This window comes from Heterodontus francisci, chromosome 4, assembly GCF_036365525.1.
Source record: "Heterodontus francisci isolate sHetFra1 chromosome 4, sHetFra1.hap1, whole genome shotgun sequence".
NCBI lineage: Eukaryota > Metazoa > Chordata > Chondrichthyes > Heterodontiformes > Heterodontidae > Heterodontus > Heterodontus francisci.
Genome location: NC_090374.1, coordinates 157,321,875 through 157,466,053, shown reverse-complemented (window position 1 = coordinate 157,466,053; position 144,179 = coordinate 157,321,875). Strand labels below are relative to the sequence as shown.

The 144,179-nt window shown below is 43.0% G+C and overlaps 2 protein-coding genes across 5 annotated transcripts in view; one reads left to right on the top strand and one right to left on the bottom strand.

Annotated features, from left to right (window-relative positions):
- Positions 1-17,318, top strand: part of uba6 (ubiquitin like modifier activating enzyme 6) — a 143,582-nt gene extending 126,264 nt beyond the window's left edge. For both annotated transcript variants that reach the window (XM_068030439.1, XM_068030438.1), the window contains 6 exons: positions 3,122-3,245; positions 5,185-5,378; positions 7,014-7,141; positions 9,495-9,582; positions 13,355-13,449; positions 15,025-17,318. In XM_068030439.1, the coding sequence (XP_067886540.1) occupies positions 3,122-3,245; positions 5,185-5,378; positions 7,014-7,141; positions 9,495-9,582; positions 13,355-13,449; positions 15,025-15,160 (765 nt within the window). In that variant the 3' untranslated portion in view covers positions 15,161-17,318. The remainder of the gene's footprint in view (positions 1-3,121; positions 3,246-5,184; positions 5,379-7,013; positions 7,142-9,494; positions 9,583-13,354; positions 13,450-15,024) is intronic.
- Positions 17,319-25,332: 8,014 nt separating this feature from the next.
- On the bottom strand, positions 25,333-123,535 carry LOC137369351 (signal-transducing adaptor protein 1-like). 3 transcript variants are annotated; one of them, XM_068030435.1, is made up of 13 exons: positions 123,173-123,533; positions 100,700-100,771; positions 83,887-84,006; positions 75,153-75,209; positions 67,281-67,456; positions 64,616-64,747; positions 61,136-61,205; positions 57,604-57,706; positions 42,819-42,995; positions 40,824-40,886; positions 36,742-36,774; positions 36,576-36,635; positions 25,333-27,567 (listed from the first exon to the last, which is right to left on the bottom strand). In XM_068030435.1, the coding sequence occupies exons 1-13, from the start codon at positions 123,281-123,283 to the stop codon at positions 27,500-27,502; spliced, it is 1,242 nt and encodes a 413-aa protein (XP_067886536.1). In that variant the 5' UTR covers positions 123,284-123,533; the 3' UTR covers positions 25,333-27,499. The 3 variants fall into 3 exon arrangements, with proteins under 3 accessions (XP_067886536.1, XP_067886537.1, XP_067886538.1); XM_068030436.1 differs by having other exon boundaries at positions 40,824-40,883; XM_068030437.1 differs by lacking the exon at positions 83,887-84,006 and having other exon boundaries at positions 123,173-123,535.
- Positions 123,536-144,179: the final 20,644 nt, after the last annotated feature.

The following is a 144,179-nucleotide window of genomic DNA, read 5'->3' as shown; positions in this document are numbered from 1 at the left end:
ATTGCAGTAGCCAGTAGGGGTTTGTTTGTGGGAGTAACAGGTGATACCCCAAACCTCAAAGTATTTTGTATAAAAACACAATAACCGTGGAAGATAGGTGAATGGAGCACAGACACAAAGCCAGGGAAGAAGAGATAAAATATATTTATTTGGAACTTGTTTGCAAAGGAACCCAGAATAGCAAACAGGAAATCTTCACAAACTTTACATGTGAAACTGTCCTTCATCTCCCTGAGGCCTGTAACTTTGAGTATCAATAAATGTAATATTTTGACCTTTTATTACTCCATATTACTTCAGTAAATTTGCTGTATAAAAATGATGGGAGAGGCGCTGTTCCATTTAGATTGTCAGGCAGAACTGTGGTGAGCATGCAGGTCTTGGACTACCTCTGAACAAAATCACAGGAGCACTAATAATATTTAAATATTGCTGAATATAGGGACATGTTGTCGAAGCTTTTCATCTTGCACTCATAAGGACAATCCACAAGAATACCAATGTAAGGGAAAACAATGTTATACTGTATGAGAAGAGAGTGCTAATTGGTTGGCAAGTGAACTCTGATTGGTAGAGGCGAAGCCATGGAGAATGCACCAGTTAACGGTGACAGACAGTTAACTGCCAAGTTTTGTTTGAAATTTAAACAAGGCAGCTTGACTGTGATTGGTCAAGGCAGTGCCTTGCGGAATGAACCAGTCAATGGCTGTCAATTATTCAGTTTAACTGCAACAGGCGCAATTTTTGTACATATTCTTTGTCTGCAAAGAAGAGGGCCCTGTATTAATATATGAAGATTCCAGTACTTGCAAATGCACCATGCCTCGAGCCCTACTGACAGCCTTAAATTGGTTGTCAGCGTAATTCTTAGCACACTGAGGATTATTTAGCAAATGTTGTCCAATCGTGGAATCGCATCTAATGTTGGACACTGTTTTGGGTTTTGCAAGCGCAGGCTGGTTGGGTACAGCCTGTACCTTGCCCGTTGCAAACAGCAGAGGGACATGTTGTTTGATACGGTCCATCAGTCCTTGGGACGTACGGCCTATATACCTAGCATCACAATGGCATTGAAATTCATATATCACATTGCTCATTTGTGTGACAGGCAGGGTGTCTTTTTGGCTTCCAGGGTAATTTCAGGTAAACTGGCACTTTTCAGGGCTGAAAATGACAGCCTTAGGCCCGTTCAAAAGTTTGCGCGATATGCAGCGAGAAATTATCTGAATAGGTTAGCCATTGGTCGCGCAGGATGTCTTTGATTCGCGCTATTTCAGCATCAAGCTTGCATGGTGAGCAAATGGCTCAGGCCCTATTTACGAAGTTGCCGATAAGGCCAATCTTATAGCACGTGTAACTGTAGGAATCCCAACGCATGTATTGACCACTGAAGATAGGTTTGCGGTAGACCGTGGTAGAGAACCCCTCAACAGATTTCTCAACTAGTATGTCAAGGAAAGGGAGCTCATTTGACTGCTCCATTTCAAAAGTAAATTTGAGTGCAGGATGGAGCTCAGTAAGACGTGTAAGGAAATTATTACATGAAGCTGCGGATTCAAATATAGCAAACGTATCATCTACATATCAGAAATATGCAAGAGGTAGGAGGTTAGATGTCATTTCCTCAAAGACACGTTTCTCATGGAACCCAACAAAGATGTTTGCGAGAGCTGGGCCTAGAGGGGATCCCATGGCAACACCATCTATTTGAGCTTACATGGTGTTAAAACTGAACTCAACGGTGCAAGTTGCCGAGTTCATAAGTTCAGTGAATGCTGATTCATGCAATGGTGACTGGTCTAGATCGCTATAATATAGTGCTGCAGCGCAAGTATCTATGGCTTCCTTAAGTGATACATGGGTGAATAGGCTAGCAATGTCAATAGGCACAATGGAATATGTACAAACATTGCACCTGTTTCAGCTAAACGAAATAAGTGACAGCCATTCACTGGTTCATTCCTCAGGGCAATGCCTTGACCAATCAGTCAAGCTGCCTGGGTTAAATTTCAAACAAAGCTTGGCAGTTAACTGTCAATCACTGTTAATTGGTGCATTCCCCATGGCAATGCCTCTACCAATTGGAGTTCACTTGTCAACCAATCAGCACCCTCTTGTATAGTGTAAAGTTGATTTTTTTTCCCTTACATTGGTATTCTTTCAGATTGTCCTGATGAGTGCAAGATGAAAAGCTTTGACAACATTACTTTCAGCAGTACTCAAGTTCTGTACTACCAAACGACTATTAGTATTTAAATACTTGTACAACATTGGCAGCACGTTCAATTTTTCAGATTAAGTAAAGAAAACTTGTATTTATATAGCTCTTTTCATGATCTCAATGTCCCGAAGTGCTTTACAGCCAATGAAGTGTAGTCACTGTTGTAAGGTAGGAAACATGGAAGGTAATTGTGCACAGTAAGCTCCCAGAAGCAGCAATGAGATAATGACCAGATGATCTGCATTTCCGCCCCCTGGTGTTGGATGAGGGATAAATATTGACCAGACACTCCCCTGCTCTTTGAATAGTTCTATGGGATCTTTTGTGGCCACCTAAGAGGGCAGACGGGGTTTTGCTTAAAAGAAGGCACCTCTAACTGTGCAGCATTCCCTCAGTATTGTATTGAAGTGTCAGCCTAGATTATGTGCTTAAGTCTCTAGAGTGGGGCTTAAACCCAAAAACTTCTAATGCAGAGGTGAGATTGCTACAACTGAGCTAAGGCTGTCACCGAGTTGTATTTTCATCTTGGTCTACAGGGATCTAAGTCCATTTTCTTGCCCAATAGAGTGTGCTTGAACATTAGTTCATGAAATTTCATTTTGGAAAGTGGGGAAGAATATCAATGATAAAATAGAGTAAAACCCAGCTTATATGTCATAGCTGTATATAAATTCTTTACCTTGTTTGCTGATTTTTAGAGTTAAAGTAATCCCCATGTATGTACAGGATATGAAACTAATTGTGATTATTTCAAAGGATTTTGCAGTATCTAGAAAATCTTTTCCGTATAAGGGGAAAAGATTTGGCTCAAACTTGTTAACTAGAGATGTATTTGTTTAAAATGTTGCTATTTTGTTTGTGGCATGAATGCACTGCACATGAAAATTCTGCCTTTTTTAGCAAATAGAAACTGATGAAAATGTAAAGAAATCTGACCAGGCAAAACTTGCAGTAAGCAGCGAAGAGGAAAGAGTGGCCATTGAGCTGTTAAACAAAGCCAGAAGAACAGGAATGGCAACCAAAAGTGAGTGCAATGTTATGTGGCATGTTCACTGTTCTGATCATTAATCTGAGGGTGATGTGGTTCATTTAAAGTGACTCCGCAGGCTGAGTGGCAAATGCACTTGAGCAAAATCTAATAATTTCATTGTCTTAAAGTACTGAATCATGTCTCCTTAAAATCTACACTTTTCCAAAATTAAAAGGCCCATTTGAGTGGCCCTGCTCTGACCCTTTCCAGAGACTCTAACCCCCCCCAAATGAGTTCAAAATTGAACACAGACAGGGTCTAGATAGCAATGATACTTTGCTTTCAATAAAATAATTGTGTGACATAATCTTAGAGCTAACCTCAGGATTCCCCTCCTCACAGCTCAGCCATGAATACTGATTGGGCTCTGCAGTAAAGGCCTGCTCGGATATAAAATTGAAACCTGACCACAGCCAACCCAAACCGGACCTGAGTCTTTTAATTTTTTTTTTTGCGCCCCACCTGACCCGACCCGAATATCGTTCATCTGTTCCGGCAGCAGACTAGTCCTGCAGATGGCGTTGTCTGGAATCCTGGGTAAGCTGATCCCGTGAGTTCCCAGAAGCAGCACTATACAGCCCGAATGCTGGACTCAGAATATTGACCCGACCCGCACCCGACACGTAGTCAAGTCTAGTTGGGTTCGGGTCAGGTAGCCAGGCTTTACTCTGCAGTCCACCAGGGAACCACTGCCTCACTTAGTTCTGTTCTGAAGCAGAGGAAAATACAGGGCTATGAGGAGAGAGCAGGGCAGTGAGATTACTTTTTGAGTTATTGTCGCAAAGAGCTAGCACAGACTTGGAGGATGAATAGTCTCCTACTGTGTTAAAAGTTCCTATGATTCTCTGATCCTGATCACTGCCCATTGGCCTCCTATTGCCACCTGTATTGTTTGAGAGTCACACAAAAACAAGGACAGGCTCAGCTGTGATCCTCCTCCCCACCTCATCCAACCCACCCACAATGGACACGTAGCGAGCTAACACACAGTCTAGGTTTAGTATTGCTGAAAATAGAGACATGCCGTCAAAGCTTTTCATCTTGCACTCAAGACAATCTGCAAGAATACCAATGTAAGGGAAAACAACAACTTTATAGTGTGAGAAGAGTGCGCTGATTGGTTGGCAAGTGAACACTGGTCGAGGCATTGCCATGGTGCTTGCACCAGTTAACGGTGACTGAAAGTTAACTGCCAAGCTTTGTTTGAAATTTAAACTAGGCAGCTTGACTGTGATTGGTCAAGGACATTGCTCTGAGGAATGAACAAGCCAATGGCTGTCAATTATTTTGTTTAGCTGAAACAGGCGCAATGTTCGTACATATTCTTTCTGTCTGCAAAGAGGGCCCTGTGTATTAATATATGTAGCTTTCAGTACGCACAAATGCGCCATACTGTGAGCCCTACTGACAATCTTAAATTGGTTGTCAGCGTAATTCCAATCCGAGTCAAGCTGCCTGTTTTAAATTTCAAACAAAGCTTGACTATTAACTGTCAGTCACCGTAAACAGGTACATTCTCCATGGCAAGACCTCTACCAATCAGAGTTCACTTGCCAACCAATCAGCACCCTTTACTCTTGCTGTATTAAGTTGTTTTCCCTTATATTGGTATTCTTGCGGATTGTCCTGATGAGTGCATGCAGAAAAACTTCAACAACATGTCTCTATTTTCAGCAATACTCAAGTTCTGTACTGCCAAATGACTATTAGTCTAGGTTTACGTATGACAAAATGGCCTCTTAGACGAGGTACTGGAGAGCTACCTACTGTTGAACCAGACCCCAGAACACGTCAGCTCCTTTGGGAGGAGACAGAATTTATTGGGAGAGGGGAGTAAGAAAGCTGAGGAAAGCTCTTAGACTGCAATATGCGATTCTTAGAAATGCAAAATGGATCTGAATAACTGCAATATTTTTTGGTCATTGCGTGGTAGATCACCTCCACATGATGCCTGTTTCCTTTGAAAAAGACAATGACAGCAATGGGCACATTGACTTCATAACAGCTGCTTCCAACATACGAGCAAAGATGTACAGCATCAGTACAGCAGACAGGTTAAAGACGAAGAGGATCGCTGGACGGATCATTCCTGCCATAGCAACCGCGACTGCAGCAGTATCAGGGCTGGTAGGAACATCCTTACTGGTTCTGGTATAAGTTCTCAAGCAGTGGGTGCAGAAATATAGTAATAACAGTACAGGCCTAGCAATCCAGAGGTCAGGAGTTCAGATCCTTCCAAAATTGAATTCAATAAATCTGGTAAGGTGTGGGCTGGCACCAGGGGAAAAAAGCCCCTGTAAAAGCTGTTGGACTAATGTAAAAAAAAAACGTCATTGATCTCCTGCAGGAAAGGCCGCATGCCACCCCTATCCAGTCTGGCCAATGTGTCGTGTCCAGTCCCTCATTGCTTAGTTGGCTCTTTGTGTCTCAGACAAACCAAGGATGGGCAGTAAATAATGTCTTGCCATCATCACTCACATCCTCAGAGCAAAAATAAGTAGACATGTTTGAATAGAATTTGAATTCAATTCTAAGTCAATATGATGTTTGATCATACAATGGAAAGTTTTTTTTAAAAAAAGGAATTGTAAAGTAGGAGTGTCATCTCTATGTTGGTACAAACCATTCCATTCTTCTACTCATGGATTCCAAATGACCAGCAACTACAGTGAATGAGGCATTGCTTAGGCTCTGGGGTCTAAGGCACTGCTCAGGCTATGAGGAGTCCAATGTCCACCTCGACTGGTGGCCACCAGCTACCATTTTGTTTTCTGGCCACCAATCATCATTATAGTTTCCCAGTCACTGACCTTTTTCCCAGCTATCCATTAGGTCTGGCATCCAGATATCAAGTGACAATGAGCAATTTTGACCAAAAGCTTGATCAAAGAGATAGGTTTTAATGAAGAAAACAAGGTACAGAGGCAGAGTGGTATGCAGAAGGTATTCCAGAGCGTGGGGCCTAGGCAATTGAAGGCACGGCTAACAATGGTAGAGGGATTAAAATCGGGGGTGCTCAAGAGGCCAGAATTAGATGGGTGCAGATACCTCGGAGCATTGTGGGGCTGGAGGAGCTTAGAATTAGGGAGGGGCGAGGCCATGGATTGGTTTGCAAACAAGTATGCGAATTTTAAAGTCAAGACTTTGCTTGACCAGGAGCCAATGTAGGTCAGTGAGCATGGGGGTGATGGGGTGAATGGAACTTGGTGCGAGTTAAGACATGGGTAGCAAAGCTTTGGATCACCTCAAGTTTACGGAGGGTAGAACGTGAGAGACCAGCCAAGGGTGATTGGAATAGTCAAGTCTAGAGGCAACTAAGGCATGAATGAGGCCTTCAGCAGCAGATGAGCTGAAACGGAGACCAAGTCGGTCATTTCCTCTTCACAATGATGGAACTGAGTGCTTTGTACTCAAAGCATGACACAAACAGCACGGTATTGCAGCTGCACAGCCAGTATAATGGGTATTAATCTCCCTCTATGCTACCCCAAGAAAAAAGCTTGCATCCAATCTCAAGATATCCCTCTCATTTATCACATTATCTCCAAATAAGAATGCCAGTTTTCTGTTCAGGCCTCTAGGAAGTGATGTAGCTCAAACTCAATTAGTTTAGAACTCGCACAACCATTGGGAGAAGGAGCTTTTCATGGGTCTACGCGAGATTAAAAGCTATTTCTTGAAGTGAAAGCAGTGTTGTAACTCAATCCCAGTATGCTGGTGCTTGTTCTCATTCAATCTCGGGATTTGTCTTTTTTTCTCTAGGTTGCTGTAGAGTTGATAAAGATCGTTGGAGGCCATTCCTTCGAAGCATACAGAAATTGTTTCTTTAACCTAGCTATTCCTGTTATAGTATTTACTGAAACAGCTCCAGTAAAGAAAACACAAATAAGGTAAAGGAAACTAATGCCTGATGTAAACAGAATCACTATGTTGAGAACTTATCTTTTAAATATGCTGTACGAAGTGCTAAAACATCATCCTTTTTACTATCTTCAAAAACAAATGCTTGCGGTTTAATATTCACAGGCAGAGAGATGCCATCTGCTGAATGATCGAGGGAGCTAAAAGCTAGTCCTTAGAGATTTGTATTTTGTGGTAATTTGCATAATACAGGCTAAAGCTGAATAAATTTCAGTGAGTGTTCGTGTGGGTACAATGAAACATCTTAGGCGATTTTATGTCTGATTAATTCCAGCTAGACACTCAAATGTACTGTAGTGACTTGCTGCTTTCAATCAACCTCAGAGCCCTTGGCCAAAACTAATAATTATCATGAGTAACAATGACAACTGCTTTCATTTATATAGTGCCCTTAACGCAGTAAAAACATCCCAAGTCGCAAGAGGTTTATGTGGCTACCTGGAGTACAAGATGATCCTATCTGCACATGCGATATTCAACTCTGTCCGGTCAGGTCTATCAAATCCATGCACACCAGCTGGTGCAAAAATGCTATTGGCTTATGAAATAACAAGGCCAACGCACTTGCTGTGGAAGTAAGGTTTTGGGCCTTTAGTATATGAAGGATAGATAATGCTTGGGTGATGTCTGGTGTGCAGTTTTGCTTCGCTGGTTTCAGTCAATTGATCTGTGGGTACCGTATCAACCCCCAAATAATTTTGAGCTAGTGAGCATGTCTGTATATTCTGCATCATGGGCACTCCTGGGTGGTTGATTGTCAAGTCTGTGAGGTTAAAATATAAGGGTGCAAATTGTATGGTAGTGAATTGGTCCCTCACTTTACATCCCGACCAATTTTGCTTTCTGTTAATTTCACCCACTGTGTGTGATACCTTCCACTAGTCCTTTGCCATCTGTACTATATCACACAGCTGCAATAGTCTAAGGATAGTCACTTTAAAGCACATGCTCTGGGGTGTGGTTGCAAACATGGAGAATTATTTTCTAAACTTGAGAATTATCTTTGCATTAAAAGAACACTACCAGTACTGAAACAAAAGTAAAATACTGTGGATGATGGAAATCTGAAACAAAAACAGAAAATGATGGAAATACTCAGCAGGTCAGGCAGCATCTGTGGAGAGAGAAACAGAATTAACATTTCATGTTGATTTGATGAGTACTTCCAGCATTTTCTGTTTTTGCTACAGGTACTTTGGATCCCAGCAGTTCTGTATGTTTTTTTTTAAAGATTTAAGAAAATTTTGTTATCTTTTTCCTGTATAACTTGTTTTAAATTATAAAAGAATTTAATGGTTCAAAAAGGGAAGATTGAATTATTGGGAGATACAGCACTGAAACAGGCCCTTCGGCCGACTGAGTCTGTGACGACCCATTTATACTAATCCTACACTAACCCCATATTGCTTACCACATCCCCACCTTTCCTATATTCCCCTACCACCTATCTATACTAGGGGCAATTTACCCATCAACCTGCAAGGAAACCGGAGCACCCGGCGAAAACCCACGCGGTCACAGGGAGAACTTGCAAACTCTGCACAGGCAGTACCCAGAATTGAACCCGGGTCGCTGGAGCTGTGAGGCTGCGGTGCTAACCACTGCGCCACTGTGCCGCCCTGATATTTTGGTCCTTACTCATTTATGATGCCCACATTCCAAAATATTATAGACAAATGATCATTGCTAAGATGCAATTAATCAAGTTGGCACATTCTCTTCTGTTTTCCCTTTTTAAGAGCAATTAAGCTACACAACAATATAAGACTCCTCACGTAAAGGAAAACATCTCTGAACCCCTTACAGGGTAGCGGGGGAAAATGCAGTGGGCTATAAACATGGAAAAGGGGGGAAATTTTGCATGGAGATTAGAGCATAGTTTAAGATTTTGGGGAGATTTTTGAAAGTAGGGAGGGAGCTGGTGGGAGAAAGATGATGGGAGAGAGCACAGGATGGAGCAGTGATTGAATACCACAAATAGAGCACAAAGATGGGGGAAATGAGGGGTAACCCAGCTTTGGAGGGAACGGTGTGTGTGTATGCAGGGAGATGGAGTGTGCTGTGCTGCTAAAAACCCAGAGCTTGATCAAGATGCTGGTAGAGGAAGCTCCATGATCTCACGGGGTCTGCGCACACTTCAGACTTCTAGCTCCAATATATCACTGAACCAAACTGATCTGTCTGCTTCCACCATCTCAGCGTATACCAGGTGTTCATCAAACGTTTGCGAAGAATTACTTATTGCTGTAAGCAAATGGACCTTTCCAAATACAGCTCATTTAATAATGTTGCCCTAAAACCTAACTTTTTTTTTTGGAATAGGAATGGAATATCATTTACAATCTGGGATAGATGGACCATTCATGGAAGGGAAGATTTCACACTCTTAAATTTCATAAATGCTGTGAAAGTAAGAAACGACTTTATTCAGATTTTTTGTAATTTCCCATTTGATGCCAGAGCTTCCAAATGATCAGGTTGCAAGCAGAGTTTAAAGGCGCATTTACACCATTACTTGTGTAATGTAAAGCACTTTTTAATTCAGAGAAATGCAAAAGTCATGGTGTGGCTCCACAGTCTATTTCTGATCTGCCTTCAGTACACTGCTGAATGAGGCCCTTTTGTGAGATGTGTCCCAGACCAGCTGGGCTTGACACCACTCACGTCTGTTGAGCTCTGTCATGGCAGTTGCCAAGCACGACCTTGATGGCTGTGAAACACACTCTGCAGTTACTGGTCTCAGGCCAATAGCACATTACAACTGCAAGGTACTTACTTAGAATAATGGGATGTAGAGCAAAGGAGGCCATTCGACCCATCGTGCCCATGTTGCTGTTCGATTATTCCCATTCCCCTACTCTTCCCCTATAGCCCTGCAAATATTTCCTTTCCCAGCACAGACACAATGGACTGAATGGCCTCCTGTGCCGTAATTGTTCTATGGTTCTATATCTAATCCTCTCTTGAAAGTTGCTATTGAATCTGCTTCCATCATCCTTTCAGGCAGTGCATTCCAGATCATTGTAACTAACTGTGTAAAAAAAGAAATTCTCCTCACTTCTGATTCTTATCTTATATCTGTGTTCTCTGGATACAGGCCCTCCTGCCAATGGAAACAGTTTCTCCTTATTTACTTATAAAATCACCTAATTTTGAATATCTCAATTAAATCTCCCTTTTAACTTTTTCTGCTTTAAGGAGTCCTATCTTCTCTAGTTTCTCCTCATAACTGAAGTTCCTCATGCCTGATACCATTCTAGTAAATCTCCTTTGCACCTGCTCCAAGGTCTTGATATCCTTCCAAAAGTGTGCCAAGAATTGAACACACTAATCCAGCTGAGGCATAATCATAAAGGTTTACCATAACTTGCAGCACTTTGTTCTTGTGTCAAAAACATGAGGTAGCAAGGATTGTTAAAACATGGTGGAAAACCTTGATGTAGATGAGTGGAAAGAAACTAATCGAATCCTAGAGGTTGTGCCAGTTTTATCTCCCCATCAGAGAGAGGTATCTTACTCCTACTTCCCCCCTCTTTTCCCCGTGGTGTTTGATATTTTACGCCTGCCTTTCCCTCTAAATACCGATTACAACTTCAGTTGGCATTTGAGGCAATGGAATATGGTGCAGATGGGCATAGGGGCCGTTTATAGCTAAGGAGAGTAGGCTAGGAGGTCTGAATTGTGTAGATATTCCTGCTAAAACAGAGCATAATCTAATTACTCTTTTTCTGGAGTGATAAAACATTTATAGCCACTCCTTTTATGATTCTAGTAATCCTGTACTTCCTTGTTACCCGTTCACTGACCAGTGGAAATAGTCTTATCACTATTTACCCTCTCTCATCCTTTCAAAACTTTGCTTCAATTTGATTTCTTAACTATCACTGCCTTGGTATCAGTCATTTTTTTAAAGCTATCCACTTATGTCAGTGCAGCCTGGTCTGTTGAAACCTAGAAAGGTAGACCAATCACACAGAGCTAGAATTCTTCCACTTGGTTTCCGATCACCCTGCAAGCCAGTTCGCCTCGGACTAGGATGGTCCTAGCCGGACAAGGCAGCAGAAGCTTACCAACATTTCTGGCTGGTCAACCACTTTGTATTAGTTGGTTAAACTCTGGCAGTACCCTCTGCTCACTTGTGACTTCTTGAGCTTTGACTCTGCCAACCAGCGCCAGTTTTCGGGTGGTGAAAGTGTGCACTTCATATTGGGCAAACAAAAACCCTGCATCTCAATATGGATCTTCATTTGTGGTATAGCTCGATTTGGAGACTCAAACATATTGATGGGTTTCCTCATTCCTCATTTCTCAGGCACCCAGTGACCAAAAACAAAGTATTTTCACCCACTGTTATCATCACAGTTCTATTGTTCCAATGTAATGGGGTATCTGAACTGAGCACAGTACTCCAACTGTGGCCTGACAAACATTTTATGCAGATTCATCACCATCACGTTCCTTTTGTATCCGATGCCAGATAAATCACAGAATCGCGTTTGCCCCTTTTATGGTCCTTTCCACCTGCAATCTGCCTTTTAAAGATCTCCTTCTCCATTCCATCAAGAACTTTATCATTCAAGTTAATACTTCATTCTGTCTTTTTCCTGTCAGTGTCTTTCCGTAGCCTTCCACATTTTTTGCCACAGTTTTCCAGTATTAGAGTTTTGGGGTTCTGGCCAATTAACCCTTTCACTTCTAAGTTCCAAATGATTCATCTTGACCCTTATCAGTGACGGTGATTATATATTTTATTCAGCATAAGTAAGACTTGATATGTCACAGTATGAGTGTGCCTTGGAAATTAATAACCATGAGTAATATTACCTGTATGCCCTGGGTAGAAAGTCACGATCTCCATGAGTCTACTCCAGTCGGCCCTTGCCCCAGGTGCCTTCGTCCAGTTGGTATGACACACGGGTTATCTCCTTCAGCCCATCCCTTCCTTGGCTGCATCTGCTGGATAGTCCCTGAATGTCTCTACAATATCTGTGCTTGGGGAATCCCTTCTTACGCTTTCTTTACATAGGCAAAGCCAATGGAGACCAGTTTAACCCAATCGTAGACTTGCACCTAATTTAACCCATCCAATTACAAAACTGCTATATACTCATCGTTGCCTGTCCAAGCCCAGTCAGTCTTCCATGATTCCTTGTTTTTTTTTACTCTCCTGGACCGTTATCAGTGCAGCTGTAGCAATACAAAAGGATCTCTTTTACACTGTAGAGATGTAGTGTCCTTTATGGCCTAATGATTCCTGTGAGAGGTTCTCTTATCACATTTCAATTGAGGTGCCTAGACAATGTTCTCATATAAACATAGCTGCCTTTGCTTACTGTTTCAATTTAGTTTAACTATATTACCTATTACTTCACTCTTAATTGTTGTTCTTCTACTCCCCTACCCTAATCTTCGCACCTACAAGGCATAACAGTTTCTTAGGTTAATACGAAGATAAAACAAAACATATACATGTTCTTGGTATTACAGGATAGCAGTATTCCAGCACCAGGCTCCATAATTTGGTATTGTCAGCAAATTTAGATATTCTCTCTGCTCGCTTCCAAACGACACATATGTGACATACGAGAAAGATCCAAACAGCACCTCATCTTTCAAATGGGCACTTTACAGCCTTTTGGACTCAACATTGAGTTCAACAATTTTAGATCATAACCTCTGCCCCCATCTTGTTTTATGTTTCCTCACAATTTGTTTTTTTTTCTTTCTGTCATTTCTCTCTCATTTTCTTTTGGACAGCAGCTTTCCTGCCGTTCACAGTGCTTACAGTGTTTATTTTTATTTATTTATTTATTTATAGATACAGCACTGAAACGAGCCCTTCGGCCCACTGGGTCTGTGCCGACCATCAAACCACCCATTTATACTAACCCTACATTAATCCCATATTGCTTACCACATCCCCACCTTCCCTCAATTCTCCTACCACCTACCTACACTAGGGGCAATTTACAATGGCCAATTTACCTATCAATCTGCAAGTCTTTGGCTGTGGGAGGAAACCGGAGCGCCCGGCGGAAGCCCACGCGGTCACAGGGAGAACTTGCAAACTCCGCACAGGCAGTAGCCAGAATCGAACCTGGGTCGCTGGAGCTGTGAGGCTGCGGTGCTAACCACTGCGCCACTGTGCCACCCTTAATGGAAACTGCTTTCTTTCACTGCAGGAAAGATACAGCATTGAGCCTACGATGGTGGTTCATGGAGTGAAGATGTTGTATGTACCAGTCATGCCAGGACACGTGAAGCGACTAAAGCTAACGTAAGTAAATCACAAATAACAAGGGGGAGTTGACTAGTAAACAGCTAGTGCTCTGGGGCATGGATTCAAATCCCACCATGACAGCTGGTGAAATTTAAATTCAATTAATAAATTCAGTTAATAAAAAGTTGGAATTGAAGGCTAGTCTCAGTAATGGTGCTGTGAATCTATCATCAATTGTCTTAATTACCCACCTGATTCACTAACGTCCTTTAAAGAAGGAAATCTGCTGTCCTTACCTGGCCTACTTGTGACTCCAGACTCACAGCAATGTGGTTGACTCTTAACTGCTCTCTGAAATGGCTTAGCAAGCCACTCCATTGTCAAAGGCAATTAGGGATGGGCAGCAAATGCTGGCCTTGCCAGTGGCACCCACATCCCATGAAAGAATAAAAAAGAAAATTCATAGCTGTTGAATGTGTACTGCAATGTATGAGACCCTCGGCTGCTGCAGGCTGAAGTTGGCTGTCATGTCCATGACCTGGGTGTAATCCAGCCAGAGGGACGGGATGAAATTTTCCTCCAAATCTTTGGTCATAAGAGCTCTGTATGAAACTTCTCGGACAGTTTCAGACCAGTACCTAATAGACATCTACCCACCACAAATCAGCCTCCAAATCAGCACAAATTAACAATCTCACTTAGGATGCAGAATGACCGATGTAAGAAATTTTTAAAAATCAGGATGCTTCAGCTGGGGTGTCATTCTGATTGGAGCTAAGGCACAATATTTGGCTGTAATAGAGGGAAATTTACCCAAAGCATTCTTGACCTGGGAGTGGAGCATTCAAAAATGGGTCAACTTTATCTGCTCCAAATGGGCTAAGTTCATGATGTTTATAGGTGTAAATAGGTGAGAAATCACCCTTTCCTTTTATCCTTCCTTCCTTCTCAAAACTGTTATAGGGAAATAAAGAGGTCGCTTTGATTACATGCAAAAATTGATTTAATTGTGCCATGACTGGCTCTGTGAGATGAATGGAGAGTGAAGGCTTAATAGTGACATTTCAATATAATCTGGTTATGCCTAAGGAAATTCGCCTTCATCTCCATTTAGATACATCAGACCTGTCATTGGAGAGAGTTGATAGTTGCTTCAGAATTTCCATTAGAACAGGATATCCTGAGGTTTTCCACTTCTTACACTTGCTATACATCTTTGGTGCAGGACAACATGGAACTTTTGGAACCATGTTCACTTTGAAACAGCAGCTACAATCTTTTGCACATTTACTTGGAAAACCCCTGCCAATGAACTTTAACTACTACACTCCAGTACAGAACTTAAGGTGTGCTACAAAATTAGAGGTGCCATCTTTTGGATGAGAGTTACCTGAGGCCCCAGGTAGGCATAAAAAGATCCCATGGTACAATTCAAAGAGCAGAGGTGTTTTCCCAGGGTCCTATCCAACCTTTATCACTCTATCAATATCAAGCTGCAGGATGCACTTGATAATCCAGCTATGAAGGATTACTTTTACTCCTGGCTGAGCAGGGGAATGGATGGGTGGTAGTTAATCCTTTATTAAACTTGAGCCAAAATTTTACATTATTGTACATATTTTTTCATTGCAGAATGCAGAAGTTAGTGAAACCAGCATCAGACAAGAAGTATGTTGACTTGACTGTGTCATTTGCACCTGAATCCGATGGTGAAGAAGACCTGCCAGGTCCTCCAGTGAGATACTATTTCAGACCTGAAGAGAACTAAGCTGATGCTTGTAGTGGATGCTTCAGCCCCTTGTACCAACTTCCACAGAAGTGGAGAAACATTCACTTAGTTTGCTAAATTGTTGTTTTTGCTTTATTGTGATGGAAATGTCTCTCTAATCTCCTGCATATGTCACCCTATGCAGACTGCCTTAATAGCGGCAATAAAATCAGTGTTTTCAAATGATCGTCCGTATATTATGTTGCAATCAAGATAGTCCAGTCCTATGAGCATGATGCATATTGTCTTTCTGTATAGACTCTTCTTTTACTGCTTTAATGTAAGTGCTTTGTTAGCTGCTGTTTCAACGTGAACAAGGTTCCAAAGGTTCCATGTTGTCCTGCACCAAAGATGTATAACAAGTGTAAGAAATAGGGGTTCAGCATCTCTTTAGGAATAGGCTGTGGCTCCATAACTGAACGACTCCATCTTGGTCAAGCATTTCCATGAAATAAATCCCCCATCTTGTAGTCTTAAACCTTTAGTATAAAAATGTAAAACATTTTAAAAACCCAATAATTTCAACCGTACTTCTGTAAAATATCCAGCCATGGATTTTGCAGATTTTAAAAAGGTGGTAAGTTATTGATGTGCACTGAAAATTCATGTTCAAGATTTTTTTTTTTTGCCGATTTATGTGCTTGTTTATGCATGTTGTTTTGGCTATGCTAACAACCTTAGATCTGCCATTTGCAGCTACTACATGCCATGATTTTTATACATGATCCCGTTAACATAAGTCTTGGACCAATGAAGCTTAAAGTAAAATTAACCTGATTTGCTGTTATAACTTCTGCAATTTCGTTTGGATTACAGACTGGGTTTTTAAAAAAGTATGCAAAAAGAATGTGTCAAATGTTTCTGTAGGCTGCTTTACTTGTAATTTAACATGGTGATTGTTAAATCTTATTTTCGGATATCTACAAACCAACTCTGAGTTTGTGTTAGCTACTAATTTCACATTGAGGAGATCAGCATTATTTGTACATCTTTGATATATGCAGGGTTTTTTTGGTTCTTTGTAAATAATGTGACAATCTAAATTGCAAGTTTTAGTTTCACTTATTTTTTTAAACTTTTTTGTTTAAGATATATTATTCTGATTAGTCTGTTTAGGATAGGGGCACTGATTTGGAGAGTTACAGTATGAACCTACCACAAGCGCACAAATGTCCCTCTTTTGGCTGCAGAGAGTTTTGGGACATCCTGAAGTTGTGAAGGACACAATATAAATGCAAATTTTTGTTTCTTTACTTAGTGTCGACTGTAGTTGAGTGGTAGTCCTCTCACCTCTGATCTGAAGGTTGTGGGTTCAAGACCCACTCCACAGACCTGAGCACAAAATCTAGGCTGGCACTTCAGTGCAGTACTGAGGGAGTGCTGCACTGTCAGAAGTGCCGTCTTTCGGATGAGACGTTAAACAGAGATCCTCATCTGCCCTCTCGGGTGGATGTAAAAGATCCCATGACACTGTTTCAAAGAAGAGCAGGGGAATTCTACCTGGTGTCTTGGCCAATATTTATCCCTCAACCAACCACCAATTTAAACAGATTATCTGGTCATTTATATCATTTCTGTTGGAGCTTGCTGTTCATAAATTGGCTGCCACGTTTCCTACATTAGAACAGTGACTACACTTCAAAGTACTACATTCGTTGTAAAGCACTTTGCAACATCCTGACGTCGTGTAAGGCGCTATACAGGTGCAAGTTCTTATCTGTTTTTGCCTGGTTGCCCAACCTCGGATTCAAAAAGTATTGGGGTGTATTTTTAACTTGCCCACCTATGTGTAAAACTGGTATTGGGGATTGGCTGTCCATTATGGAAACCGACCAAGCTTCATTTCTAATGAAATCAAATCCATGGAAGTGCAAATTCAGTGATAACTGTAATGAGCCAGTCCATCCGCAATGGCAGTCCTGTGCTGTGGCGGCAAGTTGAAATTCTATACCCAAATTACATATTACAGGTGTCCCTGGTGAAACATGATTTTAAATCTGTTTTCTATACTTCAAAGCATGAAGGATTGTGAATTCCTTTCACTTCACATGCAGAAAGGTTGCTTAAGGAGTGTTCTACCTAGATTTTCACTTTGGTGAAACCAAACACTGTGAACTGGAAACTTATCTAATGAGGAAATAAAATAACTTTCAACCAGCTAATCTTGTAAAGTTATCTTGATTTTAGTTTTGGAGTAACATGCCTACACGTTATTGTGGCGCCAAAAGTACCCCACATGCTTGGTAGCTGTGGAAGGTATTTTTACTAATGCAAAAAGAACTGAAACTCTCCGCGTAAGGTACTAACAAAGTAAATCAGGAAATCATAATTAAATGACACCAATATTGGACTTAATAGAAAATTACTTTTGTTGGGTTGAAATAATTCCATGAATTTTATAATTACTTGTGTGATTTTTCTAGACAACTGAATAAACCAGACAGTAATAAAAGTAAGATTTTTTTGTCCTGTACCAAATTGGGGAACATTTCTGTATTTGTTCTATATCTGCATAGATATATAAATTTGTTTGAAATGACTTAAAGTTAAGAAATAAGTGCTTTTCCCTACCAAATTACAAGTTGGAGTCCAGACCTCAGCTGTCTTTGAGAACACAGCAGATTGTCTGATCTGTCATTAAACCAAAATGTAGAAGCCTTCTCTTAGGTACCATTTATCCTTGGTCAAAGTATCAATAGATATGTGAAAACTGAACAACATATGCAGCACATTGTCAATTGATTGCATGGATAGAATGCATCATTACATCTTTCAACTTGACTAACCATGCTTTACTCTGATCCCTTTTGAGCTGGGATACATACTGGTGACTTTGTTATCTTCAGTTCAGTTTCAGCAATTGGCACTTGAATTTTGTACAATTACAAATTACCTCACCCACATATATTCATGATGTGAAATCTGCAATGGTCATTCCTCCAAAATTAATGTATTGCATAAGAAATATATATCTAAAATAAGATATTTTGACTTTGGACTGATTCAGTCTTGTCTTTGTACTGTCAGTTTTAATATAGCTTTCTGCATCTGTACAATCTTGTAAATAAATCTATTTGTTTTAGCCTGAATATTACAACAGTGACCACATTTCAGATTTGCTTAAACTATATGATTTTTTGGATAGAGTATTTGCTAGAGTGGTTGGGGAGGGTTTAAACTAAAATGGCAGGGGGATGGGAACCTTTGCAAGGAGTCAGAGGAGGGGGGACAAAAGAAGAGAACAAAAGACAGTAAGGGGCAAGAGAAAAGTGGGCCACAGTGAATAATAGTGGGAAGAGGACAAGTAATGTTAAAAAGACGAGCCTTAAGACTTTGTGCCTTAACGCGCGGAGCTTTTGCAATAAAGTGGATGAATTAATTGCGCAAATAGATGTAAATGGGTATGATATAATTGGGATTACGGAGACATGGCTGCAAGGTGACCAGGGATGGGAAATGAACATCCAGGGGTATTCAGTATTTAGGAAGGACAGACAAGAAGCTAAAGGTGGTGGAGTTGCATTGCTAGTTAAAGAGGAAATTAACACAATAGTGAGGAAAGATATTAGCTCTGACAATGTGGAATCTGTATGGGTAGAGTTAGAAACACTAAGGGGCAAAAACCGTTAGTGGGAGTTGTATATAGACCCCCCAAACTGTAGGGTTGATGTTGGGAATGGCATTAAACAGGAAATTAGAGATGCATGCGATAAAGCAACATCTGTAATTATGGGTGACGTTAATCTGCATATAGATTGGGCAAATCAAATTAGTCGCAATACAGTAGAGGAATTCTTGGAGTGTATACGGGTTTGGTTTTCTGGACCAATGTGTTGAGGAACCAACTAGAGAACAGGCCATCCTAGACTGGGTATTGTGTAATGAGAGAGGAATAATTGACAATCTAGTCGTGCGAGGCCCCTTGGGGATGAGCGACCGCAATATATAGAATTCTTCATCAAGATGGAGAGTGATGTAGTTGATTCTGAGACAAGGGTCCTGAATCTTAGTAAAGGAAACCACGAAGGTATGAGGCGCGAGTTGGCCATGACTGATTAGGAAACGTTACTTAAAGGGATGACGGTGAATAGGCAATGGCAAACATTTAAAGAGCGCATGGATGAATTGCAACAATTGTTTATCCCTGTCTGGGGCAAAAGTAAAATGGGAAAGGTAGCCAAACCATGGCTTACAAGGGAAATTAGAGATAACATTGGATCCAAGGAAGAGGCATATAAACTTGCCAGGAAAAACAACAGATCTGAGGATTGGGAGCAGTTTAGAATTCAGCAAAGGAGGACCAAGGGATTGATTAAGAAGGGGAAAATAGAGTACGAGAGCAAGCTTGCGGGGAACATAAAAACTGACTCAAAGTTTCTATAGGTATGTGAAGAGAAAAAGATTGAAGACAAATGTAGGTCCCTTACAGTCAGAAACTGGAATTTATTATGGGGAATAAAGAAATGGCTGACCAACTAAATGCATACTTTGGTTCTGTCTTCACAAAGGAGGACACAAATATCATACTAGAAATGTTGGGCTTAGTGAGGGAGAGGAACTGAAGGCAATCAGTATGAGCAGAGAAATGGTGTTGGGGAAATTGATGGGATTGAAGGCTGATAAATCCCCAGGGCCTGATGGTATGCATCCCAGAGTACTTAAGGAAGTGGCCCTAGAAATGGTGGATGCATTGCTGGTCATCTTCCAAGACTCTGGAACAGTTCCTACAGATTGGAGGGTAGCTAATCTAACCCCATTATTTAAAAAGGGAGGTGGAGAGAAAGCAGGGAATTATAGACCAGTCAGCCTGACGTCAGTAGTGGGGAAAATTCTACAGTCCATTATCAAAGATTTTATCGCACAACACTTAGAGAACAGTGGTAGAATTGGGCAGAGTCAGCATAGATTTATGAAAGGGAAATTATGCTTGACAAATCTACTAGAGTTCTTCGAGGATGTAACTAGTAGAGTTGATGAGGGGGACCCAGTGGATGTGGTTTATTTGGACTTTCAGAAGGCTTTCGACAAAGTCCCACATAAGAGATTAGCATGTAAAATTAAAGCACATGGGATTGGGGGTAGTGTATTGCGATGGATAAAAAATTGATTGGCAGCCAGGAAACAGAGTAGGGATAAATGGGTCTTTTTCTGAATGGCAGGCAGTGACTAATGGGGTACCGCAGAGATCGGTGCTAGGACCCCAGCTATTCACAATATACATTAATGATTTAGATGAGGGAACTAAATGTAATATCTCCAAATTTGCAGATGACACAAAACTCGGTGGGAGGGCGAGTTGTGAGGAGGATGCAGAGAGGCTTCAGGGTGATTTGGACAAGTTGAGTGAGTGGGCTAATGCATGGTAGATGCAGTATAAGGTGGATAAATATGAGGTTATCCACTTTGGTAGCAAAAACAGGAAGGCAGATTATTATCTGGCTATAAACTGAGAGAAGGGAATATGTAGCGAGACCTAGGTGTTCTCTTACACCAGTCGCTGAAGGTAAGCATGCAGGTGCAACAGGCGGTAAAAAGGCAAATGGTATGTTGGCCTTCATAGCAAGAGGATTCAAGTACAGGAGCAGGGATGTCTTGCTGCAATTATACAGGGCCTTGGTGAGGCTACACCTGGAATATTGTGTGCAGTTTTGGTCTCCTTATCTGAGGAAGGATGTTCTTGCTTATAGAGGGAGTGCAGCAAAGGTTTACCAGACTGATTCCTGGGATGATGGGACTGACATATGAGGAGTGATTGAGTCGGTGAGGATTATATTTGCTGGAGTTCAGAAGAGTGAGGGGGGATCTCATAGAAACCTATAAAATTCTAACAGGACTTGACAGGGTAGATGCAGGAAGGATGTTCCCGATGGTGGGGGAGTCCAGAACCAGGGGTCATAGTCTAAGGATACAGGTAAACCATCCCGGACTGAGATGAGGAGAAATTTCTTCACCCAGAGAGTGGTGAACCTGTGGAATTCGCTACCACAGAAAGCAGTTGAGGCCAAAACATTGTATGTTTTCAAGAAGGAGTTAGATATAGCTCTTGGGTCTTAAGGGAGCAAAGGGTATGAGGCAAAAGCGGGAACAGGCTCCTGAGTTGGATGATCAGCCATGATCATAATGAATGGCGGAGCAGGCTCGAAGGGCCAAATGGCCTACTCCTCCTATTTTCTATGTTTCTATGATGGCAAAATTGGGGGCCACCATAAGATCCAGAAATGGTGGAGAAATCTATTTTGACCCCGGGAAGTGATTCTCTCTTGCAGTCTATTTACTCGTCATTGAAGCTGAAAAACTAGTGGAACTAGTTGCCAGTCACAGGCTCAGCAGGGGTGCCGGATGGTCTGTAAGCTATATAGTCACTTTAAAATTTAAGCAACAGAGCAGATCAGACACACTTATGGTGTAGTCCAATGCAGCAGCATAGCTTTGATATCCAGAAAAGAATTGCTAGCAATCTGAAATAAAAACAGAAAATGCTGGAAACATTGCAGCAGGCCAACCAGAATCTGTGGAGAGGGGAACAGAGTTAACATTCCACGTCAACCTTCCATCAGAACTTAAAGCTGTGAAAAGATTAACAGTTTTTTTAAAAAGTACAGAGGCAGGATAATGGGCCAGGCAGGGGGAGGAAAGAACAAGGGGAATGTCTGTGATAGGGTGGAGGGCTGAAGTGACTAAATAACAGAAGGGATAATTGCACAAGTCAAAATGCGGGTGATAAAGAAACAAAAGTTGGGTCCAGAGGAGGTTTAAGTAGTTACAACAGAATGGCAAAAAACATCTGGCAACAAAAAGGCTCCCAAGTATAAATCAAGATGTATCCTGGGTGGGGAGCTCCTTCTTGTGCATCTCTATCCTTGGCCATTCATCGACATCCTTTGCCCTTTCTCCCCCAATCTCCTCTTTCCTACTATTTCCCCTGACACTAATAGTGGGTGCATTTTAGCCGTAACTACAATTTAACTGCTAGTTTAAACTGCCATTGCCCATCCCCAAACCATGCCTGTTCGTTGCTTTTTTCAGTGAGCGCTGGATCCTTTCTCAAATTTGGCTTCCAAATTCCAGGACTTTTCTGGATATCAAAGCTATGCTTCTGCATAGGACTACACCATAAATGTGTCTGATCTGCTCTGTTGCTTAAATTTTAAAGTGACTATATAGCTTATAGACCATCCTTCACCCATGCTGAGCCTGTGACTGGCAACTGGTTCTACTAGTTTTTCAGCTTCAATGACGAGGAAGCAGACTGTAAAAGATTCACTTCCCTAAGTCAAAGTACATTTCTCCACCACTTCTGGATCTTATTGTGGCCTCCAACTTTGCCATCATCTTTCTGTCCCACAATAGATTCTGCACATCTCCCAGACCTAAATTCACATGGAGATAGCTCCATCAATGCATCCTCCAATACTCTACCCTTCAAATATTTTCTGGACTTCACTCACTCTCACACCTGTCTCTGAACTTGGATGCCACTTCATTCATGCTCCATGCCAATTCCACTTTATCCCACTGCAGGACCTCTGACTTTAACTCTGGACTTTCCTCCTATTCCCCCCATTTACTACCAGGTTTTATGTATCCTAATAACTACTATGTAACCAGATCATATAACTTGAGTTTGTTTTACATCCGTTCGTGTGCATGTTTGACTTCAGACCTAAGCCCATCATTTCTATTTCCACTTGTTTTTTTTTCTACCTTCTTTACTTTTGTCACCCATCCTAGACACCTGTCTCCTGGGTACTGCCTGTGTGGAGTTTGCAAGTTCTCCCTGTGTCTGCGTGGGTTTTCTCCGGATGCTCCGGTTTCCTCCCACAAGCCAAAAGACCTGCAGGTTGGTAGGTAAATTGGCCATTATAAATTGCCGCTAGTATAGGTAGGTGGTAGAGAAATATAGGGACAGGTGGGGATGTGGTAGGAATATGGGATTAGTGTAGGATTAGTATAGATGGGTGGTTGATGGTTGGCACAGACTCGGTGGGCCGAAGGGCCTGTTTCAGTGCTGTATCTCTAAAAAAAAAACTACTATGTAACCAGATCATATAACTTGAGTTTTTTTTACGTCCGTTCGTGTGCATGTTTGACTGTCACTTCAGACCTAAGCCCATCATTTCTATTTCCACTTGTTTTTTTTTCTACCTTCTTTACTTTTGTCACCCATCCTAGACACCTGTCTCCTTTCATTTCTCCCCTCTTGAGTACTCTGCCCTGTCAAATCCCTTCCCCAACCCTACAGCACTTCTCAACCTTCCTACTCTGCTGCCACCATCCCAAGCTTCAGTCCCCCTTAGGTAAGTCTACAGCTTCCTTCCATGCCTCTCTCTAAAGGGCCCATCAAAGCATTCATTGCTGCCTGCTTATGAGCAGCAGCCCCAAAGGCCCCATCCTACTCTTTTGCTGCCCTTCCTGTCCAGCGTTCCTGCTCAGGGCTAATCTGGCCAATCTCCTTTCAGTCCCAACTCGCCCCTCCTAGTGCTGACCCTGTGTGTTCTGCCAGTGGATGAAGGGCGGCATAGTGGCGCAGTGGTTAGCACTGCAGCCTCACAGCTGCAGGGACCCGGGTTCGATTCTGGGTACTGCCTGTGTGGAGTTTGCAAGTTCTCCCTGTGTCTGCGTGGGTTTCCTCCCACAAGCCAAAGACTTGCAGGTTGGTAGGTAAATTGGCCATTATAAATTGTCACTAGTATAGGTAGGTGGTAGGGAAATATAGGGACAGGTGGGGATGTTTGGTAGGAATATGGGATTAGTATAGGATTAGTATAAATGGGTGGTTGATGGTCGGCACAGACTCGGTGGGCCGAAGGGCCTGTTTCAGTGCTGTATCTCTAATCTAATCTAATCTAAAAAACTCTGTCCCTTTCTGCATCTCCCTCCAGGATGTCTGCTTGCTTGCAAACAAGGACTTTGTCATCTATGAACTTATTGTGGACGATTGCATTGACATCATAGTCTTGACAGAAACTTGGCTGAAGGATCTTGCCACCTTCTCCCGAAATGAAGCCTCCCCACCTGCTATACATTCCACCACTTGTCCTGCCCAGAGTGCCTTGGTGGTGGTGTGGCCCTGATCGCCAAATCACACCTCAGTCTGTCCCTGTATTCCTCTGGCAATTTCTCCTCCTCTGAGCATCTCACTTTGTTCCACCCTCCTCTCATTTAAAATCCTTGTTCTCTACCATCCACCCAAATATCACACACATTTTTTCACTGCCGAGATATCTTTGCTGTTTTTCTCCCTCAGCGTCTGCACTGAATGACTTATTTTTGCTGCTTTAAACTTCCATTTTAATTCATCATGCTCTCTCGCATCTGAGTTCACTGCGCTCCTACCTTCCCTTAATCTCTCCCTCCATATAAACTCCCCAACAAATATTTGTGGCCACCCCCTTGACTTCAGTCTACACCTGTTAGTATTCTAGCACACACAACCACAAGAAAACCTGTATTGAAATCATGCTCTTTCTTGATTGGGAGCAATTTGGCTTCCCACTTCCAATTTCTCTTGTTTGTTTTTGAGCAAAGTCTGTGTGCTAGCACCCAAATTTCTGTTTAGACCAGGTGAGAAAGGTGTCTAGGGGTCCCTCTCAGCCTTCACCTGGTCTTACTGTAACAGGGTTTAATTTTAAACACAGCATGTTTTTAGCTCCCCCTTTGGTGAATCCTTGTTCACTGCTTTCCAATTCTTCTTCTTCTTCTTTGGCCTCCTTGTCTTGAGAGACAATGGGTAAGCACCTGGAGGTGGTCAGTGGTTTGGGAGCAGCGCCTGGAGTGGCTATAAAGGCCAATTCTAGAGTGACAGACTCTTCCACAGGCGCTGCAGATAAAATTGGTTGCCAGGGCTGTTACGCAGTTGGCTCTCCCCTTGCGCTTCTGTCTTTTTTCCAGCCAACTGCTAAGTCTCTTCGACTCGCCGCACTTTAGCCCCGCCTTTATGGCTGCCCGCCAGCTCTGGCGATCACTGGCAACTGATTCCCATGACTTGTGATCAATGTCACAGGACTTCATGTCGCGTTTGCAGACGTCTTTAAAGCAGAGACATGGACGGCCAGTGGGTCTGATACCAGTGGCGAGCTCGCTGTACAATGTGTCCTTGGGGATCCTGCCATCTTCCCTGCAGCTCACATGGCCAAGCCTAAGGCTAAGAAACCAGCACAAACAGGTTTTCTTAGGTTTAAAGAAGAAATGTTGAAATTTATTAAACTTAACCTTAAATTCTAATTCAGTTAACACCTACGGATACACGGCGCAGCCACGTTAGCATGCATACGCGATATACAAATAGAGACAGAAACGAGCAGAAGAAAAAAATAAAGTGGAAAAGTTTGAGGCAATATCTGAAGAGGGTTTTTGTTATGGATCTTCAAGCTCACTGTAGAGTCCTTGATTGTTGGTAGATCTTGCTTTTCTTTGGGGCCCAATATTCTTCTTAAACCTTGTTTGCTGCAGGAGACTTTTCTCTCTCTTGGGGTTCATGTGCCTTCAGTGGATTCAGAGGCTTGTGAGAAAGAGATGGGAGCAGACAAAAGAGATCTTCTCAGTCCAGGAGCAAACAGACACTCTCTGTTCAAAATTCTCTGCGGCTAGTTCAAAAGACTGGAACAGCCAGTCAGTCATGTGACCAGCTGGTCTAACCTGTCTTGGCCCCTGTGGATTGCATCACCCTAGCAGGCCCTGGAATGTGCTTCCCCACCCTCTTCACAACATCCTTTGTGGGTTGAATGTGTCAGGAAATGGTCCTTTGTCCCTCCAAGTATTGTTTGTTAATATGCAAATATCTTTTCCAGCCACGGCTGGTGTGTTTAACAAGTCATTCCTCACTCCAGCCAGTTAAAAAAAAATCAATGTTCATGACAAAATTAATGTGCCTCATTCTTGGCAGGTGGGGGCCTAGCATGATAAAAGTCATTTTAGAAGCAAAGGCTTACTAATATGATTGAAAGATGAAATTACAAGGCAAATTTTTCAAAATTCAAGGCTTTCAATTTAGATGCATTCTGCCCATTTTTAACTTTACTTCTGATCCTAGCAGAAATACCGGCTTTAGTTTCCTCTCAACTCACAACAAGTAAAGTGCATGCAAACTGGGTTTTGTAATGTTTCAACCATGGATCTATGAAAAATGTTTTTATTGAAAGGATTGTTGTATTAGTAGTTTTTAAAGACGTTTTATGAAAGTTCTGTTGCAACAGATGGTGTCATTAAGTCTGGGGTGAGACTGCAGAAGCCAACCATGTTAGGAACAAAGTAACAATTGTTATAAGGTCAAGAAGGGCAAGCTGCACAGAATTTGCAATTTGGCACGTAGGCAGCTCTGAAAAAAAAAGATACAACGGTTGGGTCCTAAGAACCACAGAACAGGCAGAGACAGAGACAGCAAGAATCACAGAGGAAGACTCATACAGAGGAAGAAGACATCAGAGAAGGACTGAAGACAACATCACCTGTGTGCAGGAAGCTTTGAGGAGCAAGGATTGAAAGTGGCTTGTATACTATCGTTTATTGTTAAGTATTTTGTTTAATCATTTATTCTGTTGACTTGCACCAAAACCATTGTCTGAATGTAACTAATGTTTAAGTTTTTTTATTAACTGTTGTGTTCACTTATTTCTTGATTTCTGTACTGTGTTTAATTTATTTTTTGCTATTTACTATGTTTTGTATTTTCTCGCATCACAATAACAATTGAAACGAACAGTGCAGTCAAAAGTGTTTTTAGCTTTTCTGCATAACCACAGCACAAACCACATAGGTAATTTTCACCTGTTAGTGGTACTTGTGCGAACGCTTTTTGCAAGTTTATACTCTGGTCTCAAATGGAATGAGTTGAGCCAGAAACCAGTCTAACTGGTCACAACTGCAGCCAATATAATTTTCAACTGGAACCAGTACAACTGGTCCAAATGTCCATGGTTAAGTGGTTCAAGTGGACCAATCACAACTGGTTTGGATTTATGGGATTTAAGAGATTTAAAAGTTTTCTCATGGATGTTAACTTTTAAACCCCAGTAAATGATTAAAAACAATCACTAAAGTCCTGTCATTTGTTCTAAACTTTTGGTATATCTTGGAATATCAAAGTGATAAAAAGAATTTCCCAACAACTGAACTAGCTCACAGATCAAATTGTTCCTGTGAGAACTTCATCTTCCCTGTCACTGGGATTTGATGCCAAACAGAAGCAGATTGGTAAAACCTAGAACTCTCCCAATTCCATTTTCTGTCATTTATCTTGTTTAAAAGTTCTTCCAAATTAAAAAAGTTGATGGTTTCAACTGAAATGCATTGCTGGTTCTCTAATTTAGTGAGACAGATGCTTGTTGGAATTGTGATTTACTAATCTTCTGCCAGCCTCGCTCGTCTCTTCATCAGCTTTGCCGTAAGTTCATCAGTATTACCTACACCTGCAAAACATAGATACGAATAAAAAGCTCAATCATATTTTTACATATTGTTGTCCTGTGATGTTCACCACTGGCCAAACATCCTGAGAAATCTGATGAGAGATGTGAAGACCTAATACGTGAATTGTTACTTTTCACAGCAAAATGATTTTTAGGAGCTGGACTGAAGGTGTCTGCTGCCACAACTTTTCATGTCAGTTGAGGCTTGAATTCCAAAACGAGTACGTTTGTTTGGATTCTGCCTCACCTCTGTAATAATCTGCATACTTCATGAAGGGACTACAATTTCTCCACCTTAAACTAGTTAGAGCTTTGCACGAAATTCATCACCCAGTGCCATTAATCTGGATTTAGGTTTTCATTGCCCACTACAAATCTGTGTTCCATTATTAATTTAAAAAAAAACTCCCCTCTTTTCTTGAAGTTACTCCACTTTGTTCCCACAGGGGTCAGGCACTTTTTGGTACATTGCCCAAGTGGCCATTCAACTATGAGAGGCATCACATTCAAGCCTGATCTTCATCTAGAGTCCATATACACATATTTTCCAGCATAGTCATTAAACAACAATCAGAAAGCAAGTGATATTTCCCTTCCCTACCTCAGTGATATTATGTTCAGCTGTAGCACTAGCAACTATGGGATCTTTGGAAGTATGGGTGTACCAGATACACCAGAATAGCTATAGTAAGTTTTTTATTAATAGAAATGACATATACATACATACATATTGAAGTTTGATTTTGTGGTGGTTACAGAATTTGGCCCTGAACTATAGTAGACATTAGCTCATTACCCATCCATGAGAAGAGATAAGAAATCTAGCCAGATAGTTAGGAGATTCTAGGATAGTGACTTGGTTTGAACAGGGTTTGTGTTATCACAGTCACAGAATTGTTACAGTGCAGAAGGAGGCCATTCGGCCCATCGTGTCTGTACCAGATCTCCGAACGAGCCACTTAGTGCCATTCCCCCACCTTCTCCCCGTAACCCAGCACATTCTTCCTTTTCATATAACAGTCTAATTCCCTTTTGAATGCTTCAATTGAACATGCCTCCAGACCTTAACCACTCGCTGCATGAAAAAGTTTTTCCTCATGTCACTTTTGCTTCTTTTACCCATTACTTTAAATCTGTGGCCTCTCATTCTCGATCCTTTCAGAATGAAGAATCCTTTGCACATGCGTTATCAACAATACAGATCAAATATGTAGTTTCTCCCTATCTACTCTCCTTGATGCAATCAGCAGGAGGTTTCCTTGTCCATGTTTGACCTGATGCCATGAGATTTCATGGGGTCCAGAGTCGATGTTGAGCACTCCCAAGGCAACTCCCTCCCTACTGTATACCACTGTGCCACCACCTCTGCTGGGTCTGTCAGGAATGATTCCATGAGTATGACTATGTCAGGCTGTTGCTTAACTAGTCTGTGGGACAGCTCTCCCAACTTTGGCACAAGCCCCCAGATGTTAGTAAGGAGGACTTTGCAGGGTCGACAGGGCTGGGTTTGCCGTTGTCGTTTCCGGTGCCTAGGTCAATGCCGGGTGGTCCGTCCGGTTTCATTCCTTTTATTGACTTCGTAGCGGTTAAATACAACTGAGTGGCTTGCTAGGCCATTTCAGAGGGCATGTAAGAGTCAACCACATTGCTGTGGGTCTGGAGTTACATGTAGGCCAGACCAGGTAAGGACAGCAGATTTCCTTCCCTAAAGGATATTAGTGAACCAGATTGTACTCAACCACAATCTGTAACCTCATGGTCCGGCATATCCCCCACTCTACCATGTCAACCTGGTGAGGCTACAACACAGGACAATCTGCGTGCCAAACTGCGTAAGCAGCATGCGATAGACAGAGCTAAGCAATCCCATAACCAACGGATCAGATCTAAGCTCTGCAGTCCTGCCACATCCAGCCATGAATGGTGGTGGATAATTAAACAACTAACTGGAGGAGGTGGCTCCACAAATATCCCCATGCTCAATGTTGGGGGAGCCCAGCACATCAGTGCAAAAGATAAGGCTGAAGCATTTGCAACAATCTTCAGCTAGAAGTACCGAGTTGATGATCCATCTCGGCCACCTCCTGAATTCCCCTTCATTATAGATGCCAGACTTCAGCCAATTCGATTCACTCTGCGTGATATCAAGAAGCGACTGAAGGCACTGGATACTGCAAAGGCTATGGGCCCTGACAATATTCCCGCAATAGTACTGAAGACCTGTGCTCCAGGACTTGCCGTGCCCCTAGCCAAGCTGTTCCAGTACAGTTACAACACTAGCATCTACCCGGCAATGTGGAAAATTGCCCAGGAATGTCCTGTACACAAAGAGCAGGACAAGTCGAACCCAGCCAATTACCGCCCCATCAGCCTACTCTCAATCATCAGTAAAGTGATGGAAGGTGTCACCAATAGTGCCATCAAGCGGCACTTGCTTAGCAATAACCTGCTCAGTGACGCTCAGTTGGGTTCCGCCAGGGCCACTCAGCTCCTGACCTCATTACAGCCTTGGTTCAAATATGGACAAAAGAGCTGAACTCAAGAGGTGAGGTGAGAGTGACTGCCCTTGACATCAAGGCAGCATTTGACCGAGTATGGCATGAAGGAGCCCGAGCAAAACTGAGGTCAATGGGAATCAGGGGGAAAACCCTCCGCTGGCTGGAGTCATACCGAGCGCAAAGGAAGATGGTTGTGGTTGTTGGAGGTCAATCATCTGAGCTCCAGGACATCACTGCAGGAGTTCCTCAGGGTGGTGTCCTAGGCCCAACCGTCTTCAGCTGCTTCATCAATGACCTTCTTTCAATCATAAGGTCAGAAGGTGATGATGATTGCACAATGTTCAGCACCGTTCATGACTCCTCAGATACTGAAGCAGTCCGTGTAGAAATGCATCAAGACCTGGACAATATCCAGGCTTGGGCTGATAAGTGGCAAGTAACATTCACGCCACACAAGTGCCAGGCAATGACTATCTCCAACAAGAGAGAATCTAACCATCTCCCCTTGACATTCAATGGCATTACCATCGCGGAATCCCCACTATCAACATCCTAGGGGCTACCATTGACCAGAAACTGAACTGGAGTAGCCATATAAATACCGTGGCTACAAGAGCAGGTCAGACACTAGGAATCCTGCGGTGAGTAACTCACTTCCTGACTCCCCAAATCCTGTCCACCATCTACAAGGCACAAGTCAGGAGTGTGATGGAATACTCTCCATTTGCCTGGATGGGTGCAGCTCCAACACTCAAGAAGCTCGACACCATCCAGGACAAAGCAGCCCGCTTGATTGGCACCCTATCCACAAATATTTACTCCCTCCACCACCGACGCACAGTGGCAGCAGTGTGTACCATCTACAAGATGCACTGCAGCAATGCACCAAGGCTCCTTGGACAGCACCTTCCAATCCTGTGACCTCTACCAACTAGAAGGACAAGGGCAGCAAATGCATGGAAACACCACCACCTGCAAGTTCCCCTCCAAGTTACACACCATCCTGACTTGGAACTATATCACCGTTCCTTCACTGTCGCTGGGTCAAAATCCTGGAACTCTCTTCCTAACAGCACTGTGGGTGTACCTACCCCACATGGACTGCAGGGATTCAAGAAGGCAGCTCACCACCACCTTCTCAAGGGCAATTAGAGATGGGCAATAAATGCTGGCCTGGCCAGCGATGCCCACATCCCATGAATGAATTTTTAAAAACGCCCTCATGATTTTGAATACCTCTATCAAATCACCTCCCAGCCTTCTCTTCTCCAAGGAAAACAGTCCTAACTTCTCCAATCTATCTTCATAACTGAAATTCCTCATCCCTGGAATCATTCTTGTGAATCTTTTCTGTTCTCTCTCCAATGCCCTCACATCTTTCCTAAAGTTTGGCACCCAGAACTGGACGCAATACTCCAGCTGAGGCTGTACCAATGTTTTCTCTAAGTTCAACATAACTTCCTTGCTCTTGTACTCTATGCCCTATTAATGAAGCCCAGGATACTGTATGTTTTATTAACTGCTCTCTCAACCTATCCAGCTACCTTCAATGACTTATGCACATATACACCCCGGTCCCTCTGCTCCTGCAGCCCCTTTAGAATTGTATCCTTTATTTTATATTGTCTTTCCATGTTCTTCCTACCAAAATGAATCACTTCACATTTCTCTGCATTGAACTTCATCTGCCACCTATCCGCCCATTCTACCAACTTGTCTCTGTCCTTTTGCGTTACATACTATCCTCCTCACTGTTCACAATGCTTCCAAGTTTCGTATCATCTGAAAACTTTGAAATTGTGCCTGTACACCAAAGTCTAAGTCATTAATATGTATCAGGAAAAGCAAGGATCCTTGGGGAACTCCACTACAAACCTTTCTCCATCCGGAAAAACATCCATTAACCACTACTCTTGCCTCCTGTCACTCAGTCAATTCCATATCCATGTTGCTACCGTCCCTTTTATTCCATGAGCTCTAACTTTGCTCACAAGTCTGTTGTGTGGCAATGTATCAAACGCCTTTTGAAAGTCCATGTACATAACATCAACAGCATTGCCCTCATCAACCCTCTCTGTTACCTCCTCAAAAAACTCCAGTTATGGATGTACTGAGAAGAGTTAAGACTTTGAATGTTACAGAAGACCAATGAGCACTTGTGTATGGAATGTCTGGAGTGTAATAAACAACCTAAGACATTAATGGACATGCAGAACAAATTATGGTAGCTAACTTTACCACTAGGCTGACAGAGTTCGATGAGGATGGATGGGAGGAGGCTTGAATGGAGCATAAACACTGGCATGGATTGGTTGGGCTGAAAGGCCTGTTAGTAGGTTGTATATTCAATGAAATTCTATGTAAATGAGTTTATGTATCAACAGCATACACACAGAGTGTAATGTCATATTGTACCCTCATTTGTCAGATCTAATTAAACCTAAGAAACGAAAGAGCACACTGGAGCTCCTTGGCAACTTTGATCTTGTCTTGCTGAGTCTAGGTAAGCAGTTAAGAGAGCATGCTTGCGATCTCCTGATGAAGAATCCTTTGCACGTGTGTTATCATCAATACAAATCAAATATGCACGACATGCAAGGGGTTAAGTTACCTCATTACCCATCTGTGAAAAGAGATAAGAAACATAGCCAGGTAGTTAGGAGATGTAGGATAGCGGGCTGGTTTGAATAGGGTTTGTGTTATGGCATCAAGGGTTATGGGGGGGGCGGGCAGGCAGGAAAGTGGAGTTCAAGCCAGAAGCAGATCGGCCATGATTTTATTAAATGGCACATCAGGCTCGAGGGGCCAAATGGCCTACTCCTGCTCCTATTTCATACATTCTTATGTTTTATCTCATTGATTTAATTTAACCAAGAGTACCAACAAAACATTTCCGTGTTTCCCAGTCCTTGAATTTGTATTAGTGGGAAATTATGGATGACAATATCATATAATATCTACATGTAAGGGCTACAGAGACATATTAAAATATCCTATACAAATCTGAGAATCATGTTGAGATCAGTTAAGTAAAGATAAGGGTGTGAACCTGGTTCGTTCCTGGTCTGTATAGCTTAGTATTGCATAACATTACTAATAGAGACAAAGCCTTGCACATTATGATTGACATTGGTATATTTATTCACATGTTCAGTGACACAGTTGAAACAGTGGCACCCTAGAATTTTACAACACTGAAGGACTCAACATATCATGTCTGTGCTGATTCTTTGCTAGAACAATCCAAACCTGATCCTGCGGAACTGTTTTCTCCTCTATTTTTCTCCGTTTCAAATATTTATCCAAATCTCCTAATAAGGTGCAATGAGCTCTGTCTCGATCATTTCTTGTGGGAAGATATTTTATGGTCTGTCAATCATTTGCATAATGAATTTTTTTCTTCCTCCTCACTCTTCTCATGACAATTTTAAATTGGTAATCTCTCATCACTGACTAGGGGGAACCATCTTTCCCAATTCACCCAATCAAAACCCTCATGATTTTAAAAAAACCTCCATAAATCTCTTAGCTTTCTCTGTTCCAATGGAAGTGGTCCCAATATCTGAAGTCTCTCCTTATAGCAGCAGTCTCCTGTCCTTGTGATCATCCTGATGAATTTATATGATACACTGTCTATGGCTTTAACAACCTTTACATACAGGATACCCAAGACTGCAGATCACGCTCACTGTAACCTTATCGATACGTCATACAAATTTATAATTTCATCGTTACTCTTATACGTTATGCTTCTATCATAAAACATAAAATGCTATTGGCCTTTTTCATAGCCCTCACAATTTCAGGGAAATTGAGCCCCTAAGCTTCAGTTCACCCAGACCCTTCAGTATCTTTCCTTTGAGTCTCACACTTCTCCATATTGTATTATATAGGCACTTCGCTGCCCATTCCACCAATCTACCTCTATCTTCATCATGTCTTTTCCTGTCCTCGTTCCTTGACATTTACAGATTATGTGAGTGGGCAAAACTATGACAAATGGCTGGATTTTAAAGCCCCTTCTTTATCAGAAATGTTGGCGGGGGCAATGAAGAATGGTGTGGTGGAGGCCCGCTGCCGACCCAGACGGCGACAGGCCCCGTGCCGAAACTTGGTGGCGAGGCCTCGTGGCAGACACTCCCACCGCTCGGCAACAAGACCCCCATTTCAATATTTAAACTAATTTACATATCTGATTTAATGAGGGTCCCATCGCCTCCTTAATCGCCGCAGCGATCTTCATTCAGGCAGCGACAATGCCACGCCTCCGAATCCCCGTTCGGGGAACCGTGGCACGACACCTGTGGGGAGAGGGGATGAGAATTGTTTCTCTGTGCAGGAGGTGCAGTAAGGTGACATCGCTGCAGATTGGTCGGGCAGGGTGATGGGAAGAGGTAAAGGGCAAAGGTGCCGAACTTTGTGGGGGGAATAGGTCAAATTCTTAAAAAACAAATTCTGGCGGTGGGGGAAAAGGGCAGGCATGTTTTGAAATGCCATTGCGGGTGGGAAAATGAATTTAACGGTAATTTAATTCTGCTTTTTGGTAATTGAACTGTCCTGACCCTTTAATTTTTAAAACTCCATTGAGGGCTGTAAGCCTTTTAAAAATGGCGCTGGCACTTGTGCATTGGCACCGGACGCCGTTGCCAGCGACGGCTCGCCCACCCCCTCCACGTCATCGCGGGGGTGGGTGCCACGACCATGCAAATGATCCGCCACATCTGAAATCGTGGCAGCTCCGTGATGGTGCGCGTGGGTCGCATTTATTTACATCCGCCACATACTTCGGCGGCGGACTCTTAAAATACAGCCCATGAACAGCCGGGAACCTGGCAACGCTGCAGAGGTGGCCTGTCACCGGGAGGTGAGCAGGCCATGGATGGCAGCATCAGGGGATCGCAATGCTCACAGGTCCAGGAGAGGCCACATGCTCTCTTCTGGAGGGGTCAACCCTCCATCCTGAGATCCCTCACAGTACTTTGTCATCTTTCTCACCACTGAAGAGGGTGGCCTTCGTGAGTGTCTCTATTTTGAGGTGCCCCCTCGGACTTTCTCTCCTCCAACAGCACTGACCTCTGGCAGCGCTGTCGTCTGAACATTGCTGTGGGCCCTCCTGTTGGGCCTCCTGCATCCCTGGTCCGCCCATGGTCTTTACTTGGACAGTGAACACAGAGGTGGTCAATTAGGAGGTCACCTCATGTAAAGTTGCTCTGGCGGGTGTGCTGAGGCCATGCGCAGGCTCAAGACCTGAATATGGTCCCAACGTTGGGGTATTGGTGCCTCTGGGAAAATTCAACCCCATGTTACATTTCCTTCGCAGTCCTTCCAGTGTTTATTTCTCAACCCTTCAATCTGATTGGTTAAGGAGATACACAGTTGGTTGCCCTGTTCACTCAGGTCCCAGATGCACTGTTTCCCTCACTGCAGTGTTATCAGCTTGCACTTTCAGCAACATAATGGGCAAATAACTTTTGATCTGAAGGGTATAGGGGCCAGTCTAGTTAATGGTAGATGTCATTGGATACCCTGCTACTAGAAAATCTGGTCCAGTATTTTCTAAATGGTGAGAAACTAGGAACTGTAGAGGAGCAGAGAGATTTAGGAATTCACATATGCCGATCGTTTAAAGCTAGAATACAGGTATAAAAAGCAATCAAACAGGCTGATGGAATGTTGGCCTTTATCTCAAAGGCGCTGAATTACAAAAGGTAGGAAGTTATGCTTCAGTTGTATAAAGCCTTGATCAGACTCCATCTGGAGTACTGCATTCAGTTTTGGGCACTGCACCTTTGGAGGGATATATTAGCCTTGAAGGGGGTGGAGGACAGATTCACCAGAATGATACCAGGGCTTAAACAGTTAAATTTTGAGGATACGTTACATAAACTTGTCTTGTATTCCTTTGAGTATAGAAGATTGAGGGGTGATTTGATCAAGGTGTTTAAGCTATTTAAAGGATTTGTTAAGGTAGATACAGAGAAATTATTTCTTCTGGTGGGGGATTCAAGAACAAGGGTACATAGTCTTAACATTAGAGTCAGGTCACTTAGGAGTGAAATCAAGAAGCACTTTTTCATAAAAATAGTACTAGAAAACTGGAACACTCTCCCACAAAAGGCTCTGGATGCTGGGACATTTGGAGCTTTCAAGACTGAGATAGATTTTTGTTAGTTAAGGTGGCAATGGAATATGGAGCAAAGCCTTGTAAATGAGGTGGAGGTACAGTTCAGCCATGATCTTATGGAATAGTGGGTCATTCCTGAGGGGCTGAATGGTCTCCTGTTCCAGTGTCCCATGAGTTTAAATGATTAGTCTGCAGTACATGACCTTCTATAATGCTATTAGCCAGCCCATAGGATATAAAGCAAATTGTATCATTATTATTTGCTTTTCCTAGAGGTCAATTATTTTTTGGTGTGTCTCCAATACAGGTGCAAGTCTTTTGAATTGTGACAAATAAAACAATTTATTAACAAAACCATGAAATGAAATGAAAACTTGCAAGAATACCTGCAGTAAAGCGCTGAGAAGGCATTGGTTTAGGAGGAGCATGGCTGGGAGGCTTGTCACCTGCATTAAACCAAACAAACAATTACATTCACTTTTCCGTCTGTAATTGTTAATCGCACAAATTTTGCTAAGATATTCAAGTGCAAAAATTGTTTTCTCTGCTTACTTGCTAAGTTCATCTGGTTGATTTTTAGTAGAACTGAAACAGATAAGGAAAAGAATGTTGTAATACAGCAATCAGACATGCACTAATCCCTGAGCAACTGTATCACAGTGCACTCTGACCGACGGTATCACATTTGCACAATCACCATTGGCACACTAGTCACTGTCACTTTAAAATATATGGCACTATTTGCTCTGCCAGTGTTAACAGTAGAATAAGACCATCAGGACAGATAGATGGAGGCATCAGAGCTAAGATACATATTCGTGGAGAGCAACAATGGGTCTGAATAGAATAGTATGTTCTGTTATTACTTATTATTCTATAAAATCTTACAGGTAACAGACAATCCTCATTCTATAAACACTATGATGATTTGGGCTAACTACAGAAGGGGAGGCGGTGACTTAGTGATATCGTCACTGGACTAGTAACCCAGAGACCCAGGGTATTTCTCTGTGGACATGGGTTCAAATCCCACCACAGCAGAAGGTGGAATATGAATTCAATTAATAAATCTGGAATTATAAACTAATTTAATGATGGCCATGAAACTACTGTCGATTGTTGCAAAAGCCCATCTGGTTCGCTAATGTCCTTTAGGGAAGCAAATCTGCTGACCTTACCTGGCCTGGCCTACATGTAACTCCAGACCCAAAGCAATGTGGTTGACTCTTAAATGGCCTAGCAAACCGCTCAGTTGTATCTAACCATGACAAAGTCAATGAAACCGGATGGACCACCCAGCATCGATCTAGGCACCGGAAAAGACAACAGCAAACCCAGCCCTGTCAAAGCTGTAAAGTCCTCCTTACTAACATCTGGGGGCTTGTGCCAAAGTTGGGAGAGCTGTCCCACAGACTAGTCAAGCAACAGCCTGACATAGTCATACTCACGGAATCAAACCTTACAATGTCCCAGACACTGCCATCACCATCCCCAGGTATGTCCCTGTCCCACTGGCAGGGCAGACCCAGCAGAGGTGGTGGCACAGTGGTATACAGTGGGGAGGGAGTTGCCCTGGGAGTCCTCAACATCGCCTCTGGACCCCATAAAGTCTCATGCATCAGGTGAAACATGGGCAAGGAAACCTCCTGCTGATTACCACCTCCTGCCCTCCCTCAGCTGATGAATCAGTATTCCTCCATGTTGATCACCATTTGGAGGGAGCACTGAGAGTGGCAAGAGCACAGAATATACTCTGGGTGGGGGAATTCAAAGTCCATCACCAAGAGTGGCTCGGTAGCACCATTACTGACCAAGCTGGCTGAGTCCTAAAAGACATAGCTGCTAGTCTGGGTCAACAGCAGGTGGTGAGGGAAAAACATACTTGATCTTGTACTCACCAATCTACCTGTCACAGATGCATCTGTCCATGACAGTATTGGTAGGAGTGACCACTGCACAATCCTTATGGAGACGACGTTCCGTCTTCACATTCAGGATACCGTCCATTGTGTTTTGAGGTACTACCAGTGTGCTAAATGGGATCGACTTCGAACAGATCTAGCAATGCAAAACTGGGCATCCATGAGACGCTGTGGGCCATCGGCAGCAGAATTGTAGTCAACCACAATCTGTAACCTCATGGCGCAGCATATTTTCCACTCTACCATTACCATCAAGCCTGCGGATCAACCCTGGTTCAATGAAGAGTGTAGTAGGGCATGCCAAGAGCAGCACCAGGCGTACCTCAAAATGAGGTGTCAACCTGGTGAAGCTACAACACAGGACGACTTGCATGCCAAACTGCATAAGCAGCATACGATAGAGCTAAGCGATCCCATAACCAACAGATCAGATCCAAGCTCTGCAGTCCTGCCACATCCAACAATGAATGGTGGTGGACAATTAAACAACTAACTGGAGGAGGTGGCTCCAAACATATTCCCATCCTCAATGATGGGGAAGCCCAGCACATCAGTGCAAAAGATAAGGCTCAAGCATTTGCAACAATCTTCAGCCAGAAGTGCCGAGTTGATGATCCATCTTGGCCTGCCCCTGAAGACCCCAGCATCACAGATGCCAGTCTTCAGCCAGTTCAATGCACTTCGTGTGATGTCAAGAAACGACTGAAGGCACTGGATACTGCAAAGGCTATGGGCCCTGACAATATTCCGGCAATAGAACTGAAGATCTGTGCTCCAGAACTTGCCGCACCCTTAGCCAAGCTGTTCCAGTACAGCTACAACACTGGCATCTACCCAGCAATGTGGGAAATTGCCCCGGTATGCCCTGTACACAAAAAGCAGGACAAGTCCAACCGGGCCAATTACCGCCGCATCAGTCTACTCTCAATCATCAATAAAGTGATGGAAGGTGTCATAGACAGTGCGATCAAGCGGCACTTTCTTAGCAATAACCTGCTCAGTGACGCTCAGTTTGGGTTCCGCCAGGGCCACTCAGCTCCTGACCTCATTACAGCCTTGGTTCAAACATGGAAAAAAGAGATGAACTGAGTGTGACTGCCCATGATATCAAGGCAGCATTTGACCGAGTATGGCATCAAGGAGCCCTACCAAAACTGAAGTCAATGTGAATCAGGGGGACAACTCTCTGCTAGTTGCAGTCATACCTAGTGCAAAGGAAGATGGCTGTAGTTGTTGGAGGTCAATCATCTGAGCTCCAGGACATCACTGCAGGAGTTCCTCAGGTAGTGTCCTAGGCCCAACCGTCTTCAGCTGCTTCATCAATGACCTTCCTTCAATCATAAGGTCAGAAGTGGGGATGTTCGTTGATGATTATACAATGTTCAGCACCATTCGCGGATCCTCAGATACTGAAGCAGTCCACATAGAAAGGCAGCAAGACCTGGACAATAGTCACGCTTGGGCTGATAAGTGGCAAGTAACATTCACACCACACAAGTGCCAGACAATGACCATTTCCAATAAGGGAGAATCTAACCATCTCCCCTTGACATTCAATGGCATTACTATCACTGAATCCCTCACTATCAACATCCTAGGGGTTACCATTGACCAGAAACTGAACTGGAGTCGCCATATAAATACCGTGGCTACAAGAGCAGGTCAGAGGCTAGGAATCCCGCGGCGAGTAACTCACCTCCTGACTCCCCAAAGCCTGCCCACCATTACAAGACACAAGTCAGGAGTGTGATGGAATACTCTCCATTTCTCTGGATGGGTGCAGCTCCAACAACACTCAAGAAGCTCGATATCATCCAAGACAAAGCAGCCGTCTGATTGGCACCCCATCCACAAACATTCACTCCCTCCACCACCGACGCACAGTGGCAGCAATGTGTACCATCTACAAAATGCCCTGCAGCAATGCACCAAGGCTCTTTAGGCAGCACCTTCCAAACCTATGACCTCTACCAACTAGAAGGACAAGGGCAGCAAATGCATATGAACATCACCACCTGCAAGTTCCCCTCCAAGTCACACACCATCCTGGCTTGGAACTATATCGCCGTTCCTTCACTGTCGCTGGGTCAAAATCCTGGAACTCCCTTCCTAACAGCACTGTGGGTGTACCTATCCCACATGGACTGCAGCAGTTCAAGAAGGCAGCTCACCACCACCTTCTCAAGGGCAATTAGGGATGGGCAATAAATGCTGGCCTGGCCAGCGACGCCAACATCCCATGAATGAATTTTTAAAAAACACCAACAGCTTCATATTTCTTTGACAATTACCTATCTGTTTTGTTGTTCCCCAAAATAATTAGGTCTATTATTTGGGAAGACGTAGAGGTAAAATTTTTAAATTGTTAACTGAGCTGATTACATAATTTACCAGCAAAGGGCCCCCAAACCATATCCCACAGACCTCCATAAGGTGCTCTTTATGTGAACAAATGGGCTTTGTTTCAGTGAAAAAAAAATCACTTATCGACTGCAGAAATAATTGGATAACTTGAAACACCTCAGTTGTGGAAGAATGTGGAGTTACAACCAATAACTGGCAGTGTTACTATTAGTCCTAACTGGGTTTAAAGTGTACTAATTTGAAATTATATTGCTAACATTGAAATAAAGGATTTTTGTGAACAAAACGTCACCCAAAAGGAAAGTCGTAATTCTAAGAAAAAAGACAGAACTAGATCACAGTTCCTACCTTCATTATTCATGTAACTGGGTTCAGATTCATTGTTGGCTGAACTTCTGCTTCTCCCCTCTGCTGCAAAGTAAAACAGATGTTATCAAACATTAGTGAAGATATTAGTCTAAGTCTGTCACAAATATTTCTCTCTTAGCTCCAATTGCCTTAGACTTTAATTTAATTCCTGAATCAGAACTAAAACAAAAACACTTGTTTCTGTGCATGGATAATATCCACCAAGACTGCAAACTTTAGTTCATTTAATCTCTCCTTTGACTCCCATCCTTCAGCAACCCCCACAACCACCCCACCCACCACCACCTCGCCCATCCCACCAACCAGCAAGGGGATGTTACATCCAATTTTAGCATCTCCAATGTCATTTGGGTGAATATAAGAACATTCAGCAAACACCAGAGACCACATCTGGGACTTAATTTGTTCTGATGATGAATTGTTACTTCTACTGAGCCTCTGCAAACCTAGATGTTGAAGGTCATTGGATTTCATGGCTGTTTTAATGTGTTGTGGTCGGTTTTCAGCGAGTGTTATGGATACTGATGCTTTGTCTTAAGGACACAGAATAGAATGAGATAAGGCCAGTCAGCCAATACAGCCCTCTCTTGGTAACACACTATTTAGGGGAGTTATACTGTCACAAACTTTCCTGAATTTATTCAATCTTTTGAGACAGTGGAGAATGGCAGGAAAAGCATTCAAGAAGGGTCAAACTCTGAAACTTCTCCCCACATTCCAAATGCAATTGAGTGAAAATCCCAAAGATATCAAACTAACCTTCATCAGCTGCAATCCACAAATGATATTCCTTATGTTGGAAAAGGCCAGAGTGAAAGCAGAGGAAGATGGTTGTGGTTATTGGAGGTCAATCATCTCAGCTCCAGGACATCACTGCAGGAGTTCCTCAGGGTAGTGTTCTAGGCCCAACCATCTTCAGCTGCTTCATCAATGACCTTCCTTCAATCATAAGGTCAGAAGTGGGGATGTTCACTGATGATTGCACAATGTTTAGCACCATTCGTAACTCCTCAGATACTGAAGCAGTCCGTGTAGAAATGCAGCAAGACCTGGACATGTCCAGGCTTGGGCTGATAAGTGGCAAGTAACATACGCGCCACACAAGTGCCAGGCAATGACCTTCTCCAATAAGAGAGAATCTAACCATCTCCCCTTGACATTCAATGGCATTACCATCGCTGAATCCCCCACTGTCAACATCCTAGGAGCTACCATTGACCAGAAAATGAACTGGAGTAGCCATATAAATACCATGCCTACAAGAGCAGGTCAGAGGCTAGGAATCCTGCGGTGAGTAACTCACTTCCTGACTCCCCAAAGCCTGTCCACCATCTACAAGGCACAAGTCAGAGTGTGATGGAATACTCTCCACTTGCCTGGATGGGTGCAGCTCCAACAACACTCAAGAAGCTCGACACCATCCAGGACAAAGCAGCCCGCTTGATTGGCACCCTATCCACAAATATTCACTCCCTCCACCACCGACGCACAGTGGCAGCAGTGTGTACCATCTACAAGATGCACTGCAGCAATGCACCAAGGCTCCTTAGACAGCACCTTCCAAACCCGCGAACTCTACCAACTAGAAGGACAAGGGCAGCAAATGCATAGGAACACCACCACCTGCAAGTTCCCCTCCAAGTCACACAACATCCTGACTTGGAATTATATCACCGTTCCTTCACTGTCGTTGGGTCAAAATCCTGGAACTCCCTTCCTAACAGCACTGTGGGTGTACCTTCACCACATGGACTGCAGCGGTTCAAGAAGGCAGCTCACCACCACCTTCTCAAGGGCAATTAGGGATGAGCAATAAATGCTGGCCTAGTCAGCGTCGCCCACATCCCATGAATGAATAAAAAAAAGTTTGCCTCTACTTTAAGTATCCCTGTAACTTTCAATTTCTTTCACAACTAGCTGTTTGTTAAAGGAATTAATTGAAGCTACATTGACAAATCAATAAATGAGCCATGCCTGGTTTTAATCGTTCTTGCTTTAAGGGCAGCTTTTGTTGTGATTTGTATGATTTTTGCATCACTCCTGGGACGTCTGGATGGTCAGATGGTAGCACTGGAGAACGTTGAATTGGCGCTACTCTTGATATAGGCACTGACTTCTTTTGTACCTTAAAGCTTTGACCTTTGGGCACCTCTGAAATAAGAAGAAAGGCAAAAAAAACAGTCATATTTTGGAAATAATTGGATATAACATTGGCTCGGTGGTAACCACAACCCAGGGTTGGAACTTGGGGTGAGTATTGAGATGAATTTCGACTTTGGTTTAGTTTGACTTTGTAAGGATAAAAGGAAGAATGGTGAGGACTCTGACCCATTGTACCATGTTATTAAGTAGTTTCAAGGTTACTGAGTATTATCTATGAGAACTAGTGAGGCTATCGGGAGCAGAACAGCAGAGTTAAACAGCATGAGAGAGTTGGCAGCAGCAGTGCAGAGATTTAAACAGCGCGGGAGAGTCAGCAGCAGCAGAGGCTATTAGGCACAAAGCAGCAGACACCAGAGAAACAGACCGAAAAACTCAAAAAGGGATGTCATAGTCAGCACATAGCAGGCAGCGTCACAGGTAAGTTACAGATAAGCATTAAGTTGATTGGTTAATTTTTTTAGTGGTTAGTGTTTGCGTTTTGGTGCTAACTAAATAACCTAAAAGCTAAAACGAATCTACAAATAAATGTAAACTAAGAGGCAGGGGAGCATGAGCACCAGGGAGAAAGGTTTAAAAAAACACCTAAAGTGATATCAGTACAAGGGAAGGAGCTGATTGATGAGTATTTCTTTAGTCCAGATCAGTGACAAGTCTTAAAGAAAGAAAGACTTACATTTATATAGTGCTTTTCAACCGAATATCTCAAAGCGCTTTACAGCCAATGATGCACTTTTGAAGTGTAGTCACTGTTGTAATTTTGGAAACAAAGCGGCACAGTGGCGCAGTGGTTAGCACCGCAGCTTCACAGCTCCAGGGACCCAGGTTCGATTCTGGGTACTGCCTGTGTGGAGTTTGCAAGTTCTCCCTGTGACTGTGTGGATTTTCGCTGGCTGCTCTGGTTTCCTCCAACAGCCAAAGACTTGCAGGTGATAGGTAAATTGGCCATTGTAAATTGCCCCTAGTGTAGGTAGGTGGTAGGGAATATGGGATTACTGTAAGGTTAGTATAAATGGGTGGTTGTTGGTCAGCACAGACTCGGTGGACCGAAGGGCCTGTTTCAGTGCTGTATCTCTAAATAAAATAAAAAAATAAAAAGCAACCAATTTGCACACAGCATCTGCTGAAAAAAGCAATGTAATAATGATCAGATAATCTGTTTTGTGTGATGTTGGTTGCAGGGTAAATATTGGCCAGGGCACAGGGTAGAACTCCCCTGTTCTTCTTCTATAAAGAGCCATGGGATCTTTTACCTCCAATTGAGAGGGCAGACAGGACTTCAGTTTAACATTTTATCCAAAAGGCAGCAGCTCTGACATGCAGCACTCCCTCAGTACTGCACTGGAGTATCAGCCTTGATTTTTGTGCTCAAGTCCTGAAGTGAGACTTAAACCCAGAATGTTAACTAATTATTTATTGACTATTAGATAGAGGAATGGCAGGGCTGCACTGACCTCTAGAGTGCACATCCTATGCTGTGTGGGAACTCCAGTGTGCTTCCTGTGTCCTGGATAACCATTTGTGCAGGAAGTGTCACCGGTGGCAGCAGCTTGAGCTCCAGATTTCAGAACTTGAGCAGCAGCTGGCATCACTGTGGAGCATCAGTAAGGATGAGAGCTTCGTGGATAGCATGTTTATAGATTTGGTCACCCCAAAGCCTAAGAATATGCAGGGACAGAGGGAATGCATGACCTCCAGACAGTCAAGAAGAAACAGACAGGTGGTGCAAGTGACCCCTGAGCGCATCTCACTCTTCAACCAGTATTCAGATCTGAATACTGATGAGTGTGATGGTTCATCTATAGAATGCAGCCAGAGCCAGGTCCATGGCACCATGGGTAGCTCAGCTTTACGAGGGTACAAGGAAGAGTGGAAGAGCAATAGTGTTAGGAGATTCGATAGTTAGGAGAGTAGACATCCCTTTCTGCGGCCACAGACATGAATCTAGGATGGTGTGTTGCCTCCCTGGTGCTAAGGTCAAGGATGTCACTGAGTGGCTGCAGAGTACTCTGAGGGGGGAGGGTGAACAGCCAGCAGTGGTGGTTGATATTGGTACAAACGACATAGACAGAAAGAGAGATGTGGTCCTGCAGTCAGAATTTAAGGAACTATGTAGGAAAATAGCAAGCAGGGCCTCAAAAGTAGTAATCTCCAGATCACTCCCAGTACCACGCACAAGTGAATAAAGAAATAGGAGGACAAAGCCGATGATGTGTGGCTGGAAAGATGGTGCAGGAGGGAGGGCTTTAGATTCTTGGGACATTGGAACCAGCGCTAAGGGAGATGGGACCTGTACAGGCCAGATAGGTTGCACCTATATAGAGCTGGGACTGAGTTCTTTGTGGGGCGGTTTGCTAGTGATATTGGGGAGGATTTAAATTAACTTGGCAGGGTGTAGGAACCAGGAGGTAATATCAAAGAAGAATACCAAGGTGCAGAGAATACTGTGAGAGATAGATAACATTAGAGTAGGGAATAGTAAGTTATTCGGTGGGGTCAGAGTAAGGGAGAAAGAAATAACATCTGAATCAGGTTTACTGTGCATGCATGTGAATACGCGGACTGAGGTAAACAAGATTGGTGAGTTACAAGCGCAGATTACCATGTGGAAATATGATGTGGAAATAATGGAGACCTGGCTCAAAGAGAAACAGGGCAGGGTATTAAATATTCTTGGATACAAGGTGTTCAGGAAAGATAAGAAAGGAAGAAAAAGGGGAGAGATGGCGGTATTAATTAAGGAGAGCCTTGCCGTGCTGGAGAGAGAGGATGTCCCAGAGAGGTCAAGGACAGAATCTATTTGGCTAGAGCTAAGGAACAAAAAAGGTGCAATTAAATTGTTTGGTGTAGTCTATAGGCCACCAATTAGTGAGAAAGATGTAGAGGAACTAATTTGCAAGGAAATTACAGAGAGGTGCAAGAAGAATAGAGTAGTTATAATGGGGGACTTTAATTATCTGAATATAGACTGGGGCAATTGTTGAGTAAAGGGCAGAGAGGGGCAAGAGTTCCTAGAGTCCTGTGTACAGGAAAATTTTCTACACCAGTATGTTTCTAGTTCAATGAGAAAGGAGGCACTACTAGACCTGATTCTTAGGAATGAGGTGGGCCAAGTGGATCAAGTGTCAGTATGGGAATATTTAGGGGACAATGATCATTGTATATAAGGTTTAGGTTAGCTATGGAAAAGAGCAAAGGAATAAGAATAATTAACTGGGGGAAAACCAACTTCAATGGGGTAAGAATAGATCTGGCCCATATAAATTGGAATCAAGGGTTGGCAAGAAAAAATGGTACCTGACCAATGGGCTACCTTCAAAGAAGAGATAATTCAGGTACAGTCAAGGTATATTCCCACGAAAGGGGAAGGTAGGGCAAATAAATCCAGAGCTCCCTGGATGAAGAAGGAGATACAGATTAAAATAAAGAAGCAGAAATGCACTTATGACAGATGTCAGGTAGATAATATAATGGAGAACTAGGCTGACTATGGAAGGTTCAGAGGAGAAGTTCAAAAGCAAATAAGAGAAGCAAACAGAAAAGAGACTTGCAGCGAACATAAAAGGGATTTCCAAACTCTTCTATAGGCATGTAAATAGTAAAAGAGTGGTAAAAGGAGGAGTGGAGCAGATTAGGGGCCACGAAGGGGATTTATCCAAGGAGGCAGGAGGCATAGCTGATGTATTAAATGAATACTTTGCATCTGTCATCTTTACCAAGAAAGAAAATGCAGCCCAGGTCGTGGTGAAAGATGAGGTCATTCGGACACTAGAAGGATTTGAAATAGGTAAGGAGGATGTATGAGATAGGCTGTCTGTACTTAAAGTTGATAAGATACCTGGATCAGATGAGGTACATTAGAACATTACAGCGCAGTTCAGGCCCTTCGGCCCTCGATGTTGCGCCGACCTGTGAAACCATCTGACCTACACTATTCCATTTTCATCCATATGTCTATCCAATGACCACTTAAATGCCCTTAAAGTTGGCGAGTCTACTACTGTTGCAGGCAGGGCGTTCCACGCCCCTACTACTCTCTGAGTACATCCAAAGATAATGAGGGGAGTGAGAGTGGAAATTGTGGAGGCACCGACCATAATTTTCCAATCTTCCGTAGACTCAGGGCTGGTGCCAGAGGACTGGAGAATTGCATATGTTACACCCTGTTCAAAAAGGTGTATAAAAATAGGCCCAGCAACTATAGGCCAGTCAGTTTAACTTCAGTGGAGGGCAAACTTCTAGAAACAATAATTTGGGACAAAATTAATAGTCACTTGGACAAATGAGGGTTAATTAAGGAAAGCCAGCATGGTTTTAGAGTCATAGAGTTATACAACACAGAAACAGGCCCTTCGGCCCATCGTGTTTGTGCCGGCCATCAAGCACCTAACTATTCTAATCCCATTTTCCAGCACTTGGCCCATAGCCTTGTATGCTATGGTGTTTCAAGTGCTCATCTAAATACTTCTTAAATGTTGTGAGGGTTACTGCCTCTACCACCTCTTAAGGCAGTGCGTTCCAGATTCCAACCACCCTCTGGGTGAAATTTTTTTTTCTCAAATCCCCTCTAAACTCCTGCCCCTTACCTTAAATCTATGCCCCCTGGTTATTGACCCCTCAGCTAAGGGAAAAAAATTCTTCCTATCTAACCTATCAATGCCCCTCATAATTTTGTATACCTCAATTATGTCCCCACTCAGCCTTCTCTGCTCTAAGGAAAACAACCCTAGCCTTTTCAGTCTCTCTTCATAGCTGAAAGGTTCCAGCCCAGTCAACATCCTGGTGAATCTCCTCTGCACCCTCTCCAGTGCAATCGCATCCTCCCTATAGTGTGGTGCCCAAAACTGTACACAGTACTCCAGCTGTGGCCTAACTAGCGTTTCATACAGCTCCATCATAACCTCCCTGCTCTTATATTCTATGTCTTGGCTGATAAAGGTAAGTATCCCATATGCCTTCCTAACCACCTTATCTACCTATGCTGCTGCCTTCAGTGATCTATGGACAAGTACACCAAGATCCTTCTGACCTTCTGTACTTCCTAGGGTCCTACCATCCATTGTATATTCCCTTGCCTCAATAGTCCTCCCAAAATACATCACCTCACGCTTCTCAGGATTAAATTCCATTTGCCACTACTCTGCCCATGTTACCAGCCCATCTATATCATCCTGTAATCTAAGGTTTTCCTCCACACTATTTACGATGACACCAATTTTCATGTCATCTGTGAACTTACTGATCATAACTCCAATATTCATGTCTAAATCATTAATGTACACTACAAACAGCAAGGGATCCAGCACCGACCCCTGTGGTACATCACTGGTCACAGGCTTCCACTCGCAAAAACAACCCTCGACCATTACCCTCTGCCTCCTGCCACTAAGCCAATTTTGGATCCAATTTGTCAAATTGCCCTGAATCCCATGGGCTCTTACCTTCTGAACCAATCTCCATTGCGGGACCTTATCAAAAGCCTTACTGAAGTCCATGTATACTACATCAACTGCTTTACCCTCATCTACACATCTAGTCACTGCCTCGAAAAATTCAATCAAGTTAGTTAGACACGATCTTCCCCTGACAAAGCCGTGCTGACTATCCCTGATTATTCCCTGCCTCTCCAAGTGGAGATTAATCCTGTCCCTGAGAATTTTTTCCAATAGTTTCCCAACCACTGATGTTAGACTCATCGGCCTGCAATTACCTAGTTTATCCCTGCTACCCTTCTTGAATAATGGTAGCACGTTCGCTGTCCTCCAATTCTCTGGTACCTCTCCTGTGGCCAGAGAGGATTTGAAAATTTGTGTCATGGCCCCTGTTATCTCCTCCCTTGCCTTACATAACAGCCTGGAATACATCTCATCTGGGCCTGGTGGTTTATCCACTTTTAAACCCACTAAAACAGCTAATACTTCCTCCCTTTCAGTGCTAATATGTTCAAGTATATCACAATCCCCCTCCCTGATCTCTTCACCTACATCGTCCTTCTCCATAGTGAACACAGATGAAAAGTAATCATTTAAAACCTCCCCTATGTCCTCCAGCTCCACACACACATTGCCACTTTGGTCCCTAATGGGCCCTACTCTTTCCCTGGTTATCCTCTTGCCCTTAATATACTTATAAAACACCTTAGGATTTTCCTTTACCTTGCCCGCCAGTGATTTTTCATGTCCCCTCTTCGCTCTCCTAATTACTTTCTATACTCCTCTAGTGCTTCCGCTGTTTTCAGCCCTCTGAATCTGCCATAGGCCTCCTTTTTTTCCTGATCCAATCCTCTATATCCCTTGACATCTAGCGTTCCCTGGACTTGTTGGTCATACCCTTCACCTTAATGGGTACATGCTGGCTCTGAACTATTTCCTCTTTGAATGAATCCCACTGGTCTGATGTAGACTTTCCTACAAGTAGCTGCTCCCAGTCCACTTTGGCCAGATCCTGTTTTATCATCTTAAAATCAGCCTTCCCCCAATTCAGTACTTTATTTCCAGTCCATCTTTGTCCTTTTCCATAACTACCTTAAATCTTAGAATTATGGTCACTATCCCCGAAATGCTCCCCCACTGGCACTTCTACCACTTGTCTGGCTTCATTCCCCAGGATTAGGTCCCGTACTGCCCCTTCTCTTGTAGGATTTTCTACATACTGGCTCAAAAAGCTCTCCTGAATACATTTCAAGAATTCCGCCCCCTTTAAGCCTTTTGTCAAGGGAAAATTGTGTTTAACTGATTTACTGGAGTTTTTTGAAGAGGTGGCAGAGGGGGTTGATGTGGGTAATGCTGTTGATGTGGTGCACATGGACTTCCAAAAGGCATTTGATACAGTGCCACATAACAGACTTGTAAGCAAAGTTATAGCTCATAGAATAAAAGAGACAGTAGCAACATGGATATGAAATTGGCTGAGTAATGAGAAACAGAGAGTAGTGGTTAATGGATATTTATAGAGGAAGGTTTGTCGTGGAGTTCCCAAGGGGTCATTGTTGGGGTCCTTGCTTTTCCTAATATATATCAATGACCTAGACCTCGGTGTACAGGGCACAATTTCAAAGTTTGTGGATGATATGAAACTTGGAAACATTGTGAACTGTGAGGATAGTAAAGAACTTCAAAAGGACATAAACAAGTTGGTGGAATGGGCAGACAAGTGGCAGATGAAGTTCAGTGCGGAGAAGTGTGAAGTGATTCATTTTGGTAGGAAGAACGTATAAAATATAAAATAAAGGGTCGAACTCTAAAGGGGGTGCAGAAGCAGAGGGACGTTGGTGTATATGTGCATAGTTATTGAAGGTGGCAGGACAAGTTGAGAGAGTGGTTAATAAAGCATACAATATCCTAGGCTTTATTAATAGGGGCATAGAGTACAAGTGCAAGGAAGCTATGTTAAACTTGTATAAAACACTGGTTCAGCCAAGACTGGAGTATTGTGTCCAGTTCTGGGTGCTGTACTTTAGGAAAGTTGTGAAGGCACTGAGTGCAGAAAAGATTCACAAGAATGGTTCCAGTAATGAGGAACTTCATTTACGAAGATAGATTGGAGAAGTTGGGACTGTTTTCTTTGGTGACGGCTGAGAGAAGATTGGATAGAGGTATTCAAAATCATGAGGGGTCTGGACAGTGTAGATAGGGAAAAACTGTTCCCACTCGTGTGAAAGGATCAAGAATGAGAGGGCACAAATTTAAGGTAATTGGCAAAAGAAGCAATAGCGACATGAGGAGAAACTTTTTCATGCAGTGAGTGGTTAGGATCTGGAATGGACTGCCAGAGTGTGTGGTGGAGGCAGATTTAATTGAGGCCTTCAAAAGGGAATTATATAGTTATTATAAGAAAGAATGTGCAAGGTTACAGGAGAAGGCAGGGGAATGACACTAAGTGAATTGCTCATTTGGAGAGCCCTTGCAGATACGATGGGCCAAATGGCCTCCTTCTGTGCTGTACATATTCTGCAATTCTGTGATTGTAACTCAAAGGCAAGAGTGCTACCAAGTGAGTCACAGCTTTCTGGTAAGTTTAGATAGTTGTCTCATAAATAGAGACATGGCAGGGTACCTCAGTCCCATTGAATGCACAACCTGTGCCATGTGAGAAATCCAGGAAGCTTCTCATGCCCTGGACAACCACATGTGCAGGAGGTGTTGTCAGCTGGAGGAGATCAAGCTCTGCTTTTCAGAACTGAGCAGCATCACTACAGTGCATCTGTCAGACTGAGAGCTACGTGGACAGCACATTTCAGGATATGGTAACCTCACAGCTTAAGAGTGTGCAGGTAGAGAGAGAATGGGTGATTGCCAGGCAGACATGGTGGACAAGACAAGTGGTGCAGGAGTCCCCTGGGCTCATCTTGCTCTCTAACCAATATTCAATTCTGAATACTGGTGAAAAAGACTTGCATTTATATAATGCCTTTTACAACCCCAGAACACCCCAAAGCACTTTATAGCCAATGATGTAGTGTATTCACTGTTGTAATATAGGAAACGTGGCAGCCAATTTGCACATAACAAGCTCCCACAAACAGTAATGTATTAATGGCCACATAATCTGTTTTAGTTATTTAATTGAGAGATAAATATTGGCCAGGAGACTGGAGATGCCTCCCCTGCTTTTTTTTTTTCAAAATAGTGCCATGGGATCGTTTACGTCCAGGTGAGAGGGCAGACAGGACCTTATCCAAAAGACAGCTCCTCCAACAGTGAAGAACTTGATTAATAGGGGATTCAACAGTTAGGGGAACAGACAGATGTTTCTGTGGGCAGACGTGATTCCAGGATGGTATGTTGCCCCTCTGGTGCCAAGGTCAAGGATGTCACTGAGCAGCTGCAAAACATTCTGAGAGGGAAGGATGAACAGCCGGAGGTCATGGTCCATATTGGTACCAATGATATAGGTAGAAAAGGGATGAGGTCCTGCAGGCAGATTTTAGATGCTAGGAAAGAAATTAATTAGTAGGACCTCAAAGGTAGTAATCTCTGGAGTATTCCCAAAGCATCACGCTAGTGAGTACAGAAATAGGAGGATATTGTGGATGAAAAGGTGGCTTGAAAGATGGTGCAGGAGGAAGGGCTTTAGATTCCTGGGATCTTGGGACTGTTTCTGGAGGAGGTTGGACCAGTACAAGCTGGATTGTTTGTACCTCAACAGAGCCAGGACCAATATCATTGTGATAGTGCTGTTGGGGAGGGTTTAACCTAGATTTGGTGGATGATGGGAACTTGAGTGTGGATTCAGAAGGGAGAGAAGCAAAGAACAAAATGGAAGACAGCAAATTATTGAGCAAGTGTGGAAGGCAGAGGAAACAAAGGCAAGAAAATAGACAATGAAGAAGTTGGGCAATGTTTAATGGCATATACTTCAATGCAAGGAGTCTAGTGAGTAAGGCAGATTAACTGAGGGCACAGGAAGTTACTTAGGAATATGATATCATAGGTGTTAGTGAAACTTGGCTTAAAGGAGGGTAGGAATGGCAGCTCAACATTCCTGGTTACAGGGTTTTCAGACAAGATAGAGAGTGAGAATAAAAAGGAAGGGGTAGCAATATTGCTTAAAGATAAAATTACAGCTGTGAGGAGGGATGATCGGCTGGAAGGATCATCAAATGAGGCCAAATGCATTGAACTGAAGAACAAAAATTGGTCAATCTCACTGCTGGGCGTGTACTCTAGAACCCCAAACAGTGATAGAGAGATAGAAGAGCAAATATGTAAGCGAAATTCGGAGAAGTGCATAAAACAATGGGGCAGTAATAGTGGGGGATTTCAACTACTACAATATTAACCGGGATAGAATCAGTGGGCTGGATTTTAAGAGTACGTTGCCGATCTTGGCGGCAAGCTCATAAAATGGTGGCCCACGCGGAAGCTCATTTAAATGGCTGGGACGTCCCGCCCCCACCCCCCCCCCAATCCCGTGGAGGGGGCAGGCTGTCAATCACCGGCAATGGCATCAGCTGCCTGTGCGCAGGCACTGGCGCCATTTTTAAAGGGCAGCCACCCCTGCCAGCATATTTAAATTTTTAAAGATACAGCCCCTGCAAAACCTATGAAATAAATTTCTAATGCCCCTTTCCAAACCCCCAATAGCAATTACATTAACTATTCGCCCTTCCTTCCCCTAAAACACTTACCTTTTAAATTTAACCATTCCCGCCCCCCCAACCCAGCGACTGCACAAAATTTAAAGTTCACCTCTTCCCACCATCCCCTATACCCATTATGTTTATTTGACCCCATGCCCCTTCCGTACTGAAAATCTTAACTCCTACCCCCTCCCCACTAGTATCACGCCAGCTTTCCCCAGACAGGGAATTGAAGGCATGGGAGTGCCAGCAGCCATGCCCAAGATCATGGCGGGCCCGGAAGATTTCAGGTAAATTTATTTAAATGTATTCATGTCATTCATTTAAATATTGAAATGCTGTTCCCATTGTCCAGTGGCAGGGTGGGGCCACCACGGAGCCTTGCCGCCGCCGGGAGGATCTGACCGGGCCGTCCCGGCGTCGGCCCCCGTGGCGGACCACTGCTGGCCCCTCTCCGCCATGGAGCCCAACATCGTGGGTTTAGTAAAATCCAGCACAGTGTAAAAGGTACAGAGGCCACAGAATTCTTAAAATGCATTCAGGAAATCTTTTTTAGTCAGTACACAGCAAGCCCAACAAGAGAAGAGGCAGTTCTGGACTTAGTTTTAGGGAATGAAGCTGGGAAGATGGAAGGGAGATCAGTGGGACAGCCTTTTGGTAGTGGTGATCATAGGAACATAGGAACAGAATTTGGCCATTTAGCCCCTACGGCCTGTTCTGCCATTCAATGAGATCATGGCTGATCTGTGACCTAAATCCCACTTTGGCTCCATATGCCTTAATACCTTTAGTTAACAAAAATCTATCAATCTCAGTTCTATATTTAACAACAGATTTAGTATCAAATGCTATTTGTGGAAGGGAGTTCCAAACTTCTATCACACTTTACATGCAGAAGTGTTTCCTGGTTTAACTCCTGAAAGGTCTGGCTCTAATTTTTAGACTATGCCCCCGAATCCTAGACTCTAAACCAGCGGAAATAATTTCTCGCTATCTACACTATCTGTTCTCCTTAATATCTTGAAAACTTTGAACAAATCATCCCTTCTAAATTCCCAGGAATACAACCCTAGTTTGTGTAATTTCTCCTCGTAATTTAACCCTTAGAGTCCTGGTATCATTCTAATAAATTTGCACTGCACTCCCTCCAAGACCAATATATGCTCCCTGAGGTGTGGTGCTCAAAGAAATATTGGCAAGTAAAATCAAAGAAAATCCAAAGATTTTTTATAATTATATAAAGAGCAAGAGGATAACTAAGGAAAGAGTAGGGCCTATTAGAGACGAAAAAGATAATCTGTGTGTGGAGGCTGAAGATGTGAGCATGGTCCTTATGAATACATTGCATCTGTCTTCACAAAAGAAGGGGATGGTGCAGAGATTGCTATTAAGGAGGAGGAGTGTGAAATATTGAATGTTATAAACAAACAATGAAAAAGGAAATTAAGGGGTTTATCATTTTTGAAAGTGGATAAACCGCCAGGCGCAGATGAAATGTATTCCAGGCTGTTAAGAGAAGCAAGGGATGAAACGTCAAAAACACTGTTTAACACTGTTTCTCTCTCCATAGATGCTGCCAGACCTGCTGAGTGTTTCCAGCATTTTCTGTTTTTATTATAAGAAATAGCAGAGACTCTGCCTATCAGTTTCCAATTTTCTCTGGCTACAGTCGTGCTACCAGAGGACTGCTAACGTGTGATAGAAGTTCTATTTAAAAGGGGAGGAAGGGATAGACAAAGTAACTACAGGCCAGTCAGTCTAACCTTGGTGGTGGGCAAATTATTGGAAAAGATTCTGAGGTACAGTATTAATAATTATTTAGAAAGGCAGGAATTAATCAAGGACAGTCAACATGGATTTCCTAAGGAAAGATCGTGTCTGGTTAACCTGATTGAATTTTTTGAGAAGATAACAATGAGGGTAGCACATTTGATGTAGTCTACATGGATTTTAGCAAGGCTTTTGACAAGATCCCACATGGAAGACTGGTTAGAAAAGTAAAAACCCATGGGATCCAAGGAAAAGTGACAAGTTGGATCCAAAATTGGCTCAGTCGCAGGAAGCAAAGGGTAAAGATCAATGAATATTTTTGTGACTGAAAGGCTGTTTCCAGGGGGTTCTGCAGGGCTCAGTACTGGGCTCCTTGCTTTTTGTGCTATATCTATCAATGATTTAGGCTTAAATCTAGGGAGCATGATTAAGAAGTTTGCAGATGATACAAAAATTGGCCATGTGGTTGATAGTGAGGAAGAAAGCAGTATACTGCAGGAAGATGTCAATGGACTAGTCAGGTGGGCAGAAGAGGCAAACAGAGTTCAATCTGGAGAAGTGTGAGGTAATGCATTTGGGGAGGGCAACAAGACTAGGGATTACACCAATAGGATGCCTGCTCCTGATTACCGGCCTTATCCAGTTTTCCCTGCAGCATGTTTCCTTCTTTAAGGGACCTTAGTGAACCAGCTGGGTTTTTAACAAGTTTCGCTGATACCAGCCTTTATTTGTTGATTCAAATTCTCAAGCTACTATGGTGACATGTGGACTTAAATTCTCTGACCTCCTAGTATAGGCCTCCTGATTAATGAGTCCAAAAAAACCCACCACACTACTATACCCCTTTATACCACAATAGCTTTTAGTTTAGGATGCTAGTTTCTATATTTCTCAATCATGGAGAAAGAGTTTACATTGCCAGACAGGCACTCCTATGAGTGGTAGTACTGCCTGCAAACAAAGGGGCTGTGGATGAAAAAGTTGCACATCTTTAAAGAGAGAGAGAAAGAAAACAGTTGCACGAACCTAGGTTTTTAAAAATCAAATCTTGGGGATGTCCCAAAGCAGTTCACAACCAATGAATTACTTTTGACATATTTTAATATAGGCAAATGTAGCAGTTGATTTTCACGTAATAAAATCTCACAAATAGCAAATGAGATAAACAATGCTTTTCTGGTAGTGTTGGTTGAGGAAGGAGTATTTCCCAAAACATAGGGAGATATCTCAGTTCTACTTTGAATAATGCCATGAGAATTTTTACATTTGGTGCCTCTGAAAGTGCTACAATTCTTCAGTACTGCACTAAAGTGTCAGTTTGGATTATGTGCTTAGTTCTTGAAACAGAGTTTGAACTCACAGTTTTGAGATTCCGAGTGCTACCAACCTGTCAGTAAATAGTTCTACAATTGATAAAAAAAGGGGCATATTTGACAGCTTGGAAATAAATGAGAGGCAACTCAAAAATTGACATTTGCTAATTATGCCCATTTATTTGCTGCAGTACTGTAAGGGTGCTGTACTGATGGACGAGACGTTAAACCAAGGCCCTGAATGTCCTCTCAGTTGGATCCCGTGATACTGTTTTGAAGAGGAGCAGGGGTGGTTGTCCCCAGTGTCCTTACCAATATTTATCCCTCAAATAACATCATTAAAACTGATCATCTGGTCATTATCACATTGCTGCTTGTGTGACCTTGCTGTGTGCAAATTGGCTGCTGTGTTTCCTACATTACAACAGTAACTACACTTCAAAGTACTTCATTGGCTGTAGAGTGCTATGGGACATCCTGAGGTCATGAAAGACGCTATATAGAAGCAAATTCTTACTTTCTATTCTTTCTTTACTAAGATAACACTTTGATAAACTGGTTGAATTTACAAAATTTACTATCTTATAAACCGTATCTAATGGTTCACAACTGATTAGGATGCCAACTTAGATGCCAATTCCCCAATTAATATTGTAGCTGTTGGACATGAAAAGGAGTGAATCTTATATTTCCTGACACTTAGATGCAATTGGAAACATACCTCAAGAGTACAGGGAAATCAAGGTGTACATATGTGTCCAATAATTGAAGTCGGGCTCTCAAGCCACTGCATAAAATAACTGTTTCACAGTAAAGGCACACACACAGTAAAGCCATAATTTTTCCCTAAGTTCCACTTAAGCTTAAGGTGTTAGCCATGGCTCAGTGGTAGCACTGTCACATCTAAGGCAGAAGGTTGTGGGTTTAAGCCTCAGTCCAGAGATTTGAGCAAAAAATTCAGACTGACCCGTCACTGCAGCACTGACGAAGTGCTATACTGTCGGAGCTGCTGTTTTTTGGATGAGATGTTAAAGTGAAACCCCTTGTCCACCCTCAGGGGAACATAAAAGATCCCATGACACTATTTCAAAGAAAAACAGTTTCCTGGGCAATATTTATGCCTCAACTAATACTATTAAAACAGATTATCGAGCATTATAACTTTGCTGTTTGTGGGAACTTGCTATGTGCAAATTGGTTGCTGTGTTTCCCACATTGAAACTTTGACTGCATTACAAAAGTACTTCATTGGCTGCAAAATGCTTTGGGATGTCCTGAGGTCATGGAAGTTACTATATAAATGCAAGTTCTTTCTTTGTTTTCTTTTCTTTAACCACGCTCTATTGCTTGTTTAAATTGGAATGTTCTTACTGAGACACAATAGGAGTTATTTCAGATATCCAGGCCCATACACAGTGTCGATGTGCAAACGTACCAATTTTGTTGGTATACATATTAGACTCTAAGTACGGTTTCAAAACTCCATTGGTCTCTTTTATAAAATGATCAACAACTTCGTGAAGGGTGCTGCAGGTGACCTATGGAAGAGGAGAAAATAAATGGTAGTTTGTTTATTTACAAGACCTGAAACTGTGCAATTCCTTATGGCCATCAGTCTTATCTACCGCCTTTGATATATAGCCTTTTAAAGCATACCTAATGGTGTCACCCAGCCACTTGTTCTCAATTTTACCTTATCTTCTCTCCTTGCAGTAGCCCTTCACCCTCATCTGGTTGTCCCAAATGAAATAAATCCTAATTAATTATGGTGCATAAGCAAGCTACAGCTTATTTATTTTACACAATAGATATAAAGATTAGAACAATAGAGCAGGAAACTTGGCTTAACTGAGAATAGCCAAAGTACAGGGGGCCCTGTGCCACCAGAATGGTGGCTTTATGCTAATTCTGACTTTGTAGTTTTAGCACACGTTCAGGTATCCTGTCAGACTGACACATTCTCTTGCTTGAAATGGTTATGATCCTTAAGATTAGGGATAGCGGTATTGCAGGAAGTCAATAGTACAATGCATTTGAGTGTTTTTATCTTGACCAAAAGGTTTGTGGGTTCAACCACAAGGCTACCTGTCTCTACTTATACTGTGGGAGAGGTTCAGTAAGTATCCCAATACACAGTATCTCCAAAACGAATGGAGCTGAGGGAAGTACTCAGATGGATTTTCTTGTCCCTCACCCTAAATCCCTCCTTTATTTGCATTTCTTCACTGAAATACGGACTATAAGGTGAAAATTACAATCATTTTGGTAAGTCAGTAAGCATTGTGCGTTCAGTGGTATAACATTGATCAGGGCTAGAGTGGTTTCCTGGACTAAAAATATAGTAATAATATAACAATGTGTTGAAAATTGATTTTTTTAAAAACTTTTGAAAATGTTCATAGAACATAAACGCTGGAGCAAGTTGGTACTAAAAATACTAATAGGGGTATGATATCAGAAAGATGCCAACAGGTTCACTAATGTCCTTCAGGAAAGGAAGCACGATGCCTCTGATCTTTGTGAGGGGCAGGTCATGCCTCACAAGCCTTATTGAATTCTTTGAAGATGTGACAAAACACATTGATGAAGGAAGAGTAGTGGATGTGGTGTATATGGATTTTAGCAAGGCGCTTGATAAGGTTCCCCATGGTAGGCTCATTCAGAAAGTAAGGAGGCATGGGATTCAGGGAAGGTTGGCTGTCTGGATACAAAATTGGCTGGCCCATAGAAGTCAGAGGGTGGTAGTAGATGGAAAGTATTCAGCATGGAGCTCGGTGACCAGTGGTGTTCCACAAGGATCTGTTCTGGGACCTCTGCTCTTTGTGATTTTTATAAATGACTTGGATGAGGAAGTGGAAGGCTGGGTTAGCAAGTTTGCCGATGACACGAAGGTTGCTGGAGTTGTGGATAGTGTGGAAGGCTGTTGTAGGTTGCAACGGGACATTGACAGGATGCAGAGCTGGGCTGAGAAGTCGCAGATGGAGTTCAACCTGGAAAAGTGTGAAGTGATTCATTTTGGAAGGTTGAATTTGAATGAGGAATACAGGCTTAAAGACAGGATTCTTGGTAGTGTGGAGGAACAGAGGGATCTTGGGGTCCATGTCCATAGATCGCTCAAAGTTGCCACCCAAGTTGATAGGGTTGTTAAGAAGGCGTATGGTGTGTTGGCTTTCATTAACAGGGGGATTGAGTTTAAGAGCCGCGAGGTTATGCTGCAGCTCTATAAGGCCCTGGTTCGACCACACTTGGAATATTGTGTTCAGTTCTGGTCGCCTCATTATAGGAAGGATGTGGAAGCTTTAGAGAGGGTGCAGAGGAGATTTACCAGGATGCTGCCTGGACTGGAGGGCATGTCCTATGAAGAAAGATTGAGGGAGCTAGGGCTTTTCTCATTGGAGCGAAGAAGGATGAGAGGTGACTTGATAGAGGAGTACAAGATGATGAGAGGCATAGATAGAGTGGATAGTCAGAGACTTTTTCCCAGGGTGGAAAGGGCTATCACCAGGGGGCATAATTTTAAGGTGATTGGAGGAAGGTTTCGGGGAGATGTCAGAGGTAGGTTCTTTACACAGAGAGTGGTGGGTGTGTGGAATGCGCTGCCAGCGGTGGTAGTAGAAGCAGATACGTTAGGGGCATTTAAGCGACTCTTGGATAGGTACATGGATGATAGTAGAATGAAGGATAGGTAGTTAGTTTGATCTTAGAGTAGGTTAAAGGTTCGGCACAACATCGTGGGCCGAAGGGCCTGTACTGTGCTGTACTGTTCTATGTTCCATGTTCTATGTTCTATGAAAGGAAGCACGATGCCGCTGATCTGGTACATCTGATTCTATAGCTGCATTCTGTGGCTCACTCTTAATGCCCTCTAGGTAACTGGGGACGGGCAGTGGGAGGAGCTAAAATCCCACTGGCCAGAGGATGTACTAAATTCCCATTGGTCAAAGGATGTACTAGAATTGCATTTGATATTGGATGTACTAAAATCCCATTGGCCGCATGAAACCATTGTCGATTGTTGTAAAACCCCATCTGGTTCACTAATGTCCTTTAGGGAAGGAAATCTGCCATCCTTACCTGGTCTGACCTACATGTGACTCCAGATCCACAGCAATGTGGCTGACTCTTAACTGCCCTCTGAAATAGCCTAGCAAGCCACTGAGTTCAAGGGCAATTATGGATGGGCAATAAATGCTGGCCTAGCCAGTGACACCCACATCCCACAAATAAAATTTTTAAATGTACTAAATTCTCAATGGCAAAGTATGTACTAAAGTCCCATTGGCCAGAGGATGTACTAAAGTCCCACAGGCCAGGGATGTACTGAGATCCTACAGGGTACATGATCCATGGAAACCCCAAATAATTGTATAAACAGGATGTCTTCAGCAGTCAATCAGGAGAACCCGTGAGATAATTCCTGGTGAGTTTTTCCCTGCACGAGTCCATCATAAACAATAATCTATAGCATTATCAAGCTGGGGCCTGCAAACCATAAAAGGCTCAAGAAGGGATCTTCAAATGGAATGGATCTCCATCTCTCTGGGACTGAGCATATCACGTGCTGTGAACACAGTGTCCAGAAACCTTTCATGTATTCCCAGCGTGCTATTCCTGTTGACATGTACTAATAAAATCAGAGCACTTTATACCTTTGGGTAGCTGGCACTGTCTTTCAGAAGTTAAGATTGCTCACCAGAAATGTGTCAATTGTAGAGGGGTTGCCAAGGACTGTGCCAATATTTGCATTGGTTAATCTGCACATAAAAATTTGAAAACCACTGATGTTTAAAATTGTACTGATATGATCCAAACATCTTGATGGAACCTATTCTTTCATTCCAGTTTCAGATTCAAAGATTATTAAGACCAAACATTCAACTTATTGCATACAAGTTGTACATACATGAAAAAATATACAGAAGATCTTAAACCATGAGATTACAACATTAATTGAGGAAGAAACCTACTGGATAGTTCAGCCAGATGACGAATCCACTAGCTTCACAAGTCACCTTATAGTGTTTTATGACTTGTTTACTGAAAGATAAGTTTGAACTATGATTAGATATAAATAAAAACAAAATTGTTAATTCAATTGACCCACTGACAATGAAAGAATAGCAATTTATGTCCAGGTCAGGACAATGTGTCCTGGAGGTGATGGTGCCCTTGTCCTTCTAGGTGGTGGAGTTTGCAGGTTTGGGATGTGCTGCCAAAGAGACCCTGGTAAGTTGCTGCAGTGCATCATGTAGATAGTACACACTGCAGCCATGGTACGTGGATGGTGAAGGGAGTAGATGTATAAACCAGTGGAGGGGTGCTGATCATAACAAAATGAGAGACTGTGGTTTGTTTTACATATGCAGTTAGGGTTGTGTGCACACAAAGCAATGGATCTACATTAAGCATGCCATAGGAAATGTATGTAGTGCTTAGTTTGATTAGTTGATCTCCTGTGGCATTTTTCACAGTGAAGAGAGACGACACAAGCCCCAATTTTAACATAACCCACTTGGTGGGAATGAGGAGAGTTTGGGGTGGACACCCATTTTACACCATGCCCAGTTTTACGGTCCATTGATATATCTGCCTCTTTCCCCAATCTTGCTCTCATTTCCTGATTCTTTGTCTCACCAGCAACACTAAGGTGTCACTAATTAAAATGTCAACATTTTCTAACTGTCAACATATTAGGTGATAATAAAAGACTTGCATTTATATAGCACCTTCCATGACCACAGGACATCACAACGTGCTTTACTGCCAATGAAGTACCTTTGAAGCGTGTTAACTGTTGTAATGTAGGAATAATCAGGTAGCAATTAAGAGCAGTTTCCTTCTAAATACAACTAATTTGTGCTTTTTTAAAAAATGTAAAAAGTAAGAAGAGAAAAACAATGACCCTATCTTTGTAGGGGTGCATAGTTAGTACGCCTGAACTTCCACTCCCCCTTCAAATGTTGTGCCAATATTATTCCCCGCAGCCCCTCCCAGATCAGGTTCTTGGCCCAATTCCCCTCTTACTGAGCAAGTTTTTTAATCCTTGTCCTGAACCCCACTGAGCAAGTGTGTTCAGCCTCCATCCCAAAAACCACTACTACTGCAAGTTTTCAGCTCCTCTCCTGACATCCGCCCCGAGCAAGATTCCCTTCCTCAGCACAAAAGGAGGAAGAGGTGCCATCAAAAATGAATAGAAGGCAGTGAGTCTAAGTAGGCAACAATTAAGTTAAGCCCTATAGAAATAGATTGAAACAACAAACAATAAAATCTTCCAGTTGTTACCTGCATCTCCCCCTCTGGCCTAGACCCTTATCCAGCTGAATGGGAATCAGGAACTCCCGCTGCCCTTCACTGAACAGGAACTGTGTGGGTCATCCATGGATTGGATGCAAACCCCCACCCTAGCTCAGAGACAGGCTAATGATTTAGAAATACAAACCCTCACCATTGTGCTGAAGGGTTACACACCTGAAACATCAATTACCTGTCTTTTCTCTTTATAAATGCTGACGGTCCTGCCACGTATTTTCAATATTGTCTGTCTGTGTTTCATATTGATAGTCTGCACAGGTTATTATGCCCAGCAATTAGCAAAGGTTCACTACCATAAAATAGAAGCTGTCATCACAATCTTAAACCAGCACTCACATTTCAGGGTCCTTTGGCCACTTTTACACTGAAAGAGTTTAGCTATAAGTTTTAAAAGTGTTTTGAATTACAGCTTGTTGTAAATTAATTTGTTTCTCAGGGACATGTTTTCAGGACATGTGTACTACTTGAATCCCTCCAAAGCTCTGCTGTACTGCCCATGCTCCATCTTGTTCCAAATAACAGCCTGTTATTTACTGTCTTACTGTCCTTCCTGTCAATATTTAGGAAGAAAAAATAGATGCAAGGTGTTTCAGTCCTCATAGAGATGAGCCACCGAATCATTGATTGTTTGGTCTCTAGGAAAAAGCATTTCTAATTAGTGTATTGACCACGTCTCTTCTGTCTTTGGATTAACAACCAAACCCGCCAATATTTTTTAACTGTCAACTAATTTATGCTTATTTTTGAAGGAAGAGTGATTCTGTCCCAGAACTGCAGGACAAAATGCAGAATGGTTATTCTGTTTAAGTTAAATCAAACAACCCAGCAGAGTAGGGCAGCATGGCATGTTTATTTTATATTATTACACAAATATAAGTCATAGTGATTGGACAATTAATCTATCTATTCTTCTGTGTGTTTTGCCTTACTTTGGAATAAATCGTCTTATAATTCAAACTAAACTTCACTTCATCTAGTGTCTAGCTTTGGAGATATTAAAGAAACACCTTGCATCCATCGTATTGACAGGGTTTTGAAAATCTTCCTGAATACTGACACTAAGGACAGCAGTCTGGTATTTGGAAACATGATGGGGCACGGGCAGTAGAGCAGAGATTTGGAGAGACTGAAGAAGTACATGTGTCCTGAGAAATATAGAGGTCTGTTCCAGATCACAAGAGAGTTTTACTGTTACACTCCTGGATCCTACTACAGTGCACATAGATTTAGGGCTTTGGGAGTCAATTATCCCACCCCCAGCCCTCTATAAAAGTAAGGTGCTCAGATCACTTATGGAAGTGATTAACTCCATTGAACTTGAGATAACATCTATGACAGACCAGAATTCATAACAGTTGCAAAATTACTTCAGTGACTTTGGACTTTTGGTTCCCAAAGTTCTCTGCCACTGAGGTTTTCCTCGCCTTCTGTTTGGGTCTGTTATAGACTAATAGACATAGATTGATTGCTATAATTAGTCAACTCCATTAGCATTGTATCATGTAACTACCAGGATGGAAGAGGCAAACGAAATTGAACTTGGGTTCTTTTTTCTGTGCAGCAATTATTATGTTCCTATTCTTTTATTGCAGTTGTGTTCTGAAATTCATTGCACAAAGTATATGAGACAGCCACCAGACCCCCGGGCCCAATTTTAACTCGGTGCAAGTGGGTGGGTTTTGAATGAGTTAAAATCTCACCCAGGCCTATCTACTTTTTTTCAAAACCCCTCAGAATTTGAGCATCTCCATTAAAACTCTCCTCAGCCTTCTCTGCTCAATGGCAAAACATTCTCAGTTTCCCTAGTCTCTCCACATAACTGAAGTCCCTCATCCCTGGTATAATTCTAGTAAATCTCCACTGTCTCCTCTCTAATGCCTTGACATTTTTCCTGAAATGTGGTGCCCAAAATTGGACACAATACTCCATTAGCTGAGGCCTAACCAGGGATTTGTGAAGGTTTAGCATTATTTTCTTGCTATTGTACTCCATGACTTTATTTATAAAGCCATGGATTCCATATGTTTTTAACCTGTCACTTTCAAAGATGTGGAATCCCCAATTCTCATTGTTCCTGCAACCCCTTTAAAAGTGTACCATTTAGTTTATGTTGCCTCCCCTCAGACTAAATCTACCTGCTCTGTGTGGTCAGCGTAGTGATTGAGTAGTTTGTGTTGTCCGTGGAGGGCCTTATTAGTAGGCTTCCATTGTCAGGGTACCTTTCCAGCATAGCTTCAGCTTCATTCCGAGAAATTTTGTAGAAACACCTGCAGAAACAGTAAAAGTGAGCCTTGAGGACAGGTCATTTACTTCAACCATACCCTGGGAACATGTACAAGCCTTCAAGGAGGACGGACACCGAGTGGAGATGGGCTAGATTATAGTGTCATACACAAAAAGGCGGCCATTTGGCCGACCTTGCCTGCTCCAGCTCTTTGTAAGGGCTGTCCAATTAGTCCCACTCCTTCGCTGTTTCCCCATAGCTGAGCAAATTTTTCCTTTTCAAGTATGTATCTAATTCCCTTTGTAAGTTATTATCGAATCTGCTTCCACCCACCACACTTTCAGGCACTGCATTCCCGATCATAACAGAGCCAGGTTTTAAAGACATTTTCGATAGACGTATTAGTTTAATAAACACTTCAATGCATACATTATTAAAAATTCTTTACTGAAAATAAACTTACATTACACATAAATCATGTTCTTGTGACTTTCCCAAAATTAAAGCACTTTGACCTCCTTAAAGATCCAAAGTAAACTGAATTCGATAAGCTCAACCCAGTTCCAAGAAAGTTTGAGTCCACACCATAATTTGGTAGAAAATGATAATCTCTGTCGGGTATGATAAGGATGCCCAGTGTGGTAAATGAAATTGCCACCCTAATGCAGTAAGGTGTGCTCTTCTGAGGTTGAGCTTTGTTGGGGCAGGATCAAGAGAGCTTTTGGTGCTACATCTAAAACTGGGATATTTGAAACAAAAGCAGAAAACATTGGAAACATTCATCAACAAATCAGGCAGCATCTGTGAAGAAAGGAACAGATTGACTTTTCATCCCGAGCTCTTCATCAACACTCTAAATGCAAGGCCAAGTTTGAGACATCAACATTTTCATTGTTTCACAGGTGTTGCCTGATTGACGATTGTTTCCACTGTTTTCAGTTTTTGGTTCAGATTTACAGCATCTGCAGTGGGATTTTTTCCTGAGATATTTGACACTGAGGTCTGACATGAAGGAGTGAAAATTTTCTGTTCCCAGTGGTAACTTCTTAAACCTTCATGAAGAAAAATATTCACCCAAAACATGCAGAATTCAGGTGGGTTCTGTTAGGATTCTATACCAACTGAGAACTTCAAGGGCTATTCTTCCCCAAAGCTCCTTCCATAATGCCAGATCAGACATTGCATAACAATGGAAGCCAATTTTTGTGATTTTTGCATCCCTGCATTGAAAAAACATTATTTGACCGGTAAATGCAACGATAGAACTGGTGGCCACATGGGAAATTAAATTTAATGCACAGAAGTGGGAAGTGGTACATTTTGGAAGGAAGGACGAGGAAAGGCAAAATAAAATAAAGGACAGAATTCCAATAGGAGGGAGGGACCTAGGGGTATATGTGCACAAATTGTCGAAGGTGGCTAGGGGGGGTTGAGAAAGCAGTTAAAAAGGCATACAGGTTCCTGGACTCCAGAAATAGAAGCTTAGAATGCAAAAGCAAGGAAGCTATGGTAAGCCTTTATAAAACACTGGTTCAGCCTCAACAGGAGCATTGTGTCCAATTCAGGGCACCATACTTTAGGAAGGATGTGAATGCATTGGAGGGGGTGCTGAAAAGATTTCCAAGAATGGTTCCAGAGATGAGGAACTTCAGTTACGAGGATAGATTAGAGAACCTGGGGCTGCTGTCCTTAGAGAAGAGAAAGTTGAGAGGAGATTTGATAGAGTTGTTCAAAATAGTGAGGGGTCTGGACAGAGTAGATAGGGAGAAACTATTCCCATTGGCAGAAGGGCCGAGAACCAGAGGACACTAATTTAAGGGGAATGGCTAAAGAACAAAAGGTAACATGAGGAAAAGCTTTTTTACTTGGCGAGTGGTTAGGATCTGGAATGCACTGCCTGAGAGTGTGGTGGAGCCAGATTCAATCATGGCTTTCAAAAAGCTATTGGACAATTATCTGAACAGAAAAGATTTGCAGGGTTATGGGGAAAAGACGGGGGAGTGGGCCTAGCTGAGTTGCTCTTGCAGAGTGCGGCACGGACACAATGGGCCAAATGGTCTCCTTCTGTGTTGGAACCATTTTAGATTCTATAAAGCACAGCTGAGGCCCATTTCCCCAAAGCGCCAGAGCTGAAGACAATCATGTTCGCTATGTCATACTGGATCAGATAACAAACCTAAAAACAGTTTGGTCACAACTCCAGTTATGAGTGACATTACAGGCACAGGAGTAGGCTGTTTAGCCCTTCGAGCCAGTTCTGCCATTCTATTCACCTCCACAGCCTTTTGGGATAGAGAGCTTCACATTTCTACTGCTCTTTGAAGGAAAAAGTGCTTCCTGATTTCACACCTGAATAGCTTAGCTCTAATTTTAAGATTATGCTCCCTTGTTCTAGATTCAAGCACCAGAGGAAATAGCTTCTCTGTAACTACCTTATTAAAAGGTTTTTTGGTCTTAAACATCACGATCACCTCAACCTTCTAACTCAAGGAAGTATAAGCTAAGTTTATAGAACATTTCCTCATAATTTAACCCTTCTAGCGCCAGTATCACTTTGGTGTATCATTTCTACATACGCTGGCATTGTGGTCAATATGTCATCGTACACCTCTGGATCAGACTTCTCCACCAAAAGACTCTGTGATTCTGGTCTCACCGGTGCAGTAGATTGACGCCCTCTTTCTTGCTCAACCACCTCTTCCAGGCGGAGCATCTGCCCGGGCAGCAGTGACAAGTTACTGGGAACCTCCAGCTGGTAAAATTGTACAAAGACAAGCTCATAAATTGAATGATTGACACAACAGGCTGAATGGCTGTTTTTTTGTGCTGTAAGCTTCCATTGTTCTAGTTTAAAACCTAATAACAAGTATTGTTTGCTTGGCAAGAGTGAAGAATTATTTTATATTTGTCCTTGGAATTAGAGCTGAAATAGCTCCTGCTCTGATATGGTTCCATGTGTGCCAGCTGCCTTCCACTACCTCACCCAAGTGGCAACATGTTGAGAAAGCTATTCACCATGCGAAGCATTATTGCCAAGCCCAATCCTATTTCACCCAAAATGGGCACATCCAAGGTCCAGAGTTAGGGAATGGGGGAGGGCGGTGGTCATTGAGTAGTAACCAGGAACAGAAATTGCACTTGATAAAATGATAAAACTTGCCAAAAAAAACCTTCTCCTTTCAGAGGGGCTATGTTTAGTCTATTAATTTCTGGGATAATGCAGCCCTAACCTAACATTCAACGCCAATGTATTTTGTTTCTCAATAGGGAATAGTAGACAAATAGGTTGTGAACTGATTCATGATGGAGTCTTGAAGGAGTCTGTTCCTTGAGAAGACACAGATAGTCCATCAGCTTTTGCCTATGGGGAGATTTGAGTCATCAAAAACGAACAACACTTGCGCAACCCACAAGATTCACATACAAATGTATCCTCAGATGCATTCAGGAACGTTGTTTTAACTTCACCTATTTGGATTTAGTGAGTCACTAAAAAAAAATTAAAATGCTCCCTTGTGAATTGCAAAAACTTGGGCTGTTTACAACATAATTCATGTCAATAGGGAAGAATTGAATTGGGAGAATGAATATCACTGAAAAGCTCACAGGAATAGATTCAACTGTCTATTGTTAACTAACTAGGCATGAACCTTCCACTTAACACAGACTGTGTGTTCAAACTGGGTTTGATGAGTCCAAACTTCAGGTTCTTCGTAAGCCAATGCAATCTCTGAATGTGTCGGGTGTGATAGAGTAGACAAGATGGGGAGGTGGTGGTGTAGCGGTAATGTCACTGGACTAGTAATCCAGGGCCCAGACTAATGCTTTGGCGGCATGGGTTTGAATCCCATGGTGAAATTTGAATTCAATAAATCTGGAAGTAAAAGCTAGTCTCACCGTGACCATGAAACCATTGTTGCTTGTGTCGATTGTTGTAAAAACCCATCTGGTTCACTAATGTCCTTCAGGGAAGGAAATCTGCCATCCTTACCTGGTCTGGTCTACATGTGACTCCAGATCCATAGCAATGTGATTGATTCTTAAATCCCTCTGAAATGGCCTAGCAAGCCACTCAGTTCAAGGGCAATTAGGGATGGGCAATAAATGCTGGTGAGGCTCACATCCCACAAATGAATAAAAAAAAAGATGGTTCTTACCTTTACTGGTCAGTATAAGTAAACACATTGTATGTGTATTGCTGAAAAAAGAGACATGCTTTGACATGTCAAAGCTTTTCATCTTGCACTCATCAGTGCAGGCTTAAGAATGCCAAATTTCAAAGGGAGCAACAATTTATACTGCATAAGGAAAGGGTTTTGATTGGTTGGCGAGTCGACTCTGATTAGTTGAGGCATTGCCATGGAGAATGCACCAGGGAACTATTGTCCTCCATGCTTTTGTTTAATTCAAAAAAAGCACAACACCTAGACATGTTTCTTTTGTCTGCAAAGGACATGTCCCTGCATATGAATATATGCAGCTTCTAGGAAGTATAAGTGAGCCACATTGCGAGCTCAAATGATAATCTTAAATTGGTTGTTGGTGTAATTCTTATCAGACTGGGATTGTTCAGTAAGTGCTGTCCAATTGCGGAATCACATCTAATGTTAGACACTGTTTTCTGAGTTTTGCAAGTACGGTCTGGTTGAGTACAATCAGTACTCTGCCTATTGCGAACAACCGAAGGGATATGCTGCTTGATACGATCCACCAGTCATTGGGATATACGGCCTACATACCTGGCATCAAACCGGCACTGGAATTCATATACCACATTACTCATTTGTGTGGTAGGCAGAATGTCTTTTTGGCTTGATGATAGCATCATGGTAGTGGAAAATACCACTTGTGTTGCTACTACATAGGAGCTGTGTGAAACAGCTAGCTTCACCTGTTGCTCAAATTTCTGAAATACCTTACCCTTCCAGGGTATTTTGAGGTAGACTGGGCACTTTTCAGGTCCAAAAGTGGTGGCCTTTGGCCCATTCATGAGTATGCACAGTGAGCAATGATCTGATCGGAGTAGCCATTATCCAGCAGGGTAGCTTTGATGCATCCCTATTTTGGCGTCATGCTTGAATGGTGAGCAAATGGCTCGGGCCCTATTTACGAGATTGCTGATAAGCAGCCAATAGTTGCCAATCTTACAGTGCGTGGAGCTATAGGATATTGTGCATATTGACCAGTGAAGGTAGTCTTGTGGTGGACAGTAGTAGAGAACCCATTAGCGGATTTCTCAACTAGCACTTTGAGAAAAGGGAGCTCACTAGACTACTCCATTTCAAATTGCTATTCTTTCATCATCGGTGGGTCCATTAAGGAGTCTACTGCAAATCTGCTCAGCCATTCAATATGATCATGGCTTTTCCTGAGCTTCAACTCCACTTTCCAGCCCACTCCCCATTTCACTTGATTCCCTGAAAGATCAAAAATCTGTCTATCTCAGCCTTATCTCAACAGGATAGATGCAGGAAGGATGTTTCCCCCAGGTGGGGGGTCTAGAACCAGGGGACACAGTCTCAGAATAAGAGGTAGACCATTTAGGACTAAGATGAGGAGGAATTTCTTCACAGAGGGTGGTTAATCTTTGGAATTCTCTATCCAACAGTGCTGTCGAGGCTCCGTCATTGAGTACATCCAAGGAAGAGATCGATAGATTTCTAGATATTAAATATATCAAGGCATATGTGGATAGTGCAGGAAAACGGCGTTCAGGTAGAAGATCAGCCATGATTTAATTGAATGGCAGAGCAGGCTCAAGGGGCCGAATAGCCTACTCCTACTTCTTTTCCCTAGGTTCCTATGTTAAATATATTCAATGATGGTGCATCCACAGCCCCCTGGAGTAGAAAATTCCAAAGATTCACAACCCTTTGAATGAAAAAATCTCTCTTCATCTCAGTCCTAAACAATTGGCCCCATATCTTGAAACTGTGTCCCCTTGTTCTCAGTATCTATACTGTCAAGTCCCTTCATAATCTTGAATGGTTCAATGAGATCACCTCTCATTCTTCTAAACTCCAGAGCTTAGACTATGTGTTCAAGTCTGCAGTCTGACACACTGTTTTGAGTTTATTAGACTTCTAAGGCTATAAATTACATTTTTGGATTAACAAGAAGGGTGAGCTGAATGATGTTTAAGGTTTGTAATGTGCTAAAGCATGCTATGAGTTTAGTGATTTTCGTCAGTGATTTATAACAATTGCATACCCAGGGTATCCAGTCAAACAGATGCAACAATTGCCATGTTCAGGATCTTTTCACAGTATTAAGCAGCCACTTAAAGTGCTGAAATACTGCTTGTGAGTCTAATCCAGCTGTTTACATAGCAACATCAACAACTTGTGCTTTTATAATGCCTTTAACACTATAAAATGTCCCAATGTGTTTAACGGAAACAAAATAACAGGACGCTGAGCGGTGGTGGAGGAAGGCCTGAAGGTGGTCGAAATTCAAAAGGATTTGGGTGCAGGGACAATTGGATCTTTCTAGACTGAGATAAACATATTCTTACTATATAAGGGTATCAAGGGGTAAGCAGCATAGGCAAATAAATGGAATTCAGGTAAAGATCAGCCATTATCTAATTGAATGACGGAGCAGCCCAGAGAGGCTGAATGGCCTATTCCTGTTCCTAACAAAATAGTACATCTTGAGACTTGTCAAGGAGGGGAGAGATGCCATAACAGCAGGAAAATGTAGATCTCTGAAAATCTATGAAGGTAATTAAGTAACATGAATATGCTGCTTGGGAATGTAAGAGTGTCAGACTTAGTTCTCCATGAAAATTCAGCATGAAGTTGTTAACCAGTGCCATGCTGTCACAAGGTAATTGAAGCAATTAATGATTGTCATGAATAGAAATTTTTCTGGCAACTAAAAGTTACGCAAAAATATGCACAACAGAAATGCCAAAAAGGAGTCCAAACAATAAATGTTTGGAAGTAAAGGTAGTGAGATGATGCATATTTATCTAACCTAACCCAAAAACTGCAGCTGCCTGTCAGTGATTTTTGTACTTGCAATTAGTATACTAATTATATTAATTTTTATCTTACTTTATTAATTTAATATATAATCCCATTGCAAACAGTGAAAACACACTGTCATTAGACCTGCAAATTCATAACGCCACTTGAGGAGGTCACTTTGGAAATTACAAACAGAGACCATATCCAGGGCATGTGAGATGGAGAAGTGGCAGGCTTCCCCTATTAGTGCCATAATGTTCATTTCATGTAACACTGTCCAGGGAATAACTGTCAGAGAGGCACACCTAAACTTCAGTTATATCACAGACAGTACAATGGAATGTTAATGTAGACCATGACAAGCTATTTCGCCTTGTCCAGAACAGTAGAACCAGAGGACAAGGCCTGCACTTGAAGGTGTAAATTCAAAACTAATCTGCAGAAACAATATTTCATTGAGTGGGTGGTCAGTCTATGGAACAGGCTCCCTTGGCAGATGGTGGAGGCACTTATTATTGATTTATTCACATATAAATTATATAGATTTCTTTCAGAAAACAATACTTAGGGGCACAGTATATGAGTAATTTGAGACATGACATGTGGGAAATGTAACATGCTTGGAAGGAACAGGTGACTTTGGATCTATGGTTCCCTAAGCTTTCAATCATTGAATTTTCTTCACATTGTGTCTGATTCTATTGTAGACTAATTGATAGAGATTGATTGTTATGATTAGTCAACAACTCCATTATCATATCATGAGACTACCAGGGTGGTAGAAGACGAACTGGATGGACCTTGATCTTTTTTCATCCAGCAATTCTGGTGTTTTGAATGATAGTGGTGCTGTATTATGGTTAATTAAGCCAACAACTTCACATTTTATCCTCTTCTCACTTCATGGAGGAAGAAGAACAAATTGAAGCAGCAGCCAGGGCCGAGGAGGAAACCCACAACTCTCAGGACCCTACACCACAATCACCACCTCTATCACCCCAGACACCTCCAAAGATGCAGAGAGTGGGGTTGAGGAGGGAGCATCGGGCAAGTCATGGGTCACAGATGCAGAAAAAACAAGTGGCTTTGACGACTCAAGGCCTGGCACCTGTTGGCCAGAGGACCAGCTCTGAAATGGCACCTGCGGATTCAGATGCTTGAAAACAGTTTGCTATCTGAACAACATTGTATCCACATGTTCCTTGTGTGCATGGAACACACACTACAAGGCCTTGGGAGGATCATGGAGGAATTCACTATCCAGATCTGCGGTCATAAACAAATTGCTGTCTGCAAAGTAATCTGTCACAGGTGGATGCCAACTTCAATGACCTTTGCAGAACAACCCTCAAGCCATAGGCTCAGTGGAAATATCTCTTGATTGTGCTCCCACTGCATAGACGCCTGAGGGGGTCCAACGTCTTTGCCAGTTTCAACATACCTGGGAAATGGATACAAGAAAATATAGAGTCAGAGATTCACAGACCTCATAAATCCCCAGAATTCTGCCCTGGTCATGTCAGGGATTGCTCAACAGGAAGGGGCATGTTAGTAGCATACACAGGCCAGCGAGCTGGTTCTCATGATTTTGGTTGCTGCTCGGGGAGCCGGGTCAGATTGGATTGCTGACTCTCTGTCTGCTGATTGGCAACTTGGTTACACACAGCAGCTCTGCAAGGCCCCAAAGTTGCTGCTGGCTTTTTATTTTATATTGCGCTTAGCCCCCGATGACTTCTTACAAAATAGCACTCATCACTATGCTACCATTAAAGGCACAGCGTAATCGTATAAACAAATGCAGCATTACAATTACTGAACAGTTTATAAATTTTCCTAGAACAAACTTTTGCATAAAATATGCATAATATGACAGCACATGTTACATTCATGTTAAGTATATATAATAGAGGATTTTATGGTACAGATTGTTTTCTAATTTTTTTATGATAAAGTTCATTTAATGCGCTTCTACAATTTGAAATGTGAAAACATTGAATATGATTTTTCTACCAAAGTATTCATGTAAACACAAAGAAGAAAAATAATTATTTTGGTGTCCAAATGATTAAATACTGAAGCATGGTCAAGCAGCTAAACATTTTTTTAAATATATTTGGTACTTTTGTATTTCTTGAATAGGATAGTGACATTTATATAATAAAAGCAAAATACTGCAGATGCTAGAAATTTGAAATAAAAACAAGAAATGCTGGAAATACTCAGCAGGTCTGGCAGCATCTGTGGAGACAGAAACAGAGTTAATGTTTCAGATCAGTGACATCTATAACTTGGCTTCCTGTGCTCACATTGTAAAACCTACTACTATATCCTAGTAGTAGAATCATGGGTCCACAAAAATCTGAGTCAATAACTTAGCTGATAGGGTAAGGGAGACAATGTTAGCAATTTTAACTCTGTGCATTGGCTCCCTAGGTTAACACTCTGATGACCAAAACTTTAGAACTAACAAACATAAAAGTGTGGAACTCGATTTCTTTCTTTATGGGAATGTTAATCAGCATTAATTTGGAATGAATGCAGGAGGAAAATTAAATGAGAGAGATGTGTGGAGATCAAAGATCCTTGAGCACCACACTTTGTCCACTTTTATAACCACAGGTAAACTCCATGACTAAGTGTAGCTTCATATGACCTGTTAGAGATTAAATAAGCCATTAATGAAGATTATAAACTGCCAATCGATATTGATTTATGTTTGAGAAAAAAGTAACTCATAATTTTTATACCAAATCTCATGGTTTTTAAGAGTTTGTCTCCTGATTTATGAGACTGTGGGGTTGGCATCACTGAAGGTTGATCTATGGGGGCAATGTCTGGAGGGGAGGTAGTTTGGGGAGGGCGGGGCTGGTAAGACTGCAATGGCAGCGGCCCAGGCTGGATTTGCGGAGTGTAAGTGGGCATTCCCATTCCTCTGGGTCCCACTAAAAGAAAGAGGAACTGACCTTCAGGATCCTCTTCGGCCAGGCCACCAGCTGGAACTGGTGGGAGACAGCCCAGGGCGCATTGGGCCATGTTCGGTCCAAAAGTGACAATCTGGGTCCTGTGTATGCAATTGGACCCCATTAGCAATTTAAATGGGCCTACCATCTGACTCAGGGCCGCTCCAGCTTTCCACAGGTGGGCCTCCAGGGAAGGTTATGCAAGCACAGCCATGGTGAGAATGTGACGGGAAGCTTTTTCACGTCACTATGACCCACTGTTTCAGCCACACAAACAGCCTGAAAATTCAGCCCCAATAGTGTAGGTCTTAATAGTAACACCACAGTAATTTCCATGCTATAGTCCAGTTATGGCATCAGCGAGCAGGATTAGACCAGAAGGCTAACAGTCCGCTGGTAAACTTTATTATTGTGAAACATTTTTTTGCCAAGTAAACAATACTTCATTCAAAATGCTGTTATTCTCATTATATTGGACTTTTAATACAGGAACAAGTTATAAAATCAAAATTCATACCTGAGAAACCACACTAATATAACCTTTCCATTCTTCTCTGGTTTCAATGCTTTCAGCCTGGAGATAATGGGAAAGGAAAATCACATTATGTGTACATCATTACAGAGTAGATACTGCACTGCAGATACAAGTGCTGATAAAAGCCTAGTTATATTTTGTTGTAATAGTTTGTGTTATATTAGCTAAAGGTTTAGAATCCCACTTGAAACCATGTATGTTCTGCTTGTACATCATTATCGCCATTACCTTTACAGGGTTATCTTTTGTGGGTGTCAGTGTGGCTCAGTTGTTAGTACTCTTGCCTCTGGATTCAAGTTCACTCCAGGAGCTTGGTGCCTATACCTACCTGAAGACCAGAGAAGCAGTTGATGGACCTGTGAGGAACCGAGACCGGAGCGGGAGCTATAAATAAAGAGCGGGGCTTTGAGGCCAGCACTTAGCTGAAGACCGGAGCAGCAGTTGGCAGGCTGCATCTGTGGCTGTGTCGGCGCGCGCTGGGTTTGAAAAGTGGGGAGAAAACCTGACAGTGACATCACAGGAAATCCTTATGCTGAATGGTTGGTAAGTAACAGCCGTTATTGCCTATAAATAGCTTTTAAAAAATCAGAGAAAAAAATTCTTTTTTTTTAAACCCTCAAATAGCTACCTTGTTAGTAAGGTTGGTACTACTAAGGTTTTAGTTAGTGTTATTTATTAATAATTACTACTTAGAATAGTGCTGTTTGGACAGAGAGTAAGGCTGAGATTTGTGTGTGAGGGATTTCACTAACTAAGGGACGGAGGTGCTCTTTGCTGTCTTTCTTTTCTTTTCTGCCTTTACAGCCTCCATGGTACAGGGGAAGAAGCTGATTGGCAAGTAACTGGTAAGTTATTCTACTTATTACATTAGCAATAATTAGTTTGTAAAGCTAAGTAATGGCAGGGCAGCTCGGCCAAGTGCAGTGTGCCTCCTGTGGTATGTGGGAAGTCGTGGACGCACCATGTGTCCTTGACAAACACATCTACAGGAAGTGTCACCAGCTGCAGAAGCTTGAGCTCCAGGTTTTGAAACTCGAGCGGAGGCTGGAGTCACTGTGGTGCATCCACGAGACAGAGAACTATGTGGACAGCAGGTTTCAGGAGGTAGTCACCCCGGAGCTTAAGACAGCACAGGCAGAGAGGGACAGGGTGGCTGCCAGACATTGAAGAAGGTCAAGGCAGGTAGTGCAGGAGTCCTCGGAGGACATCCCACTTTCTAACCAGTATTCAGTTCTGAGTACCAACAGGAGAGAGGGTTCCTCTGGAGAGTGCAGTGAGAGTCATGACCAGAGCACTATGGGTGGCTGAGCTGTGCAGGGAGGGAGGAGAAAAGACAGGAGAGCAATACTGGGAGGAGATTCTATAGTTAGGGGAACAGACAGGTGTATCTGTGGTCGCAGATGTGATTCCAGGATGGTATGTTGCCTCCATGGTGCAAGGGCCATGGATATCACCGAGCAACTACTGAGCATTCTGGTAGGCGAGGGTGCACAGCCAGATATAGGAAGAAAGATGGATGAGGTCCTGCAGGCTGAGTTTAGGGAGTTAGGAAGGACATTAGCAAGTAGGACCTCAAAGGTAGTAACCTCTGGATTACTCCCAGGGCCAGGTGCTAGCGAGCATAGAAATAGGAAAATACACCAGAAGAATACGTGGCTGAAGAGATGGTGCAGGAGGGAGGGCTTCAGATTCCTGGGGCATTGGGACCGCTTCTGGGAAAGGTGGGACTTGTACAAGTCGGACGGTCTATACCTGAACAGGACTGGGACAAATATCCTTGCAGGAAGATTTGCTTGTGCTGTTGGGGATGGTTTAAATTAGATTGGCAGGGGGATGGGAACCTGAGGGCAGTTTCAGATAGGACAATTTCAGGGCAGGGAATAGGAGGCAGAAAATTAGCAAGTGATTCTGAAAGACAGAAGAAGCAAAGGTTAAAAAGTGTGCAGCACAGGAATTTGGTAGTGTTAAAAAGTATTTATTTAAATGCAAGGAGTATAGTAAATAAAGCCGATGAGCTGAGGGCACAGATAGACACATAGTAACACGATATCATTGCTATAACGGAAACTTGGCTTAAAGAGGGGCAAGAATGGCAGCTCAACACCCATGGATAGAGTTTTCAGGCGGGATAGAGAGGGGATTATAAAGGGAGGGGGTGTGGCATTATTGGTTAAAGAATCATTAACAGCTTTGAGGAGGGATGATACGCTAAATGAATCATCAAATGAGGTCATATGGGTGGAGCTCAGAAATAAAAAAGGGGCAGCCAAACTACTGGGAGTGTACTATAGACCCCCAAATAGTGAGAGGGAGGTAGAAGAACAAATATGTAGGCAAATTACTGAGTGCAAAAACTATCGGGCAATAATAGTTGGGGATTTCAACTACCCAAATATCAACTGGGATACAAACAGTGTGAAGGGCACACAAGGGACAAAATTCTTGAACTGTATTCAAGAGAATTTTTTTAGCCAGCACGTAACAAGCCCAACGAGAGGGGGTGCAATTCTAGATTTAGTCTTCGGTAATGAAGCTGGGCAAGTGGATGAAGTAGCAGCGGGAGACCATTTTGGGGATAGTGACCATAATACAGTAAGTTTTAGCATAATCATGGAAAAGGACAAAGATAAGACAGGAGTAAAAGTTCTAAATTGGGGGAAGACAAATTTTACGAAACTGAGAGGTGATCTGGTGAAAGTGGACCGGATACGGCTACTTAAAGGAAAATCAGTGGCAAACTAGTGGGAGGCATTCAAAAGTGAGATTCTACAGGCACAGTGTGGGAATGTCCCCACAAAGATAGAGGGCAGTACGGCCTAGTCTAGAGCCCCCTGGTTATCTAGAAGAATACAGGGTAGGTTAAAACAGAAAAAGGCGGCTAATGAAAATCACAAAAGATTTAATACTTTAGAAAGACTAGAGAAGTATAGAAAGTGCTGGGGTGAAGTAAAAAAGGAAATTAGAAAAGCAAAGAGGACATGAAAAATTATTGGTAGATAAAATCAAGGAAAACCCAAAGATGTTTTATCAGTATATTAAGAGCAAGAAGATAACTAAGGAAAGGGTAGGGCCTATCAGAGATGTACAAGGGAATTTATGCGTGGATACAGAAGACATGGGCAGGGTTCTTAATGAGTTTTTTGTCTCTGTTTTCACAAAGGAGAGGGATGATACAGATATTGCCGTAAAAGAGGAGTGTGAAATATTAGATACAATAAGCATAGTGAGAGAGGAGGTACTAGAGGGTCTGACATACTTGAAAATAGATAAGTTGCCAGGTCCGGATGGATTGCATCCCAGGTTGTTAAAGGAAACCATGGAGAAAATAGTGGACGCGCTGAGGATCATCCTCAAATCCTCACTGGATACGGGCGAGGTGCCAGAGGATTGGAGGTCTGCAAACATGATACCATTGTTTAAAAAGGGTGCGAGGTATAGGCCAAATAATTATAGGCCGGTCAGTCTGACCTCAGTGGTGGGTAAATTATTAGGATCAATTTCGAGAGACAGGATAAGCTGCCACTTAGAAAGGCATGGATTAATCAAGGATAGTCAGCATGGATTTGTTAAGGGAAGGTCATGTCTTATTAACTGGATTGAGTTTTTTGAGGAAGTAACAAGGAGGATTGATGAGGGTAGTGCAGTGGATGTGGTCTACGTGGATTTTAGTAAAGCATTTGACAAGGTCCCGCATGGCAGACTGGTCAGTAAAATGAAAGCCTATGGGATACAGGGGAATGTGGCAGGTTGGATCCAAAATTGGCTCAGTGACAAGAAACAAAGGGTAGGAGTTGATGTATGTTTTTTGTGAATGGAAAGCGGTTTCCAGTGGCGTTCCACAGGGCTCAGTGTTTGATCCCTTGCGGTTGTGGTATATATTAACGATTTGGACTTAAGTGTGGGAGGCCTGATTGGGAAATTTGCTGACACAAAAATTGACCCTGTAGTTGATATTGAAGAGGATAGCTGTAGACACCAGAAAGATATCAATGGTTTGGTCGAGTGGGTTGAAAAATGGCAAATAGAATTCAATCCAGAGAGGTGTGAGGTAATGCATTTGGGGAGGGCAAACAAAGCGAGGGAATACACAATAAACGAGAGGATATTGAGAGGGGTAGGAGAAGAAGTGAGAGACCTTGGAGTGCATGTACACAGGTCCCTGAAGGTGGCAGGACAGGTAGATAGAGTGGTGAAGAAGGCATATGGAATGTTTTCCTTTATTGGCTGAGGTATGGAATACAAAAGCAGGGATGTAATGCTGGAACTGTATAAAAACGCTAGTTAGGCCACAGCTGGAGTATTGCGTACAGTTCTGGTCACCACATCACAGGAAGGACATAATTGCTCTGGAGAGAGTACAGAGGAGGTTTACAAGAATGTTGCCAGGGCTTGAAAGCTGCAGCTATGAAGAAAGTTTGGATCGGCTAGGGTTGTTTTCCTTAGAACAGAGGAGACTGAGGGGTGACTTAATTGAGGTGTACAAAATTATGAGGGGCCTAGAAAGAGTAGACAGGAAGGACCTGTTTCCCCTAGCAGAGTGGTCAATTGCCAGGGGGCATAGATTTTATGTGATTGGTAGAAGGATTAGAGGAGACATGAGAAAAAACTTTTTCACCCAGAGGGTGGTGGAATTCACTGCCAGGAACGGTGGTGGAGGCAGAAACCCTCAATTCTTTTAAAAGATACCTGGACATGCACCTGAAGTGCTGTAACCCCCACAAGGCTACAGACTAGGTGCTGGAAGGTGGGATTAGATCGGGCGACTAGTTTTTTCGGCCAGTGCAGATACAATGGGCTGAATGGCCTCTTTCTGTGCCATAATTTTTCTATGGTTCCAGGACTTGACCACAAAAATCAAGGCTGACTGTCCAGTGCAGTGCTGAGGGGCTGCTGCACTGTTGGAGGTACCTTCTTTTGGATAAGATGTTAAACTGAGGCCCCAACTGCCTGCATGGGTGGATGGGAGGCTGCCTGCCTCCCATAACCCTTGACTCCCTTGTATATCAAAAATCTGAATATAGTCAAGTCTGAGTTAGACAATGACCCAGCCTCCACTTCTCTCTGGGTAGGAGAATTCCAAGCAGTAACAACCCTCAGAAAAGAAAATTCCTCCTCATCTCCATGTTAAATCCTTATTTTGAAACTGTGGCCCCTAGTTCTAGATTCTCCCACAAGAGGAAACATCCTCTCAGCATCGATCCTTTCAAGCCTGCTGAGAATCATATGTTTCAATAAGATCACATCTCATTCTTCTAAACTCCAATGAGTGTAGGCCCAACCTGCTCAACCCTTTGTCATTGGACAACCCCTTCATCCCAGGAATCAGCTGAGTGAACCTTCTCTGAACTGCTTCCAATGCAAGTATATTCTTCCTTAAGTCTTCTTCTTCTTTTTTGGCCTCCTTGTCTCGAGAGACAATGGGTAAGCGCCTAGAGGTGGTCAGTAGTTTGTGAAGCAGCGCCTGGAGTGGCCAAAAAGGCCAATTCTAGAGTGACAGAGTCTTCCACAGGCGCTGCAGATAAAATTGGTTGTCGGGGCTGTTACACAGTTGGCTCTCTCCTTGCGCTTCTGTCTTTTTTCCTGCCAACTGCTAAGTCTCTTCGACTCATCACTCTTTAGCCCCCCCTTTATGGCTGTCCACCAGCTCTGGCGATCACTGGCAACTGACACCCTGACCAAAACTGTACGCTGTACTCTAGTTGCGGTCTCACCAATGTCCTGTACAGTTGTGGTAAGACTTCCCTACTTTTATACTCCATCCCCCTTGCAATAAAGATAAACATTCCATTTGCCTTCCTAATTATTTACTATTTTGAAGAACATGGGAGTTCTCCCTGGTGTCCTGGCCAATATTTATCCCTCAATCAACATCACAAAAACAGATTATCTGGTCATTATCACATTGCTGTTTGTGGGAGTTTGCTGTGCACAAATTGGCTGCTGGGTTTTCTATATTACAACAGTGACCACACTGCAAAAGTACTTCATTGACTGTGCAGCGCTTTGAGACATCTGGTGGTCGTGAAAAGCACTATATAAATGCAAGTCTTTCTTTCTCAGGAGTGGCAAGAAAAGCTGAGATTGTTCACCTCAGAGCAGAGAAGGTTAAGAGATAGCTAATAGAGGTGTTCAGAATTTAGAGGGATCTTGATTGAACAAATAAAGAGAAACTGGAATAAAAACAAGAAATGCTGGAAATACTCAGCAGGTCTGGCAGCATCTGTGGAAAGAGAAGCAGCGTTAACGTTTCGGATTAGTGACCCTTCTTCGGAACTGGCAAATAGCATCTGCAGTATTTTGCTTTTATTAAAGAGAAACTGGTTCAGGAGGTTCACAAACCAGAGGACACAGATTTAAAATAATTGGCAAAAGAGCCAGAGAGGAGATGAGACATTTTTAACAAGTGATTTATGATCTGGAATGCATTGCCTGAAAGGGTGGTGAAAGCAGATTTAATAGTAACTTTTGAAAGAGAGTTGGATATAACCGTGAAAAGGAAAGATTTGCAGGGCCATGGGGAAAGAGCAGGGGAGTGGGACAAATCAGATAGCTCTTTCAAAGAGCTGGCACAGGTGCAATGGGACAAATGGCCTCTCTCTGTACTGTAAGATTCTCGGAGGATAATTTTAACCTTCAAGACTTTGTGGGTTGAGTACACTTGGGAGGCAAAAATGTTTAAATCGCAAAACCAACCCACGTCCAACCCATCCCCTTCCATTTTTAATGAAGGGTGGGTTAGGAGGCAAGCAAGCAGTACACTCTCAGGAGGTGGGTCAATCAATAAAATCTTTTAAAGGAGACTAAATGACGCATGGAGGCCAGGATTCACGGGGCAAAAAGTACCAGACTCATAAGCTAAGTGCATTTACAGCACTGTTTGTACATCAGAAGGAGCAGTAGTGTTTCCTCCAGTTCCTCCAAGCCCAACAAGCTTAGCTCTTTACAGATCCTGCCATCAACCGAACCAGACCCCTCCTCCCACCAGCAATCTCCGACCACCCCAGGATCAAATCCCCTGCAATCTTCGAATGTCCCCAAGATCTCCAAATCCCCCTGTGATCACCGACACACCACGCAACTTCCGATACCTCCTCCCCCCGTGACTTCCAACACTCCCCCACGACCTCCACATGTTTTTATTTGTTCTCAGGACAAGTTTACATTTGTTGCCCATCCCTAGATCTTGAGAAGGTTTGGTAGGCTTTCTTTCTTGAACTGCTACAGTCCTAGTGCTGATGGTGCCCCAGAATGGTGTGAGGTAGAGAACTCCAGGACTGTGCCCCAGCAGTGATGCTTGAACATTGATGATTGTTCAAGATAGGATGGTGTATAACGTAGAGGGAAACTTAAGAGTTGATGGTGTTGCAACAACAGTAACTTGCATTTATATAGCACCTTTATAGTAAAACATTTCAAGGAGCTTTACGGGAGCATTAGCAAACAAAACTTTGACACCGAGCCAATTAACGAGATATTAGGACTGGTAACCAAAACCTTGGTCAAAGAGTTAGGTTTTAAGGAGCATCTTAAATGAGGCAGGGTAGCAGGGTCAATTGAGACATCAGGGGGTGGTTATCCCTGCCCTTTTATGAGTTGCCCCAGACCCAGCTAAGGGTCCTGTTGTCAGGGTTAAAAGCCATGGCCAATGGCAGAACCAGAGAATTTCTGGTGGTAATGGCGGAAGAGCTAGAACCTCAAGGGATAATGGCTGCTTACAGGTGGAAGATCCTTTGGGTAAAGGACTTGTGTTTCCTTTAAAGCACACATGAGGAAGGCAACAGGAAACCAACTCATGTACTTTTTCCCTTGTCATATTGCTGATTTCTCCTGGAAGTTAAAAAATAGGAAGTTCTTACGAGCAACAGAAGAGGAAAGCACAGGGAGAAATAAGCGTGGAGAAATAAGCAGAGTACCTGCCTTGGGCAGATCACCACTACCTACCGACCTTAAATGAGGAGAGGTGGAGAGGTGAAAAGGTTTAGGGAGGCAATTCCAGAACTTAAGCACTGGACAGCTGAAGGCAATACTACCAATGGTGGAGCGATGCAAATCAGGGATGCGCAAGAGACTTGGAGCAGTGTAGAGATCTCAGAGGGTTCTAGGGTTGGAGGAGGTTACAGAAAAATGTTGCTTACTGTTGAAGCTCAAAGTGCTTTCAAAAGGGAATTAGATAGTTGCTTTGAAAACAGTAATAAAGGTGTTTCGTCTTTATGTTGTTTCTGGTTCCCAGATGTTGGAAAGAATCCCACTTTAATCTTGGAAATATGGTCAATATGGTTTATTATAGCATCATGCTTTGTACTGTGGAACCTGATTCTTATATTACATATAAGATGACTCCCCAGTGCAACCGTGAATGAGGCCCCCCACTCAAACACTTAAACATGACTAGTTCCTAGCAAATTAGTTCCTAACACTTTACAGATAGTATAACAATATATACATATATAACAAAAGGTTATGGGGAGCAAGTAAGAGCAGGATTAAGCTAGGTTGGTCATGTGAAGAACAACAGCAGTATGAAACTTGATGAAATGAGTGGTGAGTTTCTGTTTGGTAACTGTAATGTTCCTTTTGTCCACTATCTTAGCAACCAAGTTAACCCATTTAGAATAAATGCCTGTAATAAAATAGCAAAGAATCTCAAACAAATGGGTTCAAATTCCATCACCTACAAACAGCAATATTAATTTTGAGGCTACTCTAGTTGAGATACCTTCAGCTTCACCTCCTCATTGGTTAGTTGCAGTCGGAAGTTAGCTGCCTGGGAGTCTTTATCTCTGCTGTTGTCATCTTCTATTGATAGAAAATGCTGGAGATCTAGTTTTTCTGTGTACTGAAAAGAATGGTAAACAGTTATTTAGTTTAGTTTAGAGATACAGCACTGAAACAGGCCCTTCAGCCCAGCGAGTCTGTGCCGACCATCAACCACCCATCTATACTAATCTTACACCAATCCCATATTCCTACCACATCCCCACCTGTCCCTACATTTCCCCACCACCTACCTATACTAGGGGCAATTTATAATGGCCAATCCACCTACCAACCTGCAAGTTATAAGGAGAGAGCACCATGTACAGAATGATGACAGTATTGGGATACAGCTGTTTCCAGTATGGAATCAGAGTCTGATAAATGCTTGTTGCATCTGTAATTATTTCTTTTAAACTTTGCATTTAATATTCATTGTGTGCAGAAAACTATTACCTACAGTGTAATGGAAGGTGTGGATTCGGAGAGTTGGTAGACTCTTTGAATATAGAATGAAAGAACTTATATTTATATAGCCTCTTCCACAATCTCAGGATATTCCAAAGTGCTCCCCAGCCAATGAAGTATTTTTGAAGTGTAGTCACTTGTAATGTAGGAAATGTGGCATCTAACTTCCACACGACAAGGTCCCATAGACAACAATGTGATTATGGCCAGATAATCTGTTTTATAGCAATGTTGGTTGAGGGATAACTATTGGTTGGGATACTAGGGAGAACTCCCCAGCTCTTTTTTGAATAGTGGAATCTTTTACATCCACCTGAGAGGGCAGATGAGGCCTCAGATTAAAGTCTCATCCAAAAGACAACACCTCCAACAATGCAGCACTCCCTCAACACTGCACTGGCATGCCAGCTTGCATTATCTGCTCAAGGGGAAACTACATTACTGTGTTAATGAAGTGAATTTCCTCTGAGCTTTTCCCACTCCTCTGCTGTATCTTCAATGGAAATGAGGCGGAAACTTTTGTTTATGTTCATGAGTGGGGTTTGCACCACACTTCAAGCAAAGTTACAGCACTGGAGTGGGAGCAACTCTGATTCCTAGCCTGCCATGTGCGTTTTGTTGCTGCCAGCACCATGGCTTCCAGGAGAATAAACGGATCCTGAGTAGGTGCCGTTCTCTTGTGGCATCAGCCCCACCACCAGTACCATGTTCACATGGCAATGCAAGTACCAGGATCAGGGCTGCCAACAGCATCTAATTCTCTGGAGAAGTAGAAAACAGCAGCTGGCCCTGTCTCACTCCAATATACCTCAGCAGTTCATGAGATCATTTGTCAGCATGATGTTTAGTTGCTTTTTTAAAAAAAAAGTCTCCTTGAAAGTCTGCCTAGTACTCAGTAGGGATTGAGGAAACAAACAATAACAAAACACAGCAGCAACTAATCTTTATGAGACTGACCAAGTTCTGTGCAGTAGAAATTTATCTTGGATGGTAGCACAAAAGAAGTGATATTTAATCAGCCCTCCACCACACGCTATACATCACGCCTGATATTTAATTCCATTGAGTGCAAGGGAACTGAATATCGGCCAATGGGATACTTGCCATTTTGTGCTACTGCCCAAAATAAATTTCTACTGCATTGAGGAACATTCACCCTGAGCCGGCAAGCAACCTCCACAGACATGGTGAAATGCATAATTATGAACTGCTTTAATCTTGGTCCTATTTTAATTCACAGTTCTTGAGCCTCCTCCAGTGTTTTCAGTGCTAAATCCAGCTCCCTTGCCCCTGTAGCAGAATTACAGATCTGGTTTATTGAGAACCTGTGAGTCTACTGCTTGGATAAGGGAACAAGATTGAGCAAAGGTAAACTTTAGGAGCTGGTTCGCACGCATTGTTGTCCTGGAGTCTGAACAAAAACAAGGCCACATCTAAGCAAGCTGTTGGTTCCAAACAGGAGCTTTGTAAGTGAAGATAAAGACAACAAATGCTTAGCTAGTTCAGCCCCTGCATGAAATTAATTGGTAAGTATCTGATTGCAAATAAATTTATCCAGAGAATTGCTTCCTCCTTTAATTCAACTCATCGTGTAAATGATAATATTCAAACTAAATCAGTGGTCAGAAATGAAGCACTTCAAATTAAGAAAATTGCAGGGCTATGAGGAAAGAGCAAGGGGTGAGTCTAATTGGATAGGTTCTTCAAAGACTTAACAGAGGCACGATAAGACAAATGGCCTCTTTCTGTGCTGTATAATTCTATGATTTAATTACACTTTTTATAACCATTTTATTTTAGAAAGCTGTTATGATGAGTCTCATTTTAATCAGAATTTCTGACCATCCATTTTTGTGTATTATAATTTTCAACAAAACATCTTTTTTCCCCCTGAGTTTCACCAGCAGAAACTATTCCTCAGTTAAGCTGCATTAACACTAACAGAGCCTGATTACATCTCAAATGATTAATTCCTCATAATTTAATAGATTCCATTCTTGTTATTGACTCATTAGAGTTATCTTCAAACATACACAGGATAAATAGATAACAAATTTGAAGTCCCTGGATTACTATTAGAACTGGTTGATTTTGCTCAGCTCCCTCACACTTTCTAACTCAATAACTCCTCTGAGCCATTTTGTTTAGTTATGTCATCAGAAGTAAAGATTAAAGTTAAACAAAACTATTGCTGTTTGATTACTATGAGGGTTGCCAATTTCCTCAAGAGTTGGGGTAAACTGGATATTTGGACCTAACAACAACAACTTGCATTTTCTTCCAATCTTCACCCAAAGTTACTGTGGGAAATCAGGAGAAGCCATGGGGAAAGCCAACCCCGATTATCATAAATATCAGAGGATAGCAAATTCAGCAACAAGTTTTAGGATTTTGGATGGATAGTAATCTCTAACTGCCCAGCTACCACTCCCTCAACTCTTTAACAGATAGGGCTTTTAACCTGGTCCAAGTTACTTCATTCTGTTCTGGGAAGGTACTGGCCTCGAACATGGATATTTTAGTTCTCTAGCACTGAAAACCACAAGAAAACATGTACTGAAGTTATTAAATTATTGCTAGGGATCTATTTAGTTTCCTGCTTCCAATTTCCCATTTGTCTTTGGGTTTGATCCCACATGAGCCCCCAAATTTCTGTTACAGTCAAGTGAGGAGGGGTTGAAGGGCTTCCCTCTTTTCCCTCTCCATGTTAGACCACAACGAGTTTAATTGTTTCTTAAAGTGAATGTACTGGCCAATTCAGTAGGTGTTTGATTAGTTACTTGTTATGATCATAACAAGAACAAATCGGACAGGTTTTTTGAGTTAACAAAGAAACAGGTTAACTTAATTGTAGCTAAACCGAACTAATAAAATGATAAACAACGCACCAACTTTCACTCTCTCACACACACACAAATAGGTTACAGAGTGGGGAAAGGTAGATTGGTTGAGTTAGAGTCCATAAAAAAGGTATACAGTCTGTGAATTTTAGGGATTTGGCTGGCTTCTAGTTGAATTCAGTGGTCCCGAGGCTTTCAGTTTGAAGAGGTAGATGACTGGATCGGTGAGTCTCTTGGCGATAGTGATGTGGATAATTTTCTCCAATGGGGGGGGAAGAAAGAGACAGAGATGGACACAGACCCTCTTAGGGTTTGCTCATGTCAGAGTCCAGTTGTTTCTCCTCTGCGGCAGAGAAAACACCAGCTTAAAACCACAGATTGGTAGGGCTTGTCACATGACAGTCACTCAGTGATTCAAAACATAGCAGTTTTTCTCTCTTGCTAAAAAAACAACAAGCAGTTCCTTTAAACTTCCTGGGTCTTGGTTCTCACTGGGGAATTAGCAGACATTTCATCTCCCTCCTCATAATCATTGCGGTGTAGGATACAGTGTTGTGAATTAGGTAACCAACTTAAGCTGCTATCAAAGTCATCTTTTTTTAAATGTCTTTTTAAAAATGTCTTTTCTAAAAAAATACAAATTCAGATCTCCAGTCAGTGGATTAAAAAAAATTATTCAACAAAGCACATTGACGTTTCAAGATAGACTCAAACCCACAACCTACTGACTCTGCGGCAAGAGTGCTACCACTACAACAACCACATCTTGTATTCATTGTTATGGCCATGTGGTGAGGGGCTCGTGTGGTTCCCACTGTTCAACTCCCACCTGACCGCAACGTGTTTTTGTTATTAGGTTTTTACGCCCCCCCCCCCCCCCCCTTTGTGTTTTATTTGTCAAATAAACAGATAGTGACAGGTTTTAAACAAAAGATTAGTTATTTATGTATTGAGTAATATGCCTTATCCCAAAATTGTCACAACTGCACGCACTCGCGCATTCACTCGCACGTGCCAAATACACACACACACACACACACAAGACGAGACAGATAAAAAGGAAAATAGGTAAGTGGTTTGAACTGAGGTAGGGTTTTGAGGTTCACAGTAAACCTGCTGAATTCTCTTGGAGGTCACGTTCTCTTTAGTTGCAGGCCTAAGGTGTTTGTAGATTTCTCTGTTGGTTGAAAGTTCAGTCTAAGGACAGGGGATCACTTCCAGTTCACTGCAGCACAAGTTGAAAGGTAGCATTCACAGCAGGGTGCTTGTTGGATTTTCTCCCAGCTCTCAGCTGGACATGCTTTGGTGCTGCCTTTTCCTGGGTCTCCCCCTCTCTCTCTTCAGAGAGCTACCTTTAAAGCTAAAAGTTTCTCACATCTCGCCTCTGTTGGGAGACAGAGATTTTCATCCCTGTTGTGACCAACAATGGCCTCGGATGTGGCTATTCCACACCTTTTTTGTTTCAGAAGACACATTCAATTCAAAAATGTCTCTTGATGGGTTCAGGATGGGCATAATGGACTCCTCTTAGCTTTGAATGTATTCTTTTGTCTTGCCAGACATTTTGAATACACAAAGGCAAGGTCTTTGGACCTTTGGCGACCACTTTTTGAAAAGTCGATTTTTAGAACTCTTCAGGTTGAGTTTTCGTAGTTTCAATCACTGCACTTTCCGTGAGCACCACATCATATAGTATCTTTAAAGTAATAAAACTTCTCAAGGTGCTTCACAGGAGAGTTTATATAGAAAAATTTGGCAACAGGTTGGTCAAAGAGGTAGGTTTTAAGGAGCATCTTAAAGGAGGAAAGAGAGGTTGAGAGGCGAAGATATTTGGGGAGTGAATTGCAGAGCTTGTGGCTTTGGCAGCTGAAGCCAGGGCCACCAAAGGTGGAGCGATTAAAATCGGGAATGCTCAAGATGTCAGAATTAGCTGAGCATGGATTATCTTGGAGGGTTTTCGGGCTGGAGGAGATAACAGAGATAGGGAGGAGCGAGGCCATGTATGGATTTGAAAATGAGGATGATAATTTTAACATCGAGATGTTGCTTGACCAGGAGCCAATGTAGTTCAGTGTGCACATGTGTGTTGGGTGAACAGGACTTGATACGAGTAAGGACATGACCTCAAGTTTACGAAGGGTAGAATATGGGAGGCTGTCAAAAAGTGCATTGGAATAGTCAAGTTGAGAGGTAATAAAGGCAGGAATGAAGGCTTCAGCAGAAGATGAACTGAGGCGGGGCAGAGTCGGTCCATGTTATGGAGGTGAAAGTAGGCAGATTTAGTGATGGCGCAGATGTGTGGTCAGGAGGTCATCTCGCAGACAAATATGACAAGGTTGCAAACATTCTGGTTTAGCTTTAGACAGTTGCCAAGGAGAGAGCTGGAGTTGGTGGCTAGGGAATGAAGTTTGTAGCAGGGACTGAAGACAATGGCTTTGGTCTCCACAATATTTAATTGCAGGAAATTTCTGTTCATGCAGTACTATGAACATACGAATTAGGAGCAGGAGTAGGCCACTCGGCCCCTCGAGCCTGCCCTCCCCTTCTATAAGATCGTGGCTGATTGGATTGTAACCTCGACTCCCCATTCAAACCTACCCCTGATAACCATTCACCTCCTTGCTTATCAAGAATCTATCTACCTCTGCCTTAAAAATATTTAAAAACTCTGCATCCACTGCCTTTTGAGGAAGAAAGTTCCAAAGACTCACAACTGAGAGAAAAAATTTCCCCTCATCTTGGTCTTAAATGGGCAGCCCCTTGTTTAAAATAGTGACCCATAGTTCTAGATGTCGAACAAGCAGTCTGATAATTTAGCAACAGTGGAGGAGTCAAGAGAGGTGGTGGTGAAGTAGAGCTCGGTGTCGTCAGTGTACATGTGAAAACTAACACTGTTAGTTAGATGATGTTGCCGAGGAGCAGGATGTAGCTGAGAAATAAAAGGGACGAAGGATAGATTCTTGGAGGACACCAGAGGTAACGATGTGGGAGCAGGAAGAGAAGCCATTGCAAATGGCGGCACAGTGGCGCAGTGATTAGCACCGCAACCTCACAGCTCCAGCGACCTGGGTTCAATTCTGGGTACTGCCTGTGCGGAGTTTGCAAGTTCTCCCTGTGATTGCATGGGTTTTCACCGGGTGCTCCAGTTTCCTCCCACAGCCAAAGACTTGCAGGTTGATAGGTCAATTGGCCATTATAAATTGCCCCTAGTGTAGGTAGGTGGTAGGGGAGTTGAGGAAAGGTGGGGATGGGGTAGGAATTTGGGATTAGTATAAATGGATGGTTGATGGTCGGCACAGACTCAGTGGGCCGAAGGGCCTGTTTCAGTGCTGTATCAATAAATAAAATAAATAAATGATGCTCCAGCTACAATTAGATAGATAAGAATGGAACCAGGGGAATGCAGTCTCACCCAGTTGGACGACAGCGGAGAGGTGTTGGAGGAGGATGGTATGGCCAACCATGTTGAAGTTTGCAGACAGGTTGAGAAGGACAGGAGGAATAGCTTGCCTTTCTAACAGTCACATGGGATGTTGTTTGCAAGTTTGACAAGAGTTGTTTCAGTACTATGGCAGGGGTGGAAACCTGATTGGACGCATCAAATATGGAGTTCCAGGAAAGATGGGCACAGATTGGGAAGCAACAACATGTTCAAGGACTTGAGAGGAAGGGGACATTGGAGATGGAATGGTAGTTTGCATGTCAGTGGAGCCAAGGGTTGTTTTTGATGAGGAGAGGGCAGAGTTAAAGGAGAGAGGGAGAGTATCCGAAGAGAAAGAACTGTTAACAATGTCAGCTAACATGGGGACCAGGAAGGGAAATTGGGTGGTGAGCAGTCTAGTGGGAATAAGATCAAGGGAGCAGGAGGTGGGTCTCATGAACAACATGAGTTTGGAGAGGGCATGAGGGGAGATAGGAGAGAAACTCGAGAAAGATGCAAGTTCAGGGCTGGGGCAGGAGGGATATTTAGAGGAAATTTGGCCCAGTGGGCTAGTGGAAGGGAGGGAAGTGGCTGAGGCAGCTGATCAGATGGTCTCAATCTTCATGACAAAGAAATCCATTGAGCTCCTCGCACTTATTGTTGGAGGAGAGGGTGGAGGAGACAGGGGACAGTAATTTAAGAAGACTGATTACATTAGAGAAAAGAAGCTGGGGGTTATCTTTGCATTCCAGGATGATCCTGGAATAGTAAACAGTTTTAGAAGACAAGAGCAGGACCTGCTAGTGCTTTACGTGATCCAGCCCGATCTGGCAGTGAACGGTTAAACCAGTTGTCCACTATATCCATTCATGTCTGTGTCCCTTGGACTTAAAGAAGCAAAGATGAGGGCCGTACCTGGGGGAATGGCCAGGGTGAGAGAGAGCAATGGTTTTAATGAGGACTAAGGCATCAAAGATGGAAATGAATGTGTGGTTGGATAGATCGATAGTTGCAGAAATATTGAGGCAAATGAAGGGCCAAAGTCTGGATAGTTGGGATTTTTAACATGAAGCTGTAAATGAATTGGAAGATAGTTTTTTTTTACAGGAGAGAATACAGAAGAGGTAGAGTTGGGACATGGAAAGGGTATGTGGGTGGAGAGTGATACAGGAATGATCAAAGATGACCTTATCTATAATTGGTACTATGGGAGTAGCGAGGCCACATGAGATAGCAAAGTCATGGTGGTGGCTGTGAATACGGGCTGGAGATTTTACATGGAGAGAAATATTAAAGGAGGAAAAGAGGGCAATGAACTCAGAGGAGAGAAAGCATGATGAGTTGAGACGGAGGTTGAAATCACTGAGGATGAGACATCATTTGGTGCAAAGATTGAGGGAGGAAAGCAATGAAGGTACCTTAGTGAGAACATTTTTATCGTACTTGGGTGAGCAGCAGAGTACAAGGATTTTATTTGAGAGGTGAGGGTGTTGGAACAAAGTGAGATGCTCAAAGAGGAAGGCAGTGCCAGAGGACTAGGTGTTCAGGCCGAGGTGTGACTTGGTGACGAAAGCCATGCTGTCACCACGACTCTCTGGGCAAGTGGTGGATTATATAGCTAGGAGGGGAGGCTTCACTTCTGGAGAAGGTGTCATCACCCCTCAACCAGGTTTCTGCCAAGGCCATGATGTCGATGCAATCATCCACAATAAGTTCATGGATGACAAGGGCCTTGTTCACAAGTAAATGGACATTCTGGAGGGAGATGTGGAGAGCACCGAACCACAGCTGACATCTAGGGAAAGAATGGGCTCGACAGGACAAATGACCTGCTCTCATTTCATGCTTTGTATGTTCTTATTAATTAGGTGTAACACAAAATAAAGTTCACTGTTAACTTGTCAACATTGGAAAAATATAAAATGCGGGAAGTGATGAATAGAAAAATTAGCACTTAATGAATGCCAAGAAAATATTGTTATAGGTTCATTATTCACAATGAACTCCTGAACCTGTGGAACAATTCAAAGTACTTAGTGCAAGACAATTACTTCTCATTTTTATGTTTCTATGAAACAATTTACACACATTTGGAAAAATAGTTCTTCTTTGATTCAAGGGCATTAGTAATCTGGTAAATTGCTGTCCAATTTCAAGGTCAAACCAAGTCTGTCCGAGTTGTAAAGTTGAGGGGAAACATCCTCTCAGCCTCTACCCTGTCAGAATCTTATATGTTTTAGTAAGATCACCTCTCAGTCTTCTAAACTCCAAAGAGTATAGGCCCAACCTGTTCAACCTTTCCTCATAAGACAAAACCCTCATCCCAAGAATCAGCCTAGTGAATCTTTTCTGAACTGTTTCCAATGCAAGTGTATCCATCCTTAAATAAGGTGACCAAAACTGTACGCAGTACTTGAGGCGTAGTCTCACCATTGCCCTATACAGTTATAGCAAGACTTTCCTACTTTTATACTCCATCCCCCTTGCAATAAAGGCCAACATTCCATTTGCCTTCCTAAATACTTGCTGTACCTGCATGTTGACTTTTTGTGATTCATGTACAAGGACACCTAAGTCCCTCTGTACCACAGCGTTCTGCAGTCTCGCTGCATTTAAATAACATACTGTTTTTCTACTCTTCCTGCCAAGTGGACAACCTCACATTTTCCCACATTATACTCCATCTGTCAAATTTTTGCCCACTCACTCAACCTATCTGTATCCCTTTGCAGACTCTTTGTATCCTCCTTACAACTTGCTTTCCTACCTGTCTTTGTATCGTATTATGACTAGAGTGCACTGTCTTTTCTAGTTCCACTTCTCCACAGGTCACAACATATATTTAAATATTTACCCAGTTACCGTTATGGTCAATCATATATTCTACTCTTTATCCCAGAATAAAATACACCAACCAGGTTTCTTTAACAAACAACAAAATTATAAGCTTATTATCAAACAAGACTTATCCAGTAACGAAGCAAAGCATTAACACACAGATTGAAATATGGAAGTTCCCTTTCAAAATTCCCCACACACACACTGAAAAAAATACAGAAATCAATGATGCCCTGGACCGTGAAGAAATCCAGTGATGGAGGTTAAATCCAGTGCCCTTTGTGCCAGTGCAGACCCATCTGTGAGAAAGTGGGTGTAGTCCCCTGCCCTCCTGCAAATGGCAAAAATGGCCTCCGTGACCTCCCTGATGGCCTGATGAGCTGCCGACAGTGAGATGCCACCTAGGTCCACAGCTGATCCCTGGAATGATCCAGAGGTAGAGGCGAAACAACCAATGCCACATGTTCAGCAAGCCAACCATTGAATAGGCCATCAGGTTTCTGGACTTGCAATACCAATGCTTGGATCAGTCGGAAGGCACCCTCCAATACGCTCCTGCAAGGTTCTCAGTCATTGTGGTGGTGTGCTCTATAACACGGCCCTCCAGAGAGGTGTGGACCTTGAGGACAGTGAGGCCCAGGAAGGAGACAGCTCATCAGGGGAGGAAAGGAGGTAAGAGAGGAGTGGAGGGTTTAACACTGAACAGAGAGATGCCCTTGCTACATGACAAGGTGGCCTCTTCCAGCCACTCTCTGGGAAGAGGACCTCTCCCTCACAGCCTACAGCATTAGATCCAGGTTGGCATTGATGAAGCGAGTGTCTGCCAAACCCCTTGTGCCAGGCCTCCAGCTCCCCTGTGACATTTCGCTTCCCTCTAGTGCAGCGGAAGGTTTTGGCACAAATTGCAGATCTCTCCCTCAGGACAACCAGCAGCCTCAGTGATGACTGCACTGGGGTCTACATGAGCCCCATACTTAATCTGACCCATCTCCATTTACAATCCCATTGGCTCAGAGTGGAAAGGAAACCTGTGTCCATACTAATTAAGGGCTCACCAATTTGAAAATTGCAATATAAATCAGTTTCCCACAGGAAGCGAGTTTCTGAACCAAAACCAGACCCTGTTCCTGTTTCCCGCCTCCATAACAAATATCCAACCCTCAGTGTCAATCTTTGACGGATAACGTTCCTATGAAGCACCTTGAAATGTTTTACTCTGTTAAAGGCGCTATATATTTACAAAATGTTGTGTCTGATTAAAGGAGCACGTGATGAGGACACAAGGACAGAGCAGGTTATCAATGCAAGGGGTAGGGTTAGACTACACAGGATTTAAAAAGAATGATAAAGATGTTAAAACCAAATTACTGGGGCATGAGTAGCCAGTGGAGCTTGACCAAGACAAAGGGTCTTTATGCGCATGAGAGCAAGGGATTTAATGTTCTGAAGAGGATTTAGTTTGAGAAAGCAAAGAGGCCAACAAGAACAGTGCCAGAGAAATTGAGCTTCAAGGCGATGGAGGCTTGGATGAGTTCAATTGTCCTTTGAGCACTGTGATACAATATTGGACTCCAATTAAAGCTTCAATTATCCAAGGTTTCCTCTTCTGGTACACACTGTAATTTGAACTCCAACAATAGTCTTATTACTCCTAGGTAGCCATTATTCTGGATTTTGATCGTGCAATGTTAAATGTGCAGTATATTATGGAAAGAATGAATGTAAACATATACAGCAAGGCTACCTAGAAAGTATGATAAATGGCTTGACTAGTCACCTTGGTTACAAAAACTGGTCAGCTTCAACGAGCCTCTCTTCAGTTACAGTCCTACCCTTCCTTTCTTTGATTGATGGAGGCTGAAAGCTTTTTCACGTGCTCCAGGTTATCCTATTTTCTGATTCCTTTTTCTTATATCTGTAATGCAAGTCAGTTTACTTCCGAACCCCCTCTTCCATGTAAGTGGATTCTCTTCTATTTCAACGAGGTTAAAACCAAGAATTCTTTTTTAATAAGTGCAATGAAATCTGTTTAACATCCTTCAGCTTGTTTTTATTATTCTGTTGATCTTTTATTGTTCTTGTTTAAGTAGCGACATACAGGAATTACTGAAGTTGCTAGGGATATCGATCAACTTTTTACCTGAAGCTAAGCCTTCCTGGATTGGTAACTCCTTCCCCAACTCAATCAACTCTCCTACATGAGGCCGAAGTTTCACAGGGGAGATTGCAATCTCCTGCCCTCTGGGCCAACATCAGGAGCTTCCTCAAGAATGCAGACAGCCAGTAACTTCCAAAATGTTCCGTCAATTCATAGTTTTACTGTCAGGCCCATCATTTCTGCTTTGTATTTAGCTGTGTTTGCAATCTCAGTGTAATCATAAATTTTTATGATCTTTTCCTTTTCTTCAAAGAGACAATTCACTTCCTGCACTATGTACATCATCCAATCTCTATCTTTCCATTTCTATTTTGTTATTTAACAGTAAAACAAAGTTTGTCCTAACCTAAGTGAAGCTCGAGGATTCACACTTCTTTTTAAATCATTCATGGGATGTGGGCATCACTGGCTATGCCAGCATTTATTGCCCATCCCTAATCACCCTTGAGAAGGTGGTGGTGAGCTGCCTTCTTGAACTGCTGCAGACCATGTGAGGTAGGTATACCCACAGTGCTGTTAGGAAGGGAGTTCCAGGATTTTGACCAGCGACAGTGAAGGAACGGCGATATAGTTCCAAGTCAGGATGGTGTGTGACTTGGAGGGGAACTTGCAGGTGGTGGTGTTCCCATGCATCTGCTGCTCTTGTCCTTCCAGGTGGTAGAGGTCGTGGGTTTGGAAGGTGCTGTCTAAGAAGCCTTGGTGCGTTGCTGCAGTGCATCTTGTAGATTGTACACACTGTTGCCACTGTGCGTCAATGGTGGAGGGAGTGAATGTTTGTGGATGGTGTGCCAATCAAGCGGGCTGCTTTGTCCTGGATGGTGTTAAGCTTCTTGAGTGTTGTCAGAGCTGCACCCATCCAGGCAAGTGGAGAGTATTCCATCACACTCCTGACTTGTGCCTTGTAGATGGTGGACAGGCTTTGGGGAGTCAGGAGGCGAGTTACCCGCCACACGATTCCTAGCCTCTGACCTGCTCTTGTAGCCACGGTATTTATATGGCTACTCCAGTTCAGTTTCTGGTCAATGGTAGCCCCAAGGATGTTGATAGTGGGGGATTCAGTGATGGTAATGCCATTGAATGTCAAGGGCAGATGGTTAGATTCTCTCTTGTTGGAGTTGGCCATTGCCTGGCACTTGTGTGGCACAAATGTTACTTGCCACTTATCAGCCCAAGCCTGGATATTGTCCAAGTCTTGCTGCATTTCTATACAGACTGCTTCAGTATTTGAGGAGACGAGAATGGTGCTGAACATTGTGCAATGTTCATCAGCAAACATCCCCACTTCTGACCTTATGATTGAAGGGAGGTCATTGATGAAGCAGCTGAAGATGGTTGGGTCCAGGACACTACCCTGAGGAACTCCTGCAGTGATGTCCTGAAGCTCAGATGATTGACCTCCAACAACCACAGCCATCTTCCTTTGCGTTAGGTATGACTCTAACCAGCAGAGAGTTTTCCCCGATTCCCATTGACTCCAGTTTTGCGAGGGCTCCTTGATGCCATACTCAGTCAAATGCTGCCTTGGTGTCAAGGGCAGTCACTCTCACCTCACCTCTTGAGTTCAGCTCTTTTGTTCATGTTTGAACCAAGGCTGTAATGAGGTCAGGTACTGAGTGGCCCTGTCGGAACCCAAACTGGGTATCACTGAGAAGGTAATTGTTAAGCAAGTGCTGCTTGATGGCACTGTTGATGACACCTTCCATCACTTCGCTGATGATTGAGAGTAGATTGATGGGGTGGTAATTGTCCGGGTTGGACTTGTCCTGCTTTTTGTGTACAGGACATACCTGGGCAATTTTCCACATTGCCGGGTAGATGCCAGTGTTGTAGCTGTACTGGAACAGCTTGGCTAGGGGCGCAGCAAGTCCTGGAGCGCAGGTCTTCAGTACTATTGCCGGAATATTGTCAATGCCCATAACCTTTGCAGTATCCAATGCCTTCAGTCGTTTCTTGATATCACGCGGAGTGAATCGAATTGGCTGAAGTCTGGCATCTGTAATGCTGGGGTCTTCAGGAGGAGGCCGAGATGGATTATCAACTCGGCACTTCTAGCTGAAGATTGTTGCAAATGTTTCTGCCTTATCTTTCGCACTGATGTGCTGGGCTCCCCCATCATTGAGGATGGGGATATTTGTGGAGCCACCTCCTCCAGTTAGTTGTTTAATCGTCCACCACTATTCACGGCTGGATGTGGTAGGACTGCAGAGCTTAGATCTGATCCGTTAGTTATGGGATCGCTTAGCTCTGTCTATTGCATGCTGCTTATGCAGTTTGGCATGCAAATAGTCCTGGGTTGTAGATTCACCAGGTTGACACCTCATTTTGAGGTATGCCTGGTGCTGCTCCTGGCATGCCCTCCTGCACTCTTCATTGAACCAGGGTTGGTCTCCTAGCTTGATGGTAATGGTAGAGTGGGGGATATGCCGGGCCATGAGGTTACAGATTGTTGTTGAGTACAGTTCTGCTGCTGCTGATGGCCCACAGCACCTCATGGATGCCCAATTTTGCATTGCTAGATAAGTTCGAAATCTATCCCATTTCGCACAGTGATAATGCCACACGACACGATGGACGGTATCCTCAATGTGAAGGCCAGACTTCATCTCCACAAGGACTGTGCGGTGGTCACTCCTACCAATACAGTCAAGGACAGAAGCATCTGCGGCAGGCAGATTGGTGAGAACAAGGTCAAGTATGATTTTCCCTCGTGTTGGTTCCCTCACCACCTGCCGCGAACCCAGTCTAGCAGCTATGTCCTTTAGTACTTGGCCAGCTCGGTCAGAAGTGATGCTACCGAGCCACTCTTGGTGGTGGACATTGAAGTCCCCCACCCAAAGTACATTTTGTGCCCTTGCCACCCTCAGTGCTTCCTCCAAGTGGTGTTCAACATGGAGGAGTACTGACTCATCAGCTGAGGGAGGGCGGTTGGTGGTAATCAGTAGGAGGTTACCTTGCCCATGTTTGTCCTGATGCCGCGAGACTTCATGGGGTCCGGAGTCGATGTTGCGGACTCCCAGGGCAACTCCTTCCCCACTGTATACCACTGTGCCACCACCTCTGCTGGGTCTGTCCTGCCGGTGGGACAGGACATACCCAGGGATCGTGATGGCAGTGTCTGGGACATTGTCTGTAAGGTATGATTCTGTGAGTACGATTATGTCAGGCTGTTGCTTGACTAGTCTGTGGGACAGCTCTCCCAACTTTGGCACAAGCCCCCAGATGTTAGTAAGGAGGACTTTGCAGGGTCAACAGGACTGGGTTTGCCGTTGTCATTTCCGGTGCCTAGGTCGATGCTGGGTAGTCCGTCCAGTTTCATTCCTTTTTATTGACTTTGTAGCGGTTAGGTACAACTGAGTGGCTTGCTGGGCCATTTCAGAGGGCATGTAAGAGTTATTTTCAACGTTTTAAAGCGATTTGTTCTCCAGATGTTGGCATGGCCACATTTTTTGCCTATCTCTACTTGCCTTGAGAAGGTGGGCTATCTCCTTGAACCATTGCAGTCAATGTGGTTATGGCAGTTTAAAGCCAGTTAATTACATTTGAAGTGTAGACATGGTTGTTTTATAAGTAAATATGGAGGCCAGTTTATGCACAGTAAGATCCTGTGAACTGCAATGGGATAATGACAAGATAGGGGAGTTTTTGTGATGTTGATTGATTAAATATTGGAAAAGACACCAGGAGAAAACTCACCTGCTCTTCCTTGAAATAGTGTTGTGGGATATTTTACATCCACCTGAGAGGGTGGACAGGGCTATGGTTTAACAGCTCATCCACAAGATGACACCTCCAACAGTTCAGCATTCCCACAGTATTGCACTGGGGTATCATCCTAGATTTTGTGTTCAAGTGTCTGGAGCAGGACTTGCACCCACAGCTATCTGGTTCAGAGGTGAGAGTATTACTACTGACCACAGCTAACACATATTCATTATTGAAGCTCTGCTCTTGGTACAACTACCAAAATCAGTAGCAAACTGAAGTTAGTATAAGGCAAAAAAAAAGACCCTGATTAAAGTGCAAGGCAGCTTTAATAGCAGTCAGGATAGAAACCTTAGACAGCAAAGAGGGCCAACAACAGGCTAAGTGACTAAAGTCTGCAGACTCGTCCAATCACAGTTATTACAGCAGCTTCACCACTCATGTGTATAAGGTTTTAAACCACCTGTACCTGCAAAAGTATCTGTGACATGCACATAAGTTGTTTACAGGACATTTTTAGAACTTATTTTCTGTGCTTCTCCAATTCCCCCAGTGACTGGAGTCAGGGAAGCTCTACAGAAGCAGATTCTAGCAAAAGTTAATTCATTTCTGGTCCTGGCAGAGTGGAAAGTCTTTGTCACTCAGTTTCTACAGTCATTTTTCCGAGCTCTGGTAACTTCTGTTTATAGTACTGTCAACAGCAAAGGCAGGACTCCAGTGACACATCCTGGGCCTGGAGACCTGGACACAGGTGGGAATCCCACAAGTTGGGAAACAACAACATTCAATGTTTAGTACATGTTTGCTGCTGATCTGGTAGTTGCGCCAATAGCAGATCTGCACTAAAAAATAGGATATTAGACTCAGTAGCCTATAAATTCTTACTGGCAATAGCAGCCGAAAATTTTGCGCATTCATAAGACACAGCCCTGCTGTTTTAACAGAGACACGAATATGTTTAAAATAAAAATTTAAAATAAAATTTAAGGTAAACAAGTTAACATCGCCATTAAAACAGAAGACAGTGAAAAGTCAAATGAGCATATGAAGTTTTCATCTGCCATTCTCTGTCCCAATATGCACTTAATGGTACTCACTTTTTCCGCATTTCCAAACTAAAGGCTGTTCAAAACATTGCTATCTATTCCAATCTTGTATCCGAACCACTGATTTCAAAGCATTGATTATGCCTGTTTACATTGTTATTTTAAAAATAACACTCCTAATGACCATAGTAATCTGTGCCTATGTGTTAGGCTCAATATTTAACCTTATTCTAAGACAGTTAACAGTAATTGTCCATATTTGTAAACCAGAAGATCCCAGTAAATGTCAGCTGCTTCCTTACCGTTGATTCCTTTTCATCACAATAAAAGAAAACTGAAGAGCCTCTTAACTCGGACCAGTATCTCTGGTAGTTCTGGAATAGATACAAGAATACATGTCAAAGGGAGGGGAGAAAAAAGGCCTCATAAAATTGTGTTTACTCACTATATTTGGTAGAATTATTGAAACAAAGAATGGTTACAGTGCAGAAAGAGCCCATTCGGCCCGTTGAGACCATGTCAGCTCTCTGCAAGAGCAATTTAGGTAGTTCCACTCCCCCACCTTTTCCCCGTAGCCCTGCATTTTTTTTAACCTTCAGGTGTTTATCTAATTACCTTTTGGGAGCCTTGATCACTCTTTCAGGCAGTGCATTCCAGATCCTAAGCACTCACTGCAGTTTTTCCTCAAATCACCTTTAGTTCCTTTGCCAATCACTTTAAATCTGTTTCCTCTGGTTCTAGACCCTTCTGCCAATGGGAACAGTTTCTCTGTATCTGCTCAGTCTAGATCCCTCATGCTTTTGAATACCTCTATCAAATCTTCTCTAAACTTTTCTTCTCTAAGGAGAACAACTCAGCCTTGGAAAGATTCTCGTAAATTTTTTCTACACTCTCTTTGAAGCCTTCCTAAAGTGTGGTGCCTAGAATCAGACACAATATTCCAGTTGAGGCCAAACCAGTGTTGTATAAAGGTTTGTCATAGCTTCCTTGTTTTGTACTCTATGCCTCTATTTATAAAGCCCAGGATTCCATATACCTTTTAACCACTTTCTCAACCTACGCTGCCACTTTCAACAATTTCTGCACATATACTCCCAGGTATCTCTGTTTCTTAACCCACTTTGGACTTATACCCTTCCTTCTGTGTGGCCTCTTTTCATTCTTCCTATCAAAATGCATCATTTTGCACTTCTGTGTTAAATTTCATCCTCCACATGTCCACCCGTTCCACCAGCCTGTCTATGTCCTCTTAAAGTCTATCACTATCCTCCTCACAGTTCACTATACTTCCAAGACTTGTGTCATCTGCAGATTTTGAAATTGTGTTCTATACACTCAACTCCAGGCCATTAATATATAGCAAGAAAAGTAGTAGTCCGAGTACCAAACCCTGGGGAACTCCATTGTATACTTTCCCCCCGTCTGAGAAACAACCATTCATCAGAATTTTCTGTTTCTTCTCACTTAGCCAATTTTGTATTCATGCTGCCACTGTCCCTTTTATTCCATGGGCTTCAACTTTGCAGGCAAGCCTATTATGGTGCACTTTATCAAGCGCCTTTTGGACGTCCATATAATCACATCAACAACATTACCCTCATCAACCCTCTCTGTTTTCTCATCAAAAGGCTCAATCTAGTTAGTTAAACATAATTTACCCTTAACAAAACAGTGCTGGCTTTCCCTAATTAATCCACACTTGTCCAAATGACTGTTAATGTTGTCCCCGATTATTGTTTCTAAAAGATTTCCCACCTCCAAGGTTAAACGGACTGGCCTGTAGTTGCTGGCTTATCCTTCCATCCCTTTTTGAAAAAGGGTGTAACATTTACAATTCTCCAATTCTCGGGCACCACCCCTGTTTCTAAGGAGGATTGGAAGCTTATGGGTAGTACCTCTGCAATTTACACCCTTACTTCCCTCAATATCCTTGGATGTATTCCCTCCAGTCCTGGTGACCTATCAACTTTAACTAATACCTCCTCTTTATCAATTTTTAGCCCATTCCAGTATCTCAATCACCTCTTTCACTATTACTTTGGCAGCCTCTTCTTCCCTGGTAAATATAGATGTGAGGTACTGATTTAGTACCTCAGTTATGCCCTCAGCCTCCAGGAGTTAGTCTCCTTTTTGATCCATGATTGGCTTCTCTCCTCATCTCACTACCCTGTTACTCTTTTTACACCTATAAAAGGCTTTTAGATTCCCTCTTGTTAGCTACCAGTCTCTTCTCATTAAGTCTTTCTTTGTCCCTCTTATTCCTTTTTAACTTCCTCTCTGAAATTTCTATATTCAGCCTGATTCTCACTTGTATTATCAACACCCCCTTTCTCTGCTTCATCTTACTTTCTCTCTCTCTCTCTCTGTTTTGTCATCTAGGGAGCTCTGGCTTTGACTACCCTACCTTTTTGCCTCGTGGGAATATATCTCAACTTTACTCAAACTATCTCCTCTTTAAAGGCAACCATTATTCGATTACAGTTTTGCCTGCCAATCTTTGATTCCAATTTACCTGGGACAAATCCATTGTTAACCCATTGAAATTGGCCATCCTCTAATTAGTATTTTCACTAGATTGTTCCTTGTCCTTTTACATAGCCAATCTAAACCTTATAATATTATGATCACTGTTCCCTAAACATTTCCCTACTAACACAATTGAGCCACTTCATTTCCCAGAACCCGATCAATCAATCAATACCTTCTTCCCCGTTGAGCCGGAAACCTACTGATTAAGAAAATTCTCCTGCACACACATCAGAAACAATTGCCCCTCTCTTTCCCCTTTACACTATTTACTATCCCAATCTCTATTAGGATAATTGACGTCTCTCTTTACTGCTTGCACATCTCCAATTTCCCTGCAAATTTGCTCCTCTATCTTTCCCACAAGTTGGTGGCCTATAGAGTACACCCAGTGGTTTAATGGCACCTCTATTGTTTCTGAACTCTAACCAAACAGATTCTGTCCTTGACCCCTCCAGGATATCCTCCCTCTATCCAGCACTGTAATATTCTCTTCTCTCTCCAGCACTGTAATATTCTCCTTATGCTCCTTATTACATAGCATTTTATTGTTTTCTTCTAGAGCTGCTGTTTCATGCTGGGTCAAGAGATCCATTTGTATCAGTAAACCCCAGTATATTGCCCAAGTGAGCCCGCACACTGACTGCTGTCCATCATATTTGATGATGGGGATAGGCATTGGAACCAAATGTCATCCTGTTTTCACTTGATTCACACACTAATACAGTTTCTAGAAAACATAGCCAAATTACAATCAGGAACAGGAGCATGATATTTCTGTTTTACACTGAGGCTAAGTGCATGAGAGAAAAAAAGAATGTGCATTTATGTAGCATCTGACGTGACCTCAAGACACCCAAAGTGCTTTACAACTGATGAAGTGCTTCACAAACTAAATGGTGCCACTCAAAATAGGGACCTGCACCAAACAGATTTTAAATCTATTGTAGAAGGAAAGTCAGAAAGAAAATGAACTTACATTTATATAGCATCTTTCATGACCTCAGGCTATCCCAAAGCACTATACAGCTAATGAAGTGTAGTCACTGTTATAATGTAGGAATTTGCACACAGACAGTTCCCACAAAAAATAATGTGATAATGGACAGATAATCTCTTTTCAGTGTTAGTTGAGAGAAAATTTTGGTCAGGATGCATAAGAGAACTCCCCTGCTCTTCTTGAAAATAGTGCCATAGGATCTTTTATGTCTACCTGAGAGGTGCAGATGGGACTCCCTCAATACTGCACTGGAGTGTCAGCCTAGATGTTGGTCTTCAAGTCTCTGGAGTGGGGCATGAACCCAGATTCCAGACTGCTACTGTTGAACCATGACTGTCACTGGGGAGGTAGTGGCGTAGTGGTAATGTTACTGGACTAGTAATCTAGAGCCCAGGCTAATGCATTGGGGACATGGGTTTGAATCCCACCACAGCAGATGGTGAAATTTGACTTGCTTAATATATCTGGAATTTTTTTTTAAAATCTAGTCTAATGATAACCATGAAACCATTGTCGATTGCTGTAAAAACCCATCTGGTTCACGAATGTCCTTCAGAGAAGGAAATCTGCTGTCCTTACCTGGTCTGGCCTGTATGTGACACCAGCCCCACAGCAATGTGGTTGACTCTGAAAAATGACCTCTGAAATGGCCTAGCAAGCCACTCAGGTCCAGGGCAATTAGGGATGGACAATAAATGCTGGCCTAGCCAGCGACACCCACATTCCACAAATGAATAAAAAAAACTTACCCATACACTTTAAAATAAAAAAGAACATCACTTACCAAACATCCACAACTGCCAAAAGAGCCCACTCGTTGGAAACGGGTGAAATAAGCATCATTTAGCATTAATGTTGTAGATGGTTTGGCCAAGCAACATACTGGTGCACTAACATAATCTTCCATTGATGGTACAAAGGGGTTGTGCTCCAGGATTCCTCACACAGTGAGTTCCCAACCTCCATCGATCCATTTGCGAGAGACACTAAAGTGCAGGTGGATGTAAAAAATCCCATGGCATTTTTCAAAAAAGAGCAGGGAGTTCACCAGATGTTCTGGCCATTATTTACCCCTCAATCCACATGACCAAAAAGATAAAATCTGGTCAGTTATTTCACTGCCGTTTGCGGGGCCTTGCTGTGTGCAAATATTGTCCAAGTCTTGCTGCATCCGTGTCCAGATGCAGCAAGACCTGGACAACATACAGGCTTGGACTGATAAGTGGCAAGTAACATTCACGCCGCACAAGTGCCAGGCAATGACCATCTCAAACAAAACAGAATCTAATCATCTCCCCTTGATGTTCAATGGCATTACCATCTCTGAATCCCCTACTATCAACATCCTGGGGGTTACCAATGTCCAGAAACTGAACTTGACCAGCCACATTAATGCTGTGGCTACAAGAGCAGGTCAGAGGCTGGGAATTCTGCAGCGAGTAACTCACGTCCTGTCTCCCCAAAGCCTGTCCACCATCTACAAGGCACAAGTCAGGAGTGTGATGGAATACTCTCCACTTGCCTGCATGGGTGCAGCTCCAACAGAGCTCATGATGCTTGACACCATCCAGGACAAAGCAGCCCACTTGATTGGCACCCCATCCACCTCATTCAACATTCACCCCCTTCATTACCAATGCACTGTGGCAGCAGTGTGTACCATCTACAAGATGCACTGCAGCAACTCACCAAGCCTCATTCGACAGCACCTTCCAAACCCATGACCTCTACCACCTAAAACAGGGTTGTCCAACCTTTTTGTGTGGGGGGCCGCATTTCAATTTTTGTCTTACACAGGGTGCCAGTGAGACAATTTTGGAAAGATAAAGGCATTAAAAATTTATCTTACTATTAATCAAAACAACAACAAATGTACATTTTGTGAAGAAGCTTCAAATGAGATTAATTTATTGACTTACTTTCTCATCACTATGTTAGGCACTGATTTAGTGAGATACCTGGAGAAACGGAGGCATAGTGGTAATGTCACTGGACTAGTAATTCAGAGGCCCAGGCTAGTGCGCTGCGGACAAGAGTTTGAATCCCATCACGGCAGATGGTGAAATTTGAATTCAATTGATAAGTCTGGAGTTGTCTAATGGTGACCATGAAACCACTGTTGATTGTTGTTAAAAACCCATCTGGTTCACGAATGTCCTGTAGGGAAGTAAATCTGCTGTCCTTATTTGGTCTGGCCTGCATGTGACTCCAGACCCACAGTAATATCGTTGACTCGGAAATGGCCTAGCAAGCCACTCAGTTCAAGGGCAATTAGAGCTGGGCAATAAATGCTGGCCTAGCCAGCAGTACCCACATCCCATCACCGAATAAAAAAAATTATTCACTTGAGAGAGCAAACAGGATCTTGGATTAACACCTCATCGGAAAGATGGCACTTTCAGCAAAGGAAGGATTGCTAATTAAAGGGACTATGCCATGGGTTACAAGGGTTCACCAGTACTTAATATTTTTGAGGGTGCAGCGACCATAGGAATGGAGAGAAGACCTGGGAAGTCTGCTTCCCAGGCATCCCACTCTTACCTGGAGGTCCTGCTGTGGGATCTGAGGGGCTGCAGTGAGGTGAGCTCTCTCAAGGATGGGAGGAAGAGGACAACTTCTTCAAACAAGAAGGCATGGATTGAAGTGGCCGAGGAAGTCAGCAGCAGGAATGTGCTCCCTGCAATCTAGTGGCAGTACTGCAAGAGGATCCAGGACCTCAGGCCAGCATGGCAAGTGAGCAGCATAACATTTTCAGGTGCCAAGTCCCGCACACTGACTTGCCCAACGTTCTCCTGCACAGCACTGTTCAGGATAAGAAACCTTGCAGCTCCACTCATTCCTCTGTCTGCAGGTACTTCGTATTCGGATCTGTACAGTCAATACTCCAATTCACGCTCAGCCTATTTCCATCTTGCGCCCATGCCTCACAGTGACCCTCCACAAATGATGTCCTTCCCTGCTCTCCACACAAGCCATTACGAATGCTCACACTGCTCTGCTTTCTCTCCTTGCAGTTGAAGCGATCACACTACTTGGCAAGAGGCAGAGACCCAGTGTTGGGGTTGGGGGTGGTGGTGGGTGGCCGTCATGTGACAGGCACCTTGTCAACCATTGGCAATGCGTGTCCACCTGCTCCACTGGGAAGGAGGTCTTGTTCCAGGAGGCTGCAGATGCCAGCAGTGTCCTGCCATGAGAGCCTGAGCCTTCTGAGGCATTGGTGCTCAAACATGTTGAGAAAACTGATCCTCTGTCTGTAGACCCTGCATAAGTTGCTCCCATGCCATGTTGAAGGTTGGCAGCAGGGAAGTGCAGCTGAAGATGAGTTAAGTGCTAGCCTTCCAAGAAGTTGGCAATCACCTGTCAAGCAGCTCTACCTTCCACCTCTGCTGAGGGGCAACAGCAGAAGTCATACCACCACCAACAGCTCCAGCAGCAGCAGGAGCAACACCAGCAGCAGCACCTGCTGCCTTCTCCTCAGCTGCATGCCCCTCCACAGATGGGATGGACGAGACAGGAAGTGCTTTGAGGGTCAGTCTCACAATGGCCATTGCTGAAGCTCCTCAATGTCACTGACGAAAGCGTTACCAGTTTGTCAGTTTCACTGAAGAAGCTCTTCCCACTGTGCACTCACCTCTGTGACCCTGGTGTGGTGCAAACACAGCATGGAAACCATGTGCTGTTGAAAAAGAAAGAATTCATGATTTCAAAAGGCTCTTAATTGCCTTTTGAATCACCTCAATTGGTTTCCCACCAGACCCATAGGTGTTCCCCGCAGCTGGAGGAGGGTGGGATGAAGTTGGGATCCCTTCCCAACGTCATTTTCCAGGATATTCCCGCCTCACAAGCACTGGAATCTACCTCCACCTGGCTGGGAAAATTCTGCCCAACTTTTCAGGTCGATGACCTTTCATCAGAACATCGGATGTTGCTCGCAACAATATCTGTAGGTCCTGGGAACACATATGTAAAAATGATCTTGAGGAACTGAACTGATTCTGCAGCCTTGGGTTGGCACAGAGCCAGTTGTAGATCTGTTCCTCTACTTCTACTGTACCTAAAGCCAGGGCGCTCCAATCCAGCCAGTGACAATCAATGTCAACTCTTCATACTCCATTCTATTTTTCTGTTACCTCTTGCCAGGCGTCCAATGTCCAACAGGGCAACTTTCCTCCCACCCAACAGAATATCCACACCATCATACAGGGGGTTCAGATGTTGTACCACTGTATCATTTGACCTTTGAATTTGCTTCCAACCAGCCATTGGGTTTCACCACAAACAAGCATGAAACGTATAGTGGAAATACTTACAGCTTGTTTAGAGGCTACAGTTTTCTCCACCCCTACTTTTAAATAACTGCATCACTTTAATTTTCCCAGCAGCACTTTAAGAAGCTCCCAGCATTGTATACGTGACCTCCCAATTGGCCACATACTGGCCTATTCCACCAATCATGCCCTATTTTGTGCCACGGCACAGTACCCCTCCAACCAGTTGAGCAGTGCCTCTTGTGTCCCCATAACATTCCTACCATTAGGATCTCTACCTTTGATCCAAGGCACTCATCAGCATTTTAACCAGTTGCCCCCCTTTTAAGAACAACAACTTGTCTTTATAAAGCACTTTTAACATAATAAAACATCACAAGGCGCTTCATAGGAGCATTATAAAGCAAAATTTGACACCGAACCACATAAGGAGATGATAGTGCAGTTGGCCAAAAGCTAGGTCAAAGAAGTAAATTTTGAGGAACATCTTAAAGGAGGAAAGAGCAGTGGAAAGATTTGCATTCATATAGCGCTTTTCAAGACCACCAGACATGAAGTACTTTTTGAAGTGTAGTCACAGTTGTAATGTAGGAAATGTGGCAGCCAATTTTATTCTCAGCAAACATCCACAAGAAGCAATGTGATAATGAAGAGATCATCTGTTTTTGTGATGTTGATTGAGGGATAAATATTAGCTGACACCAGGATAACACCCCTATTCATGTTTGAAATAGTGCCATGGGTTCACAGGCAGATGGGGCCTTAGTTTAATGTCTCATCTGAGAGACAACAACTCCAACAGTGCAACACTCCCTCAGTACTACACTGAAGAGCGCTGGAGTGGAACATGAACCCAGAACCTTCAGAGTCTGAGGTAGGAATGCTACCAACTGAACCACAGATAACACACTAGTGTAGGGAGGAAGTTCCAAGTGCTTAGGATCTTGGCAGCATAAGGTATGATCAACAATGTTAGAGTGATTAAAATCAGGGATGCCCACGTGGCCAGAAATAGAGGAGTGCAGATTTAATCGGGGGATTGTGAAGCTGGAGGAGATTACAAAGAAAGGGAGAAGCGAGGCCATGTTTGGATTTGAAAACAAGGATGAGAATTTTAAAATCAAGGCATTGCTTAACTGGGAGTCAATGTAGGTCAGCGAGCACAGGGGTGATGGGTGAAATGGCCTAGGTGCAAGTAAGGACACAGGCAGCAGAATTTTACAAGTTTACAGAGGGTAGGATGTGGACCACCGGCCAGGAGTGCATTGGAATAGTCAAGTTTAGAGGTAACAAAAGCACGAATGAGGGTTTCAGTAGCAGATGAGCTGAGGCAGAGGCAGAGTCGGTGATGTTATGCAAGTGGAAATAAGCAGTCTTAGTGATGTTGAGGATATGTGGTCAAAAGCTGATCTTGGGATCAAATATAGTTTACCTCTGTAACTAGGATGTCGTTTGTGACCTTGATAAGAGCAATTTCGGTACTGTGGCTGTTGTGGAAGCCTGTTTAAAGGGATTCAGACATGGAGTTCCCGAAAAGACAGGCACAGGTTTGGGAAACAACACATTCAAGGACTTTGGAGAGTAAAGAAAGGTTAGAGATGGGGTGGAAGTTTGCAAGGATGGAGGGGTCAAAGGTTGTTTTTTTTTTAGGAGAAGGGTTATGATGGCAGATTTGAAGAAGAGGTGGACAGTACCTGAAGAGAGAGTACTGTTAACAATATCATTTAGTCTGTGAAGCCAGAAAGGAAAGTTGAGTGGTCAACAGTTTAATGGGAATAGGATCTAGGGAGCAGGAGAAGAGTTCCACAGACAAGATGAACTTGAGACATGAGGGAAAATAGGAGAAAAACTAGGGAATGATACAAGTTCAGCGTGAACTTTAGAGGAAGTTTAGCCTGGTGGCAGCGGCAGAGCCAGCTGATTGGATGGTCTCAATCTTAGTGACAAGGAAGTTGTTGTTGGAGGTGAAGGTGGAGGAGACAGGGGAGAGGGGGTAAAGAAGATGGTTTGCAATAGAGAAGAGAAGCTGGGAGTTATCTTTTCATTCCAGGATGATCCTGGAATAGTGAGCAGTTTTGGCAGGTGACAGCATGACCCAATAGTGCTTTATATGGTCCAGCTAGATCTGGTTGTGAATGGCTAAACTAGTTTTATGCCTTATCTGTTCAAGTTTGTGTCCTTTGGACTTAAAGGAATGGGATGCAGGCTGTACCGGGGTAACGGCCAGGGTGAGAGAGAGTAATGGTTTTAATGGGGACTAAGGTATCAAAGGTGGATGTGAGGATGTGGTTGAGCAAATCAGTAGCTGCAGAAATGCTCTGGTGAATGAAAGGCCAAAGGCTAGACATTTGGGATTTTGAAAGTGCAGCAATAAGTATATTGGGGGATAGTTTTTTCCAGGGGTGGATACCGAAGGAGGTATGGTTGGGACTTGGAAGGGGTATGTGGGTGGAAAGTGATACAAGGAAGTGATCAGAGATGGCCTTATCTGTGATTGATATGATGGCAATAGCAAGGCCACTTGTGATGGCAAGGTCAAGGGGGTAGCCATGAATATGGGTTCGAGTTAAGATGGAGGGTGAGATTAAGGAAAGCTAAGAGAGCAGTGAACTCAGAGGTGAGACAGCATGATGAATTGAGGGAGAATTTGAAATCACCAAAAATGAGAAGTCACTCAGTTCAGGGGCTGAGGGAGGAAAGCAGTGAAGATATCTTAGTGAGAAAATGTTTGTGGTCCTTGGGTGGGTGGTGGAGATTGAGGATTTTAAATGAGGGGTGAGAGTGGTGGAACAAGGGAGATGCCCAAAGGTGGAGAAAGTGTAAAGAAGTACAGACCTAGGTGTTATTTGGTGATAAGAGCCACACTGCCACCATGATGGTTTTGACAAGGTAAGTGGTGGAAGGTATAACCAGGTGGGGAAGCTTCATTAAGGGGAAAGATGCCATTGGCCCTCAGCCAGGTTTCTGTTAAGACCATAATGTCAATGCAATCATCTACAATAGGTTCATGGATGGCAAGGGCCTTATTCACAAGTGAACATACATTCTGGAAGGAGACACAGAAAGGGGCAGTGGGAGCTCATCCACTGACAGAGTCCACAGGGTCAGCACTGTGAGGGGCGAGTTCGATGGCGAAGAAATTGGCAAGATTAACCCCCAGCAGCATGTTGGGTAGGAAGGTCAGTACGAGAATAGGATGGGGTGGTTAGGGTTGCTGCTCGTAAGGAGGCAGCGTCAAGTGCCTCGATGGGCCCTCAGAGGATCCCAAGAGAGGCACAAAGGAAAATTGTAGGCTTATTTAAGAGGGCGTCAAGCCTGGGACGACGGTAGGAGAGTAGGAAGGTGAAGGAGTACTGAAGGTTTGGGGTAGAGATTTGAGAGACCAGAGTACCTGATATGGGAGAAATGAAAGGAAGCATGACAACAGGAGAGAGGGGTCTAGGAGGGCTAAAGAGAAAGGAAGTTATAAAAGGGAGAGAAAAAATTGGAAATAGAAATGATGGGCTTGGATCCAAGCAACAGCCAAAATACACATGTGAATGAACACAGGGAAAACTCAAGTTATATAGGCCAGGATACGTAGCAATTACTAGGATATATAAAACCAGGTAGTAAATGGGTAATAGAGAGGAGACAATAGGAGGGGGTCCAGAGTTAAAGTCAGAGATCTTGGGGTGCGATAAAGTTGATGTCATCAGGGTGGAGATGGCACAGTGCATACACAAACTGTTGCCCAATTTCAGAGAAGGATGCGGTGGGTGAGTGAAGTCCAGAAGCTATCTGAAGGGTAGAGTATCGGAGAACACACTGATGGAGGTATTGCCATGAGAATGAATATCCAGAAGATAGGCAGAATCAGTTGCAGGACAGAATGATGATGGCGAAGTTGGATGTCACCATAAGATTCGGAAGCAGAGGAGAGATGTACTTTGACCCAGGCTAGTTAATTTCAGAGCAGGAAGAGACTGTAGCTAAAGCTGAAAAACCAGTAGAACCAGTCCAGTCATAGGCTCAGCAGGAAACAACGATGGTAGTGAAGAGCTTTATACTTTAACAGCAGCTGAGTCTTACATTGTCCAATATAGTTCAGTGCAGAAGCATAGAGAAGTCCAGGAATTTGAAAGCCAAATTTGAGAAAAAATTGAGAGCTCACAAACAAAGAACAGACATGGTCAGGGGAAGGGGTGTTTGTTTACCATCACTTTATTCCCCGCAACTGAGAATCATCTTAGTCCTCAGCCCAACCTGAACCTTTGCCCTTACAATCCCCCTTACTGAACAGCAATTTTCACCTCTCTGTTTCCCCCATCCACTGGGGAGCCATTTGCTCCCTCCATCCCACAATTCCCCAAGTTTTGTTCGGTGTCCCTTGTTCCCAATCACTTTCCCCACTGAGAATAATTTCAGGACCCCCACCACCAAACAACACCTCAACACACTGTCTAGTTTTTTGACCATTCTTCCCTTCCCCTTGACCACCAATCAATAGCATTTTCAGCCGAGCTATCCTTCCCATAGTCAGCAGAGAATCTACCCCTGGCTCACAGCTCCTCTTCCTCCGCAAAGTATCAAAACAGACCCTTGAAGACTGTTCCCCCAACACTAAACATGTAAATATCTTCCACCCTCCCTTTGCTTTGTCCTTTTCCTCTCCCTCCTCTCACTCTCCATCTCTCTCCCTCCTTTACTCAGCCCCATAGCCTCCAATCTGCCTCCTCACCCTTTCCCCTTACCTCTCCCAATTATCACTTCACTTTGAAGGAGAGTAGGTCAGAAGAGCTATGAGGCTGGCTTTGTGGAATTTTACTCACCAAACAAGTTTTTAATGTTGCTCAATTTCCAGCAGCAGGAAATGCAACACAGTTCTCCTTTAGCTGATAAAATCTCAATCTACAGAGCATTTACAGACTGGCTACAAAAACAATGCAGTGAATTTGAACTTGCTGAAACGCATTGGTTTGGGAACCCCTCGGGAAAGGCAGGTTGTCAATTTCAATATGTTAATCACTCAATTAAAGTGACATTCATATGGCTTTTCATATGGGTGAGGTCCCGGAGGACTGGAGAATTGCTAATGTTGTCCCCTTGTTTAAGAAGGGTAGCAGGGAAAATCCAGGTAATTATCGACCGGTGAGCCTGACGTCAGTGGTAGGGAAGCTGCTGGAGAAGATACTGAGGGATAGGATCTATTCCCATTTGGAAGAAAATGGGCTTATCAGTGATAGGCAACATGGTTTTGTGCAGGGAAGGTCATGTCTTACCAACTTAATAGAATTCTTTGAGGAAGTGACAAAGTTGATTGATGAGGGAAGGGCTGTAGATGTCATATACATGGACTTCAGTAAGGCGTTTGATAAGGTTCCCCATGGTAGGCTGATGGAGAAAGTGAAGTCGCATGGGGTCCAGGGTGTACTTGCTAGATGGATAAAGAACTGGCTGGGCAACAGGAAACAGAGAGTAGCAGTGGAAGGGAGTTTCTCAAAATGGAGACGTGTGACCAGTGGTGTTCCACAGGGATCCGTGCTGGGACCACTGTTGTTTGTGATATACATAAATGATTTGGAGGAAAGTATAGGTGGTCTGATTAGCAAGTTTGCAGACGACACTAAGATTGGTGGAGTAGCAGATAGTGAAGGGGACTGTCAGAGAATACAGCAGAATATAAATAGATTGGAGAGTTGGGCAGAAAAATGGCAGATGGAGTTCAATCAGGGCAAATGCGAGGTGATGCATTTTGGAAGATCCAATTCAAGAGTGAATTATACAGTAAATGGAAAAGTCCTGGGGAAAATTGATGTACAGAGAGACTTGGGTGTTCAGGTCCATTGTTCCCTGAAGGTGGCAACGCAGGTCAATAGAGTGGTCAAGAAGGCATACGGCATGCTTTCCTTCATCGGACCGGGTATTGAGTCCAAGGGTTGGCAGGTCATGTTACAGTTGTATAAGACATTGGTTCGGCCACATTTGGAATACTGCGTGCAGTTCTGGTCGCCACATTACCAAAAGGATGTAGATGCTTTGGAGAGGGTGCAGAGGAGGTTCACCAGGATGTTGCCTGGTATGGAGGGCGCTAGCTATGAAGAGAGGTTGAGCAGATTAGGATTATTTTCATTAGAAAGACGAAGGTTGAGGGGGGACCTGATTGAGGTGTACAAAATCATGAGAGGTATAGACAGGGTGGATAGCAAGAAGCTTTTTCCCAGAGTGGGGGATTCAATTACTAGGGGTCACGAGTTCAAAGTGAGAGGGGAAAAGTTTAGGGGGGATATGCGTGGAAAGTTCTTTACGCAGAGGGTGGTGGGTGCCTGGAACGCGTTGCCAGCGGAGGTGGTAGACGCGGGCACGATAGCGTCTTTAAAGATGTATCTAGACAGATACATGAATGGGCAGGAAGCAAAGAGATACAGACCCTTAGAAAATAGACAACATGTTTAGATAGAGGATCTGGATCGGCGCAGGCTTGGAGGGCCGAAGGGCCTGTTCCTGTGCTGTAAGTTTTCTTTGTTCTCTTTGTTCTTTAACTGTGGTTCCATGGGTTTGCTGGAATTCACCAGTGACAGCAAGGTGATAACACAATTGCAGTTGAGAGGACGTGAAGACATGACAGGGAATTGTGCCAAAAGGTACTGAAACCTCATAGCCAATGTGTGTTGCCTGATCCCATGAGAGGCTTTGTTCACAGTACTTGTGCTAAGAGGTTACTTTCACAACTTTAGAGTTGACGTTGGAGGTTCGAACATTTAATTTCCACTTTGGAGTTGTGAGATATCAGATCAGCATGGACCTCAGATGAAGACCAAGCTGAAGACAGCAGCAGCAGGAGCAGCAGGAAAAGTACCAGCATGAGCACCAGCAGCCTGCTCCTCACAGACCTGCGCTCCATCGGAGAGAGGAGATGAGCAGAGAGGTGCAGCTCACAGGAGGTCATACCATAACACAGGATGCACAGGCAGAGAATAAGCTTCTTCAACATATTTGAACACCTGTCTGTCAGGAGGGTTAGGGTGTTGGATCTGGTGCGGGCAAACATAAACAGCCTGCTGGAACAAGACCTGCTGCCAAATGGATCTAGTGGCTCCACTTTACCCATACCTGTAAAAGTCACCATCATGTTCAACCAATTGCATTTGGCTCCTTCCAGGGCTCTGTTGGAGACATTTGCAGGCTCTCACAGTCGTCAGTCCTCAAATACATAAGGCAGGTGACTGATGGCTTGCTTTCCAGACAGGCAATGATGTCAAAGTTTTCACTATGGATGCCACTCAGAGTGAGCAGCACTCGTGTTTGCAGCTCGAGCTGGCTTCCCACAGGCACAGGACGTCACGGACTGTGGGAATTTTGCAATTAAGACATCTACAGGTCTCCCAGGAGTGTTTATCAACCACAAGGACTTCCACTCCATGACACTTCCACTCTGTGCCAGTCCACCCTCTCAACTTCTTTGCACCTTGAAGCAGAGTTGTTAGTGGCTTGGAGACAATGGATATCCACTTAAAAGGAAGCTGATGACACCTGTGAAGAAGCCAATTAATGAGGCCCAGAAGCAATACAATGAAAGCCACATGGCTACCAGATGTGTCATTGAGCAAGCCGTCGGCCTCCTGAAGATGTGCTTCACATGCCTCGACTGATCTGGAGGTGCCCTTCAATACACACCAGCCAGGGTCTCCAAAATGGTCATGGAGTCCTGCACAACATTGCACAGCAGTGAGGTTTGGGCCTGCAGGAGGAACAAGGCGCAGAGCGCAGAGATTCTGCAGACTATTCCAAGGAGGAAGAAGTGGAGAAGGAGGAAGAAGTGGAGGAGGAGGAGGCAGAAGATAAGGTGGTCAAAGCTCCAGTAACGGTGCACATTGCTGGCCAGGATGCCCTCGTAATAGCGAGGCTCATTTAGGTTGCACCAGTGCACCCATCTAACAACCACATGCTAAACCTACTTGCTGTTAAGAAGGAGCTAAGAACCTACAGCAGACTAATTGAGGAAAACCCCAGTGCTAGACAGCTGGAGCCAAAGTCAACTATTCCTCCCATGTATGTTATACTTTCCAGTGGCATGTCTCAAATTACTCATATACTGAATTCCAATAAGTTATTTTTTGAAAATTTGCATTCGAATTAATCAATATTAACAGCTTCCACTATCTCCCTAGGGTACCTGTTCTGTAGATTGACCATTCATTCACTGAAATGTTGTTTCCACATATTAGTTTTGAATTAACCCCACTTCAAGCACAGTCCATGTCCTCTAGTTCTACTGTTCTGAACAAGATGAAACAGCGTTCCATCATCTACATTACCTGAATAAGAGCAAAATACTGCAGATGCTGGAAATCTAAAATAAAAACAGAGAGTGCTGATGAAAGGTCACAGACCTGAAACATTAACTCTGCTTCTCTCTACACAGATGCTGCCTGACCTGCTGAGTATTTCCAGCACTTTCTGTTTTTATTAATTAGTCTCCTAAAAACAGAAACCATATCACCTCTTAACTTTCTCTTTTCCATTAAGAACATGAGGAAATTATAGGCTAACATCAATTTCTGGAGCTAGACCTCCAGCCACAGAGCAACATCTGGATGCTAATTTCAGCTGAAGGGAAGTGACCACTGGGTACTTCCAGACAGCAACAGGACAAATCACTCAGACTGCTGCATCACTGGGATTTTCTTTTCATTTGCTCATGGGATGTGAGCATCTCTGGCAAGGTCAGCATTTATTGCTCATCCCTAATTGCCCTAGAGAAGGTGGTGGTGAGCCGTCTTCTTGAACAGCTACAGTCCATGAGGCGTAGGTACACCCACAGTGCTGTTAGGGAGGGAGTTCCAGGATTTTAACCCAGAGGCGCTGAAGGAATGTCAACATAGTTCCAAGTCAGGTGAACATGACATGACATGACATGTCAGGTGGTGGTGTTCCCATCCATCTGCTGCCCTTGTTCTTCTAGGTGATAGAGATTGCGGGTTTGGAAAGTGCTGTCAAAGGTGCCTTGATGAGCTGCTGCAGTGCATCTTGTTGATTGTACACACTGTTGCCACTGTCCACCGGTGGTGGAGAGAAAATGTTTCAAGACACTTATCTGGAGCACTATCAGACAAAACCAGATTTTCTTTTTCATGGTATTTGCTGAACCTCACCAGCCCGGATACAGGTTATTCTCTGGTCTTTAGTCTTATGATTTAAGGAAAGAAAAGAAAAATGTTACATTCATATAGTGCTTTTCACGTTCTCAGGACATCCCAAAAGAATTTCACAATCAATTAATTACTTATACGTACATATGAACATATGAATTCGAAGCAGGAGTAGGCCACTCAGCCCTTCGAGCCTGCTCCGCCTTTCAATAAGTTTATGGCTGAACTGATTACTCCACATTTCCACCTACCCCCAATAACCCTTGATTATCACAAATCTATCTACCTCTGCCTTAAAAATATTCAAAAACTCTGCTTCCACCGCCACTTGAGGTAGTGAATTCCAAAGACACATGACCCTCAGAGAAAAAAATTCCCCTCATCTCTGTCTTATATGGGCAACCCCTTATTTTTAAACAGTGACCGCTAGTTCTAGATTCTCCCACAAGGGAAAAAAATCCTTTCCCCATCCACCCTGTCAGGACCACTCAGGATCTTATATGTTTCAATCAAGTCGCCTCTTACTCTTCTAAATTCCAGCAGATACAAGCCTAGCCTGTCCAGTCTTTCCTCATAAGACGGCCCGCCCATTCCAGATATTAGTCTAGTTCTCTGAATTGCCTCCAACACATTTACATCCTTCCTTAAATAAGGAGACCAGTACTGTACACAGTACTCCAGATGTGGTCTCACCAATGCCCTGTATAGCTGAAGCATAACCTCCCTACTTTTGTATTCAATTCCCCACGCGATAAATGATAACATTCTATTAGCTTTCCTAATTACATGCTGTACCTACACACTAACCTTTTGCGATTCATGCACTAGGACACCCATATCCCTCTGCATCACAGAGCTCTGCGATCTCTCACCATTTAGATAATATACTTTTTTTATTCTTCCTGCCAAAGTGGACAATTTCCCACTTTCCCATATTATACTCCATTTGCCAGGTCATTACCCACTCACTTAACCTATCTATATCCCTTTGTAGCCTCCTTCTGTCCTCTTCACAAGTTACTTTCCTACCTATCTTCGTGTCATCAGCAAATTTAGCAACCATACCTTCGGTCCCTTCATCTAAGTCATTTATATAAATTGTAAAAAGTTGAGGCCCCAGCACAGATCCCTGTGGCACACCACTCATTACATCTTGACAACCATTTATGCCTACCCTCTATTTCCTGTTAGCTAGCCAATCTTCTATCCATGCCAATATGTTACCCCCTACACCATGAGTTTTTATTTTTTGCGATAACCTTTGATCTGGCAACTTATCAAATGCCTTCCGGAAATCCTAAGTACAATACCTCCACCGGTTCCCCTTTATCCACAGCACATGTAACTCCCTCCAAGAACTTCAATAAATTGGTTAAACATGATTTCCCTTTCACAAAACCATGTTGACTCTGCTTGATTACCTTGAATTTTTCTAACTGCCCTACTATAACATCTTTAATAATAGCTTCTAACATTTTCTCTAAGACAGATGTTAAGCTAACTGGCCTGTAGTTTCCTGCTTTCTGTCTCGCTCCCTTTCTGAATAAAGGAGTTACATTCGCTATTTTCCAATCTAACTGAACCTTCCCCAAATCTAAGGAATTTTGGAAAATCAAAACTAACGCATCAACTATCTCATGAGCCACTTCTTTTAAGACCCGAGGATGAAGTCTATCAGGACCCGGGGACTTGTCAGCCCGCAGCTCCAACAATTTGTTCAGTACCACTTCCTTGGTGATTGTGATTTTCTCGAGTTCCTCCCTCCCTTCCATTTCCTGACTTACAGCTAATACTGGGATGTTACTTGTATCCTCAATAGTGAAGACCAATGCAAAATATCTGTTCAATTCATCTGCCATCTCCTTATTATCCATTATTAATTCCCCAGACTCACTTTTCTTTTTAAAATATCTATAGAAACTCTTACTATCTGTCTTTATATTTCTAGCTGGCTTTCTCTCGTACTCTAATTTTACCTTCCTTATCAATCTTTTAGTCACTCTTTGCTGTTTTTTATATTCTGTCCAATCTTCTGACCAGCCTCCCAACTTTGTGCAATTATAGGCTTTTTCCTTAAGTTTGATACTATCTTTAACTGTTTTAGTTAACCTAGGATGGATGGCGGATCCCACTCTTGGAATTTGTCTTTCTCGTTGAAATGTATCTATTCTGTGTACTCTGAAATGTCCCCTTAAATGTCTGCCACTGCATCTCTATTGACCTATCCCTTAACCTGATTTGCCAGTTCACTTTAGCTAGTTCTGCTTTCACGCCCTCATAATTGCCCTTATTTAAGTTTAAAATACTAGTCTTGGAGCCACTCTTCTCTCCCTCAAACTGAAAGTAAAATTCAATCATATTATGATCACTGCCACTTAGGGAAACCTTAACTATGAGATCATTAATTAATCCTACCTCATTGCACAATACCAGGTCTAGTATAACCTGCTCTCTGGTTGGCTCCAGAACATATTGTTCTAAGATATTATCCCGAAAACATTCTATGTACTCCTCATCTAGGCTACCTCTGCCCATCTGATTTTTTCAGTCTATATGTAGGTTAAAATCCCCCATAATTATCGTTCTACTTTTCTGACAAGCTGCCATTATTTCTTCCTTTCTACCCCATCCTACAGGGTGGTTAATGTTAGGTGGCCTGTTCACCACTCCTACAAGTGACTTCTTGCCTTTATGATTTCTCATCTCTACCCAAACTGCTTCTATATTCTGGTCTCCTGAACTTAGGTCATCTCTCTCTATTGCGCTAATACCATTATTAATTAACAGAGCTACCCCTCCATTTTTTCCTACCTTCCTGTCCTTCCTAAATGCCATGTACCTTTGCAGTATAGTAACTGTTGTTTTATAAGCAAAAAGGTGTGTACAGCAACCAGCCAAAACAAATTTGTGTACAGCAATGAGCCGCACACAGCCATGAGATAAAAGACCTGCTATTCTGTTTTAATGATATTGGTTAAGGGATAAATGTTGGCCAAGCAAATTCCCCTACTCTTCCTAAAATAGTGGAATGGAATCTTTTATATCCACCTTAACAGGGCCTTGATTTAATATCTCACCTGAAAGATGGTGCATCTGACAGAGCAGGACTCCCTCAGCACTGTGTCAAAGTATCAGCCTAGATTACATGCTCAAGCCCTACCCACGACTTCTGGCTTTGTGTGAAAAGTCTCTTCTGAATCTCCATGAATAATGAAAGGTTAAATATTTAAAATGACAGATAAAAGCTTTTATTCAAGGAAACTCACTGTTTTTTGCAGATACTGAACAAATATTCTGCATCTCAAATTTCTGGGGAAACTGTGCTGTCTCAAATCTTCGCTCTGTCTCCAATGTTCTACATTTAGCTTGCCAATGCAGTTCCTTCAATTCTATGTTTTCTATCTATTCGGTTTCAAAATCTATTTGCTTCCAAACCCCTCAGAATTATGGTTATGAGGGTCAGATCCTAACCTGCTCCTGGGGACATTTAACAACTTTAAAGGTACAATTTAAATGCGTGTTGCTGTTGAGCATTTAGTGCTAATCTAATGTCAGCCACTAGATGGTGCCAAAGAGCGACATGTTCCTCTCAACAGTAACTGCAATTTGCATTCACATAGCGCCTTTAACATCATACAATTCCCAAGATGCTTCACAGAAGTGTTATAAAGCAAAATTTGACCCAGAGTCACACAAAGAGATATTAAGACAGATGACCAATTGCTTGGTCAAAGAGGTAGGTTTTAAGAAGTGTCTTAAATGAGGTGGAGAGGCAAAGAGGTTTAGGGAGGTAATTCCAGGGGTTTGGGGACAGGTAGCTGATGGCACAGCCACCAATGGTGTAACAATTAAAACTGGCGATGCACAAGAGACCAGTGTTGGAGGAGTGCAGAGATCTCGGAGGATTGTAGGAGTGGAGGAGGATACAGAAATAGGGAGGGGGCAAGGCCATGGATGGATCTGAAAACAAGATGAAACAAGATTTTAAAATTTTTCTTCCAATAGGAGTTGCTAGGCCCCCTCACAAGACAATACAGAACAGGGACTCCGAGCCAAGATTGGAACAAACTTGCACACTTGCAGAATCTTACTGCCTTTGAAGATTTTATGAGGTCAGAACCAAAAGTTGGTCCCAACCCGCTGGTGTTGCCTGGCCGCCCATCTGTGCGATCTCACCGGAGGCATCCAATTAAGAGGCGGGCCTGACAAGCAGCTGGCCCAATGGGAGGGCCTGCAGCATTGTCCTGCTGGCAGCCCCACCAGAAGAGGTGGCCCACTTCTGCCAACATTACCCAGAGGCGGGAACGTGTTGGGCCACTGAACTGCTGCCCTCATTTCAAAATTTCCTCCTACTCCTGCTTTCAAGCCCACCTCTGCAGGACTGGGAAGATTCTGCCCTTTGCATTATACAAATGAATTTTAGTGCCACTCATCAAGGATTTTTTTTCGGAAATAAAAGGCAGTGCTCTGATTAAAACTGTCATGAGCGCTTGCTAGAGAGAAAATAGCATTTGTACTAAGTGCCACCTTGCAGTCAGCTGTAGACAAGATTGGTGGAAACTTGAAAATAGATCCTTCTTCTGACCTTGGTTTGAAACCCCAGGAGACAGGAAGGTGAGTGGAAAATAAAATAAGAAAAGGATTTTACAAATAAAGGAAAATAGAAACTCTTGGCATTCATACAATACAAAACTCTTCTACCCCTACCCCATCCTGTGCCATGTCCCACTCACCCATCATCCCTGTACTCGCTGATCACATTGGCTCCTGGTCCCCCAACTCATCTGTGTTTAAATCCCTTCATGGCCTAACCAGTCCCTACCTCTGTAACCTGAGCTCTACATTCCTTTGATTCAGGTCCCTGTGCATCCCTCTCTCGCTTCACTCCAGCATTGGTTGCTGTTTCTTCAGCAGCTTAGGCCCTACACTCTGGAACTCCATCCCCAAACCCCTCTCCTTCTCCAAATCCCTCCCCTCCTGTAAGACCCGTCTTAAAACCAACCCCTTTGAAGAAGATTTTGTCACTCCCTCCTAACTATTTCCCTCTGGGCTCAGCGTCCGTTTTTTGATCATGCCTCTGTGAAATGCCTTGGAATGGTTTGAACCTTTGAAGGCGCTGTATTAAATGCAAGTTGTTGTTACAAGGGGGTTCTAAAGGAGGGGGAAACCATACAAGCAATAGCCGGATGATAAGCCTTTCAGGACAGTTCTGTGTTCTGGGGCAGTTATGAGTTCCAGCTTTGTTCATTTTATTGCAGTTTTCATTATTTTTCTCTCCTTGCTATGAGTCCGTAAACGATGAGTCATTGATAAATCGCAGTAAGATTTCGTAACCTCTCGGCTGAGCTGACGGACAGGATATGTACGAGTATTTCATTACCTCTGGTTTCATGTATGTCATCCTAATTTTTATTGAAACTATCAGCAGTTCAAATTCATGAACAGTGAAATGGTATCTGTCTAAAGCAGTACATATCAGTCTTATCCCCTCTCCAGTTATATTAAGGTGCTGGAGTTAAAATAGGGCTACTTTAAATCTGTGCTATAAAGTAATTCGCAGCGCCATGGCAAGATAAAAGTCTTCTCATAACATTTTGTGCTGATATGGCCTTATCGAGTTTTTGGCTATACTTATGTTGCTTCCTACTCTTCAAGTAGTTTTCTTTCTTCAATTCTATAATTCTTTAATAAAAATATGAAGTTATCAGGTAAGATATTTTCCAATCACTAGATTTTTAAAAGAATACTTGAATACTTTCTGCAGCGCACCACTTCCTTCAGGACTACAGCCAATAAAAATGAAAGCAAGGTTCATAGCCCACGCACTATCGAAACACGGTTCTCGCCTACCTTATCTCTCATGGTTTTTTTCCACAGGAACCCATCATAATACAAAGGCAGAGAGGTAATCTTCTCACGTCTTTGAAAGACCAACCTCCGATTTGTTCCAGAGGCAGCCATTTATATTAAACAACAAGGTCACTGTTATCGATCAACGAAGTGAAGCAATCAAGAGCCACAGACACATCCAACTTCGTGTGGCCGTGTTGTTGTCTGGTCGAGCAGCGATCTGAGTTAAACCGGCATTCAGAGAACCGAAAGAACTGTATATTCACGGTGGCTAAATCCTTCTGGCACCCTGTAAATTGGAATGAGGAAGGAAAATCATCAAATTTATGTGCCAAAAAGAGAGAGAGCATTCCTGTACCAGGCAACTAACAGTATGGGGGAAATACCTTTGTCACTAAATCAATAATCATTTGAATAACCAAAGCACGATGGAATATGAACCCACCCGATGACTATGCACTTCAAAAAGTAGCGACAACTTGTATTTATATATGCTTATTTATTTATGCTTATGTGGGGAAAAAATCTCGGAAAATTTAGAGAGGGTCAAAGGAGTGAAAGGTGTGGACAGAGATATAGGAGATCACAGGGGTGGGAAAGGCATAAAAGCTTTTGAAGCTGTGTTACAAGGAGGAGTGGGGCTGATAAGGGCAAATCATGTTTAACTAACTGCTGGAGATTTTTGATGAGGTAACAGAGAAGACTGATCAGGGTAATGCTGCAATGTGTACATGGACTTACAAAAAGCATTTGATATAGTGCGACACAATAGACTTGTGAGCAAAGTTATAGCTCATGGAATAAAAAGGATAGTAGCAACATGGATACGAAATTAAAACAAGAAATGCTCGAAATACTCAGCAGGTCTGGCAGCATCTGTGGAGAGAGAAGCAGAGTTAATGTTTCAGGTCAGTGACCCTTCTTCAGAACTGGCAAATATTAGAAATGTAAAAGGTTATAAGCAAGTAAAGCAGGGGTGGGGCAAGAGATAACAAAGGAGAAGGTGTAGATAGGACCAGGTCACAGAATAGCTGACCAGATGGTCATGGAGCAAAGGCAAACAATATGTTAGTGGTGTGTTGAAAGACAAAGCATTAGTACAGATAGGGTGTTAACGGACTGAAAATTGAACAGCCACAAGTACAAACATGAAAAATAAAACAGTGGGTAAGCAAACTGAACAAACTAAGATGAAGTAAAATAAAATAAACACAAAAAAATAAAAACAAAAGGAAAAAGAAAAAAATAACTAAAAATAAAAGTAAAATGAGGGGCCCGTCATGCTCCAAAATTATTGAATTCGATGTTCAGTCCGGCAGGCTGTAGTGTGCCTAATCGGTAAATGAGATGCTGTTCCTCAAGCTTGCGTTGATGTTCACTGGAACACTGCAGCAATCCCAGGACAGAGATGTGAGCATGAGAGCAGGGTGGAGTGTTGAAATGGCAAGCAACCGGAAGCTCAGGGTCCTGCTTGCGGACTGAATGGAGGTGTTCCGCAAAGTGGTCACCCAGTCTGCGTTTGGTCTCCCCAATGTAGAGGAGATCACATTGTGAGCAGCAAATACAGTATACCACATTGAAAGAAGTACAAGTAAATCGCTGCTTCACCTGAAAGGAGTGTTTGGGGCCTGGGATAGTGAGGAGAGAGGAGGTAAATGGGCTGGTATTACACCTCCTGCGATTGCAAGGGAAGGTGCCATGGGAAGGGGACGAGGTGGTGGGGGTAATGGAGGAGTGGACTAGGGTGTCACGGAGGGATCGATCCCTTCGGAATGCTGACAGGAGAAGGGAGGGGAAGTTGCGTTTGGTAGTGGCATCACGCTGGAGGTGGCGGAAATGGCAGAGGATGATCCTTTGGATATGGAGGCTGATGGGGTGTAAAGTGAGGACAAGGGGAACCCTGTCGCGGTTCTGGGAGGGAGGAGAAGGGGTGAGGGAAATGGACCGGACACAGTTGAGGGCCCTGTCAACCACAGTAGGGGGGAATCCTCAGTTGAGGAAAAAGGAAGACATACCAGAAGCGCTGTCATGGAAGATAGCATCATCACAGCAGATGCGTCGGAGACGGAGAAACTGGGAGAATGGAATGGAGTCCTTACAGGAGGCAGGGTGTGAAGAAGTGTAGTCGAGGTAGCTGTGGGAGTCGGTGGGCTTATAATGGATATTAGTAGACAATGCAAAGTTGATAAAGTTTTCCAGTTTGGGGCGGGAGCAGGAAACGGCACCGATACAGTCATCAATGTACCGGAAAAAGAGTTGGGGGAGGGGGCCTGAGTAGGACTGGAACAAGGAATGTTCGACATATCCCACAAAAAGACAGGCATAACTAGAACACATGCGGGTACCCATAGCAACACCTTTTATTTGAAGGAAGTGAGTGGAGTTGAAGGAGAAGTTGTTCAATGTGAGAATAAGTTCAGCCAGGTGGAGGAGGGTGGTGGTGGATGGGGACTGGTTGGGCCTCTGTTCAAGGAAGAAGCGGAGAGCCCTCAAACAGTCCTGGTGGGGGATGGAGGTGCAGAGAGATTTGACGTCCATAGTGAAGAGGAGGCGGTTGGGATCAGGAAACTGGAAATTGTCAAAATGACGTAGGGCTTCAGAAGAGTCACGGATGTAGGTGGGAAGAGACTGGACCAGCGGAGAAAAGATAGAGTCAAGATAGGAAGAAATAAGTTCAGTGGGGCAGGAACAGGCTGACACAATGGGTCTGCCGGGACAGTCCTGTTTGTGGATTTTGGGAAGGAGGTAGAATTGGGCTGTGCGGGGTTGTGGGACTATGAGGTTGGAAGCTGTGGAGGGAAGATCTCCAGAGAAGATGAGGTCAGTAGCAGTCCTGTGGACAGTAGCTTGATGTTCGGTGGTGGAGTCATGGTCCAGAGGGAGGTAGGAAGAAGTGTCTGTGAGTTGGTGCTGAACCTCTGCAAGGTAGAGGTCGGTACGCCAGATAACAACAGCACCATTCTTGTCTGCAGGTTTGATGACCATGTTGGGGTTAGACCTGAGAGAATGGAGTGCCTCAAGTTCAGAGGGGAACAGGTTAGAGTGAGTGATGGGGGCAGAGAAATTGAGATGACCAATGTCTCGCCGACAGTTTTCAATGAAAAGATCAAGAGCATATAAGAGGCCAGGGGGAGGGGTCCAGGTAGAGGGAGAATGCTGGAGGCGGATGAATGGGTCTACTGATCGGCGGAAGGACTCCTGGTCAAAGAAGTGAGCCCGGAGGCGACAGACATGGATATGAAATTGGCTGAGTAACAGGAAACAGAACGTATTGATAAATGGATGTTTTTTAGTCTGGAGGAAGGTTTGTAGTGGAGTTCCCCAGGGATCAGTGTTAGGATTCTTGCTCTTCCTGATATATATTAATGACCTAAATGTTGATGTGCAAGGCACAATTTCAAAATTTGCAGATGATACAAAACTTGCAAACATTGTGAACTGTGAGGAGGATAGTGTAGAACTTCAAAAGGACATAAACAGGTTGGTGGAATGGGCAGACAAGTGGCAGGTGAAATTTAATGCAGAGAAGTGTGAAGTGATTCATTTTGGTCGAAGAACATGGAGAGACAATGTAAAATAAAGGGTGCAATTCTAAAGTGGGTGCAGGAGCAGAGGGACCTAGGCGTATATGTACATAAATCATTGAAGGTGGCAGGACAGGTTGAGAGTGTGGTTAATGGAGCATACAGCATCCTAGGCTTTATATATAGGGGTATAGAGTACAAAAGCAAGGAAGTTATGTTAACTTGTTTAGAACACTGGTTCAGCCTCAACTGGAGTTTTGTGTCTGGTTCTGGGCGCCACACTTTAGGAAGTATGTGAAGGCATTAGAGACATTGCAGAAAAAAATCACCTGAATGTTTCCAGGCATGAGGAACTTCAGTTACGTGGATAGATTGGAGAAGTTGGGACTGTTTGCCTTGGAGAAAAGAAGATTGAGAGGAGATTTGATAAAGGTGTTCAAAATCATGAGGGGTCTGGACAGAGTAAATAGGGAGAAGCTGTTCCCATTGGTGGATAGATTGAAAACAAGAGGGCACAGATTTAAGATAATTGGCAAAAGAAACAATGGCGACATGTGGAAAAGCTTTTTTACACAATGAGTGGTTGGGATCTGGAACCCACAACCTGAGAGTGTGGTAGAAGCAGATTCAATCGAGGCATTCAAGAGGGAATTATTCACATCAGTGGTGGAGGGAGTGAATGTTTAAGGTGATGGATGTGGCGCCAATCAAACTTTGTCTTGGATGGTATCAAGCTTCTTGTGTGTTATTGGAGCTGCACTCATCCAGGCAAGTGGAGAGTATTCCATCACACTCCTGAATTGTGATTTGTAGATGGGGGACAGGCTTTGCGGAGTAAGGTGGTGAGTTACTCACTGCAGATTTCCCAGCCTCTGACCTGCTCTTGTAGCCACAGCATTTATATGGCTGCTTCAGGACAGTTTCTGGTCAATGGTAACCCCCAGGATGTTGATGCTGGGAGATTCAGCGATGGTAATGTCATTGAATGTCAAGGGGAGATGGTTAGATTCTTCCTTGTTGGAGATGGTCATTCCCTGGCACTTGTGTGGCGCGAATGTTACTTGCCACTTATCAGCCCAAGTCTGGATGTTGTCCAGGTCTTGCTGCATGTGAGCTTGGACTGTTTTAGTATCTGAGAAGTGACGAATGGTGCTGAACATTGTGCTATCATCAGTGAACATGCCCATTTCTGACCTTATGTTGAAGGGAAGGCCATCAGTGAAGCAGCTGAAGATGGTTGGGCGTAGGACACTGCACTCAGGAACTCTTGCAGCGATGTCTTGGGGCTGAGATGATTGGCTTCCAACAGCACAACCATTTTCTTTTGTGCTAAGTATGACTCCAACCTGTGGTGAGTTTTCCCTCGATTCCCATTGACTTCAATGGGACTTCTAGGTCTCCTTGATGTCACACTCGTTCAAATGCTGCCTTGATGTCAAGGGCAGTCACTCTTACCTCACCTCTGAAATTCAGCTCTTAGATCGTGTTTGAACTAAGGCTGTAATGAGGTCAGGAGCTGAGTGGCCCGGGCGGAATCCAAACTGAGCATCGGTGAGCAGGTTGTTGCTGAGTAAGTGCTACTTGATAGAACTGTCAGTGACACCTGCCATCACTTTGCTGATGATTGCAAGAAGACTGATAGGGCAGTAATTGGCTGGATTGGATTTGTCCTGCTTTTCGTGGACTCGACATACCTGGGAAATTTTCCACGTTGTCAGATAGGTACCTGTGTTGTAGCTGTACTGGAACAGCTTGGCTAAGGGTGCGGCTGGAGCATAAGTCTTCAGTACTAGAGCCGGATGTTGTCGGAGCCCATAGCCTTTGCTGTATCCAATGCCTGCAGCTGTTTGTTGATATCATGTGGAGTGAATCAAATTGTCTGAAGACTGGCATCTATGATGGTGGGAACTCCGGAGGGGACCGAGAAAGATTATTCCCTTGGAACTTCAGGCTGAAGATGGTTGCAAATGCTTCAGCCTTGTCTTTTGCACTGACATGCTAGGCTCTGCCATCATTGAGAATGGGGATGTTTATGGAGCTTCCCCCTCTGACTAGTTGTTTAATTTTCCGCCACCATTCATGATCATACCACAATATTGGAATATTAATGTTGTACCATAATACTGCAGTATTAGAATTACAGTTCTGTTATATTAATATAGAACTACCATGAACAGGAACATAAATGTTGTACTACCAGAAAGTACAATATCAATATATAATTACCACAATACTGGAATATTACTTTGTACCATTGCAATGCTGGTAGATTAATGTCATACCATAATACTGTAAATCTGATTCTTTGGTTGTGGGATCGCTTAGCTCTGTCCATAGCCTGCTGTTTCTGCTGTTTAGCATGCATTTAGTCCTGTGTAGTAGCTTCACCAGGTTGGCACTTCATTTTTTGGTATGCCTGGTGCTGCTCCTGACTTGCTCTCCTACAGTCCTCATTGAACCAAGGTTGGTTCCCTGACTTGAGGGTAATGGTTGAATGAGGGATACAGTTTACAGATTGTTGTTGAATAGATTTCTGCTGCTGATGGCCCACAGCATCTCATGGATGCCCAATTTTGAGCTGCTGAATCTGTTCTGAGTCTAACCTATTTAGCATGGTGGTGGTACCACACGACACGATGGAGGGTGTCCTCAATGTGATGACAGGACTTTGTCTGTAAGATCAAGATAATGATATCATATTACTATAACATTGATCTAGAAACACCATAATATTGATGTCGTGCCATAATACTGTAATATCATTGTAATACTATTACAATTCTGTAATATTAATATAGAACTACCACAAACTGGAACACCAATGTTGTACTACCACAATCTGGAATATCAATATATAACTACCACAATACTGAAACATTAATGTCGTATCATTGCAATGCTGGTATATTAATGTAATACCACATTACTGTAAAATTATGACACTACTACAATGTACAATTTAAAAATAAAAGCTCTGCTGCTTTGATGAGCCTTTATATATCACCCTTTAACTGTTTCGTATGTATGCTATGTATTTGAATTCCTATTTTTATTATTGTTTATTTATTTTGTGTTTAAAAACTAAGCTTACATTTCCTCCTATTCCTTCCTTAACCTGAGGTCTAATGTGTGTTGTTTTTGTAGTTGTAGCATAGTTAGGGCATTCATGATAAAGTCTCAGAGTCTAGATAAAGTCAACTAAGAATTCTATTATTTACATATCTCTATTTACATTCTCTTCAAGCCTCTCTAGCTAGCACCCTTCATGCTACTACTCTCTTCTTCCAAAGCCCATTATCATGTGACTGTTAACATCATCATCACTACAGTGGGAGGGTTTGCTCTCACTGTCTCCAGCATTAACCCTTTCAGGTCCTTATACTACAAGCTGCATCTGGGAGCTCGAACCCTCACCTCTTTAATTCAGTTCCTAATGCCTGAAATTTAATCCCAGAGGCCAGCTGGAAAACAGAACATTAAAGCCTGGTCACTTCAGTGGAGCAACCAATCAAACTTTTCAAGCTTTTTTGAGCCACACTTTGTGACCATAAAGCATCCAATGAGTTATCTTGTCTCTAATCAAAACAATTGCGATTAGAAGCCTGTGACCAGTGGTGTACCACAGGGATCAGTGCTGGGACCCTTGCTGTTTGTCGTGTACATTAATGATTTAGATGTGAATATAGGAGGGATGATCAGTAAGTTCGCAGATGACACGGAAATTGGTGGTGTCGTAAATAGTGAGGAGGAAAGCCTTAGATTACAGAACGATATAGATGGGCAGAGCAGTGGCAAATGGAATTTATTCCTGAGAAGTGTGAGGTGATGCATTTTGGGAGGACTAACAAGGCAAGGGAATATACAATGGGTGCTAGGACCTTCGGAAGTACAGATGGTCAGAGGGACCTTGATGTACTTGTCCATAGATCACTGAAGGAAGGAGCACAGGTAGATAAGGTCGTTAGGAAGGCATATGGGATACTTGCCTTTCTTAGCCGAGGCATAGAATATAAGAACAGGGAGGTTATGATGGAGCAGTATAAAATGCTAGTTAGGCCACAGCTGGAGTATTGTGTACAGTTTTGGTCGCCACACTTTAGGAAGGATGTGATTGCACTGGAGAGGGTGCAGGGGAGATTCACCAGGATATTGCCTGGGCTGGAGCATTTCAGCTATGAAGAGAGACTGGATTGGCTAGGGTTTTTTTTCCTTAGAGCAGAGAAGGCTGAGGGGGGACCTGATTCAGGTATACAAAATTATGAGGGGTATAGATAGGGTAGATCGGAAGAAACTTTTTCCCTTAGCGGAGGTGTCAATAACCAGGGGGCATAGATTTAAGGTAAGGGGCAGGAGGCTTAGAGGGAATTCGAGGAAAAATCTTTTCACCCAGAGGGTGGTTGGAATCTGGAACACACTGCCTGAAGGGGTGGTAGAGGCAGAAACCCTCACAACATTTAAGAGGTATCTAGATGAGCACTTGAAATGCCATAGCATACAAGGCTAAGGGCCAAGTGCTGGAAAATGGGATTAGAATAGATAGGTGCTTGATGGCCAGCACAGACATATAGGTCAAAGGGCCTGTTTCTGTGCTGTATAACTCTATAACTCTATGACTAAATGTTAGCTAGCACTAAAGGACTAAATATGCTTATTAACGGCATATACATTTCTATGATTTAAACAATTGGCTTTGATTTTCATTTGATTGGTATTTTGATTTTCCTACTATGGGGTCAGCCTTGGCTCATTTGGTAAAACTCTCTTGTTTCTTGTTAAAAGGTTGTGGGTTTAAGTCCCATTCCTGAGACTAGGGCACATAATCCAGCCTTATTCTCCAATACAGAACTGAGGGAGTACTGCACTGTCAGAGGTGTTATCTTTTGGATGAGACATTAAACCGAGGTCCTGTCTTCCCTCTTAGATGGACATAAACGCTCCCATGGCACTATTTCTAAGAGGAGTTGAGGAGTTTTCCCTGGTGTTATTTATCACTCAACCAACATCACTAAAGCAGCTGATCTGGTCTTATCACATTGCTGTTTGTAGGATCTTGCTGTGTGCAAATTGGCTACTCTGCTTCCCTACATTAAAACAATGACTACACTTCAAAAGTACTTCACTGTAAAGCACTTTGAGATGTGCTGAGGTTGTGAAAGGCTCGATAGAAATGCAAGTCTTTTTACTTCAGGCACTGAGATAAGGTTTGCATAAAGCGGGAATTTTTCTGTGTGTGTCACTTGTCTTTATCCTTACATATGAAAAGCAATGTAGTCCAACATTATTGTTACAATGCATATTGAACAAGAAGAACGGGAGTGGGAGTCTAGACATTGAGGCCACTTTGTGTTCTATTATGCCAGTTAGCATTTTCCAATGTGGGCTTACTGTGGCTGAAAATGCTTTAGCTGCTGAAATTTCGACTGTCTAGATCTATTTTCTGTTCGAAAGCCTTACATGCCATGCTATTACTCTTGGCTTTAACATTTATTCTGATTCAAACTGTATCGTGAGAACCCACAGCATTGTCAGAGAACAGATGAGATGTTAAACTTGGGTAAAAGATCCCATGCAGTATTCTAAGAAAAGCAAGGGAATTCTCCTGATGATCTGGCCAATATTTATTCCTCAATCAACATTTACAACAGATGATTTGGTCATTATTTCATTGTGGGATGTTGCTGTGTGCATTTTGGCTGCTGCTTTTCCTACTTTACAATAATGACTTCATTTTAAAAATACTTCATTGGCTGTAATATGCTTTGGAATGTCCTGAGGGCGTGAAATATGCTATATAAATGAAAGTTCTTTCTTTTCTCAGTTTCTAATCAATTGTGGCATACTGCTGAATACCAATACACTTAACATATATCTGTTCTACTCCTCTAATTTGCATGTGTCAAGACGTAGTCACTGTTTGGTGCTTTGTTATGCTTTTGCCTCTCCATTGCGATTGCCACTGGTCTCTTTACATTCTTCTGGGTATTGAGAGCTCTCCTGATGATATTACAATTATCTGCTGCCTCTATTATTTGCCTAAAGAGATCTCCATTTACCTGACCCTTTCCAGTACACTGCAGTCCTCTGCATTATTCATTTCTACCCTGCATTTCCTGTTATAGTCACCCATTAGGGTACTGTAGTATACAGCAGTTGTGTTACTGGACTAGTATCCAGAAGCCTAGACAAATAATGCAGAGGACATGGGTTAACCTCCCACCAGGGTGATTTGAATCAAGTTTAAAAAGGCTGGAAATTAAATACTGACATCAGGAAAAAAGTGATCATCCAGCTGAATGATGTAAGAATCTAACAGTTTCATTAATGTCCTTTAGGGAGCAAAATGACCTATATGTGACACCAGTACCACCAATGTGATTGACACTTAACTGCTCTCTGAAGACACTCCAGCTCAAGGTATGCGAGTTGGAGACAGTCCAACACACAAGGAAGGGAGAGGAATTTCTCATAGATTTCTCCAGAGTACAGTCACATCTCAGAGGAAAGAAAGGTTGCAGGGAGGGGAGAATGCGACTGTCAGTCAGCAGGTTAGGGGAAACCAAGGGTAGATAGAGGAGGAGGCCCCACAGACAATGGGATTATCCAACAGGTACGTTTCATTGGTGCAAAGAATAGTGTAGATCCAGGGGACTGGGAGAGATATAAAGAACCACAAAGGAAGACAAAGAAGATAGTAAGAGGTGCAAAAAAGTGAATATGAAACAAAACTTGCAAGAGGTATCGCGATTAAAACAAAATGTTTTTACAATTATATTAGAAGAAAAAGGGTAGTCATTGCTAGTTCTTTTGGGCCTCCTTATCTCGAGAGACAATGGATACGCGCCTGGAGGTGGTCAGTGGTTTGTGAAGCAGCGCCTGGAGTGGCTATAAAGGCCAATTCTGGAGTGACAGGCTCTTCCACAGGTGCTGCAGAGAAATTTGTTTGTTGGGGCTGTTGCACAGTTGGCTCTCCCCTTGCGCCTCTGTCTTTTTTCCTGCCAACTACTAAGTCTCTTCGACTCGCCACAATTTAGCCCTGTCTTTATGGCTGCCCGCCAGCTCTTTTATATTATATTATATTATATTTATATTTATATTTATATTATATTACAATTATATTAGAAGAAAAAGGGTAGTCATTGCTAGTATAGGCCCTTTAAAAGCAGATGCGGGTAATATTGCAAGTGAAAATAAGGAAATTGGACAATGGTTGAAGAATAATTTTGTGTCAGTCTTCACAGTAGAGGAAGAGGATAATACACCTGACTTTAACAGGGAAAATAATAATGAATCAAGAGCTGGCACTCACTAGAGTTAACATAAGCAAGAAAACAATATTTGAAATGATAATGGCACTAAAGACTGTTTAATCCCCAAGATCTGGTTTCTACCCCAGGGTTTTAAAGGAAGTAGGGGAGGAAATTGCAGATACTTTAGCCATAATCTTTCGAAGAGCTCTTGATGCAGGAATTATCCCTTTAGATTGGAACATAGCAAATGCATCTATTGTTTAAGAAAGATGAGAGAAAGAAACCAGGAAATTATAGACCTGTTTGTCTAACATCTGTTGTGAAGAAATTACTGGAATATATAATTAAGGACAGAGTGACTGAGCATTTAAAGAAATTTGAGCTGATTAGAGAGAGTCAGCAAAGATCTGTAAAAGGGAAAGCTATGTCTAACAAATCTATTGAATTTTTTGAGGAAGTAACTGAAATAGTAGACAGAGGAATGCCTATGTATGTAGTTTGTCTAGGCTTCCAGAAGGCATTTGATAAGGTTCCACATAAGAGACTGTTAGATAAAATTAAAGCTCATGGAATTGAAGGCAAAATTAAACACCTGATTAAGAAATTGGAAGGAAATGACCAGTGGTGTCCCACAAGAATTTGTGCTGGCATCTCAACTATTCACTATAATTATTAATGACTTAGTTAACAGAATCGAGAGCCATATATCTAAGTTTGCTGATGATACAAAGATTCGTGGCATATCGAAAGGAGCATAAAATTACAAAGACACATTGATAAGTTCCATGAGTGGGTAAAACAGTGTCAGATGGATTTCAATACATGTAAGTGTGAGATCATCCATTTTGAACCAAAAAAGGATAGATACAACTATTTTTAAATGTTGAAAAGCTAGGAACAATGGAAGTCTGAAGAGAATTAGGGGTCCACGCGCAGTCACTAAAGTGTAGCGGTCACATCCAAAAGTAATCAGAAAGACTAATGGAATGTTAGCCTTTAAATATAAAGGGCTAGAATACAAACAGGAGTTAGCTTTGCTACAGCTATACCAAGCCCTGGTTAGACCACATCTGGAGTACTTGTACAGTTCTGAACTATGCACTTTAGGAGGGATATGTTGACCTTGGAAAGAGTGCAGAGCAGATTCACCAAAATGTTTACAGGATTCCAAGAGTTAAATTATGAGAAGAGATTGCATAAAGATGTCTTGTATTCCTGGAATATGTTGTGTGTTGTTGTTGTATTTAGTTGCGTAATAGGGACGTTCTGGAAAAAGTCTTAGACTCAGGATAAGGTCAACTAAGAACTGTTTATTATTTACATAATACTAAATATACTCTCATCAAGCCTCCTAAGCTAGCATCCTTCATGCTGCTCTCTCTCATCTCTCCAGCCTAATCACGTGACTGTTACACCTTGCAGTGGGAGGGGTTGCTCTCACTGTCTTCAGCATTAACCCTTTACTTCCTTATACTACATCTCCTCCTAAGTCTTTATCTAACATTTTATCAAACATATTTATATACTTGACTTATCTACTACCCTTTCTCTCCCCAAGTCACTGACTTCACAGATTTAGTCAGATAGGAGGTTTGATAACGCTCCCCGATCTGGTTGTAGTCTGACTGGGATGATTTGTATTCTCCTTTGTATATCTGGATCGCTGACTTGTTTGCTCTTTACTATGGATTTTAGCCTTCTGTTCGGATTGGGTTTGTTCCTCTTCATCTGGATCTTCCAAATGAATGACTGCTTGTTGCTTTTGAGGGATAGGGATGATAGTTCTATTTCTTATGTTTCCTTCAGTTGTGTGTATAACATACGACCACTGGTAGTTCTCGTTTCTATGGATTACTGTACCTTTTCTTTCCAGGTCACATATCCAGACCCTTTGACCATTTTTTTAGTTCAGGCAAGTTTCTTGCTCGAAATCTTCAATTATAATTCCGGGTTTGTTGCCTTTTGTAAGAGTTCTCCCTGTCTCTTACTTTTTTGTAGTCCTAGACATTCAACCTGGAAAGCAAGTTCTTCGGAAACATAGGAAGCTGTGTTCTTATCTCCCTTCCCATCTGTAGTTCTGCTGGTGATAATCCACACATCAGCAGCATAGATCTATAAATTAAAAGTGGAATGGGAAGATCGTCGTTCTTTTTTTAGTAATGACTTAATGGTTCTTACACCTCTTTCCACCTCGCCATTTGACTGTGGGTACCCTGGCGAACTCATGAGATGTCAAAATCCCAGCTTCGTCGCAAACTGAGAAAAAGATTCATTCGCAAATTGTGGTCCATTGTTTGACAATATTTCGTCAGGGATACCATGCATCACAAAGATGTCTTGAAGAGTTTGATGACCGTTTCTGTCATTGCAGAATGCAGTCTTCTGACTTCTATCCACCTTGAGAAGTAATCAATGATGATCACGTATGACTTCCTGCCAAACATAAAAAAGTCCATACCCAGCCTTTGCCACGGTCTGGTTGGAAACTGTGTGGTTAACAGGGGTTCATGTTGTTCTGGTCTCTGTACTGCGCATGTCTGACAATTTTGGATCATGTTCTTGATATCCTTAGATATTCCAGGTCACCATACTGAAGATTGTGCCCTCGCTCTGCACTAGGTTATACCCAAATGGCCTTGGTGTAAACAATCTAAGATCTCTGATCTCAGTGGACTAGGAATGATTAGTCTGTCATTCTAAACTAACAAGTCATCTATAATGGTAAAGTATTTCCAATACTCATAAAACATTTTCATTGTTCTCCCACATGGACGTTCTTGTGGCCACCCTTGTGTGCAATACTGCCTTACGTGACTACAGTCCTGTTGGAGAAAATCCAGATTGTGCCCAATTGTTGAACAAATTCTCCGGACTCAGACGTTGAGAATCAAACACTTTATTGCATGATATCATGGGGAGCACACCTTACCTAAAGGCGGTCCAGTGCTACTCCCAAGAGCTACAGATCGCCGTGGACTTATATAGTATAAAAGAGGCAGAGCTAACAGTTTCAAAATTATATAAGCACCCATAATATGGTCACAAGACTGCCTACTTGACTGTGCACCATGCAGAGTCCGAGGTCAGCAAAACATCAGTTTCAACAATAACAAGCTAGTTCATTAATTCAATGCCCACTCCAGACACCATATCTGGCCGTAACATCTGATTGTGGTTTGCTGCTCTGTCTACAATTTATGACCGTTGGTTAGATTAGCTACAAGCTGTGTCCTGTTTTTCTTTCTCTACAAAGTTAAGTAATAATTAGCAAAACTCAGAAAAATTCTCCAACAAGTCCTCATCACGCTTTTGGGCTTGGCATATTTCCTGCAACTTCTGTGGGCTCGCTGGCCAATTTTGTGCTGTATGTTGTGAATATGATTCTATCTCACATTCAAAATTCACATCTTTCTGTACTGAATAGTCTACCATCGCTCTAGCAAGCACATCGACTGATGATTGCAACTTCCCTTGGAAGTATACTATTTCACATGTATACTGCACCAACCTTAGACAGAATCTTTGTATTCGTGGAGGCATTTTTGCAATCTCCTTCACATCTAACAATGATACCAAAAGTTTATGGTCTGTCTCGATGACAACACAACGATGTAGTCGGAAAATTTTTCAAATGCCAAAGTAACAGCTAGTGCTTCTTTTTCTGTTACTGCATACCGTGTTGCTGTGTCTGACAAAGTTCTTGACACATAGAATATTGGTCTACAGGAACAATCAGGTTGCTCCTGAAAAGGAAGCCAGTTGAGGAGGTGTCTGCCGCTATCGCTGTAGGTAGTGTAGGGTTGTAGTGTGCCAAGATGTCTAGTGATATAAGCATCTCTTTTATTCTCCTGAATGTTTGTTCCTGGTGGGAATTTCATTGCTACTTCATTGCTGCTTGCTATTTTCTGAGGAGTTGGCACAGTGGATCAGTTATCCGAGTTAAATTAGGTAGAAACTTTGTTAGCTGGTTTACCATTCCCAGGAATCTCTGGAGCTGCTGAACAGTAGTAGGAGTCGGAAATTCTGTAATGGCCCTCGTCTTCTGTGGATCTGCCATTATGCTTTCATTGCTCACTATGTGTCCCAAGAAACGAATTGAGGTCTTGGAAAATTCGCACTTCTTGGTCAGAGTAAGTCCTGCCTCTTGAAGTCTCTGTAGAACCATTCGAACTCTTTTGTCATGTTCCCCTACTGATTGCCCATGTATCAGGGTGTCATCCATGTGACAAATAACTCCTTTGAGCCCTAAGGTGTTAGAAATAGACCTTTGAAATATCTCTGTTGCAGACGTTATTCCAAACAGCAATTTATTAAAACAAAATCTCCTGTAAGGCGTTATAAATGTAGTCAAGAATCTTGAGGTCTCATCTAGGGGTACCTGCCAAAGCCCACTATTGGCATTGCGTTTTGTAAACATGGTGCTCAGAGAGTTTCGTTAAGTAGTCATCAACTGTAGACATTGGGTGAATTTCACACACTTTTGCTATGTCGAGCTCTGTTAAATCCACGCAAATACACAGAGTTCCATTTTGTATTGGGACAGGAACCATAGCTGAACACCACTCCGGTGGTTGTTTTACAGGAGAGATAACACCCATTCTTGTCAACTCTTCCAATTGGCCTTGAACTTGGCTTAATAATGGATGAGGTATCTTTCTGGGTGTAAAGATACACACTGGCCTGGCCCCTTCCTTGAATGTGATTCTGTACTCTGTCTTGAGTCTTCCAAGCCCTGTGAACAGCTTTGGGTATTCTGCTTGGTAGTGATTCTTTACCCGTTTGCCTGACTTTGTCTATCTTCTTGATCAAATGCCAGTCTAAGCATGCTTTTCTATTCAGTAAGGAAAATTCTTGATTATGCAAGACATATAAGGTCTCCATGATATTTCTCCCTCTGTGTTGGAGAGTTGCTTGTAGTTTGCCTTTTCCTCTCAGTTGTGTCCCGCCTGGACCATGCAACTATGTATCCGATGATTGTAGGCAATGTCTCATCAACCACGGCTCTTGGTCTGACAGAACTGTGACACTAGCACCTGTGTCCAGTTTAAAATTCATGAGGTGTCCGTTTACGTAGATGTCCACCACCCAGAATCCTTGATTTGGGTCATTTATTTCTCCAAGAAAATGTCCTGGTGTTTTGTCTTCTGGATACTGATCACTTGATTCACTATTCTCTGCGTGATAGTCTTCTGCTTTGCACTCTTGAGTAAAGAGGTTTTGCTCTGGCACATTTTCCAATAATGTCCAGTCTTTCTACAATTGAAGCACTCTGCTTTATTTGTTGGACACTGCTCCCTTCTGTGAGTCTTCCTGGCTCCACGGCGTTGGCACAGTGTCATGCACCTTCTCACCTGTGTGTGTTTTCTTTTCCACAAAGTGTTTCTCAGACCTTGGCTTCACAAACTGTACCGTCATGGGCCTTCTTCCCATCCACGGCTTGTCTTCAGCCTGCAGAATGGCCCTATTTTGTTTGCAAACTTCAGCCTGTCTTACAATCTGAATGGCCGTTTCAAGTGTAAGGTCCTCCTTTGACTGTAAAAGGTCTGATAAAGATTCATCAACTATCCCACAACTATTCAGTCTCTGATTAGTTCTGCCTTTAATTCACCTTATTTGTATCCCTCGGCCAAATGATATAGATCATTAGTATAAGAATCTATGGACTCGCCTATCTTCTGCGTCATTTATTAAATTTGCCTCTTTCCAGGATTTTATTGCTGTGATGATTAAAATATTTATGAAAAGCTTAAAGGACATCTTCAATTTTATCAGAAGCTTCGTTTACCCCTTGCCTCATAATTACGTCGTCTGCAATTGCACTTACTGAATATGAAAGGGTGTTGACCTGTTCTACTTCTGACTTGTATGGAGTTGGGCAGCAATCCTAAACCTTAGGAACTTTTTCCTGGAAATAGACCAATTTTGAACCTGATTGGGTCCTTCTAGATCTTGAAAACTTTCTGGCGTTCCGAATTTTGAATCCATATTACTTGCTACGCTTTATTAAGGCCTTTTAGGGTGTTCTCCTTTGTTTTAAAATCTTGCAGGTTTGAATGGAGGTTTGCACGGTCTTTTGGGGATTTCCCGAGCTTTCCGACCTTTCCCATGCTTTCTGTCCGCAGTCTGACTAAGCAATGGCTGCCGACTCAAGTCATCTCTTCGCCTGAGATCGACTTCTCTACCCGTGGTTTTGACCCAGTGCACCGTTAACCATTACTGGCCCCATACAAATCTCTCACCCGATCCTGAACCGTCGCCCGGATCTGAAACTCGGACCCAGTTGCTGGACTTAGATGTGCCGATGCAGACCCTCATGCTTCTGTGGTGTGGTCTGAGAAGCTGCAGGGCTTTCTCACCAACAGTCGGTGTCGTCTGTGGCTACGGAGCAGCTCCTGAGTTTGTTGCAGGCTCCCGACTAGATCTGCTGTTTTCCTGGTGGTTCTCCACGAGGTAGCGACATCTTCAAATTTTCTTGATCGTTTTAACAAGTGCCACCATGCTGTGTGTTGTTGTTCTATTTGGTATCGTAACAGGGACGTTCTGGAGAAGTCTCAGACTCAGGATAAGGTCAACTAAGAGCTGTTTATTATTTACATAATACTGTATACACTCTCATCAAGCCTCCTAAGCATCCTTCGTACTGCTCCCTCTTCTTCTCCCCAGCCTCTCCTCATATGATCGTTATATCATCATTCTTACATCGGGAAGGGTTGCTCACTGTCTTCAGCATTAACCCTTTACATCCTTATACTACAGAATATCGAAGGTTAAAGGATGATTTGATTGAGGCTTTTAGGGTTTTGAATGGAATTGATAGGGTAGATAGAAACCTTTTCCACTGGTGGGCAAGTCTAGGATGAGGGAAAATAACCTTAAAATCAGAACCAGGCCTTTCAGGAGAGAAGTTAGGAAAGACTCCTTCACTCAAAGGGTGGTGGACGTGTGGAATTCTTTCCAACAAGAAGTAGATATTAGCTCAAGTAATAATTTTAAATCTGAGATTGATAAATTTTGCTAGCTAAGGGCATTAAGCAAAATGGAGCCAAGGCAGGTAGATGGAGTTAGGATACAAATCAGCTCTGACCTCATTGGATGCTGGAACAGGTTTGAGCAGCTGCATGAACTAGTCTTGTTCTTGCGTTCTAAAATGCATGCCTCACCAGTGACTCAGCACATCCCAAGAATTCATTGTTTTAAAATTTGATAGCTCTTACCAGCTAAGCTTAAAAGAAATTAAACCCTCCTAGTGAAAATAAGATCTCAAGAGGTTTAATGAATATAATTATGCATAATCTAATAAAAATATAACAAAATATAACCAACTGCTCAGGGAATATAAAACAATCTCAAGATTCAGACGGTGGGGGGCAAATTCAATAGCCTCTGACGTTGGGCACGGGGTTTAGGATTCGGTATGATTCTGCTGTAGGTGGGCTACTTTCTAATTTGCACGGTTGCTGCATGCAGCCAGTACACACAAGTTCTGTGCAACCAGCACCATTTAAAACTAGGCTGCAATACTTAAATCCAACCTACAGCTCTTAAAGGGGAGGTGCATTCTGGCTGGAGCGGATATTGGCATAATTTGTGTAACAATGTCTGAGCAGGAAGAAAAGTGAATTATGGCACTACAGATGAGAGCGTGCTCCAAGATTATCAGACACTGCACTATATGCTTTGGTGGAGTTGCTGTGGGAGGAGATGAGAGGTTCTGTATCTGCAGTGGGCCAGGAGGCCCTCAGATAAATTGAGAAGGCAGTGGGAACAGATAACCGTGGCTGTTAATGCCAGCAGTCAAGACCGGGGACTAGATGCAGTGTCGCAATAAGTTCAATAACCTCATACAAATGGTCAAGGTCAGCCAATTAATCTTCAAAATGCCACATCCCAACAACTGCACCTCAAGCCTCATACACTCCTCAATGCACCACACTCCCATCACTCAGCTACCAACAATCATGACTCACATCTCACATTCAAAGCTTCACCTCACCCTCACACACTTAGCCCTGCTGCAAACCTCACACCAATATCGCACAGGTTGTACACACTGCCAGCAATTCAACCATGCAGGCACAGCACCCATACAGATTGCATACACATTAGCACACTTCCCTCTCTCCTGCAAGAAAAGGAGGCAACAGGAGCTAACCAGCAGGGGAACTGGCATAACCATGTCCTTACCCCAATGAAGGAGATGGTGGTCACCAACACTGAAGTGGCCACAACTGAGGCTATGGCCAGCAGGGGAGTTGAGACCATCGAAGATGAAGGTATGCTCATAACTAATCCTCCTTCTCACAACCCACTTCTCCCTCATCCCACAATCTCTTCTGATTTACAAGCTACAGATGGGACAAGCATGTAGTTCTTGTTTCTCCTCCCCCCCCCCCCCCCCTTCCCTCATTACAAGCTCAGACTTCTGTAATGTAAGGTCAGCTTGCTGTCTTGCAAGCTGAGACTACTCCCATCAACACTTGTGCCTTTCTCCTTTCAGATATACAAGAGTTATCATCTGGATAGGCAGTGGTGGAAGAGCAAAAGCAGCCACCCACTCAAATGCTGACATTGTATGCAACTTAGAGGCAAGATCTGCACATGGTAAAACACTGAACACGAGTGGGCTTGCAGCCGTGGCAGGACAAGAGTCGCAAACGTGCCAGTTTGCCTGAAGACGAGGTCACACATGTGTTCTGCTATAGAGGATTCAGATGAGCAGCTCCCTGGGACAGGCTACAGAAGACGGCTAATGGGTGTGCAACAATGAAATGCATGTTGCGCTAGCAGGTAGCCAGAAAACCTGTGTGCAACGTCAAAAACCATGGAGAAGTCCAGCACCAATTTGGAATGGGGCTTTGCGCAGACCTTGGAGCCCATCCTTTCCAGTGTGGAAGTGATGGCCAGCTCCATGAAAACACTTGTGGACACAATCATGATGTAATGTCTAATGGCTGATGTCGCAACTTTCATTGCCGCACAAGCAGCAGCCTTGGTGCTGCTGTGGAAGCTCAGTCTTCTGTAATGCAAGGTCAGTTAGCTGCCCTGCAGGCTCAGACTACTCCCTTCACGGCTGCAGATACCAGTGTTCAAAAGGGTTTGAAGGATGTCACAGGAATCCAGCAATCTGTCCTCCAACCATCACCAGAATTGCTGAGGCACCATCCCAAGAGAGTGGCAGGGCCTCTGTGGAGTATAAATCTACTGTCCTCTCTGAAGATGACAGCATTCATCCTCCTACCCCTGCCACTCCACCAGTGCCTTTGCTGTTGCCTGTCAGCTAGCCAGCCCAGACTGCTGCTACCCATCTTGGTGCAGTCCAAGAACAGGCCTTCTAGGGCCAGAGCTGCTTGAAGGCATCCTCCAAGATCATCTGTAGTCTCCTCCACTGAAAGTCAGCAACCTTCCACCAGTCATGCTATAGACACTAGCGTAGCATTGTCTAGGATCACTAGACTAGGCAAAGGCACACAGAAGACTGGCACTGAGGGAATGCACAAGGCTGGTTAGTTGAGGTTTGTATGTAATATGGCATGATTTGGTTTATAGATTTGTTTTTTTAAATGTTCTTTTGGCTTTTATTTTTGTATTGTGGCCAAGCAGATGTTCTAATGGTCAGTAACAGAGGGAAGGTAAGGTGTGGGATTGTTGGTAAATGGGGAATTGGGGTTGTGTTTACTGGTATCGCAGCTGGATGAAGCATTCACGGGCAGCCCAGCCAGCCTGGGTAGTCTGGGTTACCTCCTCCCTCCCTCCCTCCTCAGCTGGTCATCGTATAGCTGGTGGCAAGGGTTGTGCCCTCATGATGGTGAGGTTGTGCAGCATGCAGCAAGACACCATGAACAGTACTGAGTTCTGAGTCCTGCAGGGATCCACCAGAGCGGTTCAGGCAGTTCAAGCATTGATTCAGCACCTCAATAACCTGCTCTATCACATTTCATGTGGCAACATGGCTTTTGTTGTACACACGCTGCCCATGTGCACATGTTGCATAATGGAGTCATGAACCATGTCGTCAAAGGATAGCCCTTGTCACCCACTATCCACCTGCTGGTTTGTCATGGTTGCTCAAATTCAGACGGCACTGCAGACCATTACAGAATGAAGGCATCATGACTGTTGCCAGGATACCGAGCATTGACTTGCATGATACAATGCGTATGGTCATCATACACATTGAGGGAGTGGAATCTTTTTCAGTTGCAGTATATCTCAGAGTTGATATGCAGTGCCTGCAAA

Bases quoted from the DNA above. Each gene is read 5' to 3' on its own strand.
- LOC137369351 (XM_068030435.1), bottom strand. From the start codon at position 123,283: ATGGCTGCCTCTGGAACAAATCGGAGGTTGGTCTTTCAAAGACGTGAG. The intron at 75,210-83,886 runs GTATCTCAACTA...CATTATCTCCAG, and splicing joins ATGAGGAGGTGAAGCTGAAG to GCTGAAAGCATTGAAACCAG. The intron at 42,996-57,603 runs GTACGTTTGCAC...TTCTTATTTCAG, and splicing joins TATGTATACCAACAAAATTG to AGGTGCCCAAAGGTCAAAGC.